At 42.7% G+C, this 140721-nt stretch overlaps 1 protein-coding gene across 1 annotated transcript; it reads right to left on the bottom strand.

The window, feature by feature from the left end:
* Positions 1-24975: 24975 nt before the first annotated feature.
* Positions 24976-99937, bottom strand: calcr (calcitonin receptor). The gene is made up of 15 exons (XM_064979829.1): positions 99893-99937; positions 92820-92979; positions 89499-89606; positions 88130-88233; positions 85629-85779; positions 78408-78518; positions 77131-77243; positions 63426-63517; positions 58564-58690; positions 54993-55146; positions 49641-49701; positions 49425-49491; positions 46481-46699; positions 44989-45030; positions 24976-28298 (listed from the first exon to the last, which is right to left on the bottom strand). The coding sequence occupies exons 1-15, from the start codon at positions 99935-99937 to the stop codon at positions 28074-28076; spliced, it is 1779 nt and encodes a 592-aa protein (XP_064835901.1). The 3' UTR covers positions 24976-28073.
* Positions 99938-140721: the final 40784 nt, after the last annotated feature.

Below are 140721 nucleotides of genomic sequence, written 5' to 3'. Positions count from 1 at the left end.
ATTTTGTGTGAACTACTTCATCGGTTTGGTGGAAAATGCACATATTTTCTTATGCAGATTTTTGAATATTTGCATGAAAATCACCAACTCTCACCAATTGAATGGAAACTTAGCTATTGTGAAATTGTTTATGATTTCCTTCTGCAGAGGCACAGCGGTCAACGCTGATGATTATTAGGATTTATACATGTATTACTGAGCAAAGGTTTATGGTTGGGTCAGTCCGACACAACACATGACCAAATAGCACACGTTTATGTGGTCTTTGACTTTAGGCCTAGTTCACTATTTATACAGATATATTCTCTAGTTCACTATTCATACAGATGTCATCTCCAGTTCACTATTTATACAGATACAGTGCCTTGCGAAAGTATTCGGCCCCCTTGAACTTTGCGACCTTTTGCCACATTTCAGGCTTCAAACATAAAGATATAAAACTGTAATTCTTTGTGAAGAATCAACAACAAGTGGGACACAATCATGAAGTGGAACGACATTTATTGGATATTTCAAACTTTTTTAACAAATCAAAAACTGAAAAATTGGGCGTGCAAAATTATTCAGCTCCTTTACTTTCAGTGCAGCAAACTCTCTCCAGAAGTTCAGTGAGGATCTGTGAATGATCCAATGTTGACCTAAATGACTCGTTCTACCCCCCCCCCGGCGCTCCTGCTCGGATGCCCATGGAGTTAGGGGGTGCTGCAGCTATTGCAGCTGGAGGAGTAGCCTCCTCCTGCACCAGTTGTGGTCGGAGAGGACACAATGCTGACCGGTGCTGGAGGAGCACGTCTGGGAGTCGAGAGGGCAGGCAGGGCACGGCTCGAACACCTCAGGTGAGTCAGCACCCGGCTCACCCAGCGCCCCCTGTTGGTCATATGTATTTGTTGATTTCCTTTCCTGAGTTTTCCCCTCATTCCCAGCATAAGTAGCTAGTCGATTCAGGCGCAGCGGGGAGATTTATGGACCGCGGGTTTGCGATTAAGTTAGGGATTCCTGTGGTTCAGATGGACCAACCCTTCCCCGTGCACGCCCTAGATAGTCGACCATTAGGGTCAGGGCTGGTCAGGGAGGCCAAGGTTCCACTGGACATGGTGATGCAGGCGGGTCATGAGAAGCGGCTTAGTTTCTTCCTCATTGATTCTCCTGAATCAAATCAAATCAAATTTTATTTGTCACATACACATGGTTAGCAGATGTTAATGCGAGCGTAGCGAAATGCTTGTGCTTCTAGTTCCGACAATGCAGTAATATCCAACGAGTAATCTAACCTAACAATTTCACAAGTGTAAAGGGATAAATAATATGTACATAAAGATATATGAATGAGTGATGGTACAGAACGGCATAGGCAAGATGAGGTATTGGTATTGAGTACAGTATATACATATAAGATGAGTATGTAGGGTATGTAAACATAAAAGTGGCATTGTTTAAAGCGGCTAGTGATACATTTTTTACATCAATTTTCCATTATTAAAGTGGCTGGAGTTGAGTCAGTGTGTTGGCAGCAGCCACTCAATGTTAGTGGTGGCTGTTTAACAGTCTGATGGCCTTGAGATAGAAGCTGTTTTTCAGTCTCTCTGTCCCTGCTTTGATGCACCTGTACTGACCTCGCCTTCTGGATGATAGCGGGGTGAACAGGCAGTGGCTCGGGTGGTTGTTGTCCTTGATGATCTTTATGGCCTTCCTGTGACATCGGGTGGTGTAGGTGTCCTGGAGGGCAGGTAGTTTGCCCCCGGTGATGCATTGTGCAGACCTCACTACCCTCTGGAGAGCCTTGCGGTTGTGGGCGGAGCAGTTGCCGTACCAGGCGGTGATACAGCCCGACAGGATGCTTTCGATTGTGCATCTGTAAAGGTTTGTGAGTGCATTTGGTGACAAGCCAAATTTCTTCAGCCTCCTGAGGTTGAAGAGGCGCTGCTGTGCCTTCTTCACCACACTGTCTGTGTGGGTGGACCAATTCAGTTTGTCCGTGATGTGTACTTTCCACCCTCTCCACTACTGTCCCGTCGATGTGGATAGGGGGGTGCTCCCTCTACTATTTCCTGAACTCCACGATCATCTCCTTTGTTTTGTTGATGTTGAGTGTGAGGTTATTTTCCTGACACCACACTCTGAGGGCCCTCACCTCCTCCCTGTAGGCCGTCTCGTCATTGTTGGTAATCAAGCCTACCACTGTAGTGTCGTCCGCAAACTTGATGATTGAGTTGGAGGCGTGCATGGCCATGCAGACGTGGGTGAACAGGGAGTACATGAGAGGGCTGAGAACGCACCCTTGTGGGGCCCCAGTGTTGAGGATCAGCGGGGTGGAGATGTTGTTACCTATCCTCACCACCTGGGAGCGGCCCGTCAGGACGTCCAGTACCCAGTTGCACAGGGCGGGGTCGAGACCCAGGGTCTCGAGCTTGATGACAAGTTTGGATGGTACTATTGTGTTAAATGCTGAGCTGTAGTCAATGAACATCATTCTCACATAGGTCTTCCTCTTGTCCAGATGGGTGAGGGCAGTGTGCAGTGTGGTTGTGATTGCGTCGTCTGTGGACCTATTGGGGCGGTAAGCAAATTGGAGTGGGTCCAGGGTGTCAGGTAGGCTGGAAGTGATATGGTCCTTGACTAGTCTCTCAAAGCACTTCATGATGACGGAAGTGAGTGCTATGATGCAGGAGTCGTTTAGGTCAGTTACCTTAGCTTTCTTAGGAACAGGAACAATGGTGGCCCTCTTGAAGCATGTGGGGACAGCAGACTGGGATAAGGATTGATTGAATATGTCCGTAAACACACCAGCCGGCTGGTCTGCGCATGCTCTGAGGATGCGACTGGGGATGCCGTCTGGGCCTGCAGCCTTGCGAGGGTTAACACGTTTAAATGTTTTACTCACCTCGGCTGCAGTGAAGGAGAGTCCACAGGTTTTGGTAGCAGGCAGTGTTAGTGGCACTGTATTGTCCTCAAAGTGAGCAAAGAAGTTTTTAGTCTGTCTGGGAGCAAGACATCCTGGTCCGCGACGGGGCTGGTTTTCTTTTTGTAATCTGTGATTGACTGTAGACCCTGCCACATACCTCTTGTGTCTGAGATGTTGAATTGCGACTCTACTTTGTCTCTATACTGACGCTTAGCTTGTTTGATTGCCTTGCGGAGGGAATAGCTACACTGTTTGTATTCGGTCATGTTTCCGATCACCTTGCCCTGGTTAAAAGCAGTGTTTTCGCGCATTCAGTTTTGTGCGAATGCTGCCATCAATCCACGGTTTCTAGTTTGGGAATGTTTTAATAGTTGCTGTGGGTACGACATCGGTGATGCACTTGCTAATGAACTCGCTCACCAAATCAGCGTATTCGTCAATGTTGTTGTTGGACGCAATGCGGAACATATCCCAATCCACGTCATCGAAGCAGTCTTGAAGCGTGGAATCAGATTAGTCAGACCAGCGTTGAACAGACTTGACTGCTTGCGAGAGCTTCCTGTTTCTATAGACTGGGAGCAACAAAATGGAGTCGTGGTCAGCTTTTCTGAAAGGAGGGCGAGGGAGGGCCTGATATGCGTTGTGGAAGTTAGAATAACAATGATCCAGGGTTTTACCAGCCCTGGTTGCACAATCGATATGCTGATAGAATTTAGGGAGTCTTGTTTTCAGATTAGCCTTGTTAAAATCCCCAGCTACAATGAATGCAGCCTCAGGATATGTGGTTTCCAGTTTACAAAGAGACAAATAAAGTTCGTTCAGGGCCATCGATGTGTCTGCTTGGGGGGGAATATATACGGCTGTGATTATAATTGAAGAGAATTCTCTTGGTAGATAATGCGGTCGACATTTGATTGTGAGGAATTCTAAGTCAGGTGAACAGAAGGACTTAAGTTCCTGTATGTTGTTATGATCACACCACGTCTCGTTAATCATAAGGCATACCCCTCCCCCCGCCTCTCTTCTTACCAGAAAGATGCTTGTTTCTGTCGGCGCGATGCGTGAAGAAACCAGCTGGCTGTACCGACTCCGATAGAGTGTCTCGAGTGAGCCATGTTTCCGTGAAACAAATAACGTTACTGTCTCTGATGTCTCTCTGGAATGCTAACCTTGCTCGGATTTCATCAACTTTGTTGTCAAGAGATTAAACATTGGCGAGTCTGTAGTAGTAGTAGTAGTATGCTAGGGAGTGGTGCGCGATGTGCCCGTCTCCAGAGCCTGACCAGAAGACCGCTTTGTTTGCCCCTTTTACGGCAACGTTGTTTTGGTTCGCCGGCTGGGATCCGATCCATTGTCCTGGGTGTTGGGCAAAACACAGGATCCGCTTCAGGAAAGTCGTAGTCCTGGTCGTAATGATGGTGAGTTGACGTTGCTCTTATATTCAGTAGTTCCTCCCGACTGTATGTAATGAAACCTAAGATTACCTGGGGTACCAATGTAAGAAATAACATGTAAAAAAAAAATACTGCATAGTTTCCTAGGAACGCGAAGCGAGGCGGCACCAGAAGTATGCGTTTATCGGTGGTGCTGGGAATTCCCCGGTTGGCTTATCACAATCCTAAAATTGAGTGGAAACAGGGGGCTCTTAAGGGGTGGTCAGAGGAGTGCTCAGGTAGGTGTGTGGGAGTTTCCATCGGTGCGATGACGATGGAGAGTCCAGACCAAGTCTCCACCGTGCGCATTCCCCCCGAATATGCCGATTTGGCTATTGCCTTCTGTAAAAAGACTATATAGAGGTCTAAATTCCATCACAGTAGGGTTCAGTTACCCGCTACCTCTCATCGCCACGGCGGTGGAGTCATTCCACGGAGCACGCTTCTTCACAAAACTGGATCTCAGGAGCGCGTATAACTTGGTGCAAATCCGGGATGGAGATGAGTGGAAGACCGCGTTTAGTACCACATCTGGCCATTATGAGTACCTCGTCATGCCGTATGGGTTGAAAAATGCTCCAGCCATTTTCCAAAAACGCCCTTTTCGTAATATGCTCTCTCCTGTGCCTGACTCCACACCCACTTCTCCTTGGGGAGATTGTTGACAAGTTCATTATTTATACAGATGTCATCTCCAGTTCACTATTTATACAGATGTCATCTCTTGTTCGCTATTTATACAGATGTAATCTCTACTTCACTATTTATACAGATGTAATCTCTAGTTCACTATTTATACAGACGTCATCTCTTGTTCACTATTTATACAGATGTCATCTCTAGTTCACTATTTATACAGACGTCATCTCTAGTTCACTATTTATACAGACGTCATCTCTAGTTCACTATTTATACAGACGTCATCTCTAGTTCACTATTTATACAGTACAGATGTAACCTCTAGTTCACTATTTATACAGATGTCATCTCTAGTTCACTATTTATACAGATGTCATCTCTAGTTCACTATTTATACAGATGTCATCTCTAGTTCACTATTTATACAGACGTCATCTCTTTTTCACTATTTATACAGTACAGATGTAACCTCTAGTTCACTATTTATACAGATGTCATCTCTAGTTCACTATTTATACAGATGTCATCTCTAGTTCACTATTTATACAGATGTCATCTCTAGTTCACTATTTATACAGACGTCATCTCTTTTTCACTATTTATACAGTACATATGTAACCTCTAGTTCACTATTTATACAGATGTCATCTCTAGTTCACTATTTATACAGATGTCATCTCTAGTTCACTATTTATACAGATGTCATCTCTAGTTCACTATTTATACAGATGTCATCTCTAGTTCACTATTTATACAGATGTCATCTCTAGTTCACTATTTATACAGACGTCATCTCTAGTTCACTATTTATACAGTACAGATGTAACCTCTAGTTCACTATTTATACAGATGTCATCTCTAGTTCACTATTTATACAGATGTCATCTCTAGTTCACTATTTATACAGATGTCATCTCTAGTTCACTATTTATACAGATGTCATCTCTAGTTCACTATTTATACAGATGTCATCTCTAGTTCACTATTTATACAGATGTCATCTCTAGTTCACTATTTATACAGATGTCATCTCTAGTTCACTATTTATACAGACGTCATCTCTAGTTCACTATTTATACAGTACAGATGTAACCTCTAGTTCACTATTTATACAGATGTCATCTCTAGTTCACTATTTATACAGATGTCATCTCTAGTTCACTATTTATACAGATGTCATCTCTAGTTCACTATTTATACAGATGTCATCTCTAGTTCACTATTTATACAGATGTCATCTCTAGTTCACTATTTATACAGATGTCATCTCTAGTTCACTATTTATACAGATGTCATCTCTAGTTCACCATTTATACAGTACAGATGTAACCTCTAGTTCACTATTTATACAGATGTCATCTCTAGTTCACTATTTATACAGATGTCATCTCTAGTTCACTATTTATACAGACGTCATCTCTTTTTCACTATTTATACAGTACAGATGTCACCTCTAGTTCACTATTTATACAGATGTCATCTCTAGTTCACTATTTATACAGATGTCATCTCTAGTTCACTATTTATACAGATGTCATCTCTAGTTCACTATTTATACAGATGTCATCTCTAGTTCACTATTTATACAGATGTCATCTCTAGTTCACTATTTATACAGACGTCATCTCTTTTTCACTATTTATACAGTACAGATGTAACCTCTAGTTCACTATTTATACAGATGTCATCTCTAGTTCACTATTTATACAGATGTCATCTCTAGTTCACTATTTATACAGATGTCATCTCTAGTTCACTATTTATACAGATGTCATCTCTAGTTCACTATTTATACAGATGTCATCTCTAGTTCACTATAGGGTGTCTCTGACCACAGCTACCTGACTGAAACTTCACAGCCCAAATATTCCTTAAACCAGACTCCCTTTATATTACTAAAAACCAGTACACCACAACAGTCCTAAGAATGATGTTATTTACCTATTTATGCAGATCTAATCTTCCCTACTAGCGTTACCTGACTGAAGCTTCACTGGGAGCAAAGTGAGGGTGTGTCTCATACCACTAGTGATTACAGGAACACAGTAGCTTTGATCTACAACAGGAGGTAGAAATGCAAGTCGTGTTTACATTTTGCACCAACAACTCCTCTACCGCCCCCTCCCTCCCCTCCTCCCTCCACCCTTTCTCCTCCACTGCCTCACAGTCCTGTTATCTCATTCATCATGGAGATGATAATATACCTTCAGGGTGTACGTGTCTGGGAACAGATTGGCAGCAGATCGCAGCATCACACCATCTGAGTGGGAAACAATAGAGGGAGGAGCTGAGGAAATGATTTCCAACCTGTCTGTCGAGTCCTGAGACACCGTTAAAACCATCTGTGTGTGTGTAACAATTACATTTTACTTTGACTTTCCACTGTTCAGTTGAGAAATTACTATCTATCCCCACTCTTCCAAATATTTTCCTTCAACTATGCTGTGCTGTAGGAGCAGAAAGCCCTCCGAACTCCATCATCCATAACGAGTGATCCTGAAGATATCTGGAGACATTTGGCCTGAACCAGATGATTACGGAATCTCCACTCAGGCTTGACAGGGGATAAAGTGACGTTTTAGATCTTGGTGCCTGAGTCAGGCCTGAATGGCTGTCAACAACATAGCCAATCTCTGGGTGCTGAGCAGCTACCCTGGTCTATAGAACTAGGGAAAAACACTTCCTTTAGAGTGTAGAGTGCCTGCCACTTTTAGTCCACACACACACACACACACACACACACACACACACACAGAGATAGTAGCTCTCGCTACCTTCCATCAAAGTTGCCGACTTGCCTCCAGACATCTTTCAACCTGGTTTTCATTAGAGGCAGCAGACGAAGAATTTACACCCGTGGAATAACAAATGGAAACAAGTTATCGCTGCTCCCACTGTGACTGGGACACCTCGTAAAACTGTGTTAGCACCGTGGAGGATGAGGGATGTGGAACTTGGATTGAAATATTTCAATCCGTACCCTTCTAGAGTCTAACCACTGCTTTACAAGGCTCTATGTTCCCATCAGACTAAGCCTCAAACATGTGATCTGATTTCATCATAGCCTGCACCCAAATCAAATCAAATCAAATTTATTTATATAGCCCTTCGTACATCAGCTGATATCTCAAAGTGTTGTACAGAAACCCAGCCTAAAACCCCAAACAGCAAGCAATGCAGGTGTAGAAGCACGGTGGTTAGGAAAAACTAGGCTATGTGGGGTGGCCAGTCCTCTTCTGGCTGTGCCGGGTAGAGTTTATAACAGAACATGGCCAAGATGTTCAAATGTTCATAAATGACCAGCATGGTCGAATAATAATAAGGTAGAACAGTTGAAACTGGAGCAGCAGCACGGCCAGGTGGACTGGGGACAGCAAGGAGTCATCATATCAGGTAGTCCTGGGGCATGGTCCTAGGGCTCAGGTCCTCCTCCGAGAGAAGAAGAGAATTAGAGAACGCACACTTAGATTCACACAGGACACCGAATTGGACAGGAGAAGTACTCCAGATATAACAAACTGACCCCAGCCCCCCGACACATAAACTACTGCAGCATAAATACTGGAGGCTGAGACAGGAGGTCAGGTAAAGTCTCAAACTTTGTCTCAAAGTACTAGATAAACTGCAATACGTTTTGCTGTGCTATTTTTCAATGCATAGAGAAAATCAGAGATGAATTTGATGTAGTTCACTAATCCGTTAATCACTAATTGGTTCAGTTTGGCAACTAGAGGCATGGTGACCTAAATGGCACCCTATTCCCTTTATAGTGCACTCCTTTTTGACCAGGGCCCATAGGGCTCATGTCAAAAGTAGTGTATGGTGTAGGGAATAGGATGTCATTTGGGGCGCAGACATAGCTTAAAGTCAGATGAAATACAGCCAACGTTGAGTTAAATAAAACACACCCCTCTGTCTGATTGAAATGTCTAATGTGTGTCCTTGTTTAATAATGATATGATACTCTAAATGAATGGCAAAACAATTGGCTTTATGATTCTCAGCCATGAGGGTACAGTCAATTCTTTACTCATCTCCTGTTGCCTGTTAAATTAAAACTCTGGAATGAGTAGGTGTTACCAAACCTTTGACTGGTACTGTAAATACTTGTTTTTAGATTACTTTTTGCTGTGTTTATTCATGTAATGCAGTTTATATATTACTGTAATTTTTTTCCAAATTGTACATGATTTGTTCTGTAAATGTGTTTTAACTTGATAAAATACCATGCATTGTCTCAAAGTACTAGATAAACTGCAATACGTTTTGCTGTGCTATTTTTCAACGCATAGAGAAAATCAGAGAGATGAATTTGATGTAGTTCACTAATCCGTCAATCACTAATTGGTTCAGTTTGGCAACTAGAGGCATGGATGACCTAAAAGCCAGAAGATCTTTCAGCCATGACGCTCTGCAGATACTTTCTATGAATGGCAGAGGCTGGTTGGCTGGTGTGTATCTGTGTCTGTGTGTGTGTGTGTGTGTGTGTGTGTGTGTGTGTGTGTGTGTGTGTGTGTGCCTTAGCTGTGTATCCCCTTTATAACAGAAGCATGTTCCACAGACTATAAACTAATGAACTAATTTGTTAAAACAATATATAACAATCTTCAGTAGCATGTTGTGATCAGAGCTTGTTTAACTCAGTGTTCAGGCAATGTCAGTATTTGCAAAGTTACATTCCCTCTCCCAGTGAAAGTCCCTTCTTCTAGTAAAGCTGCAATTAGTGACAATGTTAAAATGATTTCCTCCAAACAAAAACACAGGGGTACAATTGTCCCTGTCATAACCATTTAACATTAATGAGTCTAATCAGCTCATCTCTGGCAGATTGTTGGTTTTATATTGGACACTGTGGGCTGGTAAGAGATAGGACAGGTCTTTCATAACACACACACTAAAACACACACATAGACGCATGCACAGACAGGCTCAGATGCACAGACACTCACAAGCACGTGCACATACACAAACAAGCACACACGCATACACACATACACAAAAGGACAAGAAATGATTTTGAGACCATCTTTTGACCATCTTTTGAGTACTTTCTGAAAATGAATTATTTGCCTTGAAAATCTGGTAATGACCTAATGCACAAGTACCATTAGGGGGCTAAGGGGAGGGGAGTTATGTGGAACATAAATCCACAATCCACTGCCAGATACAAATCTGACTTTGCTCATGGTACACAGAGCATAAAGAGAGTGATTTGTTTCCATCCATAGTATATCATCGTAGTACCAGAACATTCATAATCTCTAAATAGTGTATCATCGTAGTACCAGAACATTCATAATCTGTAAATAGTGTATCATCGTAGCATTAGAACACTCAGCATCTTTAAATAGTGTATCATCGCAGTACCAGAACATTCAACATCTCTAAATAGTATATTATCATAGTACAGGAACATTCAACATCTCTAAATAGTATATTATCGTAGTACTGGAATATTCAGCATCTCTAAATAGTATATTATCGTAGTACTGGAACATTCAGCATCTCTAAATAGTATATTATCGTAGTAGCGGAACATTCAGCATCTGTAAATATTGTATCATCATAGTATTGGAACAATCAGCATCTCAAAATAGCTCATAGTTTTCTGTGTCCTCTCTGTTCCTGTCTGACTGGGTGCAACCCTATTGGCCCTGGTAAAAATTAGTACACTACAAAGGGAATAGGGTGCCATTTGGGATGTAGATGTTGCAGCAGGAGAATAATAAACTTCCCTTGAAGTTGCACGAGGCAGAAATCGCTCCGACATTTCCTCGTTGCTAAAACTCGAATAGTTCGCCTAATTTCAGTTTATGTGACAAAATAAACTAGCATAGTATAGAGTCTTTAGAACATCTAAACTGCTGTGAATTATATTTTCGATAACCAAAAATATTGTTATTTCAGCTGTTAGAATCTGGTGTACAAAGAAATAGTGTACATAGAACAGATATAAAGCTTCTCAGACTTGCTTTCAAGTAGAATGACAGATCTATAACCACATTTCTATGTGAATTTGGTCGAGTCACCCAAAAAATTATATATTTATGTAAAAACGAATCCCATTACATTGTACCACTCCTGCAGTTTCAAAAGCAGTAGGTTGGTTATGAATGGCAACAGTAGGTTGGTTATGAATGGCAGCAGTAGGTTGATTATGAATGGCAGCAGTAGGTTGATTATGAATGGTAGCAGTAGATTGGTTATGAATGGCAACAGTAGGTTGGTTATGAATGGCAACAGTAGGTTGGTTATGAATGGCAACAGTAGGTTGGTTATGAATGGCAACAGTAGGTTGGTTATGAATGGCAGCAGTAGGTTGGTTATGAATGGTAACAGTAGGTTGATTATGAATGGTAACAGTAGGTTGATTATGAATGGTAACAGTAGGTTGATTATGAATGGTAACAGTAGGTTGATTATGAATGGTAACAGTAGGTTGATTATGAATGGTAACAGTAGGTTGATTATGAATGGCAGCAGTAGGTTGATTATGAATGGCAACAGTAGGTTGGTTATGAATGGCAGCAGTAGGTTGGTTATGAATGGCAGCAGTAGGTTGGTTATGAATGGCAGCAGTAGGTTGATTATGAATGGTAACAGTAGGTTGATTATGAATGGCAGCAGTAGGTTGATTATGAATGGCAACAGTAGGTTTCTTATGAATGGCAACAGTAGGTTGGTTATGAATGGCAACAGTAGGTTGGTTATGAATGGCAGCAGTAGGTTGGTTATTAATGGCAACAGTAGGTTTCTTATTAATGGCAACAGTAGGTTTCTTATTAATGGCAACAGTAGGTTGGTTATGAATGGCAACAGTAGGTTGGTTATGAATGGCAGCAGTAGGTTGGTTATGAATGGCAGCAGTAGGTTTCTTATTAATGGCAACAGTAGGTTTCTTATTAATGGCAACAGTAGGTTGGTTATGAATGGCAACAGTAGGTTGGTTATGAATGGCAGCAGTAGGTTGGTTATGAATGGCAGCAGTAGGTTGATTATGAATGGCAACAGTAGGTTGGTTATGAATGGCAGCAGTAGGTTGATTATGAATGGCAGCAGTAGGTTGATTATGAATGGCAGCAGTAGGTTGATTATGAATGGCAGCAGTAGGTTGATTATGAATGGCAGCAGTAGGTTGGTTATGAATGGCAGCAGGAGGTTTGTTATGAATGGCAGCAGGAGGTTTGTTATTTTTTTATTTATTTTACTAGGCAAGTCAGTTAAGAACAAATTCTTATTTTCATTGACGGCCTAGGAACAGTGGGTTAACTGCCTGTTCAGGGGCAGAACGACAGATTTGTACCTTGTCAGCTCAGGGGTTTGAACTTGCAACCTTCCGGGCACTAGTCCAATGCTCTAACCACTAGGTTACCCTGCAGCCCCAATGACAACAGTAGGTTTGTTATGAATGGCAACAGTAGGTTGGTTATGAATGGCAGCAGTAGGTTTGTTATTAATGGCAAAAGTAGGTTGGTTATGAATGACAACAGTAGGTTTGTTATGAATGGCAACAGTAGGTTGGTTATGAATGGCAACAGTAGGTTGGTTATGAATGACAACAGTAGGTTGGTTATGAATGGCAACAGTAGGTTGGTTATGAATGGCAGCAGTAGGTTGGTTATGAATGGCAGCAGTAGGTTGGTTATGAATGGCAGCAGTAGGTTGGTTATTAATGGCAACAGTAGGTTGGTTATGAATGGCAGCAGTAGGTTGGTTATGAATGGCAGCAGTAGGTTGGTTATGAATGGCAGCAGGAGGTTGGTTATGAATGGCAGCAGGAGGTTGGTTATGAATGGCAGCAGGAGGTTGGTTATGAATGACAACAGTAGGTTGGTTATGAATGACAACAGTAGGTTGGTTATGAATGACAACAGTAGGTTGGTTATGAATGGCAGCAATAGGTTTTTGCCCGCTTTGAGGACAATACAGTGCCACTGACATGGCCTGCAACTGAAACATGCGGTCTCTCCTTCACTGCAGCCGAGGTGAGTAAAACATTTAAACGTGTTAATCCTCGCAAGGCTGCAGACCCAGACGGCATCCCCAGCCGCGCCCTCAGAGCATGCGCAGACCAGCTGGCTGGTGTGTTTACGGACATATTCAATCAATCCCTATACCAGTCTGCTGTTCCCACATGCTTCAAGAGGGCCACCATTGTTCCTGTTCCCAAGAAAGCTAAGGTAACTGAGTTAAACGACTACCGCCCCGTAGCACTCACTTCCGTCATCATGAAGTGCTTTGAGAGACTAGTCAAGGACCATATCACCTCCACCCTACCTGACACCCTAGACCCACTCCAATTTGCTTACCGCCCAAATAGGTCCACAGACGACGCAATCTCCGGTCCTCTGGCAGTCTCTATTGGGGTGCCACAGGGTTCAATTCTCGGGCCGATTTTTTTCTCTGTATATATCAATGATGTTGCTCTTGCTGCGGGCGATTCCCTGATCCACCTCTACGCAGACGACACCATTCTATATACTTCCGGCCCGTCCTTGGACACTGTGCTATCTAACCTCCAAACGAGCTTCAATGCCATACAACACTCCTTCCGTGGCCTCCAACTGCTCTTAAACGCGAGTAAAACCAAATTCATGCTTTTCAACCGATCGCTGCCTGCACCCGCATGCCCGACGAGCATCACCACCCTGGATGGTTCCGACCTTGAATATGTGGACACCTATAAGTACCTAGGTGTCTGGCTAGACTGTAAACTCTCCTTCCAGACTCATATCAAACATCTCCAATCGAAAATCAAATCAAGAGTCGTCTTTATATTCCGCAACAAAGCCTCCTTCACTCACGCCGCCAAACTTACCCTAGTAAAACTGACTATCCTACCGATCCTCGACTTCGGCAATGTCATCTACAAAATTGCCTCCAACACTCTACTCAGCAAACTGGATGCAGTTTATCACAGTGCCATCCGTTTTGTCACTAAAGCACCTTATACCACCCACCACTGCGACTTGTATGCTCTAGTCGGCTGGCCCTCGCTACATATTCGTCGCCAGACCGACTGGCTCCAGGTCATCTACAAGTCCATGCTAGGTAAAGCTCCGCCTTATCTCAGTTCACTGGTCACGATGGCAACACCCATCCGTAGCACGCGCTCCAGCAGGTGTATCTCACTGATCATCCCTAAAGCCAACACCTCATTTGGCCGCCTTTCGTTCCAGTACTCTGCTGCCTGTGACTGGAACGAATTGCAAAAATCCCTGAAGTTGGAGACTTTTTTCTCCCTCACCAACTTCAAACATGTGCTATCTGAGCAGCTAACCGATCGCTGCAGCTGTACATAGTCTATTGGTAAATGGCCCACCCATTTTCAACTACCTCATCCCCACACTGTTTTTATTTATTTACTTTTCTGCTCTTTTGCACACCAGTATCTCTACCTGTACATGACCATCTGATCATTTATCACTCCAGTGCTAATCTGCAAAATTGTAATTATTCGCCTACCTCCTCATGCCTTTTGCACACAATGTATATAGACTCGCCTTTTTTTGTACTGTGTTATTGACTTGTTAATTGTTTACTCCATGTGTAACTCTGTTGTCTGTTCACACTGCTAAGCTTTATCTTGGCCAGGTCGCAGTTGCAAATGAGAACTTGTTCTCAACTAGCCTACCTGGTTAAATAAAGGTGATTTTTTTTTTTTTTTTTTAAACCACACTGCCCTAACCAAATCTGGACAAGAGGAATACCTATGTGAGAATGCTGTTCATCGACTACAGCTCGGCCTTTAACACCATAGTACTCTCCAAGCTCGTCATCAAGCTCGAGACCCTGCGTCTCGACCCCGCCCTGTGCAACTGGGTACTGGACTTCCTGACGGGCCGCCCCCAGGTGGTGAGGGTAGGCAACATCTCCACCCCGCTGATCCTCAACACTGGGGCCCCACAAGTGTGCGTTCTGAGCCCTCTCCTGTACTCCCTGTTCACCCACGACTGCGCGGCAACGCACGCCTCCAACTCAATCATCAAGTTTGCGGACGACACAACAGTGGTAGGCTTGATTACCATCAACGACGAGACGGCCTACAGGGATGAGGTGAGGGCCCTCGGAGTGTGGTGTCAGGACAATAACCTCACACTCAACGTCAACAAAACTAAGGAGATGATTGTGGACTTCAGGAAACAGCAGAGGGAACACCCCCCTATCCACATCGATGGAACAGTAGTGGAGAGGGTAGTAAGTTTTAAGTTCCTCGGCATACACATCACAGACAAACTGAATTGGTCCACTCACACAGACAGCATCGTGAAGAAGGCACAGCAGCGCCTCTTCAACCTCAGGAGGCTGAAGAAATTCGGCTTGTCACCAAAAGCACTCACAAACTTCTACAGATGCAGAATCGAGAGCATCCTGGCGGGCTGTATCACCGCCTGGTACGGCAACTGCTCCGCCCACAACCGTAAGGCTCTCCAGAGGGTAGTGAGGTATGCACAACGTATCACCGGGGGCAAACTACCTGCCCTCCAGGACACCTACACCACCCGATGTTACAGGAAGGCCACAAAGATCATCAAGGACAACACCCACCCAAGCCACTGCCTGTTCACCCCGCTATCATCCAGAAGGCGAGGTCAGTACAGGTGCATCAAAGCTGGGACCGAGAGACTGAAAAACAGCTTCTATCTCAAGGCCATCAGACTGTTAAACAGCAACCACTAACATTGAGTGGCTGCTGCCAACACACTGACTCAACTCCAGCCACTACAATAATGGGAATTGATGGGAAAGGATGTAAAATATATCACTAGCCACTTTAAACAATGCTACCTAATATAATGTTTACATACCCTACATTATTCATCTCATATGTATACGTATATACTGTACTCGATCATCTACTGCATCCTTATGTAATGCATGTATCACTAGCCACTTTAACTATGCCACTTTGTTTACATACTCATCTCATATGTATACACTGTACTCGATACAGTAGATTGTATCTTGCCTATGCTGCTCTGCACCATCACTCATTCATATCTTTATGTACATATTCTTTATCCTCTTACACTGTGTATAAGAAATTAGTTTTGGAATTGTTAGTTAGATTACTTGTTGGTTATTACTGCATTGTCGGAACTAGAAGCACAAGCATTTCGCTACACTCGCATTAACATCTGCTAACCAAGTGTATGTGACAAATAAAATTTGAGTTGAAATTTGATTTTAATTTGAGGTTGGTTATGAATGGCAGCAGTAGGTTGGTTATGAATGACAACAGTAGGTTGGTTATGAATGACAACAGTAGGTTGGTTATGAATGACAACAGTAGGTTGGTTATGAATGACAGCAGTAGGTTGGTTATCAATGGCAGCAGTAGGTTGGTTATGAATGGCAGCAGTAGGTTGGTTACGAAGGGCAACAGTAGGTTGGTTATGAATGGCAGCATGCAGGCTTTCAGCCCAGTCTCCGATGTTCGTTGGTCTTTTGTCTCATCCCCTGCTTTACAAATAAAAATATGGTAATATAAATTGAAAGTAAACGTTACAGAAGTGGATTAAGAGGTGCTCTGGTGGGCATTGTTGAATCACTTCCACTTAATATGAAAGGATTTAAATCAGAATGCTCAATGATGATTATCACGCCATGTGTATTGTAGTAACCACTTTAAATATCAAAGGATTTATGCTACTTCGGTCATTGTTGATGATTACGCCGTGTGCATTGTATTACAATCCATAAAGAGGAAGTTGAAGGTATCAGAAGACATCTGAGGGATGCTAATCTGACAGCTTGACACACACCATCAAGTGCCATTTAAAATCCAATAGCGGTGTTATTGAACTGTGTTTCCTGAATAATAGAGGAAGCGCTTCAAAATGGAGGGATGGGATCACAAGCAAGCCAAAGCTCTGATATAACAGAGGGGTGTGTTCCACCTTAGTCGATGGCGAAGGGTTTTTATGGCCTTTGTGCATCTTCTGTTGTCATTGTGTAAAATTACACAATAGATTAAAGAAGTCTATCTATGGCAACATAATGTTAACACGGTAGGGAGAGGCTGTCATGTCAGATTGTAAGCTAAGCAGGAGGTTGCCCTACTGTCATATCATCCCTACATCATATCGCTGTCTGCCTGCATCTCAACTGGCCCCCATATTCCCAACACAGTGCACTACATTTGACCAAAATCCTATGGGCCCTGGTCAAAAGTAGTGCACTACACTCTTGGAAAAACAGATTCCATCTAGAACCTAAAAGGTTCCAGGTAGAACCCTTTTGGCTCCAGGTAGAACTTTTTGGGGTTTTGTTTAGAACCCATTCCACAGAGGGTTCAACCTGGAACCAAAAAGGATTATTTTATGGGGACAGCCAAACAACCCTTTTGGAACCCTTTTTTCAAAAGGGCCTATCTAGACAATAGGGTTCTATTTGGGAGGCAGACCCTGTCTTTGAGGGGGAAGGTCAGAATATGTGATTCACAATTAGAAGAGCATCATAAATCAGTTGTTTCTAGCGTCCCCAGACAGTGACAACCAGCTTGACAACATCTTACAGATGTGGTGTTTCCTCACACTACACACACACACACACACACACACTTGCGAAAGACTTCCATTACAAGATCCATGATTGGTTGTACAGATCTTCTCCAATATGAATGTAATGCCAAAGGCAATCTGGTGCTGTGCATTCACAGCAGATGGGACATTATGACATTGAGTTTTGAGCGGCAGAAACCCATTAAGCATTTACAGCTTAAACCATCGACAGGAGAGGTTGTGTAAACATTGGTGTGAGGTAAAATTCCAGGGTACATTGTACATGATTACTCCTCTGTGGTCACCTTATCCCTGGTAACTTACAGGTTAATACTGTAATTCCATTAGCTGCTCATGTTGGGGTCAATGCTCAGTGAAGACCATAAGCTTAGCGCAACAATAGACTGATGCAGGTCCAGTCATGAGACAATCCCAATTAAACAATGTTTTGTGGTCACATGAAATGATGTATACCCAAAATAAGACATTTATACAGATCCATACCGCTAGGATCACTGAGTAGGAATGATTGCGTAACAGGTGAAAATATTACAGCCTTGAGAAGGAAGAAAGGAAGGAAGGAAGTGAGTGAGTGAGTAGTTTACTGTAAACTGTAGTTTACAGGCCCGTGTCAGAGGGCCGAGGAGAAAACAAGAGGAGACGTGGTTGGGTCTGGCGTCTCAGCGTGGGAGGCGAGACTAGGGGACACGGAGATGCGCAACCAACAAGAAGAGAACAAAAGTCTCTCAAACAACAACAAGCAATTTTGAGTCCCTTTCTGCACCCTGGGTTTATCTACAGTGCCTTGCGAAAGTATTCGGCCCCCTTGAACTTTGTGACCTTTTGCCACATTTCAGGCTTCAAACATAAAGATATAAAACTGTATTTTTTTGTGAAGAATCAACAATCATGTAGTGGAACGACATTTATTGGATATTTCAAACTTTTTTAACAAATAAAAAAACAGAATAATTGGGTGTGCAAAATTATTCAGCCCCCTTAAGTTAATACTTTGTAGTGCCACCTTTTGCTGCGATTACAGCTGTAAGTCGCTTGGGGTATGTCTCTATCAGTTTTGCACATCGAGAGACTGAATTTTTTTCCCATTCCTCCTTGCAAAACAGCTCGAGCTCTGAGGTTGGATGGAGAGCATTTGTGAACAGCAGTTTTCAGTTCTTTCCACAGATTCTCGATTGGATTCAGGTCTGGACTTTGACTTGGCCATTCTAACACCTGGATATGTTTATTTTTGAACCATTCCATTGTAGATTTTGCTTTATGTTTTGGATCATTGTCTTGTTGGAAGACAAATCTCCGTCCCAGTCTCAGGTCTTTTGCAGACTCCATCAGGTTTCCTTCCAGAATGGTCCTGTATTTGGCTCCATCCATCTTCCCATCAATTTTAACCATCTTCCCTGTCCCTGCGGAAGAAAAGCAGGCCCAAACCATGATGCTGCCACCACCATGTTTGACAGTGGGTATGGTGTGTTCAGGGTGATGCGCTGTGTTGCTTTTAAGCCAAACATAACGTTTTGCATTGTTGCCAAAAAGTTCAATTTTGGTTTCATCTGACCAGAGCACCTACTTCCACATGTTTGGTGTGTCTCCCAGGTGGCTTGTGGCAAACTTTAAACAACACTTTTTATGGATATCTTTAAAAAATGGCTTTCTTCTTGCCACTCTTCCATAAAGGCCAGATTTGTGCAAAATACGACTGATTGTTGTCCTATGGACAGAGTCTCCCACCTCAGCTGTAGATCTCTGCAGTTCATCCAGAGTGATCATGGGCCTCTTGGCTGCATCTCTGATCAGTCTTCTCCTTGTATGAGCTGAAAGTTTAGAGGGACGGCCAGGTCTTGGTAGATTTGCAGTGGTCTGATAGTCCTTCCATTTCAATATTATCGCTTGCACAGTGCTCCTTGGGATGTTTAAAGCTTGGGAAATCTTTTTGTATTCAAATCCGGCGTTAAACTTCTTCACAACAGTATCTCGGTTCCTGCCTGGTGTGTTCCTTGTTCTTCATGATGCTCTCTGCGCTTTTAACGGACCTCTGAGACTATCACAGCGCAGGTGCATTTATACGGAGACTTGATTACACACAGGTGGATTGTATTTACCATCATTAGTCATTTAGGTCAACATTGGATCATTCAGAGATCCTCACTGAACTTCTGGAGAGAGTTTGCTGCACTGAAAGTAAAGGGGCTGAATAATTTTGCACGCTGTCACGCCCTGGTCGAAATATATTATGTTCATTCCTCATTTATTCGGCCAGGGTGTGACATGGGTTATTGTGGTGTGTTTTTGTCTTGGGGTTTTGTGGGATGTCTAGCATTAGTCTATGGCTGCCTGAGGCGGTTCTCAATCAGAGTCAGGTGATTCTCGTTGTCTCTGATTGGGAACCATATTTAGGCAGCCATATTCTTTGTGTGTTTCGTGGGTGATTGTCCTTAGTGTCCTTGTTCCTGTCTCTATGTTAGTTTACACTAGTGTAGGCTGTTTCGGTTTTCGTTACGTTCTTTTTGTTTTGTGGTATTTGTATTGATTCGTGTTTTACGTTTTTTCATTAAACATGGATCGCAATCTACACGCTGCGTTTTGGTCCGACTCTCCTTCACCGCATGAAAACCGTTACACACGCCCAATTTTTTAGTTTTTGATTTGTTAAAAAAGTTTGAAATATCCAATAAATGTCGTTCCACTTCATGATTGTGTCCCACTTGTTGTTGATTCTTCACAAAAAAATACAGTTTTATATCTTTGTTTGAAGCCTGAAATGTGGCAAAAGGTCGCAAAGTTCAAGGGGGCCGAATACTTTCGCAAGGCACTGTATATACTGATTGTCAATGTCCGGCCTCTGAGATACAGTACCAGTCAAACGTTTGGATACACCTACTCATTTCTGGGATTTTCTCTATTTTACTATTTTCTACAAAAGATAATTTGTGGAATTTCTTTCTTTCTTTGAGCCAATCAGTTGTGTTGTGACAAGGGAGCGGTGGTATACAGAAGACAGCCCTATTTGGTAAAATACCAAGTCCATATCATGGCAAGAACAGCTTAAATAAGCAAAGAGAAACAACAGTCCATCATTACTTCAAGACATAAAGGTCAGTCAATTCGTGACTTTGAAAGTTTCTTCAAGTGCAGTCGTAAAACCCATCAAGCGCTATGATGAAACTGGCTCTCATGAGGACCACCACAGGAAAGGAAGACCCCGAGTTACCTCTGCTGCAGAAGATAAGTACATTAGAGAGTTACCAGCCTCAGAAATTGCAGCCCAAATAAATGCTTTACAAAGTTCAAGTAACAGACACATCTCAACATCAAATGTTCAGAGGAGACTGTGTGAATCAGGCCTTCATGGTCGAATTGCTGTTAAGAAACCACTAAAGGACACCAATAAGAAGAAGATTTGCTTTGGCCAAGAAACACAAGCAATGGACATTAGACCGGTGGAAATCTGTCCTTTGGTCTGATGAGTCCAAATTTGAGATTTTTGATTCCAACCGCTGTGTCTTTGTGAGACGAAGAGTAGGTGAACGGATGATCTCTGTATGTGTGGTTCCCACCGTGAAGCATTGAGGAGGAGTTGTGATGGTGTAGGGGTGCTTTGCTGGTGACACTGTCAGGGATTTATTTAGGATTCAAGGCACATTTTTTTTATTTAACCTTTATTTAATTATGCAAGTCAGTTAAGAACAAATTGTTATTTTCAATGACGGCCTACCCCGGTCAAACCCTAACCCGGACGACGCTGGGCCAATTGTACACTTAACCAGCTTTCTGCAGTGATACGCCATCCCATCTGGTTTGCGTTTAGTGGGACTATCATTTGTTTTTCAACAGGATAATGACCCAACACACCTCCAGGCTGTGTAAGGGCTTTTTAAATCACCGACAGTAGGGCAACTGCACTGCCGCGTGCAACCGCAGGGCTCCCCAGAGGGTGGTGCAGTCTGCCCAACGCTTCACCGTGGGCAAACTACAGTACCTGCTCTCCAGGAAACTTATAGCACCCGATGTCACAGGAAGGCCAAAAAGATCATCAACGACAACAACCACCCGAGCCACATCCAGAAGGCAAGGTCAGTACAGGTGCATCAAAGCTGGGACCGAGATGCCATCAGACTGTTAAATAGCCATCACTAGCACCTTAGAGGCTGCTGCACTATATACATAGATTTGAAATCACTGGCCACCTTAATAATGGAACACCAGTCACTTAAATAATTTCTACATATTTTGCATTACTCATCTCATATGTACAGTTGAAGTCGGAAGTTTACATGCACCTTAGCCAAATATTTTTAAACTCAGTTTTTCACAATTCCTGACATTAAAACTTCCCTGTCTTAGGTCAGTTAGGATCACCACTTCATTTTAAGAATGTGAAATATCAGAATAATAGTAGAGAGAATTATTTATTTCAGCTTTTATTTCTTTCATCACATTCTCAGTCGGTCAGAAGTTTACATACACTCAATTAGTATTTGGTAGCGTTGCCTTGAAATTGTTTAACTTGGGTCAAATGTTTCGGGTAGCCTTCCACAAGCTTCCCACAATAAGTTGGGTGAATTTTGGCCCATTCCTCCTGACAGAGCTGGTGTAACTGAGTCAAGTTTGTAGGCCTCCTTGCTCACATACACTTTTTCAGTTCTGCCCACACATTTTTTATAGAATTGAGGTCAGCGCTTTGTGATGGCCACTCCAATACCTTGACTTTGTTGTCCTTAAACCATTTTTCCACAACTTTGGATGTATGCTTAGGGTCATTGTTCATTTGAAAGACCCATTTGTGCCCAAGCTTTAACTTCCTGACTGATGTCTTGAGATGTTGCTTCGATATATCCACGTAATTTTCCTTTCACATGAGCCATCTATTTTGTGAAGTGCACCAGTCCCTCCTGCAGCAAAGCACCCCCACCACACGATGCTGCCACCCCTGTTCTTCACGTTTGGGATGGTGTTCTTCGACTTGCAAGCCTCCCCCTTTTTACTCCAAACATAACACTGGTCATTATAGCTAAACAGTTCTATTTTTGTTTCATCAGACCAGAGGACATTTCTCCAAAAAGTACGATCTTTGTCCCCATGTGCAGTTGCAAACTGTAGTCTGGCTTCTTTATGGTGGTTTTGGAGCAGTGGCTTCTCCTTGCTGAGTGGTCTTTCAGGTTATGTTGATATAGAACTAATTTTACTGTGGATAGAGATACTTTTGTACCTGTTTCCTCCAGCATCTTCACAAGGTTCTTTGCTGTTGTTTTGGAATTGATTTGCACTTTTCTCACCAAAGTAGGTGCATCTCTAGGAGACAGAACACGTCTCCTTCCTGAGCGGAATGACGGCTGCGTGGTCCCATGGTGTTTATACTTGCGTACTATTGTTTGTACAGATGAACGTGGTACCTTCAGGCGTTTGGAAATTGCTCCCAAGGATTAACCAGACTTGTGGAGGTGTACAATTATTTGGCTGATTTATTTTGATTTTCCCATGATGTCAAGCAAAGAGGCACTGAGTTTGAAGGTAGGCCTTGAAATACATCCACAGGTACACCTCCAATTGACTCAAATTATGTCAATTAGCCTATCAGAAGCTTCTAAAGCCATGACATCATTTTCTGGAAATTTCCAAGCTGTTTAAAGACACAGTCAACTTAGTGTATGTAAACTTCTGACCCACTGGAATTGCGATGCAGTGAATTATAAGTGAAATAATCTGTCAGTTAACAGTTGTTGGAAAAATGACTTGTCACACACAAAGTAGATGTCCTCACCGACTTGCCAAGACTATAGTTTGTTAACCAGTTTTAATGACTCCAATCTAAGTGTATGTAAACTTCCGACTTCAACTGTATATACTGTATTCTGTTCTATTCTACTGTATCTTAGTCTATGCCACTCCAACATTGCTCATCCAAATATTTATTTATTCTTAATTCCATTCCTTTAGATGTGTGTATCGTGTGTATTGTTGTGAAATGTTTTGATATTACTTGTTAGATATTACTGCACTGTTGGAGCTAAAAAACACACGCTTTTCGCTACTCCTGTAATAACATCTGCTAAACATATGTATGTGACCAATAAAATATGATTTGATATTTGACCAAGAAGGAGAGTGACGGAGTGCTGCGTCAGATGACCCAGCCTCCACAATCACCCGACCTCAACCCAGTTGAGATGGTTTGGGATGAGTTGGACCGCAGCGTGAAGGAAAAGCAGCCAACAAGTGCTCAGCATATGTGGGAAATCCTTCAAGACTGTTGGGAAAGCATTCCAGATGAAGCAGGTTGAGAGAATGCCAAGAGTGTGTAAAGCTGTCATCTAGGCAAAGGGTGGCTACTTTGAAGAATCTAAAATGTATTTTGGTTTGTTTAATACTTTTTTTGGTTACAACTTGATTCCATATGTGTTATTTCATAGTGTTGATGTCTTCACTATTATTTTACCATGTAGAAAATAGTCAAATAAAGAAAAACTCTTGAATGAGTAAGTGTGTCCAAACTTTTGACTGGTTCTGTAGGTCTACTCTTACTTAGTTTGAATGCTAAGATTCAGATTCAGATTATTTTCATGAAACTTTACAGGCATGGTGAATTCACCACCAGTTTCAAGTTGAACACTATCATTTAATGATTCCTTTTTATGGGTTGGGGTTTGCCTGTAAGTACTGTAAAACAGCAATTAGAATAATATTATTGAAATGGCTTTACAAATCCAACTTCATTGCCACTGACTTGTTATGGGTTTACAAACACACAATGCTTTGAATATGGGGGCGGAATTCTTTTCCCTTTTAAGATGTGCTTAGGAACCAACAGGCCTTGAAATTGTACTTCATGTTATAGATACCCTATAGTTGCGGGGGCTCTTAAGTAAAGCAAAAGGGTTCCCTTTTAGGATGATAACAGCCTTTACCAGAGTCTACTGATGAGAAGAACTGTCCTATTCAGAGGACAACTGAGCTCTGATGAGCCCAAACTTTGTCTGCATCTCCATTGGACCCTATTCCTTCCATAGTGCACTACTTTGACCAGAGCTCTTTTGGCCCTCGTCAAAAGTAGGGAATAGAATGCCATTTGAGACTTTGTGTTTTATAATGGGTGTCAAAAGCATTACTGTACGACGGTTGATGAATGAGAGAGCAGGAATATAAATTCAGTCAAACACTATACATAATTTCCCTCACATACTTACCAGGCAAATCTTCTGAACCTTGAAATGTGTATTTTCCATAAAGGACACTAGATATCAAAGTACACCTAAATAATTTAGTGGGGACATTTTTATAGACAAATAATACAGTGAGGATTGGCTGTTGTCTGCTGAGAGGTACATCGGTGATGAAGTATTTTTGAACTTTTAAAATCATATTTTTCTGCTCCTTTTCAAACACACACACACACACACACACACACACACACACACACACACACACACACACACACACACACACACACACACACACACACACACACAATAAATAAATAACAGAGAATCTTTTCCAATATATTTCTGATTGCAATAGCTTTCAAACAAAAAGCTGGTCGATTTGTGCATTAAAAAAAAAGTTTTTCTCTTGTTTGAAGTAACGCCACACAAAGAGCTTAGAGGTCGAGAGCCAAACACAAGCAAAACAAAAGAACCAAAAACAGTGGTCAGAACATTTCACATCTATTACACACACAAACTTTGCGGTCATGTTGACATGGGCACTGGACAACAAAGCCATGAACATACTAAATATACAGAAATATTCATCATCCTCCAAATGAAGAAAAAAACAACTTTTAACATTGTGTTCATATCCAGAACAAATCAACTTTAAAATATGGATGGATCAAAACCTTTCTAAATCATCTATAAGACTTCACAGTGGTTAACACCTTCTCTGATTTACAGAATGGGCTCTTAGGGCTCTATTTAATCTGGATTGCTGAAGCCTTACAGAATGGGCTCTTAGGGCTCTATTTAATCTGGATCGCTGAAGTTTTACAGAATGGGCTCTATTTAATCTGGATCGCTGAAGCCTTACAGAATGGGCTCTTAGGGCTCTATTTAATCTGGATCGCTGAAGCCTTACAGAATGGGCTCTTAGGGCTCTATTTAATCTGGATCGCTGAAGCCTTACAGAATGGGCTCTTAGGGCTCTATTTAATCTGGATCGCTGAAGCCTTACAGAATGGGCTCTTAGGGCTCTATTTAATCTGGATCGCTGAAGCCTTACAGAATGGGCTCTTAGGGCTCTATTTAATCTGGATCGCTGAAGCCTTACAGAATGGGCTCTTAGGGCTCTATTTAATCTGGATCGCTGAAGCCTTACAGAATGCACGCTAGAAATGTAAAGGTAATTTCCGATTGAGGAAACGTTTCCTGTACATTTCAATCGCTCTGTAACGCCGAACTTCCTCAATCCAGATTGAATAGAGCCTATTGAGACCTCATCTAATGGCCTTCTCCCATTTCAAACTGATTTTCTCCATCTCAACCATGATGGCCCAACAACAGCAAAGACATTGGATTCAGTATAAACATTGGCATAAGTGTAAAGATTTATTTGATCTTGGCCTAATAGGAATTGAAGCTGTAAAATAAATTAGATTGGCACAATAAGTTTGACAGGGTCTAAGGTAAGATAAGCTTAATTGTCCCCAAAGGAAGATGTGTCTTCGGCATTCAAATCCAGACTAGTCTGCTATGGGTCTGGGCACCTGAGGCCTCATGTATAAATTGTTTGAGATGTATGAATCACATTGTTGCTGTGAATTTCATTGTATGCACAATTTAGGATTAAATATAGGTTTAAAAAAAAGTGTTATAAATGAGTCCCCTCGACTGTCCTCGGTACCCTACTAAAGTCTTGGTATCTATCTAGCATAGTGCTATACTCTTAGAAATAAATGTGCTATCTAGAACCTAAAAGGGTTTGTTGGCTGTCCCCATCAGAGAACCTGTTGAAAAAAAAACGTTTTGGTTCCAGTTATAACCCTTTTGGGTTATACCTTTCCACTGAGGGTTCTACATAGGCCGACCTTCTACAAAGGTCTCTACATGGAACCAACAACCGACAAAGGAATACATTTGAGAATAGGTGGAGATTTCATTTCGGATCTAAGGGTATAATAATCTAAGGGCATAATATAGTAGGTGTGTGATAATAAACAATGAAAGAAAATACACTAGTATTCACACAAGAGAAATGACAACAGAATCTTTCAAATAGCCCTCAATTAGAATGATTTTCTTACCAATTGACAGATTCTGTACACTAGAAGGATGCTATTTCAAGGTAATTATGGTTTCGATATAGATAATTGCCTGGGGAAACGAGGGTTTTACCTTGAAACATCTTCCATAGGCCTAGATTGTCAAGACTTTTCTTTGAAAAATGGTATATTGTTATTGTTTATATGATTATTTTTGCAGGTAACCATACAGTTTTTTCTTCTCTCCTATTCATAACTGATATGACATAGAGAAAATAATTTCACCATATTGGAATGGCTTTCATTTAAGCACAAAACATAAAATAACGCTTATTGTGGAATCCTAGAAGCTTCACATGAGACCTTTTGGCAAATGGCCACGTCAAACAGACTTCACAGGAAATATTCCCAAGAGCCAGGTGGTTCTCAAACGTGTGTCTGATGAACACGTGACCTATGCGATTCAGTCTGTTTTTATTTTTAGTCTAAGTTAACCAATCCTTTTTATCCTTTCTCTCTTGAGCCCATATCAAGACATACTGTATCTTCTGCACTCTTTAAATACAGGCCTTGTGACAGAAACACACCGCAAGTACAGTCAGCAGCTGTAAGCAGTCTGGAGATGCTCGCTAGCTTCACGAAACAGACAGAAAGTATTTAAAGAGCAAGTTGTTGGCAAGAAAAAAAAACATTTAGTCATAAAAATAAAATCCTCTAAAACACACTTTGACACTTTTAAAGTGAAAGTGGTGAACCATTATTTACAGGATTCCAGAACTTAGGCACAGGAAGCCTTTTAAACCATTGACCTCGTGTCGCCATGGACACACACACATGCACTGTGCTGTCCGTCAGTATGTGACCTTCAGGGGAACTCTTCAGTGTTGGATTCAGTTCACACAGAGCATGCCTCTCATACTGGCAGCCCACACCACACACCCTTTGGTATAGGCAAAGCAACAATAGTTTCATCATTATCATCATCATTCTAATAATCATCATAGTCATTCTAATTATCATCTTCTTCATCATCATTATAATCATCCTTAACATTCCCATGATGTGTTAAGAGTCCCACAGATAGCAGCTTTAGGGCGCGCCACATTTCAAACGCGGCTCCCGTTTCATGTACTGTATATCTTAGTGTTTTTAATAAGCAGCCATAGCAGCAGCAATGTCATGTAAATGAAGCATCAGCCATCATTGGCCAATTCATGGGAGAGATATCACGGTCCAGACACACACTGTCTTCTCCTTCACAGTCTGGGGCTGAACCCACCAGTTCTATCTATGAAATGTGGAACTGCGGCGGGATATTAGAGAAATGCTCCATCTTGGTTCCTCTACTAATTCTTCTCTCCTCCGACACTCAGACTGCCTCCCGCTTGTCAGGCATACGTCTCCCCTGTCTTAAGAGCCACCAGCTCAGAGTCCTCACAGGTGTGTCTGCCGTTTAAGTGTTCGCTGTTGCAGTCGTGGTGGTACATGAAGGCGGGCACCTCAGTGATTGATGTGGCGGTGTAGGAGGTAGAGCGCATGGAGCAGTGGTCCCTCCGTCGCTGACCCCACTGGGCCTTGTACTGAATCCATTGTCGCTTCAGAGCCGCCTGCACCTGAGAAAAAGGGACATTAAGATTATAAACTGTATTCTCTAATGGGTGAACAGACAGACAGACAGACAGTGAAAGAGAGAGAGAACAACCATATTTAGCTACTCTTGGAGGACAATGGGAGTACATTTCATAAAAGCTTTTTTATGAATTAAATCAATGCATTTCAGCTGTTGCCTTCATCAGGGTTTTACAGTCATACAGGGGGTGATAGACTCATTAGACAGGGACAGGTGCATATAACAAACACACAGCCTGTTTGTACCTGTCATCACAGCCTTTTTTCACCAAAGAAAACAAATGATAGACAACAATACAGATATAAACAAATAAAATAAACAGTGTGCAGGTGTGGTTGGAAACCCAAGGGCTGATATGAAAACAACAAATCTATATACAATCATGTGAAAAAGTAAGTACATCCCCTGGAAAGTATTATTTATAAAATGTTTTGAACATTTTTGAACACATGGATATGAGCTAAATTCCCACCACATTCATTGACAAAGGTAACCCAGTAAAACAAATCAACCCCCAAAATTTGGGAAAATGTTATGGAATTAAATAAACAAACATGCATTTTCCTTATGCAGAAAAAGTTAGTACACCCCTACCTTTACCATCACATAAAATGGCTAAAATTGGAATCAGGTGCACCAAAACAGGTGCAAATGATTAGAAAATAATTAGAGAGAAATTAAGAAGGGTCCAGCCTTCCATAAAGATTAGAAACTTGGTCTGGTTTGGTCTTAAACATATGGGTGTGTGGTAACACGTCATGCTAAGATCAAATGACCTACCGAGGCCCTCAGAAGAAAGATTATTGATGCTTGTGAGTCTGGGAGGGGTTACAAATTAATTTCCAAGCAATTCGAAGTACATCATTACACTTTCCGACAGCTCATCTACAAATGGAGAAAATTCCAGACCACAGGCAATCTACCTAGGACAGGTCGTCCCACCAAATTCAGTCCAAGAGCTGATCCGAAAGATGCTTATAGAAGACTCTAAGAACCCCAGGGTAGCATCAAGGGATCAACAGGCCTCTCTTGCCACAATCAATGTCGAAGTGCTTGAGTCAACTGTCAGAGACTGCACAAATGTGGCCTACATGGGAGGTCAGGAAGGAGGAAACCTCTGCTCTCAAAGAAGAATATCAAGACACGACTGACGATTGCCAGACAACACCTGGGTAAATTCCAAGACTACTGGAACAATATGCTCTGGACAGATGAGTTAAAGGTGGAGTTGTTTGGTCGCATGCCAGACGTCATGTTTGGCGAAAACGAAACACTGCCTTTGAACAGAAGAACCTCATACCAACTGTAAAGCATGGAGGCAGTGGCATTATGTTTTGGGGCTGCTTTGCTGCCTCAGGGCCTGGCCAACTTGCCATCATTGAGTCAACTATGAATTCTATAATGTACCAGATAATTCTTGAGGAGAATATGAGGCCATCTGCCAAAAAGCTGCAGCTGAACATGGATCTTGTAACAGGACAAAGATACAAAACACAAAAGCAAAGCTACAACAGAATGGCTGTAAAATAAGAAATGGAGGGTTATGGAGTCAAAGCTCAGATCCTATCGAAATGCTGTGGGGGGACTTGAAGTGGGATGTGCATGCAAGAAAGCTCTTGAACATGACACAATTGAAGTAGTACTGTAATGAAGAGGGTCAAATTCCTCCCAGTGGATGTAAGAGACTGTTAGACAGTTACAAGAAACGGCTGCATTGTTATTTCAACCAAAGGGGGCAACACAAGCTATTGAAGCTAGAATGTACTTCTTTTTTTCTGCACTATGGAATTGCATTTCTGTAGATCTTTTTCATGAATAAATGATTGCAAAGTATAATCTTTCAGTGTCATTTGTTAAAATAGGTTACCTTTATCTGTCAATAGTGTTGAAGTGAAGATTACATATCCATCTGTCCAAATATGTTCAAAAAAATATTACTTTCCACGGTGTATACTTACTTTTTCACAAGACTGAACATAAGACAAATAAAATAAAAGTTTGTTAAAACAGATAACAAAACCTACTATTTATAAGTGTATAAATGAATTGGTCAGTAATTACGAAGAAAAACAGGTATTTTAGGAACGCCGTATGGTTCTTTGCGTGTCAAAAAAAGATGCACGTCAAATAACACTATTCTATTGTAGAATGTTGTGTGTGCTGAATTTCCACGTGCAAGCCAAGCGCCACCAGTACATATCAGTAGCACTGTCAAAGCTGTACTAAAGTCTGCAAACAAGCACACACCATGTGTATGTGACCAATACAATTTGATTTGTTCACAATACCGCATTGGTAATATAGTCATTATTTGTTCGAACGCTGGTTCTGGGGTAGCTAGCTAGCCTTAGCTTCGTACCTAGCTAGCACCAATACAACCAGCCTGAAAACAATGACCAGTAGAAACTGCAGTCATTTTCATTATTCTTAGCAATTATTTAGGAATCCTTCTGAGTAAGTATTGACTAGGTTGCCACTTGTTGTTTGCCTATTGATATTGAACTTCAGTTCATGAAAATAAATAGCTAGCCAACTACTTAACCCTGTTGCCAAAAGCTAACATTATAAACAGCCAGCTAGCTTCATCGGACTAGTAAAGCTCGACCGGACCGAATTGTATTGTGAAGCTAGCCACAATAAGGATTAGGCTTGGTGATCAATGACATGTGGCTATCAATCTAGTTACTCAATACCAAATATATTTTTCCCCAACGCCCTTCTCAGACTTATCAGACTCCAAAACACCCACGCAGTATTGTTTTTCCTCTTGGAATAATGTTCAATACACGTAGTAGGATGACAATAAAATAATCTCAATTCAGTTCTTTCAGAGACCCCGAAGAAAGAGCTAATTAAAAAAATTCAAATATATATATATATATATATATTTTTTTTTTAAATATTTTTATTATTATTATTATTATTTATTACCAATGTAGAAAAGTCTGTATACATACAGTACGTACATACATAAATAGACAATTATAATATATGCTAGGGGATACAACAAATGACCAATTATACACAATACGAGCTAACTGTTACAACGCTAATGTTCTCTGCGTGTCACTGAGTAGACTGATACCCCATGTCATTGATCCACAATCCATAGGTAAGACTGTACAGTGAAATAAGTATGCCCACAATGCAATTCTAAAGTATACTACATCCAGTCTGATTTCAACATATTTTTGTCGAATTAACAAATTATTGTCTTTTGTTGATTTTATATAACAACATTCCAAACTCGTTTAGCATGATTAAATTATGGCATAATTCTACTATTTGTATTAATTTTCATCGCTGTCAATTATATACTTTTATTTTGAAGGCTAACCGCAAAGTCCAGTATTGTGGCTAATCCTTATTGCGGCTAGCTTCATATAGATGGGTCTGACCACCATTAATCAAATAAGAACTGTTTTATAAATTAGGGTTATTTTAGATGATGACACCCAGCCATATAGTTAGATAGCTAACTATAGCTACTGAAACAGATGATGTCGTTTTGCTATGTTTTTGGGGAAGACATTGTTTGCATCCATCAGTTAACTATCTTTTTTTATGACCAGCACATTAGGTGCGCGAGACAACTTTAACAGCGTCATAGCATACGTATCGATGAATCATTGTGACATATGGAATATGATTGATAGTGTAATCAATGTGTAATAACTACGTAAAACATGTATGAACGCGTTAAATTATTATGTGACGTGCAGTCATATTCAGGTCCTGATTGGTCAACATTCATATTTGACACGCAAAGACCCAAACGGCGTTCCATAGTTTTTTTTTCTTTTTTAATATGTGTGTTCATGTGAGTGTGTAATTTGTGAATTTGGTTACATACTGCGTTAGGCATTTTAGTGTCTAACCACACACTGAATGCGCGAACCACTGCTTTTAATCAGGGCAAGGTGTCTGGTAACATGACCGAGTACAAACAGTGCAGCTATTCCCTCCGCAAGGCTATCAAACAAGCTAAGCGTCAGTACAGAGACAAAGTAGAATCTCAATTCAACGGCTCAGACACAAGAGGCATGTGGCAGGGTCTACAGTCAATCACGGACTACAGGAAGAAATCCAGCCCAGTCACGGACCAGGATGTCTTGCTCCCAGGCAGAATAAATAACTTTTGCCCGCTTTGAGGACAATACAGTGCCACTGACACGGCCTGCAACGGAAACATGCGGTCTCTCCTTCACTGCAGCCGAGGTGAGTAAAACATTTAAATGTGTTAACCCTCGCAAGGCTGCAGGCCCCGACGGCATCCCCAGCCGCGCCCTCAGAGCATGCGCAGATCAGCTGGCTGGTGTGTTTACGGACATATTCAATCAATCCCTATACCAGTCTGCTGTTCCCACATGCTTCAAGAGGGCCACCATTGTTCCTGTTCCCAAGAAAGCTAAGGTAACTGAGTTAAACGACTACCGCCCCGTAGCACTCACTTCCGTCATCATGAAGTGCTTTGAGAGACTAGTCAAGGACCATATCACCTCCACCCTACCTGACACCCTAGACCCACTCCAATTTGCTTACCGCCCAAATAGGTCCACAGACGACGCAATCTCAACCACACTGCACACTGCCCTAACCCATCTGGACAAGAGGAATACCTATGTGAGAATGCTGTTCATCGACTACAGCTCGGCATTCAACACCATAGTACCCTCCAAGCTCGTCATCAAGCTCGAGACCCTGGGTCTCGACCCCGCCCTGTGCAACTGGGTACTGGACTTCCTGACGGGCCGCCCCCAGGTGGTGAGGGTAGGGAACAACATCTCCTCCCCGCTGATCCTCAACACTGGGGCCCCACAAGGGTGCGTTCTGAGCCCTCTCCTGTACTCCCTGTTCACCCACGACTGCGTGGCCACGCACGCCTCCAACTCAATCATCAAGTTTGCGGACGACACAACAGTGGTAGGCTTGATTACCAACAACGACGAGACGGCCTACAGGGAGGAGGTGAGGGCCCTCGGAGTCTGGTGTCAGGAAAATAACCTCACACTCAACGTCAACAAAACTAAGGAGATGATTGTGGACTTCAGGAAACAGCAGAGGGAGCACCCCCTTATCCACATCGATGGAACAGTAGTGGAGAGAGTAGCAAGTTTTAAGTTCCTCGGCATACACATCACAGACAAACTGAATTGGTCCACTCACACAGACAGCATCGTGAAGAAGGCGCAGCAGCGCCTCTTCAACCTCAGGAGGCTGAAGAAATTCGGCTTGTCACCAAAAGCACTCACAAACTTCTACAGATGCACAATCTGTCAGGACCTGGTTACGAACCTGGGTCTCCGGAGTGAGAATCAGTCACTTAACCAACTGAGCCACGAATAGTCAGCAGAACCCAGAAGATGAGGCAGACACAGCAGTACTTAAGACAGTGTATTTAATAAAGTAAAAAAGGAGAAGTCCTTCAATACAAAATGGCAAATCCAAAAGGTGGTAGGTATAGCACAAAAAAGCCTCAAGAGATACTCAAAAACAAAAACAGAATTCCACAAGAGCATCCACCGGAAACGACAAGAATACACAGAACACTAGGGCTGGGTGCTAACATACAAACACAGAGCACAGAACTGAGGGAAACTAAGGGTTTAAATACAATCAGGGGAAAACGAGGCACAGGTGCAAATAATAATGGGGAACAAGGGAAAAAACATAAGGTCAAAAAGCACAATGGGGGCATCTAGTGACCAAAACCCGGAACAACCCTGGCCAAATCCTGACAGAATCCCCCCCCTAGGAACGGCTCCTGACGTTCCTACCAGCTCTCTCAGGGTGGAGGGCCCTGAACTGACGAATGAGGTCAGGGTCCAGGATGTCTTTGGCAGGAACCCAGGAGCGCTCCTCGGGACCGTAGCCTTCCCAGTCCACCAGATACTGCCAGGACCGCTGCACCCGGCGGGAATCCAGTATCCGATGGACGGTATAAGCCGGCTGGCCTCCAATGACACGAGGCGGAGGGGGAGGTCTGTCTGCCGGGACAAGGGGAGAAAAAACAACAGGTTTTAACAATGAAATGTGAAATGTGGGATTAATCTTAAGGGATCTGGGTAAGTGTAGGCGATAAGAAACTGGGTTAACTCTCCTGGCAACCTTGAAGGGACCGATGTATTTTTGGGACAGCTTGCGAGACTCCACCCGTAGAGGTAAGTCTCTTGTGGAGAGCCAGACTCTCTGGCCGGGGCGCAGGGTAGGCCCGGGACGGCGACGTCTGTTGGCTTGTTGTTGGTACCTCTGTGAGGAACGCATAAGATTAAGACGGGTCTTCCTCCACATAAGCCGACAGCGTCTGACGAACTTCAAGGCTGAAGGCACTCTGACTTCTGCCTCCTGGTCCGGGAACAATGGAGGAGCATAGCCAAACTGACACTCGTGCGGGGACATACCAGTGGAGGAGGAGCGCAAGGTGTTTTGCGCGTATTCGGCCCAAACAATAAAGGATGACCATGTGGACGGGTTGTCACGAGTCATACATCGGAGGGTGGTTTCCAGCTCTTGATTCATCCTCTCTGTTTGGCCGTTGGACTCCGGATGGTACCCTGAAGATAGACTGGCAGAAGCCCCCATGAGTTGGCAGAAGGCCTTCCAAAACCTTGAGGCGAACTGGGGACCTCTGTCAGAAACCATATCTTGAGGAATGCCGAAGACTCGGAACACATGATTAATTACCAACTCAGCCGTTTCCTTGGCAGAAGGTAACTTAGTCAGAGGGACGAACCTGGCCGCCTTTGAAAACCTGTCGATTATGACTAGGATAGTAGTATTGCCATGGGATGGAGGAAGTCCAGTAATAAAGTCCAATGAGATATGGGACCAGGGTCTGTGGGGAACAGGTAAAGGGTGAAGGAGTCCTTGAGGGCGGAGGTGAGAAGATTTGCCCTGGCAGCACACGGGACAGGCATTGACGAAAGTGGCAACGTCTTCTCTTATGGTAGGCCACCAGAACTTACGCTGGATGAACTCCAAGGTGCGACCTACGCCCGGATGACAGGTGAGGCGAGAGGAGTGCCCCCACAGAAGGACCTGAGTCCTCACTGCCTTGGGGACAAACAACCGATTGGCAGGACCTCCTTTCGGGTCCGGTTCGCTACCTTGAGCATGTCTCACGGTATCCTCAACTTGCCACGAGATCGGAGCCACAATCTTAGCAGCAGGAAGGACAGGCATGTCCGTGTCATCTCGAATGGCAGGAGCGTAGACTCGGGACAGGGCATCCGGTTTGAGATTCTTCGACCCGGGCCGATAGGTGAGGATAAACTGGAATCGATTGAAGAAAAGAGACCATCTAGCTTGTCTAGAGTTCAACCGCTTCGCCTGCTGGATATACTCCAGATTTTTGTGGTCCGTAAGCACTTGAAACGGGTGAGAAGCCCCCTCGAGCCAGTGTCTCCATTCCTTCAATGCCATCTTAACCGCTAGGAGTTCACGATCCCCCACATCGTAGTTCCTCTCAGTCGGGGTAAGCCGGTGTGAGAAGAAAGCGCACGGATGAAGCTTCTTGTCTTCACCCCTCTGAGACAGGACAGCTCCAACACCAACCTCTGATGCGTCTACCTCCACCACAAATGGTTCATCCGTAGTCGGTAGTATCAGGATGGGAGCAGAGAGAACGCGCTGCTTGAGTCCTTGGAAGGCCGTCTCAGCTTCTCTTCCCCACAAAAACCTTGCATTGCCACCCTTGGTTAAAGCTGAGAGAGGGGCTGCCACCAAGCTGAAGTTCTTGATGAACTTGCGGTAAAAGTTTGTGAAGCCCAGGAAACGCTGAACTTCCTTAACGGATTTGGGGGTGGGCCAATCCGCTACCGCCCCTACCTTCCTGGGGTCCATTTGGACTCGACCGGGTTCCACTACAAATCCCAGGAATTGTACTCGGGATGAATGGAATTCACATTTTTCCGGCTTAACGTACAGATGGCTGTCCAGGAGGCGTTTGAGTACTTGTCTGACATGCTTAGTGTGTTCTTGAAGGGAGCTCGAAAAGATGAGGATGTCATCCAAGTAAACAAACACAAATATGTTAAGCATATCCCTAAGCACATCGTTTATGAGCGCTTGGAACACCGCTGGGGCGTTGGTCAGGCCGAAGGGCATCACCAAGTATTCATAGTGACCAGTAGGCGTGTTGAAAGCGGTCTTCCACTCGTCACCAGGTCTGATCCGCACAAGATGGTATGCGTTCCGCAGGTCAAGCTTAGTGAAAACAACTGCTTCCTGGAGCAGCTCGAAGGCTGTGGCCATAAGGGGTAGCGGGTAACGGTTACGGCATTGAGTCCCCGGTAGTCGATGCAAGGACGTAATCCACCGTCTTTCTTGGCCACAAAGAAAAACCCTGCTCCCGCCGGGGAGGTGGATGGACGCATGAGGCCTGCTTCCAGAGCGTCCTTGATGTAGGTATCCATAGCAGCTCGTTCGGGTGGAGATAGGGAAAAGATCCGACCCCTGGGGGCAAGTGCCCGGAAACAGGTCGATGGGGCAATCGTAAGGTCTATGGGGTGGTAGCATGGTGGCCCTCTGTTTGCTAAACACCAGTTTGAGGTCATGGTAACACTCGGGAACTCGGGTCAGGTCGATGGATTCTAAAGACTCGGGAGTAGAACTCGGGGAATTCTGGAAAATACAAGTAGCTTGGCACGTAGGACCCCACTGCTTGATAGTGCCCACAGACCAGTCGATGTGAGGGTTATGGCTGTGAAGCCAGGGGTATCCAAGGACGAGAGGGAACTCGGAACAGGAGATCAAATGAAAGTTCATCAATTCCTGGTGTTGTGAAACTGAAAGTCGCAAGGAGGTAGTGACATGAGTGACAAGTCCAGATCCCAAAGGGCTTCCATCCAACGTAGTGACCCTCATGGGTTCACTTAGAGGTTCAGAGGGAACGCCATTCTCCTTCGCCCAGACACCATCCATGAAGTTACCTGCGGCTCCAGAGTCTACCAAGGCTTGAAGGTGAAGCTTGTGGTTGTCCCAGGAGAGGGTGACTGGAATGAGCAGACGGGAGTTGGACGGATGGGAGGAGGTTATGTTTCCCGTTACAGTTCCCCCGGTCTGTACGGGACAGAGCGTTTCCCTGGAGCCCGGGACACGTGGAACGGAAATGGCCCGGTTTGCCGCAATATAGACAGCGTCGCTCCCTCATCCGGCGGTCTCTCTCAGCCTGGGAGATGCGTCCAATCTGCATGGGTTCCGATGGAGCCAGCGAGGATAAAGGTGGGGACTCGGAGCTGGGACTGATAGGGGCTAGAGGTCTACGGTTGAGTTTCTCTCTCTCAGACGCTGGTCAATGCGTGAGGCCAACTTGATCAGGGACTCGAGATTGTCCGGTGGTTCCCGAGTGGCCAGTTCATCTTGGATAGTGTCGGAAAGGCCTTTCAGAAAGCACACCGTGAGCGCCTCGTTGTTCCAGCCACTTGCTGCTGCCACCGTGCGGAACTGGATGGCATAGTCCGTCACGCTGCGCCAACCTTGGTGGAGAGTCAGGAGCTGTTTGGCTGAGTCAGAACCACTGCTTGGGCCTTGAAACACTCGTTTGAATTCCTCAGCAAAGGCAGAGTAGCTGGCACAGCAGGAACTATGGGCATCCCACACAGCAGTAGCCCAGGCCAGGGCTTTTTCCGACAGCAGGGTGATGATATAAGCGATCTTAGACCGGTCGGTGGGAAACGACGAGGGTTGTAGCTCAAAGGAGAGAGAACATTGGGTGAGAAACCCTTTACAAGCACTTGGATCACCTGAGAACCGTTGGGGAGGTGGAAGACGAGGTTCAGCCAGGGGGTTAACTGCCATGGGTACGTGAATCTGAGGTACTGGGACGGGAACTGTTGCCGGGGTAAGACGATCAGATATTTGCTTAATGGAAGTCAGCATCTCCGACAGAAGATGAGAATGTCTAGCCATTAAGGCCTCTTGCTGAACCAGGGCGGCTTCGTGGCGTTGGACAGTCTCCTGGTGGTGGGACAGCATGGCAAAAAGGTCCTGGGAACTGGCTGCCTCTGGGTTCATTTTTGGCTCTGTGTTTCTGTCAGGACCCGGTTACGAACCTGGGTCTCCGGAGTGAGAAACAGTCACTTAACCAACTGAGCCACGAATAGTCAGCAGAACCCAGAAGATGAGGCAGACACAGCAGTACTTAAGACGGTGTATTTAATAAAGTAAAAAAGGAGAAGTCCTTCAATACAAAATGGCAAATCCAAAAGGTGGTAGGTATAGCACAAAAAAGCCTCAAGAGATACTCAAAAACAAAAACAGAATTCCACAAGAGCATCCACCGGAAACGACAAGAATACACAGAACACTAGGGCTGGGTGCTAACATACAAACACAGAGCACAGAACTGAGGGAAACTAAGGGTTTAAATACAATCAGGGGAAACGAGGCACAGGTGCAAATAATAATGGGGAACAAGGGAAAAAACATAAGGTCAAAAAGCACAATGGGGGCATCTAGTGACCAAAACCCGGAACAACCCTGGCCAAATCCTGACACAATCGAGAGCATCCTGGCGGGCTGTATCACCGCCTGGTACGGCAATTGCTCCGCCCTCAACCGTAAGGCTCTCCAGAGGGTGGTGAGGTCTGCACAACGCATCACCGGGGGCAAACTACCTGCCCTCCAGGACACCTACACCACCCGATGTTACAAGAAGGCCATAAAGATCATCAAGGACATCAACCACCCGAGCCACTGCCTGTTCACCCCGCTATCATCCAGAAGGCGAGGTCAGTACAGGTGCATCAAAGCTGGGACCGAGAGACTGAAAAACAGCTTCTATCTCAAGGCCATCAGACTGTTAAACAGCCACCACTAACATTGAGTGGCTGCTGCCAACACACTGACACTGACTCAACTCCAACCACTTTAATAATGGGAATTGATGGGAAATGATGTAAATATATCACTAGCCACTTTAAACAATGCTACCTTATATAATGTTACTTACCCTACATTATTCATCTCATATGCATACGTATATACTGTACTCTATATCATCGACTGCATCCTTATGTAATACATGTATCACTAGCCACTTTAACTATGCCACTTTGTTTACATACTCATCTCATATGTATATACTGTACTCGATACCATCTACTGTATCTTGCCTATGCTGCTCTGTACCATCACTCATTCATATATCCTTATGTACATATTCTTTATCCCCTTACACTGTGTATAAGACAGTATTTTAGGAATTGTTAGTTAGATTACTTGTTGGTTATTACTGCATTGTCGGAACTAGAAGCACAAGCATTTCGCTACACTCGCATTAACATCTGCTAACCATGTGTATGTGACAAATAAAATTTGATTTGATTTGATATGCATGATCATTAACTCAATTTAATGTGACAGCTGAGGAAATGTGGATTGATTTGATACATGTTAATAGAAGTTTGTAGATATGAATTCGGCAAGAACTGAATTCAATCACAATCTAGGCTCCCATTTCCTGTCATTACTTGAAGGATAATACCTTCCTTCCTCACTGAGTTTAGTGCAGGTTGAGAAGCTTGAGGCATTTAAACAATAGTTAGGCACTTTTGAAAAGAGACACGTGAACACAAGTGTCCATTTAGGCTAGTTTATCTGCTTTTTGTTTGTACATTTTACATTATGAGAGTATCACATTTTTGAGCACAGCACCAATCTGATTAAGGAGCGTTATCCTCTGTGATAATGTTATACTGCATGAAAAGTGTGCAGTGTAAACATGTCAATCAAAGCAGTGTGTGAAATAGGGCCCTATTCAATAATAATAATAATTATAATCTGCATCGCTGAGGAGTTACAGAATGTGCCATAAAAGATCTAAAGGTAATTTCCGATTGAGCTGACGTTTATAGTGAATGCAATCACAGCTAACGAGGGAACATTGCCTTTCAATATCAATCGTGCTGTAACGCTGAACGTCCGTAATACGGAATGAATAGAGCCAATAGTTAACTCAAAAGAACGGGCTGACCCAGAACAAGGAATGTCTAATTCCTGAACAACGCCACACTAATTACTAAGGGAAAATGAGGACAGGACACACTGCACTCTCCCATGATCTAATGATGCAGAGCATATCAACAACTAGCATTCTAAAACAATAAAAAGGCGACCAATCAAATGTCTTTCTTCAGTATGCGGTTTTTACTCGTTTTGTAATACTCGTTGTTCTTGCCAAAACCAGCAGCTGTACCGAGACACACTGCTGTGCACAGGGTTTCTCTTTCCTTTGTATTAACTAATTGTAGTTCCAAAGTAGTGCACTATATAGGGAATAGGGTGCCATTTTAGACACAACCTAGAAAACATAAAAATAAGTACAACTTTTTTCCCCATTGGCTGAACTGGACAAAGAGCTATTCAACAGTGTGTTGTTTAGTTAAGTCTCAAATGGCACCCTATTCCCATATATACTGTAGTGCACTACCAGGGCCCATAGGGAATATAAGGAATAGGGTGTAATTTGGAACATAGCTTAGGTCTATGCAGTTTGGCAAATCGGCAATGAACTAAGCTCCAAAAACGAATGTCTCAGAGACAGTACCAACTATTATGCGGCAAAGCAAACAAACATTCCTATACCGAAAAAACTATTACTTTGTGTCAATGTTTCTTTTATCCCCCCGAAACTGAATCTGTTCTTTGGACATGTCAAACATGTTTACGGGATCCGATGGAGTGACGCTGATGAGGTCTGGTTTCTCATGCAGGAGCTAACGATTGACCTGTTTTCCCAGCCCAGAAATCAGTTCCAATGTATAAAACATAACTTAACACTGCACCTGATAATGAACGAACGCTGTGTTAATTCGCAGTGTTTTTATCAGTGCGAGATACCACCTCATGCTGAGTATTCAAATAAGGTCTCAGTTTTTCTTGGTCTGCGTTTTGTTTTTGTTTTCTCGTTTCTCAAGCGAAGAAAATGTTCAGTCAGTCCCTCTTTCTCCTAGTGTCTGGCCAAGCAGTATGCAACCCCTGAACTATCAAATGCGTTCTATCAATGTATGACATTAACTAACTGGGTGGGGGAGCCCACTGGTGAATGTAGACAGCAAACAGCTGCAGGCTGAGCTAAGTGGGTGACAGAGAGGCAGACAGGCAGGGTGATTCGCCCCAGAGTGGTTCAAGTGTCTGTCTTCTTTCCTCTTCATCTGAGATGGCCTTACTGCTGTGGTCCTTGCTGCTGTACAGGAGTCAGCAGCAGAGACGCTCCCTCCCACTCTATAACCACGGGCCAATCATCAATCTGTTATCAGGTGCACAAGATGGCCGCCTGTTGACCTGGAAATGTCACCAGGCAGCGTTGAGCTGTTTCAATGGTACAGTATATCACAAAAGTGAGTACACCCCTCACATTTTTTGTAAATATATCTTTTCATGTGACAACACTGAAGAAATGACATTTTGCTACAATGTAAAAGTAGTGAGTGTACAGCTGTCCCCTCAAAATAACTCAACACACAGCCATTAATGTCTAAACCACTGGCAACAAAAGTGAGTACACCCCTAAGTGAAAATGTCCAAATTGGACCCAATTAGCCATTTTCCCTTCCCGGTGTCATGTGACTTGTTCGTGTTACAATGTCTCAGGTGTGAATGGGGAGCAGATGTGTTAAATTTGGTGTGATCGCTCTCACACTCCCTCATACTGACTGGTCACTGGAAGTTCAACATGGCACTTCATGGCAAAGAACTCAGGGGATCTGTGTCACGCCCTGGTCGAAATATATTATATTTATCTTCATTTATTTGGTCAGGCCAGGGTGTGACATGGGTTTTGTGGTGTGTTTTTGTCTTGGGGTTTTTGTGGGGCGTATAGTATAGTCTATGGCTGCCTGAGACGGTTCTCAATCAGAGTCAGGTGATTATCGTTGTCTCTGATTGGGAACCATATTTAGGCAGCCATATTCTTTGAGTGTGTTGTAGGTGATTGTTCCGGTCTCTGTGTCTTCACCAGATAGGACTGTTTAGGTTTTCACGTTTCCGTTTGTTGTTTTTGTATTGTTCGTGTTTTTTCGTTCTTCATTAAACAGGTCTCAGAAATACCACGCTGCATTTTGGTCCGCTCCTCCTTCAACAGAAGAAAGCCGTTACAGAATCACCCACCACAACAGGACCAAGCGGCGTGGTAACAGGCAGGTGCAGCAAAGAGAGGAATGGACATGGGAGGACGAATTGTTCGGAGAAGGACCCTGGGATCAGCCTGGAGAATATCGCCGCCCCAAAGAAGAACTGGAGGCGGAGAGAGGTGAGAGGCGCTGGTATGAGGAGGCAGCGCGGCGACGCGGATGGAAGCCCGAGAGTCAGCCCCAAAAATTTCTTGGGAGGGGGCTCAGGGAGAGTGTGGCAGAATCAGGAGTCAGACTTGAGCCCACTCTCCCTGTTTTTCGTGAGGAGCCAAGGAGGAGACCAGAACCAGAGCCGGTGTTGGAGGTGAGCGAAGCAGAGACTGTGAAGGAGTTAATGGGGAAATTGGAGGAGAGAGAAATGAGGGAGTTGCTGTGTTGGTGCTTTTTGCATGGAATTCGCCCGACGGAACGTGTCAGGGATTTGATGGCACCTGGGTCAGCGCTCCATACTCTTCCTGAGGTGCGTGTTAGTCGGCTGGTGCCAGCCTCACGCACCAGGCCTCCTGTGCACATCCCTAGCCTTGCACGTCCTGTGTCAACACTGCATTCAAGATCTCCAGTACGCCTTCACGGTCTAGCCCATCCTGTGCCACCTCCACACACCAGCCCTCCGGTGGCAGCTCCCCGCACCAGGCTTCCTGTGCGTGTCCTCGGCCCAGTACCACCAGTGCCAGCACCACGCATCAGGCCTACAGTGCGCCTCGCCTCTCCAGCGCTACCGGAGCCTTTCTCCTCTCCTGCGCTGCCGGAGCCTCCCGCCTGTTCAGCGCTACCGGAGCCTTTCTCCTCTCCTGCGCTGCCGGAGTCTCCCGCCTGTTCAGCGCTGCCGGAGCCTTCCTCCTCTCCTGTGCTGCTGGAGTCCCGCCTGTTTAGCGCAACCCGAGCTGTAGTCTGCATGGAGCAGCCAGAGCTGTCAGTCTACATGGAACAGCCAGAGCTGTCAGTCTGCATGGAGCAGCCAGAGCTGTCAGTCTACATGGAGCAGCCAGAGCTGTCAGTCTACATGGAGCAGCCAGAGCTGTCAGTCTACATGGAGCAGCCAGAGCTGTCAGTCTACATGGGGCAGCCAGAGCTGTCAGTCTACATGGAGCAGCCGGAGCTGTCAGTCTGCATGGAGCAGCCGGAGCTGTCAGTCTGCATGGAGCAGCCGGAGATGCCAGTCTGCAAGCAGCTGCCAGTCTGCAAGGAGCTGCCAGTCTGCAAGGAGCTGCCAGTCTGCAAGGAGCTGCCAGTCTGCAAGGAGCTGCCAGTCTGCAAGGAGCTGTCAGTCTGCAAGGAGCTGTCAGTCTGCAAGGAGCTGTCAGTCTGCAAGGAGCTGTCAGTCTGCATGGAGCTGCCTGTCCGTGCTCAGACCGTACGCCGTACACTGCATCAAATTGGTCTGCATGGCTGTCGTCCCAGAAGGAAGCCTCTTCTAAAGATGATGCACAAGAAAGCCTGCAAACTGTTTGCTGAAGACAAGCAGACTAAGGACATGGATTACTGGAACCATGTCCTGTGGTCTGATGAGACCAAGATAAACTTATTTGGTTCAGATGGTGTCAAGCGTGTGTGGCGGCAGGTGAGGAGTACAAAAACAAGTGTGTCTTGACTAGAATCAAGCATGGTGGTGGGAGTGTCATGGTCTGAGGCTGCATGGGTGCTGCCGGCACTGGGGAGCTACAGTTCATTGAGGGAACCATGAATGCCAACATGTACTGTGACATACTGAAGCAGAGCATGATCCCCTCCCCTCGGAGACTGGGCCGCAGGGCAGTATTCCAACATGATAACGACCCCAAACACACCTCCAAGACGACCACTGCCTTGCTAAAGAAGCTAAGGGTAAAGGTGATGGACTGGCCAAGCATGTCTCCAGACCTAAACCCTATTGAGCATCTGTGGGGCATCCTCAAACAGAAGGTGGAGGAGTGCAAGGTCTCCAGCTCCGTGATGTCGTCATGGAGGAGTGGAAGAGGACTCCAGTGGCAACCTGTGAAGCTCTGGTGAACTCCATGCCCAAGAGGGTTAAGGCAGTGGTGGAAAATGATGGTGGCCACACAAAATATTGACACTTTGGGCCCAATTTGGATATTTTCACTTAGGGGTGTACTCACTTTTGTTGCCAGCGGTTTAGACATTAATGACTGTGTGTTGAGTTATTTTGAGGGGACAGCAAATTTACACTGTTATACAAGCTGTACACTCACTACTTTACATTGTAGCAAAGTGTCATTTCTTCAGTGTTGTCACATGAAAAGATATACTCAAATATTTACAAAAATGTGAGGGGTGTACTCACTTTTGTGATATACTGTATCTGACTTGTCTTCCCCTCAACATGGCCAATCAAAATTGTACTTTAACCAAGGGGTAAGGGTTCTTCAGAGGTTCAAATAAAACTGTACTTTACCAAAGGGTAAGGGTTCTTCAGAGGTTCAAGTATAAATTATTACTGTATACTGTCACCTGTACCTCAAGAAACAAAATGATCTAAGAGTAGAAGTGAATGGGAAGTGAATTGCTTGAGTTGCTTGAGTTTTACTGAAAAGTAATGCTTACCTCGCCATTGAAAAAGCAAAATATCGTTGCCACTAGTAACCCCTGGAGGAAAAGCAAAACAAACAAACATCAGATCATTTTTCTAATATTAACATACTGTTTGTCAGCTCAGAGCTTTGGCAAGGACTGTGCTGCTGGCATACCATCACTTGCATAATTTACCTGGTAATGCATGAATATATCCATGATGTAGTCATAGCGATCAGTAGCATTACCTGGTAATCTGTTAATATATGCATGATGTAGTCATTACCTGGTAGTATATGCATGATGTAGTCACACCTGGTAATAAACTCAGCAAAAAAAGAAACGTCCTCTCACTGTCAACTGCGTTTATTTTCAGCAAACTTAACATGTGTAAATATTTGTATGAGGGGGGGTTAAAATCAAAAGGGAGGAGGATGTCTTCCCTGTAACACACAGCGTTGAGATAGCCTGCAATAACAAGCTCAGTCTGATGATGCTGTGGCACACCATCCCAGACCATGACTGATACTCCACCTCCAAATCCATCCCGCTCCAGAGTACAGGCCTCGTTGTAACGCTCATTCTTTCAACGATAAACGTGAATCCGACCATCACCCCTGGTGAGACAAAACTGCCACTCGCCAGTGAAGAGCAATTTTTGCCAGCCCTGTCTGGTCCAGCGACGGTGGGTTTGTGCCCATAGGCGACGTTGTTACCGGTGATGTGTGGTGAGGACCTGCCTTACAACAGGCCTACAAGCCCTCAGTCCAGCCTCTTTCAGCCTATTGCGCACAGTCTGAGCACTGATGGAGAGATTGTGCTTTCCTGGTGTAACTCGGACAGTTGTTGTTGCCATCCTGTACCTGTCCCGTAGGTGTGATGTCCGGATGTACCGATCCTGTGCAGGTGTTGTTACACGTGGTCTGCCACTGCGACGACGATCAGCTGTCCGTCCTGTCTCCCTGTAGCGCTGTCTTAGTCTTCTCACAGTACGGACATTGCAATTTATTTGCAGTCCTCATGCCTCCTTGCAGCATGCCTAAGGCACATTCACGCAGATGAGCAGAGACCCTGGGCATCTTTCTTTCTGTGTTTTACAGAGTCAGTAGAAAGGCCTCTTTAGTGTCCTAAGGTTTCATAACTGTGACCTTAATTGCCTACTGTTTGTAAGCTGTTAGTGTCTTAACGACCGTTCCACAGGTGCATGTTCATTAACTGTTTGTGCATGGGAAACAGTGTTTAAACCCTTTACAATGAAGATCTGTGAAGATTTTTGCTGAGTTTATATGCATGATGTAGTCATAGCGATCAGTAGTATTACCTGGTAATGTGTTAATATATGCATCATGTAGTCATTACCTGGTAATATATGCATGATGTAGTCACTACCTGGTAATATATGCATGATGTTGTCACTACCTGGTAATGCATTAATATATGCATGATGTAGTCACTACCTGGTAATGCATTAATATATGCATGATGTAGTCACTACCTGGTAATATATGCATGATGTTGTCACTACCTGGTAATGCATTAATATATGCATGATGTAGTCGTAGACCTCCCCCACCAGGCGGTTCTCTGGCCTCCAGGGGAAGATGACAAACTGGATGCCCAGGAGAGGGACCAGGATCAGGGTAGCTCTCACTGCCTTCATGTACATGTTTGACTCTGCCCGGTGGGTGTCCCTCAGCTTAGTAACCAGCACCCTCACGATGTTCAGCAAGAAGAACAGATTTACCTGGGAAAGAAAATAAAGGATTTTATAAACAGCTGAAAATGGTTGCAGTGCCTGAAAGAGCTGCAACCTAATCTGATTATAATGATTTTGTCTGAACAATGGAAATCTCAACACCAGCATGAGAAACCATTTGCTTTGATTGAAGTGTTGCACATTCAACAGTATAACAATATAGGATTATAGGTCCAACAAGTTGCCAGTCACAATCCCGAGTCTGACGTGAAAAATCTGGCGGGAAGTGGAGGGTCGCTGGTATAGAATCCTAGATGCCATTTCCTACCATTGTACCATTTAGCAAGGCACTTAACCTGCTACAACAACTGCTCCAAGTGTGCCCAGTGTGGCAGCCCCCTGCTCCAACCTCTCCAACCTGTATATATACAGGACCATTGAAAAGTTTTTATTTTTACTATTTTCTACATTGTAGAACAATAGTGAAGAAATCAAAACTATTAAATAACACATATGAAATCATGTAGTAACCAAAAAAGTGTTAAACAAATCAAAATATATTTTATATTTGAATTTCTTCAAAGTAGCCACCCTTCGCCTTGATGACAGCTTTGAACACGCTTGGCATTCTCTCAACCAGCTTCATGAGGTAGTCACCTGGAATGCATTTCAATTAACAGGTGTACCTTGTTAAAAGTTCATTTGTGGAATTTCTTTCCTTCTTAATGCGTTTGAGCCAATCAGTTGTGTTGTGACAAGGTAGGGATGGTATACAGAAGATAGCCCTATTTGATAAAATACCAAGTCCATATTCTGGCATGAACAGCTCAAATAAGCAAAGAGACATGACAGTCAATTTGTACTTCAAGACATGAAGGTCAGTCAATCAGGAAAATGTCAAGAATTGTGCAGTTGCAAAAACCATCATGTGCTATAATGAAACTGGCTCTCATGAGGACTGCCACAGGAAAAGAAGACCCAGTGTTACATCTGCTGCAGAGGATAAGTACATTATATTTAACTGCAGCTCAGATTGCAGCCCAAATAAATGCTTCAAAGTTCAAGTAACAGACACATCAACTGTTCAGAGGAGACTGCGTGAATCAGGCCTTCATTATCAAATGTCTGCAAAGAAACCGCTACTAAAGGACAGCAATAATAAGAAGAGACTTGGGCCAAGAAACACAAGCAATGGACATTAGACCGGTGGAAATCTGTCCTTTGGTCTGATGAGTCCAAATTTGAGATTTTTGATTCCAACCGCCGTGTCTTTGTGAGATGCAGAGTACGTTAACGGATTATCTCCGCATGTGTGGTTTCCACCGTGAAGCATGGAGGAGGAGGTGTGATGGAGAGGGGGTGCTTTGCTGGTGACACTGTCCATGATTTATTTAGAATTCAAGGCACACTTAACCCGCATGGCTACCACAGCATTCTGCACCGATACGCCATCCCATCTGGTTTGCGCTTAGTGGGACTATCATTTGTTTTTCAACAGGACAATGGTCCAAAACACACCTCCAGGCTGTGTAAGGGCTATTTGACCAAGAAGGAGAGTGATGGAGTGCTGCATCAGATGACCTAGCCTCCACAATCACCCGACCTCAACCCAATTGAGATCGTTTGGAATGAATTGGACCGCAGAGTGAAGGAAAAGCAGCCAACAAGTGCTCAGCATATGTGGGAACTCCTTCAAAACTGTTGGAAAAGCATTCCTCAAGAAGCTGTTTGAGAGAATGCCAAGAGTGAGCAAAGCTATCATCAAGGCAAAGGGTGGCTACTTTGAAGAATCTAAAATGTATTTTGATTTGTTTAACACTTTTTTGGTTACAACATGATTCCATATGTGTTATTTCATAGTTTTGATGTATTCACTATTATTCTACAATGTAGAAAATAGTCAAAATGAAGAAAAACCATTCAATGAGTAGGTGTGTCCAAACTTGTGCCTGGTACTGTATGTGGAGGGGTAAAAGGAAGTCAAATTTCCATAAGACCTTGCATACAGTTGACGGACCATGTGATCTTAACCCACCTTATGCTGGGGACAATAAAAGGCCACTTTAAAATGTTTTGATACACAACACCATGCCACAGATGTCTCAAGTCTTGAGGGAGAGTGCAATTGGCATGCTGACTGCAGGAATTTCCACCAGAGCTGTTGCCAGAAAACTGAATGTTAATTTCTCTACCATAAACTGCCTCCAGCGTTGTTTTAGAGAATCTGTCAGTACAGCCAACCAGCCTTGCCTGAGGGGGTTGGGGGGGGGGGGGTGCTGAGGAATATTTCTGACTGTAATGAAGCCCTTTTGTGGGGAAAAACAAATGATTATTGGCTGGGCCTGGCTCCCCAGTGGGTGGGCCTATGCCCTCCCAGGCCCACCCATGACTGCACCCCTGTCCAGTCATGTGAAATCCATATATTAAGGTCTTATTTCAATTGACTGATGTCCTTATGTGAATTGTAACTCAGTAAAATCTTTGAAATTGTTGCATTTAGATTTTTATTTATTATAGTTGCAAAGTTGCTAATTAGCTAAACTGCTAAAATTGTCCATGATGAGATTCGTATGTGCAACCTTTTGAGTTCCTAGACGTTCGCATTAAGTAACTTTCTGTCTTATGCATCCATACCAAATGTAACATATCATACTAACTTCGGTGTCCCGGATTTACGTTTGCTATATTACGTCTAGTCTATGCGACCAGGCTGTACAGGATGTAGCCTTGAGTGTCGACTTCAGGTATTTCAATTGAGTAGGATGTGACTTACGAGCAGCGCTGCCATGATGGGACCGTGGACCACGTAGAGCAGGTGGGTCTCAACACTCATCCAGCAGCTACAGGAAAGAGAAACATTAGCCATTAAACAAGTCCCTCTCTACAAACAAACAATGAAGTATTCTTCTCCTTCTAGATCTGTTTACTGCAGCCCACCACACAGCTGCTCAGCTTATTTACAATACTAGTGCAGAGGACCATTACTCACTTGTCATCAAAATACTTCTTCCTCGCCACGGCGTGAATGGATGCAGGCACTAAGGGAAACCCTGGAAACGAGAAGACAAACATGTAACGGTTCTCTTGAGTTGAAGGAGAGGCGGACCAAAATGCAGCGTGGTTTCTGTTCATGGTTCTTTAATAAAGAAAAACTATACATGAATAGACTAACAAAAACAATAAACGTGAGAAAACCTAAACAGCCCTATCTGGTGCAAACACAGAGACAGGAACAATCACCCACAAACACACAGTGAAACCCAGGCTACCTAAGTATGATTCTCAATCAGAGACAACTAATGACACCTGCCTCTGATTGAGAACCATACTAGGCCGAAACATAGAAATACCCAAATCATAGAAAAACAAACAGACTGCCCACCCCAACTCACGACCTGACCATAATAAATAATGACAAAACAAAGGAAATAAAGGTCAGGACGTGACAGTACCCCCCCCCCCCCAAAGGTGCGGACTCCGGCCGCAAAACCTTAACCTATAGGGGAGGGTCTGGGTGGGCGTCTGTCCACGGTGGCGGCTCTGGCGCAGGACGTGAACCCCACTTCACCATCGTCTTAGTCCGCCTTCTTGTCTGCTTCCGTGGCCTCCTAACCACGGTGACCCTACTAAATGACCCCACTGGACTGAGGGGCAGCTCGGGACTGAGGGGCGGAAGCTCGGGACAGAAGCTCGGGACAGAGGGGCGGAAGCTCGGGACAGAGGGGCGGAAGCTCGGGACAGAGGGGCGGAAGCTCGGGACAGAGGGGCGGAAGCTCGGGACAGAGGGGCGGAAGCTCGGGACAGAGGGGCGGAAGCTCGGGACAGAGGGGCAGAAGCTTGGGACAGAAGCTCGGGACAGAAGCTCGGGACAGAGGGGCTCTGGCGCCTCTGGGCTGAGGGTCTCTGGGCTGAGGGGCAGCTCGGGACAGAGGGGCGGAAGCTCGGGACAGAGGGGCGGAAGCTCGGGACAGAGGGGCGGAAGCTCGGGACAGAGGGGCTCTGGCGCCTCTGGGCTGACTGGCGGCACTGGCGGCCCCTGGCTGACTGGAGGCCCCTGGCTGACGGGCGGCTCAGGCGGCGCTGGGCAGACGGGCGGCTCAGGCGGCGCTGGGCAGACGGGCGGCTCAGGCGGCGCTGGGCAGACGGGCGGCTCAGGCGGCGCTGGGCAGACGGGCGGCTCAGGCGGCGCTGGGCAGACGGGCGGCTCAGGCGGTGCTGATGGCGCTGGGCAGACGGGAAGCTCTGGCAACGCTGGAGAGGAAGGCTCTGGCAGCGCTGGACTGAGTAGCTCTGGCGCCTCTGGAAGGAGGAGAGGGAGCTCTGGCAGCGCCAAACAGACGGGAGACTCCGGCAGCGCTGGAGAGGAGGAAGGCTCCGGCAGCGCTGGACAGGCGAGGAGCACTGTAGGCCTGATGCGTGGTGCTGGCACTGGTGGTACTGGACCGAGGACACGCACAGGAAGCCAGGTGTGGGGAGCTGCCACCGGAGGGCTGGTGTGTGGAGGTGGTACTGGAGCTCTTGAGCACCGAGCCTGCCCAACCTTACCTGGTTGAATGCTCCCGGTCGCCCTGCCAGTGCGGCGAGGTGGAATAGCCCGCACTGGGCTATGCAGGCGAACCGGGGACACCATGCACAAGGCTGGTGCCATGTAAGCCGGCTCAAGGAGACGCACTGGTGACCAGATGCGTAGAGCCGGCTTCATGGCACTTGGCTCGATGCTCACTCTAGCCCGGCCGATACGAGGAGCTGGAATGTACCGCACCGGGCTATGCACCCGCACTGGGGACACCGTGCGCGCCACCGCATAACACGGTGCCTGCCCGGTCTCTCTCGCCCCTCCGGTAAGCACAGGAAGTTGGCTCAGGTCTCCTACCTGGCTTCGCCATACCTCCTGTGTGCCCCCCTTCAAGACATTTTTGGGGGTGCCTCTCGGGCTTCCTTGCCAGCCGTGTTCCCTCATATCGCCGGCTCCTCTCTCTGGCTGCCTCTGCTCTCCTAGCTGCCTCCACCTGTTCCCATGGAAGGCGATCCTTTCCCGCCAGGATCTCCTCCCATGTGTAGCAACCCTTGCCGTCCAATACATCGTCCCATGTCCATTCCTCTTTGCGCCGCTGTTGCTGTTGTCCGTTACCACACCGCTTGGTCCTGTTGTGGTGGGTGATTCTGTAACGATTCTCTTGAGTTGAAGGAGAGGCGAACCAAAATGCAGCGTGGTTTCTGTTCATGGTTCTTTAATAAAGAAAAACTATACATGAATAGACTAATAAAAACAATAAACGTGAGAAAACCTAAACAGCCCTATCTGGTGCAAACACAGAGACAGGAACAATCACCCACAAACACACAGTGAAACCCAGGCTACCTAAGTATGATTCTCAATCAGAGACAACTAATGACACCTGCCTCTGATTGAGAACCATACTAGGCCGAAACATAGAAATACCCAATTCATAGAAAAACAAACATAGACTGCCCACCCCAACTCACGCCCTGACCATACTAAATAATGACAAAACAATGGAAATAAAGGTCAGAACGTGACAAAACACTGTAAGGACATCTGCAAAACTTGAATTAATCAATTCATGAACTAATGATGTTGTGTTTATTATAAAGTAAACAGCCATAATATTTTTACTACAGTAATCTGTGTGTAATTCCTCATTTATAAGAGTAACTTTTTGCATATCTACTGTACTGTAACCTGTATAGAAGAAGTTAAAGGGGAAGGTCGCCCCCGCACCTCTCTGATTCAGAGGGGTTTGGGTTAAATGCAGAAGACACATTTCAGTTGAAGGCATTAAGTTGTACAACTGACTAGGTATCCCCCTTTCCCTTTCACTCAAAATACAAAATGAGCATAAACACAGCCAAGGTAAGTGGATATCCCTTTGAACTGTCCCTTTAAGGCTGTTAAGTATTGATCATGCAATTTATAGTGAAGATACCTGACAGAACAGACAGTGGAAGCTCTTTCTAAACTCAAAACAGGCTTATGTTGTCTGCTACAAGCTCAGCAAGAACAACCCCATACGAGGCCATTTCCTCTACCTACCAAGTCTGGTTAAATCCTTTCCCTAAAAACAACACAACCATGCCAGTATTTATTGGGGTTCTCATTTTAGCTGGGGCCATAAACAGATGAAACAGATGAATCCGAGCATCGGGTCAGTTTAGAAGTCCTTTATCAAGGTCCTCCATCCCTCACTCTTATCCCTCTCTCCCTCTCTCCATCCATCCCTCCATCCCTATGGGTGGCTGTGTGAAAGATACTGTCGCTACTGCCCCGAAGTTATATCTCCGCATCTTTAATAATGGCCGGTCATTCACAGTTATATCGTACCACTTATCGGGTGGCCAGGGCTCATACTATAACACTCCTCCTTTAATCAGAACAGACAGAACGTTAATAGCTGCTATCCAATAGGAAGAGCTAATAAAGCTGTCAATCTGATGCAAGGTTTGGCAGGTTCAACACATGGGGAATGTCGCGGTTAACAGGGTTGTCTCTGATCCTGTGTCCCAACACAGACTCTGTCCCGTCCTGTTGTGTGACACAAGCTGATCTATGTGTGGTCCAGCGGTATGTTGGGAGCTGTTTACTATGTTATTTTATGTCTACAGTGATGAAATATGAAGATAGGCTATGAATCATAATAAGGGAGCAAAGGCCTTCGAGGCTAGGTAAGAGGTGATTAGCTTAACGTTTAGAACAAATTGTAACATACAACAAGCTGCTGTGCAGACTTGTTACCATATCGTGTTAACTCAGACATCGTTTTTTGTGGTATGTAAATATAATTACAGAACAGAATAGAGTACAGAGAAAATCAAATAAATGACCCATAAAAAGATGGACAAGGTGCACTATCAAAGTTATGGATTCCGTTTTAGTGAGGTCAACATAAAGATGAATAGCCTACATCTGGCTAAACGACTGCATCATTAAATTACATTTCTCTTGATGGTTAAAAATGAGGACTGTCACTTTAAGTATAGTAGAAAGAGGAGTGAGAAATGGCCATGGTTTGAGAAACAATGAATTCTATTTTAAATAGTGTGTGCTGGAGGAACCACAGGAGGCTGCTGACGGGAGGACGGTTTATAATAAAGCTGGAATGGAGTGAATGGAATGGTATCAAACACATGGAAGACAATTAACCCAATAAAGGTGCAACTGGCTACCTGTGGTAGAAACCTGTTCCCTTGGGTTATCTGCCTGGAGAAAGGGAATTACTGGACTACTCTCACATAAGGACTTCCTATCATCACCAAGGAGTGGTGAGTTTATCCAGAGAGGAAGAGGCTACGTGAGAGGCCTAAATGCTCCCCAGAATCTGTCCGTGTGAAAAATACAGCGAGAGGCAGAAAAGACTTTGGTCAACAAATAATGACATTTCTAATGTACTATGTGAGGCTTATTATATTAAATATAAATGTAGTAATGTTTAGGTTGTTACGAAGGTAAATAAATGGACGCATATGGCATTCAGGCAACTTTGAGAAAAACAATTTTATATCGGAGTTGTCGCTGCTGTTCACATGCGTATTTGCCCTCTTATGAGCTAGAATGTTCCAGCCTGATACCGCCTCCTCTCGCTTGCCTTCCGCCTTTGTGGACATTTATTCCCATTGTTATGCTGCATTCATAACCAAGTGGGAAGGTGGTAATTGCCAGTTGTGAAGTCATACATACCAGTTGCATGCATTCACGTGCTTTGAACTCGTTCAGAAACGCTGATTTAATAATGGCCACAAGCTGCATTAAGCATAAACTAAAAGTACAACTATCATGCATGTAAACACATTTGTGTTAAAAAAAATAGATTAATTAGATTGCTTTTATAAAATGTTATTTTTGTTGCATTTAACTGCAGAAAAATGTAATCAAGGTCAATTCCTGAGTAGGTGACGTCAGAGGTCAGCATCTGGGAGAAGTTGGAGCTCAGGGATGATTGACAAGTTTCCCACTAGTAATTACCAGTTGGAGGTAATTCCCATTCGTATGTGGTAAATACCACCTTCTCAATTGGTTATGAACAAAGCATACGAGCAGTCCAGCATCTTGTCAACATGTAGATAATCTTTGGTTTATCATTTATAATTTTTCCTTTGTTGATTGACTCTCCTACACTTCTTATTGGAATATAATTGATATTTTTGTAGAAAGAATTTAACCGTTTTTGAGACGTCGGATTTAAGGACATTTCAACATTTTTGGTTCACCTTTTTTGGTTTTGTGACCATTCAACTCTGGATTATTGAATTGACTGTTGACCTTCTATTGCTGGCTATAACCACTGATCCTAGATCTGTGGTTAAGGCAGGTAGTAAGACTCACCCCAGCCTAGGAGGTAGTACCAGTGTAGATGCTGCTCCTCGGCGAACACAGCCACCACAATGAGCGTGTGCAGATAGATCCCCTCACACAGCATCCAGAAGTAGTTACAGCCCAACATGTACATGTGGAAGAAGTGCAACACTTTACAGCCAACCTGCAGGGGATTAGGATCACAGAGAGTCACACAGAGACAATAACAACAACACAAAGCCCAACACTCAACCAGCCCTGACACAATATCAATAGTGGGGTATTATGATTTTCCGAGAGAAGGATGTTTATCCGTTTACTCCTTACTGCTCGAGCCACAGAGTATCCCTCGCTCCACATTTCAGATAGTTGTATTTGCCAGACAAAATAGACTGTTAAGCAGCCTATATTCTGTTCAATAATATCCCCACATTCTTGTCAGTCAACACCATACTATCATATGTCTCTTTCTGTCTTTTAAAGCCTTTCTATTTTTTTATGGGGTTGCGTCCCAAATGGTTCCCTATTTTCTACAAATAACGAGGGTTCTTCAAAGTGTTCTCCTATGGGGACAACCGAAGGACCCTTTTAGGTTATTGATAGCACCTTTTCTTCTAAGATGGGACTTGGTCAAAAGTGGTGCACTATATAGGGAACAGAGGCCCATACATATTAACTGAGGCTCATCCTCTAGTTTTTCCATGTTGAGATTCCTGGTTCTCAGCCCTCTGTCTCCAAGTGTGCTGATCTAATTAGAAGATACTGGCATTGGTATTAGCTAGTCTCCTGTCCCTGAGGTCTGTGTATGCAGCATACGCAGCCTTAAAAACCTGTCAGTCACCCACAAACTCTTAGCCATATGTCACCTCCTCCTCTCCCCTCTTCCTCCTTCTCCTATTTCTCCTGCGGCATTACATGTATGGTGAAAGACAGTTGACATTACTAAGGTCTATTGGTGTGATCAGAACACTTCATGGGAGCTCCCGAGTGGCGCAACGGTCTAAGGCACTGTATCTCAGTGCTAGAGGTGTCACTACAGACCCTGGTTTGATTCCAGGCTGTATCACAACCGGTCATGATTGGGAGCCATAGAGAGGTGCACAATTGGCCCAGCGTCGTACGGGTTAGGGTTTGGCCATGGTTGGCTGTCATTGTAAATAATAATTTGTTCTTAACCTGACTTGACTAGTTAAAACCTCAGCCCCATTTTTTCAATTTTTGCCTAAAATTACACCAGAATCTAACTGCCTGTAGCTCTGGACCTGAAGCAAGAATATGCATGTTCTTGATACCATTTGAAAGGAAACTCTTCGAAGTTTGTGAAAATGTTAAATTCATGTACCGTCATGTTTGAAATGCAAGAAAAAGGCCATAATGTATTATTCCAGTTTAGATTTGAGATGGCAGCAGTGTATGTGCAAAGTTTTAGACTGATCCAATGAACCATCACATTCCTGTTCCAAGTTTTGTATCAATACTGCCCAAATATGCCTAAATTGTTTATTAATACATTTTCAAGTTCCTAACTGTGCACTCTCCTCAAACAATAGCACGGTATTATTTCACTGTAATAGCTACTGTAAATTGGACAGTGCAGTTAGATTAAAAATAATTGTAAATAATTTCTGCCAATATCAGATATGTCTATGTCCTGGGAAATGTTCTTGTTACTTACAGCCTCATGCTAAACACATTAGCCTACGTTAGCTCAACAATTCTGCGAGGAATCCACCGATCCTGTAGAGATTAAATTTTAAAAACTCACACAAAAAACATCTCACCACTTCATAACCACAGCCTAATGTAATGGGACAGTCTGGATGGTTCTCAATGTTTTATGGAACAGAGTTTAAGGCACTCATGTCTGACGATTCCAAAGTGTGTCTCAAGTCTTTGCCCTACTTGACCTGAGCACTAGGGATCCACTCCTCTTTCACTACTGGCAGACTACTAGTCTCTGCTGTGATCCGCCAAAGAGAAAGAGACCTTGTTCTTTTTGTTCAGAGAGAGCTGAGTCTATTCTCCCAACAGAGCACCACATCCCTAAATCAAACATGCAGTCAGAACACAGACCGATCCAGTCTAAATTTGCCGCTCGAGAATTTCAACATGTTCCACTAAAGACATGTAGTATGTGCAACCAACTGTGATGGGATTTCTTTTCATCCCATCCCTGGAAATCAAGACCATGTTGTCTGAGGTGTGAAAGACAAACTACAATTTGGTTCTCTCGCTTTTCAAAACAAGCAGATTACAATAAATTTAAGACAGATTGGGAAAGGTGGTTCTGAGCCAATGCTGCTAGAACATAGCTATTCATAGTCATTTTGAAAGCTGTCGTTCCTTTCTCCCTGTCGGTTGGATCACCAGGGTCAGTTGGTATATCTGAATAAATCTTCCACTGTGAATATGCCAGTTGGATTAGGCTTGAAGTCTGTTTCTCCAGTGAGAAGGTGATGGTACGGGGAGAAGAGAAGAGACGCTGAAAATCAAACCCAGACGACAGTATTTTTCTGTGTCTGGCTATTTTAATTTTTTTTACCTTTATTTTACTAGGCAAGTCAGTTAAGAACAAATTCTTATTTTCAATGACGGCCTAGGAACAGTGGGTTAACTGCCTGTTCAGGGGCAAAATGACAGATTTGTACCTTGTCAGCTCGGAGATTTGAACTTGCAACCTTTTGATTACTAGTCCAATGCTCTAACCACTAGGCTACCCTGCCGCCCCAAACTGAAGGACATCTCTAAAGAGATGCTCCAATCGAGAGAATGATAACAGGACCTTACTGTATACATTGGGCCAGCAGTTTTTTGCTAACCATTTAACCTAACTGGGAAAAAACCGAATGTCTCTACTCATAGGCTATCCATCTCTACGAGCCCATGTTCTAGCTATTTCTCTACATTAAAATCATCTCTACAATTCTCAGACCTCTTAAAAAAATAACAAATAAAAAAACGTTATATTTTTATGGAACTGCGACTCTGTAACTCTGTCTGCTGAGTCACAATATTGTATAATAATAAGCTGATTTATTCAAATCCTTTCCATTGAAAGGTGGACAATGAAAATGTCTCTTAAAAGACAATACTGAAAGTATCAGAAAGGGATGATTATACCAGATACAGTAATGTCACATTCCATAGAGGCAGATTTACTATCTTCACCTTAACAGACCTCAGGATACAAAGAATTCACGTCTGACTGAAACTCAACGAGTGGCAACTGTTCAAAAGTCTGACAAATGAAAGAAGTCTGAGTGATATGAGAAGTATAGCTCTGGGCTGTCTGTTAATGGCAAAACACATTAAGATATGCTGAAAATAAGAAATTATATTCTAACGAACACTTTTAGAAAAAACAGCTGATATAGAGTAAACTCATTTGAATGAAATAAAATAGTGCTCGACGGCCACATCGTTTTTAAGAATTCAAACAAGTATTATTTTGAAATGGTCATGCGGTGCAACGCTGAGCAACACTGAAGAGTCGTACATTATATTTCCTCTTCCCATTGATCTTCTTGACCTTAAATGTGAAATGTATTTCTGTGATGTGTTTGACTGTGATATGGTTTGAGTGAAGTAAAGTGACACTTACTGGATTTCTTCCCACTACATCTGGGTTGTTGACCACTGCTATGAGGTAGATGAGAGTTAGGGCGGAGTTGAGGACATAGGAAACAAAGAGGTTCTTATGAAGCGTGATCCTTTGGCAGCTCAGGTTCCTGAGTGAAGACAAAGAAACAGCATAATAAAGTTAACATATGATGTGGGTCTGGCTGCGGTTACCCCAGCAGACATTCACAGTTACCCCAGCAGACATTCACAGAGAGAGCTGTCAAACAATTTACTAAATGACAGAAGCAAAATGATTAAGCTGATTATCTCATTTTTTTAGTGTGAAAATATATAAGGAATGCTGTCGATAACATAGGTTACAGAATTGTAAGTGATACAGAGTGTAAATTGTATGTCTGAAACGAGAGAACAAACTTCAATATAAATCGTTAGTATGTGAAATATGAAAAATAACTTCACAGTTAACAGTCACAGATGAGAATATAATCTGCAAAGCTGGAGGTAAATTATTCTTGTCATGAGAAACAATAAAAAAAAATAATGGGACTGTATGCAAATCGAATTTTAACATCATCAAAATAATGAATATTCATGATGAAAAATCCATTCTGCACGTTGCAATAAAAAACTAAATCAGCAACTTCAACATATTAAATCCTACAAAAAAAAGCTGTTTCAAGCTTTGATGAAGTAAACAGGACGATAAATAACATGAACCATTGGAATGACTAACTCTGGCCCATAATGACTTAGTCAGATGCTGCGGTCATCTGAACGAAGGATCCTCTTGTAAAATATAAATACAGATTGTCTTTCCATTCAGAGCATGCTGTAAACTGGTATAAGAATACACAGCAATTCTCTCAAGCAACACCAAAGAACTGAAATCATTTGCTTCGGTTCAGCAGTGCTAAATACTGGCACACACAACGTCCGACAATAAGTGGAATCAGTTGTCAAAAAAGATTATTGACGACTGTATTTGAGGTCCCTGTGGAGCTTCCTGATTCTCACGGAATCTGATACAGAAGCATATTAGTCACATAATAAGTAATTTACAAAGTAATCAAAAGCTCCATCATCCATATGGATGGCAGTGGAATCAAACAATACTATTTTCTATAAAAAGGTTCGGAGAGTAATGCCAAACACAAGCAATTAAAGATAGGATGGAACAGTGTTTACTGGAGTGAAAACACGTTGTGCCAAACCTGTGTACAGCAACAATGTCCTGTTATCTGTCTCCAGTCATTGGAAGCTAATGTAGCAGTCTTGCTGTAAATGTGTTGTTTATAAAAGAAGAAGAAGAAGAAGAAGAAGAAGAAATCTCAGCATGGCAGCATTAGTAAATGACTTATTCTGGGTCAGTGGTGTGTAATGTGTTTGAGAAAAAGGCTAACTTTAAATGGCCCAACAGAAGTAAAAGGACGTATTCGCAAAATATCTTCAAACTAGGATAAGCAGAAAATAGAACAGACAGAAGAACGCTCTTCATCTGAAGATGCTGTATGGATGTTCTCAGACTACACCTCTACAAGCTAAAGGAGTTTCAGGGAAACGTCTGGCATGCAAGGTACAGTAAAAGCAGGAACTACCAAAATGATAACCCCATGTACATTGACACTTTAATCAGACAGGCCCTGTCAAAACAGACAGCCATTTTATGACAACAAGCATCATGTATGCATTAGGACAGGATCAGACTGCACAGTGATACAATATTTTTTAAGCTAACCCAACTCTATTTTTCCACAGCTAGCTGGAGTATTTTTTGTCGGTGAGTCCTGGCAGTGCTGAAGTGGAGGCCATAAATAAGAAGTGCAGCTGTACTGCGTCAAATACCACTGTAAACTGCACATCTGGGAACATTAAGACTTTCAGTTTTAAAGGGATCAGCCTATAAATATAGTGCCATGATCATAAAAAGGATGTTCCCCTAAAAAGCAATGCTTTGCTTGCCATCTTTAAAACGTAATTGAGGTCATAATTAGCTGATCGCTTTGATCGTCCATTGATGCTTTACAATACCAAGAAAGGATCTATTCTATCTGATTCGTGTCATGACTCACAGTGTAGTTTGAGCGTTTACTTTTGTTTTGGATAGCGGCTAGTTGGCTACTAAGATATGCACCTGAACTATGTCTTAGCTAGATTTATGAGCAGGTATAAACTTTGCGGAACTTTGCAGTCTGTTACAAGACCTACTGTACGTTGGCTCACATTGCAGTCTGTTACAAGACCTACTGTACGTTGGCTCATATTGCAGTCTGTTAGAAAACCTACGTTGACCCACAGCTGCATTTGCTGGTTAACACCCTACTTGCTATATCCATTGAGATTTGAAACACATCAAATGTCAACATTTTGGGAATTTTCACATTGGCAACTGAGCCAAATGAGAACTATCCCAAGTCTATATTAACCAATATGATGCAGAAATGTTGTTTTTGCTCCTGCAGTTATGTCCCCCATAATGTTTATTCAAGGATAATGGCCTAATGGTTATAGACTCTTAGAAAAAAAGGTTGCAAAAAGGTTCTTCAGCTGTCCTCACAGGAGAAACCTGTTTGGTCCCAGTTAGAACTCTTTTTGATCCAGGTAGAACCCTTTTGGGTTCCATGTAGAACGAACCCTCTATAGAAAGGGTTCTACCTGCAACCAAAAATGGTTATTCAAGGGTTATCCTATGGGGACAACCAGGGGAACCCTTTCAGCTTCAAGATAGCAAAAAAATCAAGAGTGAATGGACATATTAATAACTTATCAACGGCTCAGACACGAGACGTATGTTGCAGGAACTCATAGGGAAAACCAGCCACGTCACGGACACCTACGTCTTACTTCCGGATAAGCTAAACACCTTTTTCGCCTGCTTTGAGGACAACACAGTGCCACCGACGTGGCCAGCTACCTATGATGGTGGGCTCTCATTCTCCGTGGCCGACGTGAGTAAGACATTTAAGCGTGTTAACTCTCGCAAGGTTGCCGGCCCAGATGGCGTCCCAAGCTGCGCCCTCGGAGCATGCGCAGACCAACTGGCATATTCAATCTCTCCCTATCCCAGTCTGCTACACCCATAGCGTCTTTCTTTTTCCCAACGCAGTTAAGCCAAAACCATATCACGTAGCGTGAAATTTCAGTCTCTGATTAATAACATTTGCCCATGTATTTCAAGATTGAAAAATATATAACATAATGTCGTGGACAGACCTAGCCACTAACGTCCCTTAACGCTCAAAGATAGATTCAATGGCTACGCCCCGTAGTCTATTCGTAGTCTATTATCAGGTAACAGTATATGCTTATTATTAATAATTTCTCAAATATGTATTAGCTAATCTTTCAGTGATTAGCTAATACATATTTGAGAAATTATTAATAATAAGCATATACTTTTACCTGATAATAGACTACGAATGATAATATAACAACTTATAACAATACGGAGCTAGTAACGTTACGTATCCTAGGTAAACTTAGCTGACCTCCAATTGAGGGAATTCAGCGGACATTTTTACAACTCTAAAAATAAATACATGGGCAAATTTGACCAATCATAATAACAATAGGCCTGCATTACGGTAGGCAGCTAATTGTTAAATGACACTTTCCATCCTTACCTAGGAAGGCCACTGTCTCTGCGGTGATCGCCTGTGAGAGAGACAACGTTAGCCAGCCAATGATAGCGTAGTAGAACGCCTCTCTGAATAACGGGGCGTAGTTTTGGCTTAACTGCGTTGGGAAAAAGAAAGACGCACCCTAGACCCACTTCAATTTGCTTACCGCCCCAATAGATCCACATATGATGCAATCACCATCGCACTGCACACCGCCAGTGTTATATCAGTTGAAACACACGGCCATCTTTACAATTCAGCTATCTCAAAGGAAACACATGGCCATCTTTACAATTCAGCTATCTCAAAGGAAACACATGGCCATCTTTACAATTCAGCTATCTCAAAGGAAACACAGGGCCATCTTTACAATTCAGCTATCTCAGAGGAAACACACGGCCATCTTTACAATTCAGCTATCTCAAAGGAAATACACAGCCATCTTTACAATTCAGCTATCTCAAAGGAAACACACAGCCATCTTTACAATTCAGCTATCTCAGAGGAAACACACGGCCATCTTTACAATTCAGCTATCTCAGAGGAAATACACAGCCATCTTTACAATTCAGTTATCTCAGAGGAAATACACAGCCATCTTTACAATTCAGCTATCTCAGAGGAAATACACAGCCATCTTTACAATTCAGTTATCTCAGAGGAAATACACAGCCATCTTTACAATTCAGCTATCTCAAAAGAAACACACAGCCATCTTTACAATTCAGCTATCTCAGAGGAAACACACAGCCATCTTTACAATTCAGTTACCTCAGAGGAAACACACAGCCATCTTTACAATTCAGTTACCTCAGAGGAAACACACAGCCATCTTTACAATTCAGCGATCTCAGAGGAAACACACAGCCATCTTTACAATTCAGTTACCTCAGAGGAAATACACAGCCATCTTTTCAGTTAAATAATGACAAGATGTTTGTTAAAGCACTCTCAGATCCTTAGGAGAAATATATTATACCACCTGAACTGTATCAATCGCAGTCAGCACCACCATCAATATTATCATAACTTTCATCATATTTATCACCACTATCATCATCAACATCCTCATTTTCATCACGATTAGATGTCTTCATCTTCACCATAATCACCATTATTCATTATTGTCATCATTATCACCATCATCAGAAGTATTCATTAATCATGTGGAAAAAAAAGCTTTGATAGTCCAAGACCGACTACTCTCCCTAATCAAACCAGTAGTTTGTTTCATAAAGAAAGCAACAGCAGCATCTATAATTACCTGAAGTAGAAGAATATGGCCAGAGAGATCAGGAGGGAGGCTATGGATAAGGCATGACCCACAATCGCCATGTAGTACAGGATATAGGCCATCTGGAAAATACAGATACATGACCATTAAAACAAATAGGATCATACAGTGGTGCATCAAGGACATTCATGAACCATTATAAACTGGGTGGTTTGAGCACTGAATGCTGTTTGGCTGACAGCTGTTGTATACCACAGGTATGACAAAACATTTCATACAGTGGTGCATCAAGGACATTCATGAACCATTAACACTGACTTCCATTTGCTACCCTGGTGTAACAAAATATGAAAGGGGTGAGACTAGGACCTTAAAGGTATACTTTGGGATTTTGACACACATGATTATGATTATCTACTTCCCCAGAGTCAGATGAACTCATGGATACTATTTTTATGACTGCGTTCAGTATGAAGGAAGTTTTTGCGAGACAATATTGACTAGTGTTACCGCAATGACAAAGTTTACAAGAACAGCTCAAATAAAAATGGTGTCCACGAGTTCATCTGACTCTGGGGAAGCAGATAAAGGGCTTCACTGCCAACATCCCAAAGTATCCCTTTAAGGTCTAGGACCTGGGTATTTCTGGGTCCTTAAGCCCTGTAGCACAGCTGGTTTTCATTCGTACTCTAATCACAGTTTTGACTAAGCCACGCTTGAACCATTTACCATGTAGAACAGTGGTCACTAACTGGTCGGTCGACTGGTCAATCTCCAAGCCATTCCTAGTCAATAACCATTTCTGTAAAAAAAAACTATGATAAAGCCTTGGGTTCCTATTTTTTAAAATTAGTTTTGCGTTGTTGGCGGCAGTTGCACTTGATTCAGTAGCCCTAGGGCCGGGAAGGCAAAGGGTTCCCATTTTGAACCATTTAATGTGTCTGTGTTTGCTAACTACCTCTCTCAAAGAGTGCAGTGTGTAAAGTCAGAACATCTGCTGCCTCAGCCACTGCCTGTCACCAAGGGTGAACCCCAAGGCTCGATCCTCGGCCCCACGCTCTTTTCAATTTACATAAACAACATAGCTCAGGCAGTAGGAATCTCTCTTATCCTTTATATGCAGATGATACAGTCTTATACTCAGCTGGCCCCTCCCTGGATTTTGTGTTAAACGCTCTACAACAAAGCTTTCTTAGTGTCCAACAAGCTTCTCTGCTCTTAACCTTGTTTTGAACACCTCCAAAACAAAGATCATGTGGTTTGGTAAGAAAAATGTCCCTCTCCCCACAGGTGTGATTAATACCTCTGAGGGTTTAGAGCTTCAGGTAGTCACATCATACAAGTACTTGGGAGTATGGCTGGACGGTACACCGTCCTTCTCTCGGCACATACTGTATCAAAGCTGCAGGCTAAAGTTAAATTTAAACTAGGTTTCCTCTATCGTAATCACTCCTCTTTCACCCCAGCTGCCAAACTAACCATGATTCAGATGACCATCCTACCCATGCTAGATTAAGGAGATGTAATTTATAGATTGGCAAGTAAGGATGCTCTTGAGTGGCTAGATGTTCTTTACCATTCTGCCATCAGATTTGCCACCAATGCTCCTTCCCTGACACATCACTGCATTCTATACTCCTTTGTAAACTGGTCATCTCTGTATACCCGTCGCAAGACCTACTGGTTGATGCTTATTTATAAAACCTTCTTAGGCCTCACTCCCCCTATCTGAGATATCTACTGCAGCCCTCATCCTCCACATACAACACCGTTCTGCCAGTCACATTCTGTTAAGGATCCCCAAAGAAAACACATCCCTGGGTCACTCGTCTTTTCAGTTTGATGTAGCTAGCGACTGGAACGAGCTGGAACAAGCTCCAACAAACATTCAAACTGGAATAAAACCAATAGAACAGGAGAACGCATATTATGAGTAAGTCTTATCCCAATCTCTTCATTCAAAGACTCAATCATGGACACTCTTACTGACAGTTGTGGCTGCTTTGTGTGATGTACACAAAGCAGTTGTTGTCTTTACCTTCTTGCCCTTTGTGCTGTTGTCTTTGCCCAATAATGTTTGTACCCTGTTTTGTGCTGCTACCATGTTGTGTTGCTGCCATGTTGTGTTGCTACCATGTGTTGTCATGTTCTATTGCTACCATGCTGTGTTGTCATGTGTTGCTGCCTTGCTATGTTGTTGTCTTAGGTCTCTTTATGTAGTGTTGTCTCTCTTGTCGTGATGTGTGTTTTGTCCTATATGTCCTACAGCCCCCGTCCCTGCAGGAGGCCTTTTGCCTTTTGGTAGGCCGTCATTGTAAATAAGAATTTGTTCATAACTGACTTGCCTAGTTAAATAAAGGTTCAATGAAGGTAGAACTCCACCCACTTGGCAGGCCCAGAGAGCAAATCAAGTGCACCTATAGGTCTTCTGCTGGCCAATCAGATAGCTCAGATCACTGTGTCTGCAGAGTTTCCTAGAACCATAGACTGTAAAAGTCTGTAAAAGACTGTAAAATATATATATTTTCTAATTCACCTTTATTTAACCAGGTAGGCTAGTTGAGAACAAGTTCTCATTTACAATTGCGACCTGGCCAAGATAAAGCATAGCAGTTCGACACATACAACAACACAGTGTTACACATGGAATAAACAAACAGTCAATAATACAGTAGAAAAAGAAAACAAAAAGTATATATACAGTGAGTGCAAATGAGGTAAGATAAGGGAGTTAAGGCAATAAATAGGCCATGGTGGCGAAGTAATTACAATATAGCAATTAAACACTGGAATGGTAGATGTGCAGAAGATGAATGTGCAAGTAGAGATACTGGGGTGCAAAGGAGCAAGATAAATAAATAAATACAGTAAGGGGATGAGATAGTTGGATGGACTGTTTACAGATTGGCTATGTACAGGTGCAGTGATCTGTGAGCTGCTCTGACAGCTGGTGCTTAAAGCTGGTGAGGGAGATATGCGTCTCCAGCCTCAGTGATTTTTGCAGTTCGTTCCAGTCATTGGCAGCGGAGAACTGGAAGGAAAGGTGGCCAAAAAATGAATTGACTTTCGGGGTGACCAGTGAGATATACCTGCTGGAGCGCGTGCTACGAGTGGGTGCTGCTATGGTGACCAGTGAACTGAGATAAGGTCGGGCTTTACCTAGCATAGACTTGTAGATGACCTGGAGCCAGTGGGTTTGGCGACGAGAGTGAATCGAGGGCCAGCCAACGAGAGCATACAAGTCGAAGTGGTGGGTAGTATATGGGGCTTTGATGACAAAATGGATGGAACCGTGATAGACTGCATCCAATTTGTTGAGTAGAGTGTTGGAAGCTATTTTAAAAATGACATCACCGAAGTCGAGGATCGGTAGGATGGTCAGTTTTATGAGGGTATGTTTGGCAGCATGAGTAAAGGATGCTTTGTTGCGAAATAGGAAGCAGATTCTAGATTTAATTTTGGATTGGAGATGCTAAATGTGAGTCTGGAAGGAGAGTTTACAATCTAACCAGACACCTGGGTATTTGTAGTGTTGGAATCAGCTAAACTTTGAACATTGAGATATTAAATGAATGATAGGAAATGAAAGAGACTGGGTGTTATGTTAGAAGTTAATGGTTCTCTGAAGAAAGACAGAAGGCTTTGGAATGTGTTTGATGGAGGAGAGGAGAGTGATGGGTTGATATAGGGAAGACAGATGGACATCTGTGTATTAGATGAAAGAGGGGTTGAGGTCAGGAGGTGAGGACAGATTCTCTTAAGAGTAATACATGTTTGGAATCCTGTTACCCTCTTTATTAGCTTCCTGTAGAGCCATAACATGTGAGGATTGGAGAGAAAGAGGAGTGTCTTAAGTGGAATGTATATAAACTGTGAAGTCTGAAATGTTTTGCTGTCTGATTTCAGCTGTACAGAACCTTTGGGTTGAATAAACTTGGTTAAAGCTTCTCTAGTGTCCGTGGGTTATTTACTCTGAAAAATAGGAACCTAACAGTAGTTATCCACATATTCTAAGTCAGAGCCGTCCAGAGTAGTGATGCTGGGCGGGCGGGCAGGTGCGGGCAGTGATCGGTTGAAGAGCATGCATTTAGTTTTACTTGCATTTAAGAGCAGTTGGAGGCCACGGAAGGAGAGTTGTATGGCATTGAAGCTCGTTGTCACGCCCTGGTCTATATTTATTATGTTTATCTTCATTTATTGGGTCAGGCCAGGGTGTGACATGGGTTTATTTGTGGGTTGTTTCGTCTTGGGGTTGTGTGGGGTGTATAGCATAGTCTATGGCTGCCTGAGGCGGTTCTCAATCAGAGTCAGGTGATTATCGTTGTCTCTGATTGGGAACCATATTTAGGTAGCCATATTCTTTGAGTGTTTTCGTGGGTGATTGTTCTTGTCTCTGTGTCTTCACCAGATAGGACTGTTTAGGTTTTCATGTTTCCGTTTGTTGTTTTTGTATTGTTCGTGTTTTTTCGTTCTTCAATAAATATGTCTCAAAAGTACCACGCTGCATTTTGGCCCGCTCCTCCTTCAACAGAAGAAAGCCGTAACAGAATCACCCAACACAACAGGACCAAGCGGCGTGGTAACAGGCAGGTGCAGCGAAAGGAGGAATGGACATGGGAGGACGAATTGTTTGGAGAAGGACCCTGGGATCAGCCTGGAGAATATCGCCGCCCCGGCGAGAGCTGAGAGGCTTTGGTATGAGGATAAGCAACAGCGGCAGCAGGAGCAACAATATTGGGACTACACTACTTGGGAGGAAATAGACAGGTGGGTGGTCGACCCAGGGAGAGTGCCGGAGCCCGCCTGGGATTCACTGGAGCAGTGTGAAGAAGTTCACAGGGAGTATGGCTACGCCAGGTAGGAGACCTGCGCAAACTTCCTGTGCTTACCGGGGGGCTAAAGAGACCGGGCAGGCACCGTGTTATGCTGTGGAGCGCTCGGTGTCTCCAGTGCGGGTGCATAGCCCGGTGCGGTACATACAAGCTCCTCGTATTGGCCGGGCTAGAGTGGGCATCGAGCCAGGTAAAGTTGGGCAGGCTCGGTGGTCAAGAGCTCCAGTGCGCCTGCACGGTCCGGTCTATCCAGTGCCACCTCCACACACCAGTCCTCCGGTGGCAGCTCCCCGCACCAGGCTTCCTGTGCGTGTCCTCGGCCCAGTACCACCAGTGCCAGCACCACGCATCAGGCCTACAGTGCGCCTCGCCTCTCCTGCGCTACCGGAGCCTTTCTCCTCTCCTGCGCTGCCGGAGCCTCCCGCCTGTTCAGCGCTACCGGAGCCTTTCTCCTCTCCTGCGCTGCTGGAGTCTCCCGCCTGTTTAGCGCAGCCAGAGCCTTCCTCCTCTACAGCGCTGCTGGAGTCTCCCGCCTGTTTAGCGCAGCCCAAGCTGTCAGTCTACATGGAGCAGCCAGAGCTGTCAGTCTGCATGGAGCAGCCAGAGCTGTCAGTCTACATGGAGCAGCCAGAGCTGTCAGTCTACATGGAGCAGCCAGAGCTGTCAGTCTACATGGAGCAGCCAGAGCTGTCAGTCTACATGGAGCAGCCAGAGATGTCAGTCTGCATGAAGCAGCCGGAGCTGCCAGTCTGCATGGAGCTGCCAGTCTGCAAGGAGCTGCCAGTCTACAAGGAGCTGTCAGTCTGCAAGGAGCTGTCAGTCTGCAAGGAGCTGCCAGTCTGCATGGAGCTGCCAGTCTGCATGGAGCAGCCAGAGCTGTCAGTCTGCAGGAAGCCGCCAGAGCTGTCAGTCTACATGGAGCAGCCGGAGCTGCCAGTCTGCATGGAGCTGCCAGTCTGCAAGGAGCTGCCAGTCTACAAGGAGCTGTCAGTCTACATGGAGCAGCCAGAGCTGTCAGTCTACATGTAGCAGCCAGAGCTGTCAGTCTACATGGAGCAGCCAGAGCTGTCAGTCTACATGGAGCAGCCAGAGCTGTCAGTCTACATGGAGCAGCCAGAGATGTCAGTCTGCATGAAGTAGCCGGAACTGCCAGTCTGCATGGAGCTGCCAGTCTGCAAGGAGCTGCCAGTCTACAAGGAGCTGTCAGTCTGCAAGGAGCTGTCAGTCTGCAAGGAGCTGTCAGTCTGCAAGGATCTGCCAGTCTGCATGGAGCTGCCAGTCTGCATGGAGCAGCCAGAGCTGTCAGTCTGCAGGAAGCCGCCAGAGCTGTCAGTCTACATGGAGCAGCCAGAGCCGCCAGTCAGCATGGAGCAGCCAGATCCGTCAGTCAGCCAGACTCTTCCAGATCTGCCAGTCAGCCAGACTCTTCCAGATCTACCAGTCAGCCAGACTCTTCCAGATCTGCCAGTCAGCCAGACTCTTCCAGATCTGCCAGTCAGCCGGACTCTTCCAGATCTGCCAGTCAGCCGGACTCTTCCAGGTCCGCCAGTCGGCCGGACTCTTCCAGGTCCGCCAGTCGGCCGGACTCTTCCAGATCCGCCAGTCAGCCAGACTCTTCCAGATCTGCCAGTCAGCCGGACTCTTCCGGGTCTGCCAGTCGGCCAGACTCTTCCAGATCTGCCGGTCAGCCAGACTCTTCCAGATCTGCCGGTCAACCGGATTCTTCCAGATCTGCCAGTCAACCGGACTCTTCCAGATCTGCCAGTCAGCCAGGATCTGCCAGAACCGTCAACCAGCCAGGATCTGCCGGATCCAAATACCTGGCTGAGCTTCCTCTCAGTGCTGGGCTTCCTCTCAGTCCCGAGCTTCCTCTCAGTGCTGAGCTTCCCCTCAGTCCCGAGCTGTCCCTCAGTCCTGAGCTGCCTTTGCCCTGAGCTGCCCCTCAGTCCCGAGCTGCCCCTCAGTCCCGAGCTGCCCCTCAGTTCCGAGCTGCCCCTCAGTCCAGTGGGGTTCTGGGTGAGGACTACTAGGCCATGGTCGGCGGCGAAGGTGGACTATCCTAGGACGCGAGGAAGGGGGACTAAGACATTTATAGAGTGGGTTCCACGTCCCGTGCCGGAGCCAGAGCCGCCACCATGGACAGCCGCCCACCCGGACCCTCCCTATTGTTTTGATGTGCGTCCGGGAGTCTGCACCTTAGGGGGGGGGTTCTGTCACGCCCTGGTCTATATTTATTATGTTCATCTTCATTTATTGGGTCAGGCCAGGGTGTGACATGGGTTTATTTGTGGGTTGTTTCGTCTTGGGGTTGTGTGGGGTGTATAGCATAGTCTATGGCTGCCTGAGGCGGTTCTCAATCAGAGTCAGGTGATTATCGTTGTCTCTGATTGGGAACCATATTTAGGTAGCCATATTCTTTGAGTGTTTTCGTGGGTGATTGTTCTTGTCTCTGTGTCTTCACCAGATAGGACTGTTTAGGTTTTCACGTTTCCGTTTGTTGTTTTTGTATTGTTCGTGTTTTTTCGTTCTTCAATAAATATGTCTCAAAAGTACCACGCTGCATTTTGGTCCGCTCCTCCTTCAACAGAAGAAAGCCGTAACACTCGTCTGGAGGTTAGTTAACACAGTGTCCAACAAAGGGCCAGAAGTATACAGAAGGGTGTCGTCTGCGTAGAGGTGGATCAGAGACAACAGGCCCTCCGATTTGACACAGTGAACTCTATCAGAGAAGTAGCTGGTGAACCAGGCGAGGCAATCATTTGAGAAACCAAGGCTGTTGAGTCTGCCAATAAGAATGTGGTGATTGACAGAGTCGAAAGCCTTGGCCAGGTCGATGAATACGGCTGCACAGTAATGTCTGATATCGATGGCAGTTATGATAGGACCTTGAGCGTGGCTGAGGTGCACCCATGACCAGCTCTGAAACCAGATTTCATAGCGGAGAAGGTACGGTGAGATTCGAAATGGTCGGTCTTCTGTTAACTTGGCTTTCGAAGACCTTAGAAAGGCAGGGGAGGATAGATATAGGTCTGTAGCAGTTTGGATCTAGGGTGTCTCCCCTTTTGAAGAGGGGGATGACCGCTGCAGCTTTGCAATCTTTGGGGATCTCAGACAATACGAAAGAGAGATTGAACAGGCTAGAGATGGGGTTGCAACAATTTCTGCAGATCATTTTAGAAAGAGAGGGTCCAGATTGTCTAGCCCGGCTGATTTGTAGGGGTCCAGATTTTGCAGCTCTTTCAGAACATCGGCTATCTGAATTTGGGTGAAGGAGAAATCGGGGAGGCTTGGACGAGTTGCTGTGGGGAGTGCAGGGCTGTTGACCGGGGTAGGGGTAGCTGGGTGGAAAGCATGGCCAGCTGTAGAAAAATGCTTATTGAAATTCTAAATTATAGTGGATTTATCGGTGGTGACAGTGATTCCTAGCCTCAGTGCAGTGGGCAGCTGGGAGGAGGTGCACTTATTCTCCATGGACTTTACAGTGTCACATAACTTTTTTGAGTTTGTGCTACAGGATGCACATTTCTGCTTGAACAAGCTAGCCTTAGCTTTCCTAACTGCCTGTGTATATTGGTTCCTGAATTCCCTGAAAAGTTTCATATCCCGGGGGCTATTCGATGCTAATGCAGAACGCCGCAGGGTGTTTTTGTGCTGGTCAAGGGCAGTCAGGTCTAGAGAGAACCAGGGGCTATATTTGTTCCTGATTCTACATTTTTTGAAAGAGGCATGCTTATTTAAGATGGTGAGGAAGGCACTTTTAAATAATGACCAGGCATCCTCTACTGATGGGATGAGGTCAATATCCTTCCAGGATACCCAGGGATGTGTCAGGGAGCGTTTGACAGTGATGAGGGTTGGTCGTTTGACCGCGGACCCATTACGGATGCAGGCAATGAGCCAATGATTGCAGAGATCTTGGTTGAAAACAGCAGAGGTATATTTGGAGGACAAGTTGGTTAGGATGATATCTTTGAGGGTGCCCATGTTTACAGATTTGGGGTTGTACCTGGTGGGTTCATTGATAATTTGTGTGAGATTGAGGGCATCAAACTTAGATTGTAGGATGACCGGGGTGTCAAGCATGTTCCAGTTTACGTCACCTAGCAGCACGAGCTCTGAAGATAGATGGGGGCAATCAGTTCACATATGGTGCCCAGGGCACAGCTGGGGGCTGGGGGGGTCTATAACAAGCGGCAACAGTGAGAGATTTGTTTCCTGAAAGGTGGATCTTTAAAAGTAGAAGCTTGAATTGTTTGGGTACAGACTTGGATAGCAAGACAGAACTCTGCAGTCTATCGCTGCAGTGATTGCAACTCCGCCCCCTTTGGCAGTTCTATCTTGTCAGAAAATGTTATAGTTATGGATGGAAATTTTAGGGGTTTTGGTAGTCTTCCTGAGCCAGGATTCAGACACGGCTAGGACATCCGGGTTGGCAGAGTGTGCTAGGGCAGTGAATAAAACAAACTTAGGGAGGAGGCTTTAATGTTAACATGCATGAAACCAATGCTTTTACGGTTACAGAAGTCAACAAATGAGAGCGCCTGGGGAATAGGAGTGGAGCTAGGCACTGCAGGGCCTGGGTTAACCTCCACATCCCAGAGGAACAGAGGAGGAGTAGGATAAGGGTACGGCTAAAGGCTAAAAGAACTGGTTGCCTAGTACGTTCAGAACAGAGAGTAAAAGGAACAGATTTCTGGGCGCGGTAGAATAGATTCCAGGCATAATGTACAGATAAAGGTATGGTATGATGTTAATACAGTGGGGGTAAACCTGTGCATAGAGTGACGATGAAAGAGATATTGTCTCTCAGTACATAATTTTAACCAGGTGATGTCACTGAATGTTTGGAGGTAGAATTAAAGTGTTCACTAAGGCCTATTGAACAGGGCTAGAGGCTCTACAGTGAAATAAGGCAATAAATACTAACCAAAACAGCAATGGACAAGACATATTGATGTTGGGGAGAGGCATGCGTAGCTGAGTAATCATGGGAGTCCAGTGAGTGGCTTCAGGCAGCTAGAGGGCGGGGCTAGCAGCTAGCAGAAGGGCCTTAGAAGGACGTCGCGACGGAAGAAAGTCTGTTGTGGCCCCCACGTGCTGATAATGACAGCAGACGGATCAGCAGGGCTCCGTGTTGTAAACCAAGCCAATTGGCAAAATAGGTATAGGTATAAAGTGTGAAGAAATAATTGTCTATCAAATTGTAACCTGAACATTCTGATCTGTTCCATCTGTCTTATTAATTGATACGGCGTGTACTTCCACCACACTACTTTGATACATATCAGTGGGCATTAAGAAGTGAGTATACGTATACTCACTTCTTAATGCCCACTGATATGTATCAAAGTAGTGGCCGAAGAATTTGTCCAATGGGCCTCTCAAGCTAACAGTCCGGTGTGCTCTAGACAGCTAACGTTAGCGGGCCGCGACTAGCAGTGCCGCAGAGCCAGTTTGAGTACCCCCTCGAGTAGATTTCGTCGGTAGTCCAGTCGTGAAGGATCGGCGGGGTTCCGTGCCCGTACCAGCAGTAGAAGGGGGTCTGGGCCAGTTGGCAAAAAGGTATTGTAGCTCAGGAGTGGCTGTTGGGCTTCTTCTGCTAGCCGGGATATGGGCCTAGCATAGGCTAGCTCCAGACTAATTGCTGCTAGCTTCGAAACAGGGACGTGACGTTAAACAAGGAATAGTCACTCGGATTGCAGCTAGCTAGCTGTGGTGATCCAGGTGAAAAGGTTCAGAGCTTTCTGTAGGAATCTGGGGATATGGAGAGAAAAATACGTCCGGTATGCTCTGTTTTGAATCACGATGTACAAACTGGCGAGAGCTTTCCGAGCTAAAGGTTGGCAGATGACCGCTAGCAGTGGTTAGCTGACTATTAGCTAGTTAGCTGGCTAGCTGGCCAGCTTCTGTTGGGGAATATCGGTTCGGAGGTGGATAAGAATACTTTAGAAGAGACAGATCCACACCACATTGGGTGAGGTGGGTTGCAGGAGAGTATTTGAAGTTGAGGTTCAGAAAAATATAAAAGATATGCAAAGAAAAAAGATATACACATGGGACACGACAAGACAAAGAACAAAGACGTCTGACTGCTATGCCATCTTGGATCAACCAAACCATGATAATGAAAATGTGATATTTCCAAACGTTTAAAACCATGACTAGAGTGAAACTCAACCAATACAGCAAAGAGTTGCTGTTTTTATGAGTAAGTTTATGTTTAAGTTGTTATTCAGCACTGTCAACACTTTGTTCTACACTTTCATATGCCATATAATTCATGTTCTCCCTACTTTCACTCACGCTACAACCAGCACTGCAGCTGCAATGAATGAGTATAGCCAGTGGTGTAGTGGAGGGTATACCCAGGTACACACCGCATACCCACTTATTTTTCAGTGGGCATTACGTATACTCACTTCTTAATGCCCACTGATATGTATCAAAGTAGTGTGGTGGAAGTACACGCCATATCAATTAATAAGACAGATGGAACAGATTAGAATGTTCAGGTTACAATTTGATAAACAATTATTTCTTCACATTTTAGGCACAGCAATGTAGGCCTACATGTGAATCTTCCAAAATGCAATTGCTGGAAAACACCATTCTAAAATGCACATGAGAGCTGGTTTATGGTCAGAGATGGAAATACCCGCTAGACATTTAGAGAGAGGGGGGATTTAAAGATGCAACTACTATCACTAGGATAATATCTTTGGCTGCTAGACAATGAAAGGAAGTTGATTTGAAAACCAGTAAAACAGGAGAATGCATATTATGAGTAAGTCTTTCTAAAAAAACAATGCCTCCACGTTTCCATGGTGGGTTTGTGACTATAGGCTACTTTGAAGCAAGGTAAGACATGCCTCATAATATGAAACATCCATCTGTCAAATAATTCAGGAACAGGGAAAATATAGCGATGCCAATGATAGACCTAACCGTCTTCCAATTTGTAAGTCGCTCTGGATAAGAGCGTCTGCCAAATGACTTAAATGTAATGTAAATGTTCTGGTAGATGGAAAGGCTTTCCCAACAACCTTCTCTATTAAAGGTTAACTAGCATAAAAGTAGCCTATCCCAACTTGTCAAAATGATATCATGCATCAATCCAGTTGCCATTTCTTTTGAAATCTCCATCTCATGTGACAGAAACAGCTAACCAAACAACAGAGCTAGGTGTCTGCACACTTGAATTAAAGGGTAACTACACAACAAAAAATCTACATTTCTTAGATTGTTCCCAGACCTCAAATGTCATCCCCTGATGTGGTTCAAGCATTGTTATGGACTTAGAACATACAATTGTGTTGTTTTTCTGTTACAAAAAGTTGGGTAAAATCTGAAACCTGTGAATTTCTGACTCCGTTGACAGCCTCATTTATCTGTTTCAGTAGTGGGCCTACTATTAGTGTACCTGCACAGTACAGTTGGGTTGGCCTGACTGTGAAAGACCAATATGGGATTCATAATTTGAAGTCCTTCAGAGTGTATGTCACTGTATCTCATATAATTTTTCACACAGGGCAAGTTTCTTTCTCTGGGTGGGCCACACCACTGAGTACACTACACCCCTGAGTACACTACACCACTGGGTACACTACACCACTGAGTACACTACACCACTGAGTACATTACACCACTGAGTACACTACAACACTGGGTACACTACACCCCTGAGTACACTACACCACTGAGTACACTAAACCACTGGGTACACTACACCACTGAGTACACTACACCACTGAGTACACTACACCACTGGGTACACTACACCACTGAGTATACTACACCACTGAGTACAGCAAAGTGTTCCGATAAGCTTGCGTTGTTATTATTAGCTGCTTGTGTTTTTTTTATAATTCACTTTCTCTAATCATAGGAGTAACAACAGGAATTGGTGCATGAGGAAGAGATAATGCAGTGCAATTTGAGTTCCACCATCAGAATGTGGAAGAATGTGTCCCCTTTTCTCAGCAAAGGGAGGAGAGAGAGCGGAGAGACGGTGAGTCGGGTGAGAGCCTCACCGCTGCACCCTCCCTCCCCTCAGGCTGATCATCAGATCAGACCATCAGTCCAGTAAAAAATAAATATTATTATGCTCACTCAGCTGTGGCTCACAAGTAATACAACAAATGATCTATTATCAGCGTGATCATATACCTACATTTTTAAAATATAATTTAAAAAATTGTCTGACAAGAACATTGGCAGGGCAATTCAAGCATAGCCAATATGCAGTGATAATGTATTGGGCCTGAAGCGTACTGCACAAACCTCATTGCTACAGAACTGTTTTTAATCGGTTAATGTTGCAAAGACTTATGTTTTTCTAGTCATGTTTAAAAACAAACTGAGCGATAGATCTCGGCTTGCACCCTAACTCAGAAAGAGATCCTAACTTATAAAAGTCTGGTGACCACTGACGTAGACAAATAGTCATAGCATTCTTTGTGTCCTCAGGATGCCCCGCTTTTGTATAGCACTTTGTGACATCTGCTGATAAAGGGCTTTATAAATAAATGATACATTTAATTGATTTAACAAACCAGCCCTGCCTGTTTCCCATTGCGAGGGTCAGGAGTGTTACTTCTACTCACTGGTCAGAAATAGAAACCTTTCCCAGCTAAATTTGACCAGTTGTTCTCTATATGACCTCTTCCATATGTCATGATTGTAAAATGTCATCAACTGTAAGCTTTGGTACATTTACTGTACCATATTTATCATATTTAGCTTAATTGAACACATTTTCCCAACCTTTGTTTCCTCTGCATTGAATATACCTGTATTATCCCCTTGAGAAAATGTCCCCTTATTGTGATTGTAAAATGGGATCAAGTGTATGCTCAAAATAGCATGTATAAATGGGATTGATGGATCACTGTGACAACCCTTACCTTCAGCTTGCCTGTAGTGTGGAAGTTACACAGGGTGTAGTTGGACCACGTCCTATTGGTGTCTGGGTGGCGGAACCACTGTCCTGATTCGCTACAGATCTTTGTAGCTTTTTCTGATGAAACAATAAAGTAGGACTAATGACACACTAATTTACAACTTGATGTTAGATGGTTCCTCACCTTGAAAGTAGTCTATGGTAGTCTATGACACTTAAAGGTCGACTTTGGACAAAAAAACACAGAAATAACGGCTTTAAACTTTAAAACTGATCGATGCACCATCATACCAGGTAATTGAATGCAAAAATAAATACAAATAAAATGATGAATGAGATATTTGGCTAAAGAAGTGCCATTTCTTACAGATCTCTACAGCTTCTGTCCAAAAACAAATCCTGTGAAATGATGTCAACACATACTGGAGGAGTTACTGGCTAGCTACAAGTGGCTAGCTTAGCTAACGAACTAGCTACGTCGGTTGCGGAGCCCATGACCAGGATGACACATTGATGAACCACCAAATGCACACCCCATATCTGTTTGAAAATTGAGAAAGAGGCGAGTTGGACTGTTTTGTGTGCCCAAAAGCTGACCTTTAAACATAAACACTTAAACTGTGCAACATGTCCATAAGCTTTGCAACCTCTTGAAGCCTTGAATAATGAATTAAAGGTCCAATTGCAGCCGTTGATAATGTGATATCAAATCATTTATGGGTAACAATTAAGTACCTTACTGTTATTGTTTTTAATTAAAATGGGCAAAAATAGCTTATTTTTAATTTAATTTCTCAAGCAAGAATGTTGCTAGGACTGTCTGGGAGTGGTCTGAGTGGGGAGGTGGAAACTGAAAACCAGCTATTGGCAGAGAGGTTTGGAACTCTCTTTCTTATTGGTCTAATAACTAATTTACCCCCTGGTGATGTCACCAGGCAGGCCAAAACTCCATCCCATCTTTTCAAACAACTAAAAGGCTTTTATCATAATTTTCACAATTTCACAATATTATACCAACCTCATAGTGTGAAAATGTATATAAAGTACTAGGCCTTAAATACTATTCATATTTTAAATTCAAGCCAAGTTCCACAAGGAGTTAACAAGTCAGCATTGGAGCATCTGACCGTCCAGAACGTGACTTTATTTATTATTGCTTGTAGTTTACAGAAAGTAAAGAAATGCAGAATTTACAGAGTAAAAAATAGCATAGAAAACAAACGCACACACATAGAGACAAACAGGACACAAAAACAAACGCCTCTTATAGCCAGGCCTTACCTGTGGAGTCGAAGTCAGGGAAATAGTTGGGGCAGTTCTGCCAGGTGACTGTCCCAGCAGGTGTGTCATCCCAGCACAGCCAGCCATCCCAGGTCCGGTTACAGTACAGCCCTGCACCACCAGCAACACACAACCAGACACAGCACACGAATGAAGACTCATTGTGAAAACACTACATAGCTTAGCTTAGTGAAACCAGCTGTAGGCTACATGAACCATTTGGCCACACTCGTCTCTCATCTGTCTACTGGAATAGCATGTTAATCGTAACTCTGCACAGTGACATTGTTTGGCTCTGTGATTTGTGACCGTACGTGTCTTTGTGGGTTCTTTTGATTGTGTGCTGTAACCTTGAAGTGGCTATGAAATGTATTATATTCTATTATAATTATATTCTGGAATAATCACACACTCTGAGTTTGTATTATTATACACCTTTTAAACCAATACGTTTTTCTGTCAACTTTAGCATCCAGTCAACTTTTTGCAGACTTTTCTTTATAAAAGATATTGTCAGTTACAAAGCCTCTACTTTTATTTCCGCCAACCTACCTAGTCATGATTGAGGAAAAGTTCTGCCTACTATGAAATGTATCCGTAATGCTGTGGTGGCATTGGCAAGCACCGGCCCGGGGGCCTTACGCGGCCCACGACCTGATTCAATACGGCCCGCTGAATCATGCTGAGATCACATAAAGAATTTGCGATAGTAAAGTTTTGAAAAAATGATTTGTTATTCAAATTAAAAGACCAATGAACACTCGCCTTTGCATTATGATTTAAGATTTCAAAGGAAAGGAAAGTAGACAATGAATGTTTTTTTTCACCACCTTCCGGAGACACCTGAAACCCCACCTCTTCAAGGAATACCTAGGATAGGATAAGTAATCCTTTCTCACCCCCCCCCCCTCCCCCTTAATGATTTAGATGCACTATTGTAAAGTGGCTGTTCCACTGGATGTCAGAAGGTGAATTCACCAATTTGTAAGTCGCTCTGGATAAGAGCGTCTGCTAAATGACTTAAATGTAAATGTAAATGTAGGGTGTTTCAGCAAGAGTGGACATGGAAATATTTATTTATTGCGGTATCAGGGAAAGCTGTGTGCTTAGTTTGCAAAGAGAGCATCGCTGTCTTGAAAAACTACAACTTGTCCCGACACTTCCAGACAAAGCATGTAATGTAAACTCACCCGTTTCTGTACAAATGTGTGTAACCGCGACATTCAAACGAGGCTACAAAGAAAACTAATGGGACTGTAGCGACTGTGTTGACTTCAAAATCGGGGGTGTGAACTAGGTTTCTATTCAAGTGTTGATCGACATGGTAATGGCTCTATAGTATTGGAGAAAAGTTGAAAAAACTGACCCTCCGTCACATCTTGACCTGTCATGTCGTAACGTACAGCACGCAGAAAGCAACTATTTCTGTCTTACAATCTCTCTCCACCAGGTGTAGCACTTCTCTCATCGTTTAAAAACAAGAAATGGACAGTGACGAGGGTAAGGGGGGAATAACTAGTCATTTTTTGTCATCATTGCATGCGATCATCATTCTCAAAGCCGCTGTTTACTTCTAAGATCACTTTAGCACCGCCCTAAAAACCTGATTCAAATTCGACACAAACCTTCAAATAGATATGTAATGACACATTATATAAACTCTTTATAGTGTTTTATTTACATTTTAGAGGTGATAAGTTGGACAGATCGAGTGAAAAAAGCAATTTTCCCTCACGACATCTCTCCTCACTATCATGCAATAGTTTCGCTTCCCCACCCGTCATTTTTAAAAAGACCCGACAGGGCTCATTGCCTGCTTGAATTATGCAGAAACGGGCAGCGTTTAGGTCATGTAATTGATTTTGTTGGAAAGGGGAGAAATTGTGCTTTACAATGGTATTGACATTACAGTTGATCTGGAAGTATTACGTTTTTGGGGTGCTAAAATAAGGGCGATTGTACAGACCAAGGCGATGTACGAGTTTACGTGAGTTTACGTTAGAGAAATAGAGGAATATGTCTTCTGAGCAGAGTGCAAGTGCATTGAAAGAGTTGCTTTCTCAGTTGCAAAAGCAGCAAGGACTTTTCACAAAACTGCATTCAGTAAGCAATAGAGCTAGCTATGTAGAGCTATCTATGCTAGAGCTAGCTATGTACTGTCCCACAAAATTGCTAAACATAGCAAGCCATTCGCTGAGTGCAAATTCATTAAAGAATGTTTAATTGACTCTGCAGCAATACTTTGCCCCGACAAGAAAGAACTGTTTGAAAATGTTTCCCTGTCAAGACGAACAGTGACACGGCGTATTGAGGACATCTCAGAGAATATGGAACAACAGTTGAAAGACAAGGTGAAGGATTTCACCTATTTCTCCTTGGCCCTGGATGAGAGCAGTGATGCACATGACACGGTACAGTTGTTGATATTCTTACAAGACATAATCCAAGACTTTGAAATTACAGAGGAGCTTGCTTCAGTGCAGTCAATGAAGAGCACAACCACAGGGAAAGATTTCTTGGAGGAGGTTAATAAGTGTATGTCAAAGCTGGGATGGAGTTTTGAAAGTTATCCAGTGTGACCACTGATGGGTGCCCAGGAAAAAACGTTGGCCTTTTGAAAAGGATACAAGATCAAGTAGCTGAGCTAAACCCAGATCAGATAATTATTTTCCTGCATTGCATTATTCATCAGGAGGTGCTCTGTAAATGTGTCCTGAAAATGAGCCATGTTGTGGATACAGTCAGTAAAGTGGTACACTTCATAAGAGGAAAATCTTTAAACCAGTTTGTCTCACTGTTGGAAGAGACAGCGTCGGGTCATGCAGATCTCCTCTACCACACAAACATGAGATGGCTGAGTTTGAGGAAGGTGCTTAAAAGTCAGAGATTGCTGAGTTTTTGCAAATGAAAGGAAAATATGTGGAGTTTTCTCGTCATTTTGTGAATTTCAAAGTGTTGGTATTGGGTATTTTCCAGAACACATGTGCTCATTTCAGAGGAGCCAGCAAGAATAGTGCACTCTATATGTGCTCTGGGTCATTAGACACCATTAGACATGCACCTGTCTGGGGAGTGGATATGACTGTTTATTTATATGCCAGTGATATGGCCTAATATTTACTGTTGCTATGGTTACACCTATTGGGAATTTTCCAGAACATGTGTGTTCATTTCAGAGGAGTTAGCAGGATGACATGTCTATTTATTTTTGAACTATTGCTAAGGCTTTAATGTTTCCATGCCCTAACATGAAACCAAACTAAAAATTAGTGCAAGGCAAATTCATCCCAGACGGGATGAATCATTAACATAAATTGAGTTACTATGTCTGTGACGTAAGAAGGAAAAATGTATAAGAAGTGTGTGCCAAGGTTGAAAAGGCAGCTCTTTTCATGAACCAGCTCAGCTTTTATTATATTGTAATAAAAGTCTATTTGAACTCACAGGCTCCAGTATTTGAGAAATATTATTGACTGAATATTTCCACGACATTGGAAAATTAAATGCTGTTGGTTTCCTCTCCTTTCACTTTCAATGTGAATAACACTCCCACTGACCTGCAAATTGAGCCTATCGATCTTCAGTCTGATACAGTGATTGGATAACTATTCAAAACAATGTCACTGACGAGGTTCTATGCATCTCTCGATGAACAAAACTTTCCAAAGATTAGGAGTCATGCTCAGAAGATGCTTGTACTGTTTGGGTCAACCTATGCATGTGAACAGACATTTTCAGTGATGAAATACAGTATAACAAGTCAAGAAACAGATCATCTCTTACTGACTCTCACCTCTCAGCAATCCTGCTCATAGCGACGTCAGAAACTATACCTGACTTCACTGCTCTAGTCAAAGCCCATCAGAGAATTCACTCCCCACAATGATTGAGTAGTGTAACTGTAATGTTGAGCTCTCTCTCTCTCTTCCTTGTGTTTTTGTGCATACCCGTTAACAAGAGTTCTGTCCGTGGTGCTGAATGCACAGTGTACTTTTCCCTCCATGTAGTTCATTGCATGTTTAATAATGAAAAAACCTACCAAAAGGAGAACATGGATGTGGTTTATTTCTGTGCATGTTAAAAAAGTCAAATAATTTGCATATCTGGACATGATTTACAGTAGATATACAGTGAGGAAAAAAAGTATTTGATCCCCTACTGATTTTGTACATTTGCCCACTGACAAAAAAAATGATCAGTCTATAATTTTAATGGTAGGTTTATTTGAACAGTGAGAGACAGAATAACAACAAATACATCCAGAAAAACGCATGTCAAAAATGGTATAAATTGATTTGCATTTTAATGAGGGAAACAAGTATTTGACCCCCTCTCAATCAGAAAGATTTCTGGCTCCCAGGTGTCTTTTATACAGGTAACGAGCTGAGATTAGGAGCACACTCTTAAAGGGAGTGTGCATCTGAATGATTTAAAACCAATGAACATCTGAATGATTCAGAGGACAACTGGGTGAAAGTGTTGTGGTCAGAAGAGACCAAAATGGAGCTCTTTGGCATCAACTCAACTCGCCGTGTTTGGAGGAGGAATGCTGCCTATGACCCCAAGAACACCATCCCCACCATCAAACATGGAGGTGGAAACATTATGCTTTGGGGGTGTTTTTCTGCTAAGGAGACAGGACAACTTCACCGCATCAAAGGGACGATGGAAAGGGCCATGTACCGTCAAATCTTGGGTGAGAACCTCCTTCCCTCAGCCAGGGCATTGAAAATGGGTCGTGGATGGGTATTCCAGCATGACAACGACCCAAAACACACGGTCAAGGCAACAAAGGAGTGGCTCAAGAAGAAGCACATTAAGGTACTGGAATGGCCTAGCCAGTCTCCAGACCTTACTCCCATAGAAAATCTGTGGAGGGAGCTGAAGGTTTGAGTTGCCAAACGTCAGCCTCGAAACCTTAATGACTTGTAGAAGATCTGCAAAGAGGAGTGGGACAAAATCCCTCCTGAGACTGTGCAAACCTGGTGGCCAACTCCAAGAATCGTCTGACCTCTGTGATTGCCAACAAGGGTTTTGCCACCAAGTACTAAGTCATGTTTTGCAGAGGGGTCAAATACTCCACCCCCTCCAGGTGTCACTCATGTTAGCCACGTTGAGGTGAGTGCTGCTAATGATGATCTTGTCTAGTTGGCATATTTATTAGGACGGATCAGAACATGTTGCCATGTTATGTAGTTTAACAGTACCCGAGGTCTATTCACAACCAAAAAGCCTGCGACTCGTCTTAATCAATCAATGTGATTTTGTTTCACTGAATCTCTATCTGTATATTTGGTTAATTCTCTGACTGGGAAAAATAAGTGGAGGTAGTATAGCTCATCTTTCACTTGGTCATCAAGCACTTATGAGTAATATTTAGCATGCAATAATGTAGCCTAAATCAAGTGTAGGTCATTATTTTTGCTCAATAGCAAAAGCGCACAGAGGATGTCAAATATGAACATGAGACTCACGTGCTTTTGAAAATATTTATTTATTTATATTATTTTCTATGTGTATCGCGATGAAGATACTCTCAATGTAAAACCCTACCGCCTGCTGCCTAACAAGGCAGAGTGAGTGTAGGAAAGAAATGAAACATGGATGAAAAAAGTATAGACTTGGGCTCTGTTTCAAAATATCACTTTTTTTTATATGATAACGTTTCCACATGTTGCCATGACACAAGTTGTATGGGAAAAATATTATTAGTATTTTATTCTGTTATATTTCATTATATTCTTAGCCTACTATAAAATATGTGTGTTGACTGTGATCAGCGTAGCCTAAGTGTGTTAGGTCTGTTTAATGAACAAAACAACTAGAGTTCCTGTGCATGGCACAGCCACATAGCATATAGACTCCACAGATCAGTAACATAATTCAACTCAAAATATGCCATTATATTCTTTTGAAAATAAATTTCATTAGTCTTATAATGTTTCTCATGACCTGAGTATTTTCTCAATGGATTTATTCAAATAGACACCCACCCACATCTGTATACCACTACTACCACTCCTCACCGGCATGTGCACTGGAGGTTTAAAAGGCATGTGCACTGGAGGTATAAAGGAATGTGCACTGGAGGTATAAAAGGAATGTGCACTGGAGATTTAAAAGGAATGTGCACTGGAGGTATAAAAGGCATGTGCACTGGAGGTTTAAAAGGCATGTGCATTGGAGGTTTAAAAAGCATGTGCACTGGTGGTTTAAAAAGGAATGTGCACTGGAGGTATAAAAGGAATGTGCACTGGAGGTATAAAAGGAATGTGCACTGGAGGTATAAAGGAATGTGCACTGGAGGTATAAAAGGAATGTGCACTGGAGGTTTAAAAGGCATGTGCACTGGAGGTATAAAAGGAATGTGCACTGGAGGTTTAAAAGGCATGTGCACTGGAGGTTTAAAAGGCATGTGCACTGTAGATATAAAAGGAATGTGCACTGGAGGTTTAAAAGGCATGTGCACTGGAGGTATAAAGGAATGTGCCCTGGAGATATAAAAGGAATGTGCACTGGAGGTTTAAAAGGCATGTGCACTGGAGGTATAAAAGGAATGTGCACTGGAGGTATAAAAGGTATGTGCACTGGAGGTATAAAAGGTATGTGCACTGGAGGTTTAAAAGGCATGTGCACTAGAGGTATAAAGGAATGTGCACTGGAAGTTTAAAAGGCATGTGTACTGGAGGTTTAAAAGGCATGTGTACTGGAGGTTTAAAAGGCATGTGCACTGGAGGTTTAAAAGGCATGTGCACTGGAGGTTTAAAAGGCATGTGCACTGGAGGTTTAAAAGGCATGTGTACTGGAGGTTTAAAAGGCATGTGTACTGGAGGTTTAAAAGGAATGTGTACTGGAGGTTTAAAAGGCATGTGTACTGGAGGTTTAAAAGGCATGTGCACTGGAGGTTTAAAAGGAATGTGTACTGGAGGTTTAAAAGGCATGTGTACTGGAGGTTTAAAAGGCATGTGTACTGGAGGTTTAAAAGGCATGTGTACTGGAGGTTTAAAAGGCATGTGTACTGGAGGTTTAAAAGGCATGTGTACTGGAGGTTTAAAAGGCATGTGTACTGGAGGTTTAAAAGGCATGTGCACTGGAGGTTTAAAAGGCATGTGTACTGGAGGTATGAAAAGCATATGCAGGCGAAAACGCCAATTGTTTTACAGGCAAAATCCCATAAATCCTATGTGAAAGCAGAATTAGAGTAGCGCACATCATCACTACCTGATTTGTTATACGGCTGATCTCTGTTCATCTTCTCAAAGCATTTGTATTGACCGTCGATGATCTTCTTCCTCTCCTCCTCCTCCTGACTGACCCTGGGGCTGACTGGAGTCTCCACAGTGGGCTCTAGCAGACCATGAGGAGTCACCTTCTGGCTGTCTGGAGTCTCCACAGTGGGCTCCACAGACCCTGGCTCTAGCAGTCCATGGGGAGTCACCTTCTGGGGAAGAACCACATGTAATGGGACAGAAATCATAAAGAAACAAACACAATACAGTGTGAGGATTTCTACTTGTCAACAGGGAACAGTGATTACCAAGACACAGATAGATGGAATACAGTGTGAGGATTTCTACTTGTCAACAGGGAACAGTGATTACCAAGACACAGATAGATGGAATACAGTGTGAGGATTTCTACTTGTCAACAGGGAACAGTGATTACCAAGACACAGATAGATAGAATACAGCGTGAGGATTTCTACTTGTCAACAGGGAACAGTGATTACCAAGACACAGATAGATAGAATACAGCGTGAGGATTTCTACTTGTCAACAGGGAACAGTGATTACCAAGACACAGATAGATGGAATACAGTGTGAGGATTTCTACTTGTCAACAGGGAACAGTGATTACCAAGACACAGATAGATAGAATACAGCGTGAGGATTTCTACTTGTCAACAGGGATCAGTGATTACCAAGACACAGATAGATAGAATACAGCGTGAGGATTTCTACTTGTCAACAGGGAACAGTGATTACCAAGACACAGATAGATGGAATACAGCGTGAGGATTTCTACTTGTCAACAGGGAACAGTGATTACCAAGACACAGATAGATAGAATACAGCGTGAGGATTTCTACTTGTCAACAGGGATCAGTGATTACCAAGACACAGATAGATGGAATACAGTGTGAGGATTTCTACTTGTCAACAGGGATCAGTGATTACCAAGACACAGATAGATGTAATACAGCGTGAGGATTTCTACTTGTCAACAGGGAACAGTGATTACCAAGACACAGATAGATGTAATACAGCGTGAGGATTTCTACTTGTCAACAGGGAACAGTGATTACCAAGACACAGATAGATGGAATACAGTGTGAGGATTTCTACTTGTCAACAGGGAACAGTGATTACCAATACACAGATAGATAGAATACAGCGTGAGGATTTCTACTTGTCAACAGGGAACAGTGATTACCAAGACACAGATAGATAGAATACAGCGTGAGGATTTCTAGTTGTCAACAGGGAACAGTGATTACCAAGACACAGATAGATGGAATACAGCGTGAGGATTTCTACTTGTCAACAGGGAACAGTGATTACCAAGACACAGATAGATGTAATACAGTGTGAGGATTTCTACTTGTCAACAGGGAACAGTGATTACCAATACACAGATAGATAGAATACAGCGTGAGGATTTCTACTTGTCAACAGGGAACAGTGATTACCAAGACACAGATAGATAGAATACAGCGTGAGGATTTCTAGTTGTCAACAGGGAACAGTGATTACCAAGACACAGATAGATGGAATACAGCGTGAGGATTTCTACTTGTCAACAGGGAACAGTGATTACCAAGACACAGATAGATGTAATACAGTGTGAGGATTTCTACTTGTCAACAGGGAACAGTGATTACCAAGACACAGATAGATGGAATACAGTGTGAGGATTTCTACTTGTCAACAGGGAACAGTGATTACCAAGACACAGATAGATGTAATACAGCGTGAGGATTTCTACTTGTCAACAGGGATCAGTGATTACCAAGACACAGATAGATAGAATACAGCGTGAGGATTTCTACTTGTCAACAGGGAACAGTGATTACCAAGACACAGATAGATGTAATACAGCGTGAGGATTTCTACTTGTCAACAGGGATCAGTGATTACCAAGACACAGATAGATAGAATACAGCGTGAGGATTTCTACTTGTCAACAGGGAACAGTGATTACCAAGACACAGATAGATAGAATACAGCGTGAGGATTTCTACTTGTCAACAGGGAACAGTAACAGTTATTATATAAAGACAGATCAATAACTAATAGAAGTAAAAAACGGGTGAAAAACATGTAGAAAACACTTCAGACAACATACAGAATGGGTCGGCAGGCCTAGAGTTGTTCCTGATCAAGAGCCCAGAGTAGGAAAACCTCCTGGCTCTAGTTATGGTTTTAAACATATCAATGGAATAATAACCAGGAAACACAACAGACCGACAACAGAAACAGAATAAGGATTAGGAATAGTCTGACTAGAGCTGTTGGGGTCTGGTCTGCACAGCCAGGGTGCGCTCCTAATGGCACACTATTCACTAAAAAATGCAATACTTTAGACTAGGGCCCATAGGGTTCTGGTCCAAAGTAGTGGACTTTATAGGGAATATGGTGCCATTTTGGATGCATTGCCTGTCCCAGACAGACCTGTACTGTTTTGTCCATTAATCAATTGAGAACGAATCAATCTCCAATTACCTTTAATTTTTCCTTGGAGAACGTCAGACATTTGGACCAGGTCTTATTAATGAAGGGACTTTGGACCCAATTACCAGATTCATCACAATATTTTGACACTTTTCCTGCAAAAAAAGAAACAATTCATGGTAATTGTTAGTGATATAATTTCAGCGATGAGTAATGGTGATTTGGCAGGTGCTGAATCCATCATCAATCCATCCCTGAATCCATCATTGTCATATGAAGCCGCTGCTATAGCTACACTGACTGGACTGTAATATCAACTGTAGAGGCAATAGTTACCCACGGGGCACAGATGTCAGTTCAACAATTAGTTTTGAATTTGGTTGAGTTGTCAACTAACGTGAATTCAACGTGAAAATAACAAAATATTTCACTATGTCATTAGGTTAGAAGCTGGATGAAAAAAATATGAAATGCCTTTACATTGATGATTTTTAAAAAATCCTATCAGTTATAATTTTTTTACGTGACTTGGAAACAACATTGATTCAACCAGTTTGTGCCCTGTCGGTAGTTTTTTCTCTCTCATTTTGCTGTCATATAAATGTTATTTGTACAGCAGATTGCCCCTTTAAGTGTTAATCTGTTTGTCCTCATTACTCAATTGAGCATCACTGCATTCCATAACACTGAGAGCCAGCTCCTTGTCATTCAACTAATTCACCACCAAAACTAGAAAACCACTTAAGATATAAGTTATGGGCATCACATAACACTTTAATATACCAGACTTGGGGAAACTCTTCCCTGCTCTAATCACTAAAGCGTGAGTTGTATCTCCTGTTGGATAATGACTGAGATCACGATGTTCCCTGTCTGTAAGCACGCTAACCCAGCAGCCTGTCCTCGCCCAGCAGCTAATCAACGGTTCGGTACATAAAACCCAGCTGAGCTATACAAGACAGCTTGCTTCAACCGAACAAAAGAAGAGTGAAATAATTAGATAAACTGTTGCATCACTAGTGATTAACAATCTATATACTCTACACTCGTTAGTCAAACTCTCATTGCAGTCATTGTGTCACTGGTCAGATTGGTCAGTAAAGTACCTGTATTCAAAAAGCATCTCAGAGTAGGAGTGCTGATCTAGGATAAGTTTTGCCTTTTAGATCACATTCCATAAGAGTACATGGACAGGGAAGGACCTGATCCTAGATTGATGTTTGATACAGATCTAGGACCAGTTCCCCCCTGTCCATATAATCTTATTCAAGCAAAACTGATCCTAGATCAGAACTTGAGTGTAAGATGCTACATTATCATTCCTATAGAGACTATTGGTCAAAATGATCTCTATAATCTACCTGTGGCCTGGCCAATTCCCTCTGCAGAAATCGGATTATTTATCAGTGTGCGGTCTTACCAGTGGTGTCCAGGCCGGGGTAGTCTGGGCAGTTCTGTGTGGCATAGGTCCCCACCGGAGTCTCGTCCCAACATAACAAGCCATCCCACATACGACTACAGAACACACCTGCGTCAGGGAGAATTACTTTTTAATATCTTTAGCTAATTGTTCATTAATAACACTTCAGGCTACCTCCATATTGCTGAACCATGTGTTAACGATTCATGTCTAACCCTATTATTTACAGTACCAGTCAAAAGTTTGGACACACCTACTCATTCAAGGGTTTTTCTTCATTTTTAATATTTTCTAATATTTTCTACATATAACAGTGAAGACATCAAAACTATGAAATAACACCTATGTAATCATGTAGTAACCAAAAAAGTGTTAAACAAATCAAAATACATTTTATATTTTACATTCTTCAAAGTAGCCACCCTTTGCCTTCATGACAGCTTTACACACTCTTGGCATTCTATCAACCAGCTTCACCTAGAATGCTTTTCCAATAGTCTTGAATGAGTTCCCACATATGCTGAGAACTTGTTGACTGCTTTTCCTTCACTCTGCAGTCCAACTCATCCCAAACCATCTCAATTGGAATGAGGTCGGGTGGTTGTGGAGGCCAGGTCATTTGATGCAGCATTCCATCACTCTCCTTCTTGGTCAAATAGCCCTTACACAGCCCTTACACAGCCTCCTCTGCAGCAGAGGTAGCTCTGGGTCTTCCTTTGCTGTGGCAGTCCTCATGAGAGCAAGTTTCATCATTATCGCTTGATAGATTTTTTGACTGCACTTGAAGAAACTTTCAAAGTTCTTGACATTCTCCATATTGACTGACCTTCATGTCTTAAAGTAATGATGAACTGTCGTTTCTCTTTGCTTATTTGAGCTGTTCATGCCATAATATGGACATGGTCTTTTACCAAATAGGGCTATTTTATGTATGCCAACCCTACCTTGCCACAACACAATTGATTGGCTCAAATGCATTAAGAAGGAAAGAATTCCACAAATCAACTTTTAACAAGGCACACGTCTTGAAACTCCCCATCCCGGATCCGGGATCGTGAATAAAGCCTCAGGCTCATTAGCATAACGCAACGTTAACGATTTCTGAAAATCGCAAATAAAATGAAAATAATGCGCCTACTCTCAAGCTTAGCCTTTTCTTAACAACACTGTCATCTCAGATTTTCAAAATATGCTTTTGAACCATAGCAATTCACTAATTTGTGTAAGAGTATGCTAAGCTAGCTTAGCATTTTGAGTAGCATTTAGCACGCAACATTTTCACAAAAACCAGATAACCAAATAAATAAAATCATTTACCTTTGAAGAGCTTCGGATGTTTTCAATGAAGAGACTCTCAGTTACATAGCAAATGTGCCGTTTTTCCTGAAAGCGTCGTGTAGGAGAAATCGCTCCGTTTTGTACATCACATTTGGCTACCGAAACGAACCGGAAATTCAGTCACCTACAACGTCAAACTTTTTCCGAATTAACTCCATAATATCGACCGAAACATGGCAAACGTTGTTTGGAATCAATCCTCAAGGTGTTTTTTCACATATCTCTTCATTGATATATCGTTCATGGAAGCCTGCTTTCTTCTCTGAATTCCATGGAAAAATACTTGCAGCTGAGTTTTGCGCACCAATTTCGGCGCAGGACACCGGGTGGACACCTGGTAAATGTGGTCTCTTATGGTCAATCTTCCAATGATATGCCTACAAATACGTCACAATGCTGCAGACACCTTGGGGAAACGACAGAAAGGGCAGACTCACTCCTCTCGCATTCACAGCCATATAAGGAGACAATGGAAAACGGAGCCTCAAAAATCCTGCTCATTTCCTGGATGCCGTCTCATCTTGGTTTTGCCTGTAGCTCACGTTCTAGGGCACGCACAGAGAATATCTTTGCAGTTCTGGACACGTCAGAGTGTTTTCTTTCCAAAGCTACCAATTATATGCATAGTCGAGCATCTTTTTGTGACAAAATATTGCGCTTAAAACGGGCACGTCTTTTTATCCAAAAATGATATAGCGCCCCCAGAGTTTCAACAGGTTAATTGAAATACATTCCAGGTGACTACATCATGAAGCTGGTTGAGATAATACCAAGAGTGTGCAAGCTGTCATCAATACAAATGGTGGCTACTTTGAAGAATCTAAAATATATTTTGATTTAACACTTTTTTGGTTACTACATGATTCCATATGTGCTATTTCCGAGTTTTGATGTCTTTATTATTATTCTACAATGTGAACATTTTTAGAAATAAAGAAAAACCCTTGAATGAGTAGGCGTGTCCAAACGTTTGACTGGTACTTTCCATTTGAGACATTTAGCAGATGCTCGGTGCCTTTAGTACTTTCCATAAAAGCAGAGATGCTCCAACCATTTAGCTATGGTAGATTTATAGGCCTTTATCACTGCATTTAAGTCGTTTATAGGCCTATATCACAGCATTTAATTATTTTATAGGCATTTATCACTGCATTTAAGTATTTTATAAGCATATATCACAGCATTAAAGTATTTTATAGGCATATGTCACTGCATTTAATTATTTTATAGGCATTTATCACTGCATTTAAGTATTTTATAAGCATATATCACAGCATTTAAGTATTTTATAGGCATATATCACTGCATTTAAGAATGTCATAGGCTTATATCACTGCATTTAAGTATTTCATAGGCATTTATCACTGAATTTAAGTATTTTATAGTCATATATCACTGCATTAAAGTATTTTATAGGCATATAACACTGCATTTAAGTATTTTATAGTCATATATCACTGCATTTAAGTATTGTATAGGCATATAACACTCCACCCCATTAGTCCATTGTCGACACATTCCCATCTTGTCAGCAAACAAGTTTTCAAGATATGTAACATTCAAAATACAGAAATTATCTCCATATGGCGCATTTTACATCATATGGTGCTGTGTTCTATATTAAATAATGCAAAATGTATCATACAAGATTATTTCTGCATTTTGAAAGTTATATACTATCTTGAAATCTTGATTGGTGACAAGCAAAACATTTTGGGACTATGTCAGCAATGGTCTAATGAAACAAATACCAAAAGATAGTACCAGCATTTATATTACCTATAGCATCAATGGAGCACTGATTACACATCCATCCACTAAGATTTACTTACGCAACAAAGGTCATAGCATCAACACTAGTGCTATCTCAAAGATTAATGGTAATCAGATTAACTCCCAGTAAGTAGTGTGATTAGATTAAAGGGGCAATCTGGGATTGGTACATCCATTTTTGTACTTTTAAATGAGTGATTTGTGCTTCACCTGTGATGTTGTGCTGCTGGTCTCGGCTGAACAGCTCAAGACATTTGTATTGACCCTCGGTCATGGTCTGCCTCTCGTCCTCTATTATGGCCAGGACAGGCCTGAGAGATGTGTCTGGGCCAGCAGGCTCAGAGCTGGACTCCCCGGCAAGAGTTCCGCTCTGCAAAGACACAGCAACAACTTCATCTTACCACAATAGAGCTATTTAACATCTAAGTGACTGGATAGTGATGTATGTGTATGTTGCACCTAGTCTGTGCTGCCCTGAAACTAATTGCCCTGCGCTGAATCAATTTGTATTGTGTTGTGACAATATTGGCATGCTTGTTCTTCAGCAGTCAATGTGTAATGATCTAGAATGAGTCCTAGAATGAGTTGTTCTCTTTCTATGGTATACTATTGGAATTGTGAGAGCGATTTATTGACAGTATAGTCCCACATGAACTTGGGGCGGCAGGTAGCCTGGTGGTTAGAGGCAGGTAGTCTAGTGGTTAGAGGCAGGTAGCCTAGTGGTTAGAGGCAGGTAGCCTAGTGGTTAGAGGCAGGTAGCCTAGTGGTTAGAGGCAGGTAGCCTAGTGGTTAGAGGCAGGTAGCCTAGTGGTTAGAGGCAGGTAGCCTAGTGGTTAGAGGCAGGTAGCCTACTGGTTAGAGGCAGGTAGCCTAGTGGTTAGAGGCAGGTAGCCTAGTGGTTAGAGGCAGGTAGCCTAGTGGTTAGAGGCAGGTAGCCTAGTGGTTAGAGGCAGGTAGCCTAGTGGTTAGAGGCAGGTAGCCTAGTGGTTAGAGGCAGGTAGCCTACTGGTTAGAGGCAGGTAGCCTAGTGGTTAGAGGCAGGTAGCCTACTGGTTAGAGACAGGTAGCCTACTGGTTAGAGGCAGGTAGCCTAGTGGTTAGAGGCAGGTAGCCTACTGGTTAGAGGCAGGTAGCCTAGTGGTTAGAGGCAGGTAGCCTAGTGGTTAGAGGCAGGTAGCCTAGTGGTTAGAGGCAGGTAGCCTAGTGGTTAGAGGCAGGTAGCCTACTGGTTAGAGGCAGGTAGCCTAGTGGTTAGAGGCAGGTAGCCTAGTGGTTAGAGGCAGGTAGCCTACTGGTTAGCGCGTTGGACTAGTAACTGAAAGGTTGCAAGATTAAATCCCTGAGCTGACAAGGTAAAAATCTGTTGTGCTGCCCCTGAACAAGGCAGTTAACCCACTGTTCCTAGGCTGTCATTGAAAATAAGAATTTGTTCTTAACTGACTTGCCTAGTTAAATAAAGGAAAAATGTATTTTTTTTTAAATTCATGCTTATAGCAATAGATGAATAGGGTATCATTCTGTGAGTGTCCCAATGCTGTACTTGAAACGTGCGTTGACATGGTTACAGATGACTAGCATACAAGAACCTACAAATTCTCTATCGATAGTTTTGTCAAACTGTGGTTGACTCATTCATGTATTCCTCCACACAGTAAAATGCCTTTGAGAACTCATAAAATAATTAAGAAAAAGGGATAGATTTTTTATATGTAGAGGACAAGAGCGTCTCTCTGATCCTGTCTGTTCTCCTATTGTGTGGTTTGGAAAAAAAATCTTTAAAAACCATGGGAGCTCGTCTCGTCTCCAACGCTGATGTAGAGAACACTTCACTGCACAAAGACGAGAAGGAAATCAAGATTCAAATAGCATCTGTGTCCAATGTGTCGTCGTGAGTGTGACTCATCTCTCCTAATATTTCTACAGAGAATTAAGCCACTCAAGCATTGGGCTTGTCATTTCTCTCTCTCGCTCTCTCTCTTGTTCTCTTTCCGCTTCCACACTTTAATTAATTATACATAAATATTAACACAATAGCTTGGAGAGATTTGCTTGCAAACACCTCCCACCCGCCCTAACCTCCTCCCTCCTTTCTCTCTTTTTTAATTACTTTCATCTCTTCCCGTTGAACTTTTGGAGAGTTCTTTTCCTTCTCCAGGGAATAGTACATCAGTTACCTGACAATTCAAAGCATACTGAGCTACAGACACAAACATAAAAGGAAGGGGAGTTTTTTTTTCGTCTGAGAGAGTTTTCGGAATATTGACGATGTCCCATGTAGCAGTTTAGCAGCCGTACATATGATGTCACTCCAAACGTTGAAGTAAATGACGTCATACATACGACCACCAGGCCACCACCAATGTCAGCTTTAAAGGTCCAGACAGTGAGTAAACCTCACCTGTACACAAATGTCCTTCCTCTATCCTTTCCTCCACGCATCTTGCTGAAATAATAGTTACTTCAGAAGCTTAGAGTAAAGCTTCACTGGACGCAAAGACAAGTGCATGAACATCAGCCAGATTAAAGAGATCAGCATGAATTCGATTTACCTTTTACACTCAGCCAGGCAGACAAATGTAATTTAATTACATGGTATAAACACTTATCAGCAGCCAACTTATCATCAGGTGAACATTTTATTTCACATCGACACTGATGAATAGAAGACCAAATAGACAAGGGTATTATTATCAGTACAAAGGTATTATTATCAGTACAAAGGTATTATTATCAGTACAAAGGTATTATTATCAGTACAAATGTATTATTATCAGTAGAAAGGTATTATTATCACTACAAAGGTATTATTATCAGTACAAAGGTATTATTATCAGTACAAAGGTATTATTATCAGTACAAAGTTATTATTATCAGTACAAAGGTATTATTATCAGTACAAAGGTATTATCATCAGTACAAAGGTATTATCATGAGCCAAAAACCTGTTGGTGTAGCGATAAAGCAGTTCAACAATACAAGTAAGTGTCCCGACAAACATGCTAAATAAAACGTCTAGAATCCATTTTGGTGACAAAGAAAACTCATTTCTACATGCTTTACCTACTTTACCTCGACATGCTTTAGCTACTTTACCTCTACATGCTTTACCTACTTTACCTCTACATTGCTTTACCTACTTTACATATACATGCTTTACATGCTTTACCTACTTTACCTCTACATGCTTTACCTACTTTACCTCTACATTAATAACCTACTTTACCTCTACATGCTTTACCTAATTTAACTCTCCATGCTTTACCTGGACAAGCTCTACATGCTTTACCTACTTTACCTCTACATGCTTCAGCTACTTTACCTCTGCATGCTTTACCTACTTTACCTCTACATGCTTTACCTACTTTACCTCTACATGCTTTAGCTACTTTACCTCTACATGCTTTACCTACTTTACCTCTACATGATTTACCTACTTTACCTCTACATGCTTTACCTAATTTACCTCACCATGCTTTAACTACTTTACCTCTACATGCTTTACCTACTTTACCTCTACATTGCTTTACCTACTTTACATATACATGCTTACATGCTTTACCTACTTTACCTCTACATGCTTTACCTACTTTACCTCTACATGCTTTACCTACTTTACCTCTACATGCTTTACCTGGGCTGTTTACAAACAAAACCAAAGTGTGCGCAACTTTGGGGCAGGACAGATGAGGTTGGCTTACAATCAAAAGATTATTGACAACATCTAAACCATATTTCCTCTCCAAAACTTAATTGAAAACATCAATAAAGTTACCCAATATGCACTGTTGTTTCTCAAATACATTGTTACAGTTGTTGGTTAGCTAGCTGGTCCAAAATAGGGAGGGATTGTGAAACTACTTGTGTTTTTTCCTTGATTTACGTTGGCCATTTTGTCGGTTTTACTATCTAAAGTCTTCCATATTGCCAAATCTCCTCATCTGCTTGCATGCGTGTCCCCTATTAAGGTGTTTTGGTACTTCCATTATGCACTATGCTTTTCTGTACGCTTACTGTTCCACAGGTCAATATAGTCTACCTGTCTAAAGGTCTATCTTGCCCTCTATCCACCATTCATAGTGACAATAGTGGTAGGTGGATCGTTTGTCCATATCTGCAATCGGCTAACTAGCAATCATACCACAGATTAAATCATTCACATCTGCACAGATTTTCAATATAAATCCACAAGATAGAAGAGTAGCTGATAGGCAGGGGAGAGGCCAGTGTGTCATTGTGCTTGGATTTATTTATCTGTATGTACGATTTTTACTGCTCTAAGGATATAATTATTGTTGATAACCTTATTTACTATTATGTAGTGATTTCTTGTTCACTCTTTATGAGGTGCGCACTGCACAGAATACCATAAGCATTTTCACTGAATTATCACAGTGACTTATTGTAATATTTGTTCATGTGTCAATGAATCCCGTGAGGGATTGGTTGCCAATCAATCAATCAATCAATCAAATGTATTTATAAAGCCCTTTTAACATCAGCCGATGTCACAAAGTGCTATACAGAAACCCAGTCTAAAACCCAAACAGCAAGCAATGCAGATGTAGAAGCACGGCGATTTGACACTAAATAAAATAGGCTACCTGTAGGCTACCTGCGCACATTCATCCACTCCACTCTAATATAATTCCAGCATCCAAACTGCGCCACAACCTTTTGATTAATGGAAAGAGACAAAATGCCCCAAAAATCAAAGAGTTTAATGACATTCAGAGATTGCCAAACCAAGCCTTTGATACTGAGTAGGAAGGGATGTATTTTCAGCTTGTCAAGAATGAACATTCTCTACTTGATTGTGGTGTTGGAAAAACAAACATGACGATAAGCGCTCGAAGTCGGTAATCGTTATGCAGTTATTCATTGCTTATTGGATGTGTGTGGTGCATTTGCACAGAAACCAGTTAGTGGAAAATTTGTTTCATATATTTTTTAATAATTATAAATATAACATCAAGATTTTAAAAATCTGATTTCCCCCTAGTTGATTATTGTTTGAAGCTGGCTTTGATCGTAGTGTAATGAGACAGGCAGGGAAAGTGAGCTCATCCCCCCTCCCTTAGTATAGTCATGCATAAGTAAAAACACCTTAAAACAAGACATGGTATTACAAACTGTAATTACACAAATGTTCTAACAAATTACCATTATACATAAACCCTTTGCATCTCATGAATAATAAATGAGTCTGATATCTGCTGCCTTGAGTTTCATGATCATAAAGTAACAAAAGGCAAAGACAGTGGCATTTGTGCTATAAGGTTTTTATAACTGGTTTTCCATGCCAGCTGACCATTGGGTTTAAGTAAAGTATGATGAGGGTTGGCAAACAAGTGGGGATGCATCCAGCAAGCATGCTCACTAACTCACTCACTCACTCACTCACTCACTCACTCACTCACTCACACACACACACACACACACACACACACACACACACACACACACACACACACACACACACACACACACACACACACACACACACACACACACACACACACACACACACACACACACACACACACACACACACACACACACACACACACACACACACACAGACAGACAGAGACACAGATACACACCAGCCAACCAGCCTCTGCCATTCATAGAAAGTATCTGCAGAGCGTCATGGCTGAAAGATCTTCTGGCTTTTAGGTCATCCATGCCTCTAGTTGCCAAACTGAACCAATTAGTGATTGACGGATTAGTGAACTACATCAAATTCATCTCTGTGATTTTCTCTATGCGTTGAAAACCAGCACAGCAAAACGTATTGCAGTCTATCTAGTACTTTGAGACAATGCATGGTATTTTATCAAGTTAAAACACATTTACAGAACAAATCCTGTACAATTTGGTAAAAAATTACAGTAATATATAAATTGCATTACAGTAATAAACACAGCAAAAAGTAATCTAACAACAAGTATTTACAGTACCAGTCAAAGTTTTGGACACACCTACCCATTCCAGAGTTTTAATTTATTTTTACTATTTTCTACATTGTAGAATAATAGTGAATAAGTCCAACCTATGAAATACACATATGGAATCATGTAGTAACCAAAAAAGTGTAAAACAAATCAAAATATATTTAAATTTTTAGATTCCTCAAAGTAGCCACCCTTTGCCTTGATGACAACTTTGCACACTCTTGGTGTGCAACTTTGCACTCTTGATGACAACTTTGCACACTTAGCTTAATGAGGTAGTCACCTGGAATGCATTTCAATTAACAGGTGTGCCTTGTTGATTTGTTGATTTGTGGAACAGGACATTTCAAGAACTTTGAAAGTTTCCTAAAGTGCAGTCGCAAAGACCATCAAGCGCTATGATGAAACTTGCTCTCATGAGGACCGCCACAGGAAAGGAAAACCCAGAGTTGCCTCTGCTGTAGAGGATACATTCAGTAGAGTTACCAGCCTCAGAAATTGCAGGCCAAATAAATGCTTCACAGAGTTCAAGTAACAGACACATCTCAACATCAACTGTTCAGAGGAGACTGTGTGAATCAGGCCTTCATGGTCAAATTGCTGCAAAGAAACCACTACTAAAAGGACACCAATAAGAAGAAGATACTTGCTTGGGCCAAGAAACACGAGCAATGGACATTAGACCGGTGGAAATCTGTCCTTTGGTCTGATTTCAAATTGAAGATTTTTGATTCCAACCGCCGTGTCTTTGTGAGACACAGAGTAGGGGAACAGATGATCTTCGCATGTGTGGTTCACACCGTGAAGCATAGAGGAGGAGGTGTGATGGTGTGGGTGCTTTGCTGGTGACGCTGTCAGTGATTTATTTAGAATTCAAGGCACACTTAACCAGCATGGCTATCACAGCATTCTGCAGCGATACGCCATCCCATGTGGTTTGCGCTTAGTGGGACTGTCATTTGTTTTTCAACAGGACAATGACCCAAAACATACCTCCAGGCTGTGTAAGGGCTATTTGACCAAGAAGGAGAGTGATGAAGTGCTGCATCAGATGACCTGGCCTCCACAATCACCCAACCTCAACCCAATTGAGATGGTGTGTATGAGTTGGACCGCAGAGTGAAGGAAAAGCGGCCAACAAGTTCTCAGCATATGTTGGAACTCCTTTAAGATTGTTGGAAAAACATTCCACGTGAAGCTGGTTGAGAGAATGCCAAGAATGTCTTCACTATTATTCTACAATGTAGAAAATAGTAAAAATAAAGAAAAACCCTTGAATGAGTAGATGTGTCCTTATTTTTGTTTATGAGAAGCTGAAGATGTACTCACCACCATGAAAGATATCAAAAGCCAGTAGGAGCTTTTTAACCCCATACTGTCTGGTCCCAGCCAAGTCTGTGGAGACAGAGAAGAGAAGGGAAGAAAATCATTATAGCGGAAAATTGGATTAACAAACAAAACCAGGTTGTTGTCTTGAATCACGATTAGGCAGCCTTGAGGGTTGAGAACAGCACAACATTCTTTACTCTTGAATACTAATATACTGCAACAGTGGTTCCCATATTGACTGTTCCGGGGATATTCAAGTTTTCCCGGGTTGTGGTGTGAGTGTGAGGGTGTGTGTGTGTGTGTGTGTGTGTGTGTGTGTGTGTGTGTGTGTGTGTGTGTGTGTGTGTATGTGGGGAGGGGGGGGTGTTACGGATACAAGTATCCTGTGTGTGTATCCTGTGTGTGTGTGTTTCTTTTCTCTCCTTCTCCCCTCACAGGTGAAAATCATCACTCCCCAATCAGTCACCAATCATCAATCAGAAGACACACCTCCTCCTGTTCCCTACCCAATCACAGTTCCTTTCCCTTGGTTTAAAAACTCTTGTCAGGATTTTGCGCTAGAGCTCAATCTCTCTGTAAATGCCATGTCTGTAGGTCTATCTGTTTCACTCTCTCTTTGTGTATTGACCTCACTTTTGTTTGAGCACCTCCATAGCACTTTGTCATCACCTGTGAGTATTGTTTTTGGTTATGGTGTTTGTTTATTTGCTGGTGGGAAAAGGGGGAACCAAGACAAGTTGCCCATGGGCATACACTACCCATAGGTAAACTTTGTTAAATACACTAGTTAGAACTGGGCGGACCACCCACTGTATTTTTGCTTAGTTAGTTAGCTGTTGTTAAAGTAGTCTAGCTTAGGGGTGTTTTTGAATACTTATTGTTTCTTTCCTTGGGTCCAGCTCAGCCCCTTTTCCTGCTCCCCCCATTACCGTGTGTTTATTAATAAACCCTGAGTTTGACGGTAGATTTCAGTGGTCGTAGTTATTTCGTTCTCACATTTACTTTGTCACTATTAGAATTTGTATGAGTTATGTTACGGGTCTCATTACCATCCCCCCTAGACTGTCGGGCCAAAAGGGATTCGTAACATAAGTGGGGGCTCGTCCGTGATCTGTCATAACTGACACCCATGCCGCTCATGTAGATTGTTGTAGTGGTATAGTTCAGTGTTGAGCGTGATAGCTGCTGTAGAATTAGTGTTTGCTATTTTCGTTGGCTCTTGTGAAGTAGTTTAAGATGGCTACTTTTGAGTTGAATTCCTTTTTGGATAACCCTTCGTGGGAGGTTTTTGACAAATGTCGTAGAGTTGACTTAATGACCTTGGCTGACCATTATTCAATATCGATTCTGCAGAGTTTAGCTAAGACGGAGGTTAAACAGCTAGTGTTAAATGTATTGTTGGAAGAGCAGATGCTTGTGTTACCGCTGCCTGAGCCTACTACCCCTGTAGCGGATGTTGCTGCTCCTGTAAGCCCATTGGTGTCTGATAATGAGGGTGAGGTTAAAACACCAGCCACATTGTCCCGTTTTGATCCACTCTCCCCACTGTCAAACGGTGATGTCAGGAGGGATGTCCGTTTAGCACAGTTCCAACTGGAGGCGGAAGAGAGAGCCCAAATTAGGCGAGAGACTCTCTAGTTGGAGATGTGTAAAATTGAGGCAGAAAAAGAACGAGAACAGCGGCAGTTAGATTTGGAGATGTGTAAAATTGAGGCGGATAAGGAACAGCGGCAGATGACGTTTAAAATGCGCCAGATGGAACTGGAGGCAGAGACAGCGAGGCTAGCCTCCAGTCCTGCTGTCACTGTTAGTGAGTCGTCCTCACCTGCTGTGTCCTCAAACACGTTTGACATTAGTAGGCAGATTGCCTTAGTACCTTTGTTCAGAGAGTCGGTGGTTGACTCCTATTTTTGTGTATTTGAGCGTATAGTCGTAGCATTGAAATGGCCTGAAGAGGTATGGTGCCTATTACTTCAGTGTAAATTAACTGGTAAAGCACAAGAGGTTTTGTCAGCGCTACCTCTGGAGAACAGTTTGAATTATGAAGTGGTCAAAGCTACTGTTCTTCGTGCCTATGAGCTTGTGCCTGAGGCATACCGACAGAGATTTAGGTCTCATAGAAAGTCTTCTAGTAAGACTTATGTGGAATTTGCTAGAGACAAGGGAAATCTGTTTGATAAATGGCATGCTGCTAGTAAGGTAACTGATTTCAACTCTCTCCGGGAGTTAATCTTGTTGGAAGAGTTAAAAAATTGCTTACCCGAACGCATTGTAGTTTACCTAAACGAACAGAAAGTATCCTCCCTGGCAGAAGCGTCTGTGTTGGCAGACGAGTTTGTGTTGACGCACAAGAGTGTATTTTCGGCTCATACTGAGAGTAGAGCCACTGAGTTTCCTATCTTCAACCCAAGTCGGCCAGCAATAGTATATCATGTATTGTATTGACCTCTCTTTTGTTTGAGCACCTCGATAGCACTTTGTCATCACCTGTGAGTATTGTTTTTGGTTATGGTGTTTGTTTATTTGCTGGTGGGAAAAGGGGGAACCAAGACAAGTTGCCCATGGGCATACACTACCTGTAGGTAAACTTTGTTAGATACACTAGTTAGAACTGGGCGGACCACCCACTGTATTTTTGGTTAGATAGTTAGCTGTTGTTAAAGTAGTCTAGCTTAGGGGTGTTTTTGAATACTTATTGTTTCTTTCCTTGGGTCCAGCTCAGCCCCTTTTCCTGCTCCCCCCATTACCGTGTGTTTATTAATAAACCCTGAGTTTGACGGTAGATTTCAGTGGTCGTAGTTATTTCGTTCTCACTTTTACTTTATCACTATTAGAATTTGTATGAGTTATGTTACGGGTCTCATTACCATCCCCCCTAGACTGTCGGGCCAAAAGGGGTGTGTGTGTGTGTGTGTGTGTGTGTGTGTGTGTGTGTGTGTGTGTGTGTGTGTGTGTGTGTGTGTGTGTGTGTGTGTGTGTGTGTGTGTGTGTGTGTGTGTGTGTGTGTGTGTGTGTGTGTGTGTGTGTGTGTGTGTGTGTGTGTGTGTGTGTGTGTGTGTGTGTGTGTGTGTGTGTGTGTGTGTGTGTGTGTGTGTGTGTGTGTGTGTGTGTGTGTGTGTGTGTGTGTGTGTGTGTGTGTGTGTGTGTGTGTGTGTGTGTGTGTGTGTGTGTGTGTGTGTGTGTGTGTGTGTGTGTGTGTGTGTGTGTGTGTGTGTGTGTGTGTGTGTGTGTGTGTGTGTGTGTGTGTGTGTGTGTGTGTGTGTGTGTGTGTGTGTGTGTGTGTGTGTGTGTGTGTGTGTGTGTGTGTGTGTGTGTGTGTGTGTGTGTGTGTGTGTGTGTGTGTGTGTGTGTGTGTGTGTGTGTGTGTGTGTGTGTGTGTGTGTGTGTGTGTGTGTGTGTGTGTGTGTGTGTGTGTGTGTGTGTGTGTGTGTGTGTGTGTGTGTGTGTGTGTGTGTGTGTGTGTGTGTGTGTGTGTGTGTGTGTGTGTGTGTGTGTGTGTGTGTGTGTGTGTGTGTGTGTGTGTGTGTGTGTGTGTGTGTGTGTGTGTGTGTGTGTGTGTGTGTGTGTACGCATTCATGTATGTGACTGACATAAAAAGTTAATGATCGTTCAAAAAGAGATGGAGAGAGGAGGAAAACTGGAGTGAGAGAGAGAGAGGAGGAAAACTGGAGTGAGAGAGAGAGAGGAGGAAAACTGGAGAGAGAGAGGAGGAAAACTGGAGAGAGAGAGGAGGAAAACTACAGCGAGAGAGAGAGGAGGAAAACTACAGCGAGAGAGAGAGGAGGAAAACTACAGCGAGAGAGGAGGAAAACTGGAGTGAGAGAGAGAGGAGGAAAACTATAGTTAATGCTAGTTAATTATTGTATTGTCAACAGTGGTGCTTCTTTCTCAGGTTGAATGGCTGGACTGCCATGCCTGGGAGTTAGATTAGAATTCCCCTCAGGTCTCTTTACATTGGCCCTGCAGATCCCTATTGTAAACCCATTACGCCAATCAGTGCACTGCTGTTAGCTTTCCACACCTCACTGGGGCTCCACAGCAGGTTCCACTGTCAGTTGATAGACATACATCAGTAAGCATGTCATTGTGACTGGCTTTGGAGGTCGGAGGGGGGCTGGGTGAGTGTGTTCAGTCTTAGAGGAGAAAGAACTGGAGAGGTGATTAAGCACTGCATTAATGTTGCTGTGCTTAAGCACTTAATTATTCTTGTGTGTTACTTAAAAACCTATCAGCCCTGTATGAACATTATTGATGTGACATAATAAACTGTGGCTTACTGGTGGCTAAGGAGCAGTGTAGGAAAGGAAATTATATCAGTACAAGTGCATTCGCTACTGTACACCCTGAAAATACATCCTCAGAACAGGCATGGTCATCTGAACAGCTTGGAGTAGAAGTTACCTGTAGGCACATATCTATGATCAGCATAACCTCCCGGAATCAGCAAAAAAACAGTAAAACTGACCACAGATCAGTGCCTAGGTGGAACTCCCGCTGAGCACAGACAGTTAAAGCCCCTGTTCGTCTCTGCATGCCAGCTCCAGCTCCTACCCCTGCCAGATGGCTGAGGGCAGTGCCACACAGAGAACAAGGTACTTATCTGCTGCTGGCATGGCTTACCCAACCACCCCCGCCTGTGAAATGGTGCACAGAGAGAAATATGGCAATAGGTGGGTGTTACAGAAAAATGCCAGTGTACATTTCTGTGGCACCCAGACAAGGGAATGAAGGAAGGAGAGAAGGGCGGGGATTGAAATGTATGTGCAAGGTCTACCTTTTTACCTTGATCCTGATCTTGTGTTACGACTGTGAGGCAGTGTCCCTCAGGCTAGCAAGTGTCGGGTCGTTGTTCCAAAGGCACAGTGTTAATGAAAAACTGTTATGGGCTATCAATTCTATACAGGAACACCTCTGATACTGTTTATAAGCCATACATTTATAATTCAAGACTTCAAGGGAACAGAGACAGTTGTAGCTTAAAGAGCAAGTTTTTCATGTAATGGTCATTTTGGAGAAAATGATGGATATTTGAACGTGACAATGTAGTGTTGCCCGTAATCTCAGTTAATCCAGAACTAAAGCCTCACCCAATTGTTAAAATGCTAGATTAAATTGTGATTTGTTCAACGCACTGGAACTAGTGCTGCTCATGCATCCTGTTGTATCATGACAGATCTACGGAACCATTTCGGTTTACGCAATCTGTCCACATGAGATTTTGTTGCCAGAAACAAAAACTTTGGGGACACATTGACCTGTGGAGAATTTGGAGAAAAGCTGAACTTCATTTAAGGACACAGTCCACGGAGTATACCGCAGGGAACAACCAGAGGGACTAGCCTTAAAAAGTAGTGAAACTCAAACCAACAACTACATAAATCAAATGACAGCAGTGGAAGAAGATAGATCGTAAATGGGTCCGAGCCTGAGAAACTAATAAGAAACCAGTAACCACCCATCAGGACACAAGCTATTTGAATTCACACTCAGTATTCACGCTCAGTGGAGCGTCGTTAGTTTTCTTGGATCTTTGTGTGTGTCTCAAATAGCACCCTTTTCCCTATTTAGTGCACTACCTGCCTCAGACAGCCCTCTAAGACGTGCAACACATTAGGGAGAGGACTCTATTACAGAAACTGAGTTTTAACAAGACGTATGACAGCCTAGTCAACATCAATACTGATATCTGTTGACTAAAATTGGACATAAGTGAATTGAAAACCATTATAGTCAACAGTGATCAGGTCTTTGGACAAAGACAGAATGAGAAACACTATAGGCTTTATGGATATAAAGTAATGTAATATAATAATATATAATAATATAATTTTATATTATAATATAAAATAATAATATTATGAAGTAATATAATATAATAATATTATAATGTAATATAATGATTTAATAATATAATAATGTAATATCATATAATAATATATTAATATCATATAATAATATATTAAAATAATATAAAAATATTATAAAGTAATATAATATTATAATGTAATATAATGATTTAATCACGTAATACTATAATGTAATATAATAGAATTTAATATCATATCATATAATAATTTAATAATATAATATAATAATATAAAATAATAATATAATGTAATATAATATGATAATATAATACTGTAATATAATACTATAATGTAATAATCATAATAATAATCATAATAATATCATATCATATAATATCATATCATATAATATCATAATTTCCCGCTCAGCCCAGTCAAAACTGTTCGCTGCTCTGGCCCCCCAATGGTGGAACAAACTCCCTCACGACGCCAGGACAGCGGAGTCAATCACCACCTTCCGGAGACACCTGAAACCCCACCTCTTCAAGGAATACCTAGGATAGGATAAGTAATCCTTCTCACCCCCCCCCCCCCTTAATGATTTAGATGCACTATTGTAAAGTGGCTGTTCCACTGGATGTCAGAAGGTGAATTCACCAATTTGTAAGTCGCTAAATGACTTAAATGTAAATGTAAATGATAATATCATATAATAGTGCAATATAATACTATAACACAATAATCATAATAATGTAATATAATAATATCATAATATCATATAATAGTACAATATAATATAATTATATGAATATAATATAATGTAATATAATAATATAATAATGTAATATAATATAATATAATAATCATAATAATCATAATAATAACACCATATCATTTAATAATATCATATAATAATATCATATAATAGTACAATATATTTATATAACATAATTATAAAATGTCATATAATATGCATGTTTGGGATGCTCTGGATCTAGGTGTATGGCAGGGTGTTCCAGTTCCAGACGATTTCCAGCCACTTCACACAGCCGTTGAAGAGGAGTGGGACAACATTCCTCAGGCCATAATCAACAGCCTGATCCACTCTGTGAAGGAGATGTCATGCTTCCTGAGGCAACTGGTGGTCACACAAGATACTGCCCCACTCCCCATCTTTTTTTCATGTGCATATCAGTTTTCCCAGACATGTGCAATCCATAGATTAGGACCTTATGAATTAATTTAATTTACTTATTTTCTTACATGAATTGTAACTCCCTTAAAATCTTTTAAATTGTTGCATCTTGCATTAATATTGTTGTTCAGTTTATATCGGAATATGTGTGTTGACTAGACACTTCCTAGGGACATCCTGAGAGTCTCTCTCTCTCTCTCTCTCTCTCTCTCTCTTCCCTCTCTCTCTTCTCACTCTCACTCTTTCTTTCCCTTGCTCTCTAAATCGCTCTATGTCTGTCTATCTCTCTCAATCTCTTGCTATTTCTCTCTCAACAAAATAGTTTTTCCCAGGATGAGTTTGAACAGTACTATCCACTCTGTCCTAATAAATAAATAATGTGCTTTCCATTCTGCATGAGCCTTAATATCTTAGGCACACATTAGGTAGTTAATCCCAGCCTAGTAGGCTTTTCCCCAGACTATAGTTGATTTAACTCTCTGGGCATGTTTCTCTTCCAGCTGGGGAATTCACAGTGCTACAGTATTTCTGCTTAACCCATTATCTCAGTAGCTCAACAACCTCTACACAGAGATATATGGAAACCTTAAAACATCAATGGGCAATTATCTGTGCCTTTGACAAGTGTGGTATGTAAAGTCACAATACTGTGAATGGACATACAACTGAGATGCGGCTCTGTGTGTGTAATTCCCATGCAGAGGACAGAGAAAGGCACTCACTAGCTGGAGAGTCCATCTATAAGAAGATGGCACTTTAGTAGCAGTAGCAGTGTACCAGGCACATCGCTGGGGAAAGGATGGTGATGTGGATCAAGTGGGCTACAAGGGTTATGTGTAGAGGGGTAGGGACCTCTTCAGAGCCACTTAGGCTAAACGTTTGGTTTTTAGAAATGTGAGGACTAGATTAGGAGAGAAGAACACGACAGTAAAGAGAATAAGATGCCGAAGTTTTATATGTGAGAAAATCTGACCAGCGATCTCTCAGGAAGAAAAGGACTTTATTGGCATGAGAAACATATGTCTACATAGCCAAAGTAAGTGAAATAGATGATAAACTAAAGTGAAATCAACAATTTAAAAAACATTACACGCACAAAAGTTCCAAAAGAATAAAGACATTTGTAATGTCATATTATGTTTATATACCAGTTGTAAATGAGAACTTGTTCTCAACTAGCCTACCTGATTAAATAAAGGTGAAATAAATAAATACAGTGTTGTAACGATGTGCAAAAGGAAAAATAAATAAACGTGAATATGGGTTGTATTTACAATGGTGTTTTTTCTTCACTGGTTGCCCTTTTCTTGCGGAAATAGGTCACAAATCTTGCTGCTGTGATGGCACACTGTGGTATTTCCCTAATAGATATGGGAGTTTATCAAAATTGGACTTGTTTTCTTGAATTCTTTGTGTGTCTGTGTAATCTGAGGGAAGTATGTGTCTCTAATATGGTCATACCTTTGGCAGGAGGTTAGGAAGTGCAGCTCAGTTTCCACCTCATTTTGTGGGCAGTGTGCACATAGCCTGTCTTTTCTTGAGAGCCAGGTCTGCCTTCTCAATAGCAAGGCTATGCTCACTGAGTCTGCACATAGTCAAAGCTTTCCTTAATTTTGGGTCAGTCACAGTGGTCAGGTATTCTGTAACTGTGTATTCTCTGTTTAAGGCCAAATAACATTCTAGTTTGCTTGTTCATTCTTTCCTATGTTTTAAGTAATTATATTGTGCTTTCTCTTGATTTGGTTGGGACTAATTGTGTTGCTGTCCTGGGGTTCTGTGGGGTCTGTTTGTGTTTGTGAGCAGAGCCCCAGGACCAGCTTGCTTAGGTGAGGTTTGGGGGCCACTCAATAAACTGGAGTTTGAAATGTGGGACAAGCATCCAATCGAAGCCCTACATGCAGAATTCTCTCCAAAGAATTGGTGTATTCCAAAGAAATACACCAATGCATGTAGGTCAGAAATATTCAAGTCCAAATTCAAGTCTCCAATTTAAGAGCTGAGCCCAGGAACAAGCCCTCTCAGTCAACTGGTGTTGGACCTAACCAACCAAGCTGACACTAGCACTGCTTCAAAATAAATAATTCAAATAAACAAAACCAATCAAAGGACATTGGAAAAACAAAAACAAATCCCAAAGCCGACTAAATTGCTATCAGGTCCTAAACAGAGAATATTAATGGGCTGAGTGACCACCAATTGGCAATAGAAACCAGCAGAAACCAGCTGTAAGAAGACATGGCTACACAACGTGGAGCGTGTATGTAGTCACTGCACGACAGGGGAGGAAGAAACAGAGATTGACTTTCTCCTTTCTTATGAGAAATATTCCTCACCAAGAGATTCATTATTCGCAGAAATCACTACATTTATTCCAAACGAGGGAGAGAGAGAGAGAGAGAGAGAGAGAGAGCGATTTGAGAGCATAATCTTACCAATAGCTCTTTACGGAAATGAGGTTTTGGGGCCACTCAATAAACTGAAGTTTAAAATGTGGGACAAGCATCCAATTGAAGCCCTACATGCAGAATTATCTCCAAAGAATTGGTGTATTCCAAAGTGCGGGGTGGTATTGTCGTTAATCACCTCTCTGTCTGGATGTGGATGTTCCAGGGTGAATCTTCCCAGCCAGTATGATCTGTTCCAGGATGAATCTTCCCAGCCAGTATGATCTGTTCCAGGATGAATCTTCCCAGCCAGTATGATCTGTTCCAGGATGAATCTTCCCAGCCAGTATGATCTGTTCCAGGATGAATCTTCCCAGCCAGTATGATCTGTTCCAGGATGAATCTTCCCAGCCAGTATGATCTGTTCCAGGATGAATCTTCCCAGCCAGTATGATCTGTTCCAGGATGAATCTTCCCAGCCAGTATGATCTGTTCCAGGATGAATCTTCCCAGCCAGTATGATCTGTTCTAGGATGAATCTTCCCAGCAAGTATGATCTGTTCCAGGATGAATCTTCCCAGCCAGTATGATCTGTTCCAGGATGAATCTTCCCAGCCAGTATGATCTGTTCTAGGATGAATCTTCCCAGCAAGTATGATCTGTTCCAGGATGAATCTTCCCAGCCAGTATGATCTGTTCTAGGATGAATCTTCCCAGCAAGTATGATCTGTTCCAGGATGAATCTTCCCAGCCAGTATGATCTGTTCCAGGATGAATCTTCCCAGCCAGTATGATCTGTTCTAGGATGAATCTTCCCAGCCAGTATGATCTGTTCTAGGATGAATCTTCCCAGCCAGTATGATCTGTTCTAGGATGAATCTTCCCAGCCAGTATGATCTGTTCCAGGATGAATCTTCCCAGCCAGTATGATCTGTTCCAGGATGAATCTTCCCAGCCAGTATGATCTGTTCTAGGATGAATCTTCCCAGCCAGTATGATCTGTTCTAGGATGAATCTTCCCAGCCAGTATGATCTGTTCCAGGATGAATCTTCCCAGCCAGTATGATCTGTTCTAGGATGAATCTTCCCAGCCAGTATGATCTGTTCCAGGATGAATCTTCCCAGCCAGTATGATCTGTTCTAGGATGAATCTTCCCAGCCAGTATGATCTGTTCCAGGGGGAATATTCTCTGGACCTGACATGTCATTGTATTAGACATCATTATTTAGTCTGGTTTGGTCATGGGTTTGGCCACACGAGTAAAGTAAATGTCTAGCGAAAAAAATAAACTTTAAAAAATTAATTTTCTGTTAACTCAGACCCAAATAATGTTGTTGGCTCATCCTATACTCTTATTTGTGGCCAAAACATGAATTAAAGAAAAAACACTTCCAAAAACCCCACCTCAAACTCCTGAGGAGTATGAGCTGGCCAATCAGTGGCCTACTTATTGAATGTTTTTAATGACCAGTAAACACCCACAACATTCTGTTGTTTGGGTATGCCAACATAATTCAAACACAGTAAAGCTGCTTTTCACTTACGCAATTGCATGTTTTTTTTACTCATATTGTCATTAATTAAAATCTGGAAAAACTGGACAGTTACTTTTAACCAGAGACAGACCTGACTAAATGGAAGTGTGCAGAGCCATATATTTAATTTAAAATATTATTAAAATGTTATTATAATTATTTATTATATCTATCATAAATGTATGGCTCTGGAAGTGTGTACACAATAGTACACATAGGGAGTTTTGTATGAGGGAGATAGTGTACATAATAGTGTACACTGAGTGTACAAAACATTAGGAACACCTTCCTAATATTGAGTTGCACCCCATTTTGCCCTCAGAACAGCCTCAAATCGTTGGGGCATGGACTCTACTAGGTGTCGAAAGGGTTCCACAGGAATGCTGGCTCATGTTGACTCCAATGCTTCCCACAGTTGTCTCAAGTTGGCTGGATGTTTTGGGAAACTGTTAAGTGTGAAAAATCCAGCAGCATTGCACTTCTTGACACACTCAAACTGGTGCGCCTGACACCTACTACCATACTCCATTCAAAGGCACTTCAATCTTTTGTCTTGCCCATTCACCGTCTGAATGGCACAAAATCCACATCTCAATTGTCTCAAGGCTTAAAAATCATTATTTAACCTGTCTCCTCCCCTTCATCTACACCGATTGAAGTGGATTTAACAGGTGTCATCAATAAGGGATCATGGCTTTCACCTGGTCAGTCTATGTCGTGGAAAGAGCATGTGTTCCTAATGTTTTGTGCACTCAGTGTACGTTCTGGATGAGTAATGTTTATGTTTACATAGAGAGTAGGTTGGCCTTATATTTGTGACAACGATGCCATATTTATGTGCATTCATGGGGAGGTTGGTTTAGGAGTGGTGCGTACAGTGGTGCAAAAAAGTATTTAGTCAGCCACTAATTGTGCAAGTTCTCCCACTTAAAAATATGAGAGAGGCCTGTAATTTTCATCATAGGTACACTTCAACTATGACAGACAAAATGAGAAAAAAAATCCAGAAAATCACATTGTAGGATTTTTTATGAATTCTTTTGCAAATTATGGTGGAAAATAAGTATTTGGTCAATAACAAAAGTTTATCTCAATACATTGTTATATACCCTTTGTTGGCAATGACAGAGGTCAAACGTTTTCTATAAGTCTTCACAAGGTTTTCACGCACTGTTGCTGGTATTTTGGCCCATTCCTCCATGCAGATCTCCTCTAGAGCAGTGATGTTTTGGGGCTTTTGCTGGGCAACACGGACTTTCAACTCCCTCCGAAGATTTTCTATGGGGTTGAGATCTGGAGCCTGGCTAGGCCACTCCAGGACCTTGAAATGCTTCTTACGAAGCCACTCCTTCGTTGCCCGGGCGGTGTGTTTGGGATCATTATTATGCTGAAAGACCCTGCCATGTTTCATCTTCAATGCACTTGCTGATGGAAGGAGGTTTTCACTCAAAATCTCACGATACATGGCCCCATTCATTCTTTCCTTTACACGGATCAGTCGTCCTGGTCCCTTTGCAAAAAAACATGATGATGTTTCCACCCCCATGCTTCACAGTAGGTATGGTGTTCTTTGGATGCAACTCAGCATTCTTTGTCCTCCAAACACGACGAGTTGAGTTTTTACCAAAAAGTTATATTTTGGTTTCATCTGACCATATGACATTCTCCCAATCTTCTTCTGGATCATCCAAATGCTCTCTAGCAAACTTCAGACGGGCCTGGACATGTACTGGCTTAAGGAGGGGGACACGTCTGGCACTGCAGGATTTGAGTCCCTGGCGGCGTAGTGTGTTACTGATGGTAGGCTTTGTTACTTTGGTCCCAGCTCTCTGCAGGTCATTCACTAGGTCCCCCCGTGTGGTTCTGGGATTTTTGCTCACCGTTCTTGTGATCATTTTGACCCCACGGTGTGAGATCTTGTGTGGAGCCCCAGATCGAGGGAGATTATCAGTGGTCTTGTATGTCTTCCATTTCCTAATAATTGCTCCCACAGTTGATTTCTTCAAACCAAGCTGCTTACCTATTGCAGATTCAGTCTTCCCAGCCTGGTGCAGGTCTACAATTTTGTTTCTGGTGTCCTTTGACAGCTCTTTGGTCTTGGCCATCGTGAAGTTTGGAGTGTGACTGTTTGAGGTTGTGGACAGGTGTCTTTTATACTGATAACGAGTTCAAACAGGTGCCATTAATACAGGTAACGAGTGGAGGAAAGAGGAGCCTCTAAAAGAAGAAGTTACAGGTCTGTGAGAGCCAGAAATCTTGCTTGTTTGTAGGTGACCAAATACTTATTTTCCACCATAATTTGCAAATAAATAAATAAAAAATCCTACAACGGGATTTTCAGGATTTTTTTTCTCATTTTGTCTGTCATAGTTGAAGTGTACCTATGATAAAAATTACAGGCCTCTCTCATCTTTTTAAGTGGGAGAACTTGCACAATTGGTGGCTGACTAAATACTTTTTTCCCCCACTGTATGTATTGCGGGTGACATGTTTATTGTGAATAAATAATCCACACAATACCAGAGAGTCCCGTTCATTTCCCACGAAACTCAGCTCACATGTATTAGTTGTTCAGGTCAAGTCAGGGGTAATCTGGTACAGGACGAAGGTTAAAGAGGTAAATTACCTCAGTAAAACTTTTAGAACGGTCTGGATGACAGTCCCACTCGCTCACTGCTATGATTGACCTTGGGTCTTATTATTCCCAGATGTGGGATCCCACTGACGCAAGGGAGTCCTCATGTGCTTAGTGTCACCCCCTCGTTCCCCTACTGTCCTCCTCCCCAATCACTGAGTGACTCCTCCGAAGTCTGATCCCCTGATTCATGAACTATCCTCTCCTCCTCTCCTCCTGATCCCTGATTCATGAACTATTCTCTCCTCCTCTCCTCCTGATCCCTGATTCATGAACTATCCTTTCCTAATCTCCTCCCGATCCCTGATTCATGAACTATCCTCTCCTTCTCTCCTCCTGATCCCTGATTCATGAACTATCCTTTCCTCCGCTCCTCCTGATCCCTGATTCATAAACTATTCTCACCTCCTCTTCTCCTGATCCCTGATTCGTGAACTATTCTCTCTTCTTCTCCTCCTCTCCTCCTGATCCATGATTCATGAACTATCCTCCCCTCCTCTCCTCCTGATCCCTGATTCATGAACTATCCTTTCCTCCTCTCCTCCTGATCCCTGATTTGTGAACTATTCTCTCCTCCTCTCCTCCTCTCCTCCTGATCCCTGATTCATGAACTATCCTGTCCTGCTCTCCTCCTGATCCCTGATTCATGTACTATCCTCTCCTCCTGATCCCTGATTCATGACCTATCCTCTCCTCCTCTCCTCCTGATCCCTGATTCATGAACTAACCTGTCCTCCTCTCCTCCTGATCCCTGATTCATGTACTATTCTCTCTTCCTCTCCTTCTCACCTCCTGATCCCCGATTCATGAACTATTCTCTCCTCTACCTCCGTCATTCCTCCTGATCCCTGATTCATGAATTATCCTCTCCTCCTCTCCTCCTGATCCCTGATTCATGAACTATCCTTTCCTCCTCTCCTCCTGATCCCTGATTCATGAACTATTCCCTCCTCCTGATCCCTGAACTATTCTCTCATCCTCTCCTCCTTTCCTCCTGATCCCTGATTCATGAATTATCCTCTCCTCCTCTCCTCCTGATCCCTGATTCATGAACTATCCTTTCCTCCTCTCCTCCTGATCCCTTATTCATTAACTATTCTCTCCTCCTCTCATCCTGATCCCTGATTCATGAACTATCGTCTCCTCCTCTCCTCCTTTCCTCCTGATCCCTGATCCATGAACTATCCTTTCCTCCTCTCCTCCTCTCCTCCTGATCCCTGATTCACGAACTAGTCTCTACTCCTCTCCTCCTTTCCTCCTGATCCTTGATTCATGAACTATCCTCTCCTCCTCTCTTCCTGATCCCTGATTCATGAACTATCCTCTCCTCCTTTCCTTCTGATCCCTGATTCATGAACTATCCTCTCCTCCTCTCTTCCTGATCCCTGATTCATGAACTATCCTCTCCTCCTTTCCTTCTGATCCCTGATTCATGAACTATCCTCTCCTCCTCTCCTCCTAATCCCTGATTCATGAACTATCCTCTCCTCCTGATATCCTGATTCATGAACCTATACAGTGCCTTGCGAAAGTATTCGGCCCCCTTGAACTTTGTGACCTTTTGCCACATTTCAGGCTTCAAACATAAAGATATAAAACTGTATTTTTTTGTGAAGAATCAACAACAAGTGGGACACAATCATGAAGTGGAACGACATTTATTGGATATTTCAAACTTTTTTAACAAATCAAAAACTGTAAATGCTCCTGCACTGTGATAGTCTCAGAGGTCCGTTAAAAGCGCAGATGTTGAAATGGAAGGAGTATCAGACCACTGCAAATATACCAAGACCTGGCCGTCCCTCTAAACTTTCAGCTCATACAAGGAGAAGACTGATCAGAGATGCAGCCAAGAGGCCCATGATCACTCTGGATGAACTGCAGAGATCTACAGCTGAGGTGGGAGACTCTGTCCATAGGACAACAATCAGTCGAATATTGCACAAATCTGGCCTTTATGGAAGAGTGGCAAGAAGAAAGCCATTTCTTAAAGATATCCATAAAAAGTGTTGTTTAAAGATTGCCACAAGCCACCTGGGAGACACACAAAACATGTGGAAGAAGGTGCTCTGGTCAGATGAAACCAAAATTGAACTTTTTGGCAACAATGCAAAACGTTATGTTTGGCGTAAAAGCAACTCAGCTCATCACCCTGAACACACCATCTCCACTGTCAAACATGGTGGTGGCAGCATCATGGTTTGGGCCTGCTTTTCTTCAGCAGGGACAGGGAAGATGGTTAAAATTGATGCGAAGATGGATGGAGCCAAATACAGGACCATTCTGGAAGAAAACCTGATGGAGTCTGCAAAAGACCTGAGACTGGGACGGAGATTTGTCTTCCAACAAGACAATGATCCAAAACATAAAGCAAAATCTACAATGGAATGGTTCAAAAATAAACATATCCAGGTGTTAGAATGGCCAAGTCAAAGTCCAGACCTGAATCCAATCTAGAATCTGTGGAAAGAACTGAAAACTGCTGTTCACAACTGCTCTCCGTCCAACCTCACTGAGCTCGAGCTGTTTTGCAAGGAGGAATGGGGAAAAAATTCAGTCTCTCGATGTGCAAAACTGATAGAGACATACCCCACGCGACTTACAGCTGTCATCGCAGCAAAAGGTGGCGCTACAAAGTATTAACTTAAGGGGGCTGAATAATTTTGCACGCCCAATTTTTCAGTTTTTGATTTGTTAAAAAAGTTTGAAATATCCAATAAATGTCGTTCCACTTCATGATTGTGTCCCACTTCTTGTTGATTCTTCACAAAAACATACAGTTTTATATCTTTATGTTTGAAGCCTGGAATGTGGCAAAAGGTCGCAAAGTTCAAGGGGGCCGAATACTTTCGCAAGGCACTGTATATCCTCTGCTCCTCGGTTCCAAGCAGAGTTCCTCTTTTGAGACTTGTCCCATTTCAAGTGTATCCATCTCCGCCTCGTCTTCCACTTCTCCACTCCATTTCCACATGTGATCCAGCTGCTGCTATTCCCCAAGAACCAGACAAGGCATATATTCAACAACGCAGCCCCCGGAGACTGACAGCATAAAAAAATATGGAATAATAGAAAACGAATGGAAGAAAACAGCAACTGCAAGCAATTAACCACAGAATGACTTATGTATTTTATATCTGTGGCTTTATGGGCCCAAAACCTGTTGGGTGTGATTAAAATGGAGGCCTACCAAACAGTGGCGGCGTGCAGCATTCTGCCGTTCTCGCCGAATGAGAGATGTTTATTCTAATTCTCCATCTGGGAGTCAGATCCAGGTAAATTGGATTTGTACATTTGGTGCCGCTTGCAGATAATGTATTTAGGAGGATAATACACAGCCATAATCTCCTGCTTGGACATTTTTTTGTGTTTACTTTTCTATTGTTTAACTTTGAGACGTAAGCTAACACCTGAATGGACAAAAAATATAATAGAAAATGTTTCTACACCAATGTTGTTATTGTGAAGCTCAGCTTGGATAAAAGAGCTCAGTAACCCAGCTATCCTTTCAGGAATGGTGAAATACATGTGTCCAGGATCCAATGACACAGTCAGCATTTTTATCCAGAAGGCCAATACTTATCTTGTCCAATAACATTTTTAAGCCCATTTTGTTATAAAATAACAAGTATATTTTAATATTTACGATTCATAAGAGCAAAAGCTATTGATCTGTTACTTGGCCCTTGCCCCATAGTTATTCTAACAGAGCACTAGGGGTTATTCCCTGCCTGAGCAGGCCTGGTCGGTGTCCCAAATGGCACCCTATTCCCTTTGTGGTGCACTACTTTTTTTAAACCAGGAACCATAGGGCTCTATTCAAAACAAGTGCACTATATAGGGAATATGGTGCCTTTTGAGACAAACTCTAGCTCTTTCCTATCTTCTCCTGCCCTTGAGAAGGAGCACCCTTCACTGTGTGAGCGGATTTTATTTTCTACAGAATGGAATGGAAGACAGGAAAAGAGAGGCAGGCAGTGTCAAGTACTCTGGTGGTGAGCCTCTTCAATGCAAGCCATCACGCGTTTACTACTCCATGTACACTTGATTCATATCACATCGGCACGCTATATGGCAAACCCACGCATTTCCTTTATAAGCCAGCAGCAGAACCAAGGGTGGAGATGGGGGAATGCGGGGAGAGTTACAGGACTAGGGAGGGGGAGTAATATGGATAGTGGATACACTATGAAAAAGGATAGAATTTTGTTTTAACAGGAGAAGGCCACGTTGGACAGTGTTTTGGAGCCTGAGGCTCTTCTCGGGCAGCATTGGGTGGAGATTTACAACGGGGGTTTTATGTTTGTGAAGGCGCCTGCTGAGAATAAATGAGCATTTCCTCCTTCAACACTTTGAATATGACCACATGGAATACTGTCGGTGTCTTAAGGCTAACTCTCAGTCCACCCTGTCATAACTCAGACCCATAAGCTTCCATACGCGCATGTCTGTGTGCTCTGAGGATAGAACCTTTAAGCACTCCCTTTTAGAGCGAGGCAATATCTCAAAATGAGCCAGATTGTTCCATCCTTCCATCTCCATTAACAGCTGTCCCGAAATACACTCAGGTTTTATATTTATGTCAGGCAGAGAATAAAGTCATGTTGTTAGTAACAGTCTGAATATTTAGGGTATTATTAATTCTTAGTAAGTGTGCTGCATATTTAAAGTATGATTCATTAACACACTCACTAGGAGGAAGCAATAATGGGCCCTGTCAGAAACAGTGTACTGAACACCCTGGTTGAATGGTGCTCTAACAACTCTGCAGAATGATTTACATGTGTGTGATTGTATTCTGTGCTGATGGCATTGGGACACCTGGGACGCGGAGGAAGATTAAAGAGGAAGATTGACAGCTGGGGATTTTTTTCCTTATTATCTACAGTACCAGTCAAAGGTTTGGACACAAATCAAAATATATTTTATATTTGAGATTCTTCAAAGCAGCCACCCTTTTCCTTGATGACAGCTTTGCACACTATTGGCATTCTCTCAACCAGCTTCATGAGGTAGTTACCTGGAATGCATTTCAATTAATAGGTGTGCCTGTCAAAAGTTTAGACACACCTACTCATTCTTTATTTTTACTATTTTCTATGTTGTAAAATACTATTGAAGACATCAAAACTATGAAATAACATGGAGTAACCAAATATATTTTAGATTTTCAAATTCTTCTTCTTTTTTCAATTCTTCAAAGTAGCCACCTTTTGCATTGATGACAGCTTTGCACACTCTTGGCATTCTCTCAACCAGCTTCACCTAGAATGATTTTACAACAGTCTTGAAGGAGTGTCCACATATGCTGAACACTTGTTGGCAGCTTTTCCTTCACTTTGCAGTCCAACTCATCCCAAACTATCTCAATTGGGTTGAGTTTGGGTGATTGTGGAGGCCAGGTCATCTTATGCAGCACTCTGTCACTCTCTTGGTCAAATAGCCATTACACAGCCTGGAGGTGTGTTTTGGGTCATTGTCCTATTGAAAAACAAATGTTAGTCCCACTAAGTGCAAACCAGATAGGATGGCGTATCGCTGTAGAATGGTGTTGTAGCCATGTTGGTTAAGTGTGCCTTGAATTGGGGTGGCAGGTAGCCTAGGGTTAGAGCATTGGACTAGTAACCGAAAGGTTGCAAAATCAAATCCCCGAGCTGACAAGGTAAAAATCTGTTGTTCTGCCCCTGAACAACCCACTGTTCCGAGGCTGTCATTTAAAATATGAATTTGTTCTTAACTGCCTTGCCGAGTAGTTAAATTAAATACAATTCTAAAGAAATCACAGACAGTGTCACCAGCAAAGCAAATCTCAAATTTAGACTCATCAGACCAATGGACACATATCATAGTTTTGATGTCTTCACTGTTATTGTACAATGTAGAAAATAATAAATAAAGTATATTATGAATGAGTAGGTGTGTCCATACTTTTGACTGGTAGTGTACTGGAATTGGTTATCTAAACAGTGATGCTGCTACATAGAGATTCAAACAATTATACTGTTTACCTGTAAATAGAAAACGTTTCTATTGCAGCTTCTTTCTCAGCTGTGCCAATAGTAGAGAGAAGAATATCATTATAACTAACATCGAACCAACATGCTAGTTCATTCACAGTTCACGCAGAACTATTTTATTAGATGATATTGAACCTTTATTTAACTAGGCAAGTCAGTTAAGAATAAAATCTTATTTACAATGACGGCCAACCAAAAGGCAAAAGGCCTCCTGCGGGGACGGGGGCTGGCATTAAAAATATAGGACGAAACACACATCACGACAAGAGAGACACCACAACACTACATGAAGAAATCAAATCAAATCACATTTTATTTGTCACATACACATGGTTAGCAGCTGTTAATGTGAGTGTAGCGAAATGCTTGTGCTTCTAGTTCCGACAATGCAGTAACAACCAACGAGTAATCTAACTAACAATTCCAAAACTACTACCTTATACACACAAGTGTAAAGGGATAAAGAATATGTACATAAATATATATGAATGAGTGATGGTACAGAGCGGCATAGGCAAGATGCAGTAGATGGTATCGAGTACAGTATATACATATGAGATGAGTATGTAAACAAAGTGGCATAGTTTAAAGTGGCGAGTGATACATGTATTACATAAAGATGCAGTAGATGATATAGAGTACAGTATATACGTATACATATGAGATAAATAATGTAGGGTATGTAAACATTATTAAGTAGCATTGTTTAAAGTGGCTAGTGATATATTTTACATCAATTCCCATCAATTCCCATTATTAAAGTGGCTGGAGTTGAGTCAGTGTGTTGGCAGCAGCCACTCAATGTTAGTGGTGGCTGTTTAACAGTTTGATGGCCTTGAGATAGAAGCTGTTTTTCAGTCTCTCGGTCCCAGCTTTGATGCACCTGTACTGACCTCGCCTTCTGGATGATAACGGGGTGAACAAGCAGTGGCTCTGGTGGTTGTTGTCCTTGATGATCTTTATGGCCTTCCTGTGACATCGGGTGGTGTAGGTGTCCTGGAGGGCAGGTAGTTTGCCACCGGTGATGCGTTGTGCAGACCTCACTACCCTCAAATCAAATCAAATCAAACCAGATCAAATTTTATTTGTCACATACACATGGTTAGCAGATGTTAATGCGAGTGTAGCGAAATGCTTGTGCTTCTAGTTCCGACAATGCAGTAATAACCAACGAGTAATCTAGCTAACCTCTGGAGAGCCTTACGGTTGTGGGCGGAGCAGTTGCCGTACCAGGCGATGATACAGCCCGACAAGATGCTCTCGATTGTGCATCTGTAGAAGTTTGTGAGTGCTTTTGGTGACAAGCCGAAGGTTGCTGTGCCTTCTTCACAATGCTGTCTGTGTGGGTGGACCAATTCAGTTTGTCTGTGATGTGTACGCCGAGGAACTTAAAACTTATTACCCTCTCCACTACTGTCCCATCGATGTGGATAGGGGGTGTTCCCTCTGCTGTTTCCTGAAGTCCACAATAATCTCCTTAGTTTTGTTGACATTGAGTGTGAGGTTATTTTCCTGACACCACACTGCGAGGGCCCTCACCTCCTCCCTGTAGGCTGTCTCGTTGTTGTTGGTAATCAAGCCTACCACTGTTGTGTCGTCCGCAAACTTGATGATTGAGTTGGAGGCGTGCGTGGCCACGCAGTACAGGAGAGGGCTCAGAACGCACCCTTGTGGGGCCCCAGTGTTGAGGATCAGCGGGGTGGAGATGTTGTTACCTACCCTCACCACCTGGGGGCGGCCCGTCAGGAAGTCCAGTACCCAGTTGCACAGGGCGGGGTTGAGACCCAGGGTCTCGAGCTTGATGACGAGTTTGGAGGGTACTATGGTGTTAAATGCTGAGCTGTAATCGATGAACAGCATTCTCACATAAGTATTCCTCTTGTCCAGATGGGTTAGGGCAGTGTGCGGTGTGGTTGAGATTGCATCGTCTGTGGACCTATTTGGGCGGTAAGCAAATTGGAGTGGGTCTAGGGTGTCAGGTAGGGTGGAGGTGATATGGTCCTTGACTAGTCTCTCAAAGTACTTCATGATGACGGAAGTGAGTGCTACGGGGGGCGGTAGTTGTTAAGCTCAGTTACCTTAGCTTTCTTGGGAACAGGAACAATGGTGGCCCTCTTGAAGCATGTGGGAACAGCAGACTGGGATAGGGATTGATTGAATATGTCCGTAAACACACCAGCCAGCTGGTCTGCGCATGCTCTGAGGGCACGGCTGGGGATGCCGTCTGGGCCTGCAGCCTTGCGAGGGTTAACACGTTTAAATGTTTTACTCACCTCGGCTGCAGTGAAGGAGAGTCTGCATGTTTTGGTTGCGGGCCATGTCAGTGGCACTGTATTGTCCTCAAAGCGGGCAAAAAAGTTATTTAGTCTGCCTGGGAGCAAGACATCCTGGTCCGTGACTGGGCTGGTTTTCTTTTTGTAATCCGTGATTGACTGTAGACCCTGAAACATACCTCTTGTGTCTGAGCAGTTGAATTGTGATTCTACTTTGTCTCTATACTGACGCTTAGCTTGTTTAATTGCCTTGCGGAGGGAATAGCTACACTGTTTGCATTCGTCATGTTTCCGGTCACCTTGCCCTGATTAAAAGCAGTGGTTTGCGCTTTCAGTTTCACGCGAATGCTGCCATCAATCCACGGTTTCTGGTTTGGAAATGTTTTAATCATTGCTATGGGAACGACATTTTCAACGCACGTTCTAATGAACTCGCTCACCGAATCAGCGTATTCGTCAATGTTGTTGTTTGACGCAATATGAAACATATCCCAGTCCACGTGATGAAAGCAGTCTTGGAGCATGGAATCAGATTGGTCGGACCAGAGTTGAACAGACCTCAGCGCGGGAGCTTCTTGTTTTAGCTTCTGTCTGTAGGCAGGGAGCAACAAAATGGAGTCGTGGTCAGCTTTTCCGAAAGGAGGGCGGGGGAGGGCCTTATATGTGTCTCGGAAGTTAGAATAGCAATGATCCAAGGTTTTACCAGCCCTGGTTGCGCAATCGATATGCTGATACAATTTAGGGAGTCTTGTTTTCAGATTAGCCTTGTTAAAATCCCCAGCTACAATGAATGCAGCCTCAGGATGTGGTTTCTGTGGATTCCAGTTTGCAAAGAGTCCAATAAAGTTCGTTCAGAGCCATCGATGTGTCTGCTTGGGGGGGAATATATACGGCTGTGATTATAATCGAAGAGAATTCCCTTGGTAGATAATGCGGTCGACATTTGATTGTGAGGAATTCTAAATCCTGTATGTTGTTGTGACCACACCACGTCAGAGAGACCTAAGACAACAACATAGCATGGCAGCAACACATGACAGCACAGCAACACCGCATGACAACAATAACACCACATTACATTGATATGTTTCTGTGATGTTGAAAACATCGGAAGTACATGGAGAGTTACTATATGGATGAAAACACCATGTGTACCACAGACCTGGGCTTCAAATATTACAAAAGATATATTCAAATACTTGGAAAGCTTGCTTGCCTTCTGCCTGAAGTGCCAGATGGGCAGGGTTTGCAGTTTTTTTTTACTTTCCTGTTTGTTTCTTACGCCAGACAAGCTCAAACAGACACAGATACACTATGTGAATCGATGTAAGTATTTGTAACCCAGTTCTGGTGTACAGTATCTCACCAGGATAACAGTCCACACTCATGAACCCCAAATATTTGCAATACCAGACTGTTAAACTGTGGTCTAGGACTAATAGGACTTGGGTTTTCTCTCAGGATTTTACTACCTTGTGTAAATTCACCCTGCTTCCAGCCCTGTGGGTAGTAATGCTTGCACGATCACGACATCCTCTTTTTGTTCTACTGCAAGGCAATGAAGGCATGCAGCTGTGCTGGGGTGGCAGACAGCTGTCAAATATCCTATGATTTTCCCTGTATTTTCACAGTTGTTTGCGCTTTGATATCAACAAAGGAAAATAAATAAATAAATGTAATTCAGTTAAAGGAACAACAGTGCTCTTTTCTTGCCGACAAGCAAATTCTGTTCTGACAGTGCCGCCATTTTGATTATCCCTGGACTGATTTTGTATTGTTTTGCTCTCCTGTTTCTAGGTAGACCCCTTGATTTCAGGCCCTTCTCTAACATTGCATAATAGTTATTTTCGAGGGGGATAAAAAGTCCATGATTTCAGGCCTATTATACGGATATCTACGTTTGAATGAGGGCTGAGGGCTATTACAGGGGGAGAATAACAAGTCCTTTCATTTAGCCAACCTTCCCTCTGTTTATACTGATTTATCTTACACTGGTTTATCATTCCCTCTGTCTGTTGATTTCCTTTGACTTTTTCACCAACATACTGTATATGTCATCTCTCAGCGAGTGACATTTGTTCTTCTCCTCTCCAAAAGCAGACAGTCATAACTATTATGACCCAGAGTGATTTATTGAATATTGCTGCTAGACCTTTAGGCCATTTAGGCCTTGAAAGGGAAAACACAGGCAGGTATGACATCCCGATGATTTTACAGCAATAACAAAAAATAAGATATACTGTAAAAGTGCATCCATTTTCCTATGTCAGACAACAAGTGCACAAAATTGCCATCTTTTTCAAATCAGAACTGAATTATAAGGCAAAGTTTATTATGCCTGTTTCACATAGGTATTACTAGATAATAAAAAGGTTGGCCTCATAGTGGAACTGCTAAGACAGTCAGAAATATGAGAATGTGATCAAAACAGCACAACAGGTATGGCTGAGCTGCCGCTGTCCTAATGCATTAGGACTGATGGGCCACATCCAGTCAAACCAAGATTAGGCCTCAGGGTCAAAAGCTGAGGATCAAGGAGAGATGATAGATCTGTGGACAAGATGGGAGGCCAAATAGGTCAGAAATCCTACTTAATCCCAACACTCAATCTTGGGACTCAAATTGAGAGGTTCAAAGCTTCAAAGAGAAAGTACACAGACATGCTCAAGGATAAATATAGGTGCACAAAGGGAGTGTCTAAGAGCTGTGGGAAGTGCAGTGCTTGGTGAATGGAAGCAACATTGGTCCGATAAATCAGAGCGGGTAGGAGGCAAAAAACTGCCAGAAATAGCTCTGTTTGCATACCAAATGGCACCCTATTCCCGCTGTAGTGCACTACTCTTGACAGAGTAATGCACTATATACGGAATAGGGTGCCATTTGGGACGCAGCCTCTGTGAGAGCAGAGAAGCAGACAGAGCCCAGTCAAGTCAATGGAGACTCGAAGGGGATGTCAGTCTTCCATCATGCAATATGGCCAAGGGGTAGGCTACACACCAACTAACCTTAATGAGAAAAAGACTGTTATTGGGCTTCTCCCCCTCTCCATGGAAAGAAGCACCCCCAACTTACTTTCTGAGGAAAATCTTTACCTAACAATGCATTTACAAGTCTTTCTATCTGAAAACAAGACAGAAATATTGCTTGTGTACCATAAAAAAACAAGAATATTCCAATGTTCATTCCATGGAAATCTCTTCAACATGTATTTTTAACTAGCACAGGGGAACACAAAATACCTGCAAAAGTCATTTATTATGCAAATGGGTGAGCATGCTTGCAAACCTGGCAAGCACAGCCATGAGAACATTATGACAGATATAAATTAGGTACGGGAGGAGAAAAGAGGTTCCCTGAGTGTCAGTCAGTCAGCATGCCAGCTACCACCAAACCACAGTATTTATTGCCTGCATGGTTGCTCCCTTGGAGCTTTCTATTTCTCTTTATGCTCTCCCTCTCTCTCTCTCTCTTTCTCTCTCTCTCTCTCTCTCTCTCTCTCTCTCTCTCTCTCTCTCTCTCTCTCTCTCTCTCTCTCTCTCTCTCTCTCTCTCTCTCTCACTCTCAGTGTGTCTACTCCACACTCTCATATACACATTACCGGTGGCTGAACCATCCCATTGTGTATGTTAGGGTTTATACAGGGTATACAGTATTTTGTATGGTTATTCCAACTGTTGTGTATTTTCAGGGACAACCTATTCTTAACACCCAGTTTCCTTCAGAAATGACAGAGAAATGAAAGGTGTATAGAATGCTAGTCTACTGATACATGTACAGTTCAGCTGTGGTTCTGACATCAACCTTCTCTCTTCACTGGCCTTTTCTGATTTTGCTAAATCATTTAAAGATGTACAGCTAAAATAAACCTTTGAAACACACCGTGATTATAAACCTACATCACTTAATTTTATGACAAAACTCACCGCTTTGTCAGCTTTTTAATAAAAGCATTACAGTAAATCTCACTCCAAATAAGTGACGGTTCCAAAAGGTTAATGTAGCTTGACACTAGAGTGTTCTGGTTCTGTAGTTCTGCTCATTGTCAGGCAACACAGACAGTTCAGCTGCATTGGACCCGTTGGGACAGAGTCACGCTAGAAGACAGCCCAGCTCTGGACCCTCCTCCCTGGCTAACTAATCCTCATTATTAATCACACCCATAAAACAAAACATTTAACCTATTTAACCCACAGGTTCCATCACATGTTATGTCGACAGTCACATAGCGGGGAATAGAAAGGATCCGGTTTCTATAGCAGATTCGTCAGTCACACGAGATCAGAGCGGAGCTGCCACCGCATTCCCAGGCCTGGAACGTGGCCACGTTGAAAGAGTTCCCAAGTCGTTAACGAACAGCGCCAGCAGCACATTCTTCTCCAGTTTAATTGTGCGTGAATAATGGATCTAATTCCATCAAAATATAATAATTGATCTCGTTCTAATGGCCTGTTCTATTTCTATGGCGCTAGCGTCCCCTATTCACTGTAGTGCATTCTGTCATATTGACCCCTACTGGTGACGTAAGAGGAACTACATGTGACGACAACACTGGAGGGAAAAATCTAATATTAACCGGATTACTGCTATGCCTTTCCGAGCCATGTTCTCATTCACAGAAAAGCATCATGGGAGAGCGGCTTTTGATCCACACAACATGCCCCGCAGCCTCAGATGTCTGAATGGAGACGTTGTGTCCCAGAAGACAACTACAACAAAGAGGACATTTACCTCTATAGTCTTAGACAGACCACTAGGAGGTAATAGAGAATTGGTAAACTTGCGTTTGTACCACATACCTTTAATCCAGGATCCTTTCATGTCACAATGACAAAGGTTTTTGTTACGGTGGAATGTTCAATCAAAGGAATGACTTTCCGTTTAAAGAAATAGCTTCCACATGAGAAGGGGAGCTGAAGCACCACCCTCCTCAACATATATATCAACGAATTGGCGAGAGCACTAGAAGAGTCTGCATGACCTGGCCTCAACCTGGCCGCACTTCCTAACCTCTTGCCAAATGTATGACCATATTAGAGACAGATTTTTCCTTTAGATTACACAGATACACAAAGAATTCAATAACCTGTTGCCACAAGAAAAGGGCAACCATTGAAGAACAAACACTATTGTAAATACAACCCATATTTATGTTTATTTATTTTCCCTTTTGTACTTTTCCCTTTTAAGGGCCAATAAAACCCTTAAATTGAAATTGAAATTGAGAGTGAGAGAGGGAGAGCGAGGGAGAGGGAGAGAGAGAGAGGGAAAGAGAGAGATTCTCAGTGAAGCCCGACACATCCATACAGTTGAATTCCCTGTGTCCAAAACAACCCTAAAAGAAATTACACATGAGAAGGGGGTAGAGAGAGAGAGACACACACAGACACAGACACAGACACCCATACAATACACCCATTCCCTGTGTGCAAAATAACCCTTTTAGTGAGGCGGTTCCTGTTGTGATCTCATCTGGCTCTGGTGACTGACAGGTGGCACATCTAAAATCCAACATATGTGCATAACATGCATCACACTTTTACAGTGCCTTTTACAATTAAATAACTATAATAACTCATACTAATTCTAATTAAATTGTAATTAAGTTATGAGCACTGGGACTGTACCTGAAAGGGAATTAACGCCACTTTGATCATTGAAATGTATATTTATAGAAATACTGCATGCCTAGCTCTACTGTGAAGATAACTACGTATCTTGACTTCTGTCTACTCGCTATTCTGCCTTAACCTATTTCTGGTCTCAGATGACCAATTTACAAATGGTCATTGAAGGGATGCATTTTCTGTTTTTCTGTTTGGTTAATCTACAGTATGTAAATGGTCAGTGGGTTCAGATATGTTTATCTCATCAGGAGCTCTTCTCTTATCTGCGCCTGGCATTTTCTTTAAATGTGTTTGTCTGTCAGTGAGGAAAACACGTGCCATTCACTTTACACTCTTTCTCTGTTTCTCTCTTGCTCTTTCTGTCCATCTCTCTCTCTCTGTTTCCCTGTTTCTCTCTCTATTTCTCTCCCTCCCTCTGGACAGCTAAGTAAGTAAGGTCTAAATTACACAACTATTAACTAATCACTAGATGGGGTCTGGCCTATGTCTTTTTATGGGCAGTAAAGCAATCTGCAGTGGATCTTCGAAGCTAATTTCCAAGGTCTGCCTAGGTGAGATACACTGCACAGATCCAACTAAGATCTTTCCTTTTCCGTGGAGAAGTAGAAACAATTCAGTCTTCATGCATTTTTGTTTCTGATGACACTTACTTAGCTGTCCAGAGGGAGGGAGAGAAACAGAGAGAGAAACAGGGAAACAGAGAGAGAGAGATGGACAGAAAGAGCAAGAGAGAAACAGAGAAAGATGCAAATAAAGATGCAAATAAATCAGGGCTATTTAGCAGTGTTGGAAAGTCTCGGGGGACATTTGATTGTAGAAAACGAATGATGAAGAATGGCCATGGGTTGTGTTGCATGGATTAGAAGAGAAGGCAATACATCCATCTCAGCCAGAAGCTGTTTGGTGTTCACCAGCAGGCCAGTGTATTTTTCTTTATCACATTGTATTTCTTGCAATAAAACAACGCTGCAAGTGTGGCAAAAGTAGAGCTTATCTTTTTAAGACATAAATCAACTTTTCTCCTCACATTCTTCCATTGGCACTAAAATATACCTTGGATGGTCCAGGAAAATGTTGATAACCACATGAAAACACTTGGCATTAGGGTGAGCCTGCCACAAGTGAAATGATGTCATTCTAGACTTGAGCCAGGTTTTGTACGTCTTTAATGATCACAGACACGTTGGTGTATTTTTGAGAGTTTGATAGGCTGATAATAACATTTCATGAACTGCTATAATTTATTTTTTGTAGGTAGGAGGTAGGAGGTCCTACCTGGAGTTTCATAGTTAGTGTGAGGGAATGTGCATTGTATTACTTTTGAGTTAGCTAGTATGAATTAGAATGGATAAATCAATTTGTTTAAAAAATCCATGAAAAATAACAATGGTCATTCATTCTATATTGGCAAAGCAAAAACATTATAATCCTAATTGTTTCAAATTATTTTACTCACTTTGATAAAGTACAGCATATTACAACAGATTAAAAAAAATACAAATAACTAGGACCATTCCATCTATTATGGCAAATAACTAGGACCATTCCATCTATTATGGCAAATAACTAGGACCATTCCATCTATTATGGCAAATAACTAGGACCATTCCATCTATTATGGCAAATAACTAGGACCATTCCATCTATTATGGCAAATAACTAGGACCATTCCATCTATTATGGCAAATAACTAGGGCCATTCCATCTATTATGGCAAATAACTAGGACCATTCCATCTATTATGGCAAATAACTAGGACCATTCCATCTATTATGGCAAATAACTAGGACCATTCCATCTATTATGGCAAATAACTAGGACCATTCCATCTATTATGGCAAATAACTAGGACCATTCCATCTATTATGGCAAATAACTAGGACCATTCCATCTATTATGGCAAATAACTAGGACCATTCCATCTATGATGGCAAATTGAAAACAGCGTATTCCAAATTCTCTCCAATTACTTCACCATCTTTGATTGAAGTAGTGTTTAGTACAACCAATTAAAATGAACATAAAACATGTCAAGATCTTTAGAAGAATTCATAGAAGATAAATGAATAAAATAATCCAGTAGATTGAACCCAGAACCCTGTATGCAGACATGTATGTTGACTCAGTATAAGCCTTTCTATATATGATAATGCATCTGTGGATCATAACTCATGAGCTTTGATATCCTCCTTTTTCAAGAAAAACTTGCTCACATTCTTTTAGTGTATGCTTTCAATTATTACCAGGAGAGAAGACCTTTTCCAAGAATCCCCTCTTACCCTCCCTCCCTTTCCATCTCGAAGACGGAGTGATGTGCTTTTCTAACGGTTTCTCCTTTTCTACTCTATCACTCATCGTCTCAACCTGACAGTGAATGGCAAAGACAGGCAGAGGCAGCAGATATCATTATATATCAACATCATGAGAAAACTACCTCATTGTAATCAAAGGTTCTATCTCTCTGAACATGGCAGACATTTTGAAAAAGTTTCTGGAGAACTTTTCATTTTCAATAAGAGTTTTCATTAATACAGTTTGGTACCAAATGAGATAGCATTACTGGAGTTTTAAAGAGAACAAGTTGTAATGTGAATTAAACATACCAACATTTTGTCAAATGCTGAATAAATGTGAAAAATATTCATCAAAAGATCAAAAAAACTTGCTGATATGCAGAGTAGGCGAGATTCATATTCATGTAAAAATAAAAACAAAATTCACCCTTTGTCCTGAGTGAAAAATTTCCCTATGGTATCATTGAGGAAGTAGCCTTATACTTGCGGCTGGTAGAAAAGTGATTAAAAGTGATTAAATAAACATTTGTGGCTGGAGATTAGCCAAGAAGCATTATGATTCCCTTCTGCACTGAGCTTTCCAGTATAGTATGTTGGGTGTTGGACTAACTGGGCTGCATTTGGATGTAGTGGGGTGTGGATAAGCAGTGGAGAACAGAGGAGCTAGGAGCACAGTCCGGTGATCACAGACACACAGAACTAAAACAAGCACCAGAGCTGGGAAGAGAGTCTCAGAAATAGCATCACAAGAGTTTGGTGTGTGAAATAAAAGACAAACATTGAGGGTGTGAGATGGCAAAAGAGAAATAAAGAGAGAGAGAGAAAGAGAACAGTGTCAGTGTACAGAGAGGACGCTAGTTATTTAATGACAAGCCCCCGGTCTCTCGTTGAATAGGTAACTGAGGAGCATGCTCTGGTTCAGGGACAGAGAACTCAAGCCGGGCCGCTATACTGCTCTGACAAGCTTGTTTAATGGCAGCCGAGGGCCTGTTCGCCAATGACTATGGTTAATAATGCTCAACCGATCATTTTATTGTTGGTTGTTATCTTAGGCTGAGTTGATGCATGTTAGAGCTGCAATGTAGAGAACAATAGCTTTTCATCAATTGTTTTTAACCAATTCTAAAACCAATACATTTATCAAGTGTGGAGAGTATATAGAGATTTTATACCATGACATTGGTGCATAATTTCCATTGCTACCCATGGAAATTGGTAGCATATTGATTTTGGCAGAGACAATTCCACTGTATAAACAGTGTTCACGTAGCAGTAGCCTAAATTAGATTACAATTGTTAAAGTATACAAACTGTTTTAATAATGTTTTTGTACATTTGACAAAATGTTTCTAAAAACTCTAAATTGTCTTCAGCATCCACTTTTGTTTCGTTCTCAAAAACCTATCCAGAAGAAATAGCCCCCACACAGACAGGAGATTAAGAAGGTTTAACAAAGAATATTGATCCGTTAGACCGCATCTCAAATGGCACCCTATTCCCTACATAGTGCACTACTTTTGACCAGAGCCCTATCAGTCCTAGTCAGAAGTAGCGCACTATATAGGGAATAGGGTGCTGTTCGGGATGTAAACTTCCTTTTAAGTCACCAGGACAGGCCCTAGGGTTCATAATCAATAGAATAGAAATCCCCATCTGGGGATGATTGTTCCTGGTGTTCCAAAATGTGCCAAAATGGCAGTTACGTATAGGTGGCCAGGTAAAACGCAATCAATTAGGAGTAGGAAAATCAATTCCCATTGAGGGATTATCCGGACAGAGAGACTTGGAAAGGGGAAGCATAATCAGTCAGAATTATAAATGTCTCACAATTGTTAATGAATTGTTGAGAGAAATGAATTATAATTTGCAACCAGACAGTTATTCCAGTCTCTCTGATAGACTTGTGTACGACTAGGGAAGCCTTTCAGTTAGGCAAAGTCTTGTTCTTATGGCTAGAATGAGAACGAAGCTTTCAAATCTGACTGTGTCAGTGTTTTCCTCAGTTTTATCAGAGGCTGACAGATCCGTTGTGCCCTTTTCTTCCCAACCTCTTGATAGCCTGTACAGTACATAGATGTACATAGAACATCTGCTCATTAATCAAAAGATATCTATGTATGACGCATAGAACATATATCTATGTACAGTATGTTGCATAGAACATCTGATCATTAATCATAATATATCTATGGTCGACATCCTCACAGTTTTCTACATTGATTCAACGTCATCAGTTCTTGCCCAATGGGTAAAACGTGTCTGAACTCCTGCAACTCTCAGTTGGCTGGGCTCTGCACTTGAGCCATCAAACCCTCGTAACTTATCCAGACTGCCAGATCATGCCTGGTGTTAAACCTTCCGAAGTTCTCCCATGTAACCCCGCTCCTCGTCACACTGACTGGCTTCCACTTCAAGACCATGGTGCTTGCCTACAGAGCAGCAAGGGGAACTGCCCCTCCCTACCTTCAGGCTAAGCTCAAACCTTATACCCCAACCTGAGCACTCTGATCTGCCACCTATGATCTCTTGGCCCTCCCATCCATACAGTGGGTCAGCTCCCGCTCAGCCCAGTCAATGCTCTTCTCTGTCCTGGAACCCCAATGTTGGAACAAGCTTCCCCCTAACATCAGGCCAGGGGAGTCCCTGCCCATCTTCAGAAAATGTCCTCTCTTCTTTCTCATGTCAGGGAAGACAACTCTCCCAGAGAGAGAGAGAGAGAGAGAGAGAGAGAGAGAGAGAGAGAGAGAGAGAGAGAGAGAGAGAGAGACCCAAATGAACATAGTCAACTAAATCTACCTTTAAACACAAGAATATGGCTGAATTTCATCTTAGTGCTCACCCGAAAATAAGCATTTTAGATTGGATACATTAGGTGCTTTGTGTCAATTCTGGAGTATGAAAGCATGGTTGCTGCAGCTATACAAGCAAATTGCCTCTGTGTAGGAGTATTTTTGGGCTTCTGAATGGCGCAGCGGTCTAAGGCACCGCATCTCAGTGCAAGGAGCATCATTACAGTCCCTGGTTTGAATCCAGGCTGAATCACATCACGCCATGATTGGGAGTCCCATATGGCAGTACACAATCGGCCCAGCGTTGTCTGGGTTTGGCCAGGATAGGCTGTCATTACAAGTAATAATTTGTTCTTAAATGACTTGCTTCATTAAATAAAAAGTATTTGTCCCGATGAGAAAGAACAGCTAGGCTAGGTTCTGAGTCTGTCCATCATGTTTTCATGATAAACATATTTCTGACATTTTTTTACTTGAATGAATTTTACACCTTTCACAAATAGAAAAATCCCTCGAAGTAAAATCACAACAATGCATAGAACTCCCTCATTTGGAGAAAAATTACATCTGAATCATACCCTATGTCTCTACTCTGATAAGCTCTGCATAGGATCAAGTGTAATCGCAGCCCTCTGCTATTTTTGTATTTTTAATTTCACCTTTATTTAACCAGGTAGGCTAGTTAAGAACAAGTTCTCATTTGCAACTGTGACCTGGCCAAGATAAAGCAAAGCAGTTCGACACATACAACAACACAGAGCTACACATGGAGTAAACAAATATACAGTCAATAATACAGTAGAAAAGTATATATACAGCATGTGCAAATGAGGTAGGATAAGGGAGGTAAGGCAATAAATAGGCCATGGTGGCGAAGTAATTACAATATAGCATTTAAACACTAGAATGGTAGATGTGCAGAAGAGGAATGTGCAAGTTGAGATACTGGGGTACAAAGGAGCAGGATAAATAAATAAATACTGTATGGGGATGAGGTAGATTGGATGGGCACACAACTATCGTGTACATCAGCTCCACCTACTGATGCAGTCGGGGTGTTCAGTAGGGCTGGTATTATCACAATACTTGGGTACCGATACGATATGTATTGCAATTCCCACAATTCTAAACTCAGCAAAAAAAGAAACATCCTCTCACTGTCAACTGCGTTTATTTTCAGCAAACTTAACATGTGTAAATATTTGTATGAACATAACAAGATGCAACAACTGAGACATAAACTGATCAAGTTCCACAGACATGTGACTAACAGAAATTGAATAATGTGTCCCCGAACAAAGGAGGGGTCAAAATCAAAAGTAAAAATCTGTATCTGGTGTGGCCACCAGCTGCATTAAGTACTAGAGTGTATCTCCTCCTCATGGACTGCACCAGATTAGCCTGTTCGATTGCGGTGAGATGCTACCCCACTCTTCCACCAAGGCACCTGCAAGTTCCCAGATATTTCTGGGGGGAGTGGCCCTAGCCCTCACCCTCCGATCCAACAGGTCCCAGACGTGCTCAATGGGATTGAGAACCGAGCTCTTCCCTGTCCATGGCAGAACACTGACATTCCTGTCTTGCACGAAATCATGCACAGAACGAGCAGTATGGCTGGTGGCATTGTCATGCTGGAGGGTCATGTCAGGATGAGCCTGCAGGAAGGGTACCACATGAGGGAGGAGGATGTCTTCCCTGTAACACACAGCGTTCAGATTGCCTGCAATGACAATAAGCTCAGTCCGATGATGCTGTGACACACCGCCCCAGACCATGACGGACCCTCCACCTCCAAATCGATCCCGCTCCAGAGTACAGGCCTCGGTGTAAAACTCATTCCTTCGAAGATAAATGCGAATCCGACCATCACCCCTGCTGAGACAAAACTGCAACTCGTCAGTGAAGAGCACTTTTTGCCAGTCCTGTCTGGTCCAGTGACGGTGGGTTTGTGCCCATAGGTGACGTTGTTGCCGGTGATGTCTGGTGAGGACCTGCCTAACAACAGGCCAACAAGCCCTCAGTCCAGCCCCTCTCAGCCTATTGCGGACAGTCTGAGCAGTGATGGAGGGATTGTGCTTTCCTGGTGTAACTCGGACAGTTGTTGTTGCCATCCTGTACCTGTCCCGCAGGTGTGATGTTCGGACGTACCGATCCTGTGCAGGTGTAGTTACACGTGATCTGCCACTGTGAGGACAATCAGCTGTCCGCCCTGTCTCCCTGTAGTGTTGTCTTAGTCATCTCACAGTACGGACATTGCAATTTATTGCGCTGGCCACATCTGCAGTCCTCATGTCTCCTTGCAGCATGCCTAAGGCACATTCACGCAGATGAGCAGGGACCCTGGGCATCTTTCTTTTGGTGTTTTTCAGAGTCAGTAGAAAGACCTCTTCAGTGTCCTAAGTTTTCAGAACTGTGACTTTAATTGCCTACAGTCTGTGAGCTGTTTGTGTCTCAACGATTGTTCCACAGTTGCATGTTCATTAACTGTTTACGGTTCATTGAGAAAGCATGGGAAACAGTGTTTAAACCCTTTACAATGAAGATCTGTGAAGTTATTTGGATTTTTACTAATTATATTTGAAAGACAGGGTCCTGAAAAAGGGACGTTTCCTTTTTTGCTGAATTTATATGTATTGTGATTCGATACTGTGATTTTATTCCGATTCCATGTTCGAAAACATATTGCTCACCATATGTCTGCTACAGAGGAACAAGAGAGAGCCATGAGAAAACTATTTTTGATCAGTGCTGGAAATAAAAGTGTTGAAAACTAATTGGCTCCATATTTAAAAAGAAGATGGAGAACATTCTATGAAGGAAATGTTTTGGTGCAGGTACAGCCAACTACCCTTTTTGCGATATTGTCAAAAACGATACGATATGCTATATTGTCAAAAATAATATCTCGATATGTCACTGTAGCGATTTTTCCCCCATCACTAGTGTTCAGTATATTATAGACACTGTAGCTCTGGACAGTATGGGGGAGTTATCCCTAAATGCTGATCTTGGGTCCGTTTTGCATTTCCCCCACTAATGGTTAATGTTAGGAATGAATAAGGGGAAGCTGATCCTAGATTTGTACCTAGGGGAAACTTCTCCCTGGAGTGAATGTTAGGTAGACACAGCGCAGGCAATCACTGGAAATTGTTCACCGCTTAGTGTGTGGAGAACTGGCGCACCGGGACGATCCAAAAATAGACCCAGAGAGAACAGCTCCTCTTTGTGTTGGAGCAGATTAATGAATAAGGAAATGTTAAGAAAATATTTCACTACGGTGTCATTTCATGGGTAGGTCGCTAACAGCCAGCCGATCGTGTTGCTCCAAGAACCTGAGTGATATGCAGTAATCTGAAAATCACAGAACACATATTGAAACACTTACACATGTAATGTAATTACCACATCATATCATCGCTAGCTCTGTAAATGTCTTTACTACATTACGGGGATTTAATCAATGTTTGTGGGAGCAGCTGCATCCACATATCCGCGAGAACAAGTATCCGAAAGGAAGCTGTATTCTCTCACACTGGCTTCATGCACTAATGTGTATTTTATCATGGGAAAACATCCCCACGTCATTCTGGCTGGCTAATGTCTTGACTTAGCCTGTAGTAATATTTGATGCTGTGAAATTTTACAAGGTCAATAAAAGAGGAAGACAAATAGAAAATGACAACAAGATAAGGTTGCACAAACGTCGTCTTACACACAACCTACACTATGCAAAAGGCCGAAGGACAATATGTCCCCACAGCAACTAACACATTTCAATCCCATTTAATTTAAAGCTACAGTCTGGGATTGGAAAGACAACAACATGGAAGAAGGACATTTACTATTGAACAGATTCCCAGATCCCAGACAGTACCTTTAAATGGACAGCATTTATATTTTCTACTGAAAACAATTATGACAAGTATCGTTGCTCTGTCAAATTACCCTAGTGGAGCGTTGTAGACAACAGAACTGCAGCCTGAGACAGACAGAGAGAGGTAGAGTGACGTACATGAACGAACCAATGAATAAAAAATGAAACATTAGTTTAATACATAGGAACAACAAGCTCAGTCTGTATACACTGCTGACCTCCGTTGACAGAGCTCTAAATTACATACACTACCGTTCAAAAGTTTGGGGTCACTTAGAAATGTCCTATATTTTGTCCATTAAAATAACATAAAATTTATCAGAAATACAGTGTAGACATTGTTAATGTTGTTAATGACTGTTATAGCTGGAAACTGCAATTTTTTAACAGAATATCTACATAGGCTTACAGAGGCCCATTATCAGCAACCATCAGTCATGTGTTCCAATGGCACGTTGTGTTAGCTAATCAAAGTTTAAAATTTTAAAAGGCTAATTGATCATTAAAAAACATTTTGCAATTATGTTAGCACTGCTAAAAACTGTTGTGCTTATTAAAGAAGCAATAAAATGGGCCTTCTTTAGACTAGTTGAGTGTCTGGAGCATCAGCATTTGTGGGTTCGATTACAGGCTCAAAATGTCCTCTTGAACAGTTGTGCACCGGGGCCTCCCACTACTCTTTCTATTCTCGTTAGAGCCAGTTTGCGCTGTTCTGTGAAGGGAATAGTGCACAGCGTTGTACGAGAGCTTCAGTTTCTTGGCAATTTCTCGCATGGAATAGCCTTCATTTCTCAGAACAAGAATAGACTGATGAGTTGCATTAGAAAGTTATTTGTTTCTGGACATTTTGAGCCTATAATCAAACCCACAAATGCTGATGCTCCAGATACTCAACCAGTATTAAGGCCAGTTTTATTGCTTCTTTAATCAGGACAACAGTTTTCAGCTGTGCTAACATAATTGCAAAAGGGTTTTCTAATGATCAATTAGCCTTTTAAAATGATTAACTTGGATTAGCTAACACAATGTGACATTGGAACACAGGAGTGATGGTTGCTGATAATGGGTCTCTGTACGCCTATGTAGATATTCCATAAAACAATCTTCCGTTTCCAGCTACAATAGTCATTTACAACATTAACTATGTCTACACTGTATTTCTGATCAATTTGATGTTATTTAATGGACAGAAAAAATATTTCTAAGTGACCCCAAACTTGAACGGTGGTGTATGTCTTTGTGTCCTGTGTCCTTGTCTGTGTGTGGAGGAGGGGAGTGGGTGGGGTGGTGGAAGGGTAGGGTGTGTGTGTGTGTGTGTGTGTGTGTGTGTGTGTGTGTGTGTGTGTGTGTGTGTGTGTGTGTGTGTGTGTGTGTGTGTGTGTGTGTGTGTGTGTGTGTGTGTGTGTGTGTGTGTGTGTGTGTGTGTTGGTGCGTGCTCACATGCGTGCGTGCGTGCGTGCGTGAGAATGTACTTGTATCCCTCTCTCAATCTCACGCTCTCTGTGTGTGTGTGTGCCATTTCAGGGCATGAGAACACCGAGGTTTAACTTTCATTTTAATTTGATCTCCCTCCTGGTTTTCTGCTTTCCTGTTTCTCCACTCATCACTGATCAGACAGCCGATGTATCACTCCCCAATCTCACAGATAGAGCAACCAGACGTATGCAACTGAGCTCCAATTGTGTGCTTGTGTCTGTTTCTGACAGTATCTCGTCATATATGTGCACATCGCCCCTTCAGCCCCTCATCCCGTCTCAAATCAATGCCTGTTCAGACAGACCGACAGACTGGCAGAGGGTAATACATTTCCTTAAACATGATTACATTAACAGAACTAAACTATTCAACAAGGCATCACATCCGGATTTAGCCACAATAGCCGCCTGGGTACTTTCTGCCCCTTCTCTGGTCAATGTTAGTGCGCTTTGTAGGGAATAGGGTGCCATTTGGGACGTAGCCTGATGGATTCTCTACAAGAATGGATTTGATAAAAGTAGCCTACGGAATGACATCATTGATTGCTAATGATCTTCTTCATCAATATGCTGAAACAATGTATAAGGGAAATGGTTCCAGGTTGTGTCATGGCAGTTCTCGTCTCACTATTAAATCATCTGAGTGGACACGTTGTGGTGCTTGGATAATACCACACTGATTCTAATTTAGCCTGGTGGCTGACTACGTTAGACTTTCGGTACATTGACAACAGCCACAGTCTCCCCAGTCCCAATCACATCTCCTTTACACACTCCATGAGGGGCAAAAGTGCTACTTTAGACACAATGTTTAATACTCAACTGGCTACTTTGATTCACGTGTGAAATTATATGCACCTGAATATACTTAGAAATCTGCCCAAATGACTGAGAGGGAAAGTGGATATACAGTATGGTATGGGAATGGAAATTGTAGGCTAAGCAATGTTTTCTACATAAGCTTTGCGAGAATGTCTTCAATCAACATATTCCACATGCTGAAACAGAAATCTAGAATATGTGTCAACAACATTAGTCTATTTGGGAGGGATGGGTGTGGGCTTCTAAGGTATGAAACATTTTAAAAGTCAATACAGCATTTCATTTTGTGATTTGATTTGTTATGATATTAAATAAATGTCACATTCCTATAAACCTTGTTAAATTGTGTGAGACCGATTGCTTGATATGGTCAACGAAATATGCCATCCCATTGACGAATGACTGATGAGTGTAGGGAGCTCATCAATCAGAAACCAACCAGTAGACTTACACATATGCCCTTTTATGGTCACAGATAAATTCATAAAACATTTACCACTGTGCCTCTTTGGTGTTTATAACATTGGATTCCCTTGGTCTCATTCCTTCCATATCAGCCAGTATTATGAACAGAGTGGGTGGAAAGCAAAGTTCACTGCCATCTGCTCAGCACAAGCTGTACAACGGAATATGAAGGCTCAATTTATTTATGTAAAATCACAAAATTGAACAATGATCAATGACTGTTGATTGGCAGGCTATTCTAGTACATTTTTTAACCTAATTTTAAGATTGTGACAGTCACGTTAAAAGAAGTGAATGAATCCAAATAGGAATAAAATTAAAATAAACGCAACAACATAATTGAAAGCTCTTACCTTGCTAAAAAATGGGTTGAAAGATTACAATTCTGTAAAGGGTCCAATAGTGATGTATTTCAGAAGAGCCCGGTGGTGCAGCCTATGCAGACAGAAAGCTTATTCTGAGACTGACTTCCATCGTCCGTGATTCTATTTAACTCAACCAAATGTACATTTACAATATTTTTTTCAACCGGAAAAGGAATATCCACTCGAAAATCAAATAATAATAAAATCAATCAAGTGCAACAATTGCCATTGTTGATTTCATTGCAGCTATGAAAGCTAATTTTTATGACCGACGCGTGCTTTACGTTTCTGCGGTGATAACGCGCCAGTGTGTTCGCGGTTAATGCTGTGACACTTCACCAACCGATAATCCAAGTGCATCTAACTGCCTCCCGTTTCGCGGAGTTCCTCCTAGGATTGTGACTGCCTGGTGGGTTTCAGCACTTTGCTAAAGACTCAGTGGCGAGGCGCGAGCATCTCAGCGTGTGCTTTCTTCTGACTGGCGCTTTTGGCACAAGTGATGGACTCTTAAAAAGGACATTCAACGCTCAGGTTACAATATGCGATGGTGCTGGGTGACTGTCCCGGGTGAGGTAATGTACATGCAACCCAATTGAAATTAAGACTCCCACCGGTTGATTATTGCTGTCGTTGTCATTTTTCTCCTCAATGGATATTGATTCATTAAGAAAATGTTGAACATGAACTAACTCATATTTTTTAAATTATTTAATTATTTTTTCGTTTGTGAGGTGAGGAGTTTGTGATTTCATATATTAAAATTGAAATGTTTTTTTTTCCTTTTACAAAAAAGTGTCTTATGTGTGGGGTGGAGATTGAGTCGGGTTCCATTGAAAACCAGGTCCACTGAAAACCAGGCACAAGCAGCATAGAATCCTTAAAAGACAATAGCAAAAAGGAGGGCAGCAGAAACCAACATCACCTTCACCATCATCATCAGAACTGTCATTGTCCTGGTAATCTTTATCGACATCATCACCATTGTCACCACCTTTTTATTCTTCCTCCTCCTGCTCTTCCTCCTCCTCATCATTCGCTAAATCAGAAGCCCCAGTTCAAGACATTTGGAAGAACATTTTGTTTTTCTCTGTTCTTTTTTTATTTTCTATACCCACCTCATAAGTGCACTTCCAGGTGTTTGACTGACGTCAATGTCATTACAGCTTTAGCATTTATCTGTCTGTATTCTACACACACTCACACACACACACACACACACACACACACACACACACACACACACACACACACACACACACACACACACACACACACAC

Source organism: Oncorhynchus masou, chromosome 12 (assembly GCF_036934945.1).
Source record: "Oncorhynchus masou masou isolate Uvic2021 chromosome 12, UVic_Omas_1.1, whole genome shotgun sequence".
In the NCBI taxonomy this organism is placed as follows: Eukaryota; Metazoa; Chordata; class Actinopteri; order Salmoniformes; family Salmonidae; genus Oncorhynchus; species Oncorhynchus masou.
Note: the sequence above shows the minus strand (reverse complement) of the source record. Positions and strands in the feature narration are given on the sequence as shown.

What these genes read in the sequence shown, in the direction of transcription:
- calcr (XM_064979829.1), bottom strand. Translation starts at nt 99,937, where the DNA reads ATGGGGTTAAAAAGCTCCTACTGGCTTTTGATATCTTTCATGGTG. An exon ending in TCAGCCGTATAACAAATCAG is followed by an intron (nt 78,519 to 85,628) that starts GTAGTGATGATG and finishes CTGGTGGTGCAG; the next exon opens with GGCTGTACTGTAACCGGACC. An exon ending in ATGTAGTGGGAAGAAATCCA is followed by an intron (nt 55,147 to 58,563) that starts GTAAGTGTCACT and finishes AATCCCCTGCAG; the next exon opens with GTTGGCTGTAAAGTGTTGCA.